Source organism: Balaenoptera borealis, assembly GCF_965194805.1.
Source record: "Balaenoptera borealis genome assembly, chromosome: 11".
Classification (NCBI taxonomy): Eukaryota; Metazoa; Chordata; class Mammalia; order Artiodactyla; family Balaenopteridae; genus Balaenoptera; species Balaenoptera borealis.
The window spans coordinates 71,642,642-71,786,820 of NC_138868.1; the positions used below are offsets into that span (position 1 = coordinate 71,642,642).

At 39.2% G+C, this 144,179-nt stretch overlaps 3 protein-coding genes and 2 pseudogenes across 11 annotated transcripts in view; 2 read left to right on the plus strand and 3 right to left on the minus strand.

Annotated features, from left to right (window-relative positions):
• GPR83 (G protein-coupled receptor 83) overlaps positions 1 to 7,741 on the minus strand; it is a 12,442-nt gene extending 4,701 nt beyond the window's left edge. Inside the window, exons 1-2 of the mRNA XM_082342351.1 lie at positions 7,371 to 7,741; positions 2,563 to 2,688 (exon numbers count right to left, since the gene is read on the minus strand). Coding sequence (XP_082198477.1) covers positions 2,563 to 2,688; positions 7,371 to 7,736 — 492 coding nt within the window. The 5' untranslated portion in view covers positions 7,737 to 7,741. The remainder of the gene's footprint in view (positions 1 to 2,562; positions 2,689 to 7,370) is intronic.
• A 10,663-nt stretch (positions 7,742 to 18,404) lies between these two features.
• Positions 18,405 to 26,788, plus strand: LOC309606628 (annotated as a pseudogene). The gene is made up of 3 exons: positions 18,405 to 18,563; positions 19,206 to 19,227; positions 19,736 to 26,788. The product of its transcript is annotated as an uncharacterized misc_RNA (transcript).
• A 126-nt stretch (positions 26,789 to 26,914) lies between these two features.
• MRE11 (MRE11 homolog, double strand break repair nuclease) lies at positions 26,915 to 98,195 on the minus strand. Of its 5 annotated transcripts, XM_082339916.1 has the most exons (20): positions 98,073 to 98,176; positions 97,229 to 97,346; positions 94,601 to 94,733; positions 89,586 to 89,746; positions 82,740 to 82,827; positions 81,285 to 81,426; positions 78,524 to 78,638; positions 74,344 to 74,529; positions 73,687 to 73,858; positions 71,990 to 72,070; positions 68,056 to 68,182; positions 65,375 to 65,475; positions 63,976 to 64,149; positions 58,197 to 58,253; positions 47,161 to 47,380; positions 46,165 to 46,248; positions 39,640 to 39,698; positions 37,717 to 37,784; positions 33,648 to 33,726; positions 26,915 to 31,193 (listed from the first exon to the last, which is right to left on the minus strand). In XM_082339916.1, exons 2-20 carry the CDS (start codon positions 97,246 to 97,248, stop codon positions 31,137 to 31,139), a joined length of 2,124 nt encoding a protein of 707 aa, XP_082196042.1. In that variant the 5' UTR covers positions 97,249 to 97,346; positions 98,073 to 98,176; the 3' UTR covers positions 26,915 to 31,136. The 5 variants fall into 5 exon arrangements, with proteins under 5 accessions (XP_082196042.1, XP_082196041.1, XP_082196043.1 ...); XM_082339915.1 differs by lacking the exon at positions 94,601 to 94,733 and having other exon boundaries at positions 98,073 to 98,195; XM_082339917.1 differs by lacking the exons at positions 37,717 to 37,784; positions 94,601 to 94,733 and having other exon boundaries at positions 98,073 to 98,195.
• Positions 98,196 to 98,242: 47 nt separating this feature from the next.
• On the plus strand, positions 98,243 to 104,120 carry ANKRD49 (ankyrin repeat domain 49). 3 transcript variants are annotated; one of them, XM_082340044.1, is made up of 3 exons: positions 98,243 to 98,357; positions 100,844 to 101,198; positions 102,618 to 104,120. In XM_082340044.1, exons 2-3 carry the CDS (start codon positions 100,941 to 100,943, stop codon positions 103,077 to 103,079), a joined length of 720 nt encoding a protein of 239 aa, XP_082196170.1. In that variant the 5' UTR covers positions 98,243 to 98,357; positions 100,844 to 100,940; the 3' UTR covers positions 103,080 to 104,120. The 3 variants fall into 3 exon arrangements, with proteins under 3 accessions (XP_082196170.1, XP_082196172.1, XP_082196171.1); XM_082340046.1 differs by lacking the exon at positions 98,243 to 98,357 and adding an exon at positions 98,378 to 98,481; XM_082340045.1 differs by lacking the exon at positions 98,243 to 98,357 and adding an exon at positions 100,105 to 100,225.
• A 21,191-nt stretch (positions 104,121 to 125,311) lies between these two features.
• Positions 125,312 to 127,264, minus strand: LOC309605293 (lysine-specific demethylase 4D pseudogene; annotated as a pseudogene). The gene has a single exon. The product of its transcript is annotated as a lysine-specific demethylase 4D pseudogene (transcript).
• Between the last annotated feature and the right edge of the window lie 16,915 nt (positions 127,265 to 144,179).

Here is a 144,179-nt window from a genome sequence, read left to right on the forward strand (position 1 = left end):
CCACGACACCCACAGCGAGGCTGGCACAGGAGCAGCCATGGCACCTCGGGATCTCATCTCATCTGCCCATGATTCCATATCCTTTAAGTTACAAAGGGCTCCGAGGGGTCTGAGGGCGACACACGTCGGGAGGAGACTCTCACCACTTATCATGGGAAGCTGCATTGCCCTTTATTTGGGGGTTCACCACATTGTCTCTGAAAGCCATTTCTAAAATTGCACTGAGGCCCAGCTTTCCCAAGCCCCAAATTAAACCATTGTTAGAGGCTTTGGGCTGAAAAGCATCTTGGAATTGATTGCTACTGTATGCCAATCAATTCTCCTAAAAGGTTTAAATAAACACTTGGGAATTTAACAGCATCCTCATTTTAAGATTAGAATCATTATTCCTTTTTTTTTTAAATTGAAGTATAGTTGATGTATAATGTATAAATTGCAGGTGTACAATATAGTGATTCACAATTTTTAAAGGTTATACTCCATTTATAGTTATTTTAAAATATTGGCTATATTCCCCATGTTGGACAACATATCCTTGTAGCTTATTTTATACCTATAGTTTGTACCTCTTAATCTCCTACCCCTATATGGCCCCTTCCCCATTCCCTCCCCACTGGTAACCACTAGTTTGTTCTCCATATCTGTGGGTCTCCTTCTTTTTTGTTATATTCACTAGTTTGTTGTATTTTTTTAGATTCTACATATAATTGGTAGCACACAGTATTTGTCTTTCTCCGGCTGATTTATTTCATTTAGTATAATGCCTTCCAAATCCATCCATGGCAAAATTTCATTCTTTTTTATGGCTGAGTAGTATTCCATTATACATAGATACCACATCTTCTTTATCTATTCATCTGTTGATGAACACTTAGGTTGCAAGATTAGAATCATTATTTCTTGAAAAAGCCATTTGGGGATAGGTGAGTCGGGTCAGAAAGAGAGGTCATAAAGAGCTGCCGTTGTCTCAGGATGCCATCCCAGGACACACTGGACATTCTGCTGTGTCCTCCCAAGTCTTCTCCCAATTTTTTAATGTTTTATGGGAGGAATGGGCTAGGCTTTAGAAGCTGCCCAGCACATCTCCATTCTGGACTTTGCCATCCTTGCCCCTCACATGCCATCATGGTTCAGGTTGATAAAGGGAGTGGAAGCCTCAGTCAGAGGCCCTGGACACTTGAAGAACCTGTAGACTCTGGGACGGGATCCCATGTGTGGGTATATGTCACAGCAATGTGGCCAATGTGGGTAAGACTTGCCCCCCTGCTCCTCGGACCTGCCTTTGGCCCAAGGGTCAGCCCTCAGTTAGCTGTGTTAAATGCGGTGGGTATAGTCCAAGTAAAGGTGATCCAGGGTCCCTCTTGTTGAATTAGGGGAGAAGGTTAAGAAAAGGCAGGAAATATTTGTATGCAACCTTTTCACACTTTGCACCAAAACATCTGTAACATAAATGCCAAAATGACGGCATTTCAGGGTTAAAGAGATCTCAAAGTTTGCCAAGTCCAATTCCCCATTAGAGGCATGAATGTCCTCTAAAACAGCCCTATCAAGTGCTCATCCAAGCCTTGCTTAAATATGGCTGGTGACATGAAACTCACCTCCCCAGGTAGCTTTGTCCACCTTCAGACACTTCTATTAGAAAACTCTTCCTCATATTGAGCTGCATCTTTGAGTCTGTATCTTAGAAGCTTCCTATCCCTTGGTCATTGTTGTACCTCTTGGAGCTACTTAGAATAAATTCTCTCTTTGTCCTGGTGGCCCTTACGATACCAGCCTTGTAGGTGCCCTTGCGTCTTCTCAGAGCAGACTAGTGATCTTCTAGAGATCCGAGCATGAGCCTGGAGCCGGACAGACCTCAGTCCTATTCCTACCTTCATCAATCACCAGGCATGTGATCTTGGGCAAGCTATGCATGCCCTTTCCTGAGCCTGCACACCTTGACTCAGCAGAGACCCAGTGTACAACAATGGTTCACTGAGTCAGCATGAGCGAGGCGCCTGTGTGAAGCCGCCCTCCTCCAGGATGGGCACCCTCAGGTCCTCTCCAGCTCCCTTCACCATATCGACCCATGTGAATCTGACGGAGCAGGACAGCAAGCTGGGCCTCCCTACCCCACCCGACACCTGCGCCTGCCACCTGCCCGCCCCCCTCCAGCTTGTTTACCTCTTCCACAACCTGGGTCCAGAAATATCCATCTCATCTCCCAGCCAGCAGCCTTGCCTCAGACCTGCATTTGCCACTCTCTTTTCATCTGTGATTTTCCAGATCTGCTTTTCAACCCCCCAAAACAAACTCATTCAGCTCTGACACACAAAATGCCAGCAGTGAGTCTTCACTGGAGCAACACACGTGGAATAATGTTTTGCAGCCCCTAGCACAAAGGGGGCTATATGCCTATTTTAGCCCCAATTTTAGGGGCTATATGCCTAATTTAATGCTCATAGTGGTCAATAAGAAGACAAATATGCTCATTGAAAAACGGGCTAAAACACTGCCTTCAGCCCCCTGGAAAGCAAAGCCGGGGAGGGAAGGACAGGACATCGTGGGGGTGGGTGCCCTCACCTGGTGGCGGTCCACGGCGATGGCTGTCAGCGTCAGGGCTGAGACGTGCAGGGAACAGTACTGGGCAAAGCGGCTGACGTGGCACATGCCTTTCCCGAACACCCACGTGCTGTTCACAAAGCGGACCTGGAGACGAGCCCACAAACATCAGGAGACAGACAGGCCTTGACACTGACACCCGCTCCCTGTGGTCTCTGAGGAGCATCCCACAGGAGCCTTCTCCCCCTCCTCCTTCTTCCTCTGCACTGCAGGACTGTGGGTCACACATGCTTTTCTCCAGCATGACTCATTCTCTCTCATTCAGTTCAACAAACCCTGACCCTGCTGTTATGGCTGGGCCCTGTTCAGTGCCAGGACAGCGTGGGAAGGACATGGGCTCTGGAGTTAGATTTCCCACCTCTAATCTTTTCTAGCTGTGTGACCTTGGGCAAGGTAGGTAACCTCTCTGAACCTCAGTTTACTCATTTACAAAAAAAAAACAAAAGGCTTAAAAATCTCTACCTTGTATCTTATTGTAGGGATCAACTTTAAAAAAAAAAAAAATGGCTACAGGGACTTCCCTGGTGGCGCAGTGGTTAAGAATCCACCTGCCAATGCAGGGGACACGGGTTCGAGCCCTGGTCCGGGAAGATCCCACATGCCGCGGAGCAACTAAGCCCGTGTGCCACGACTACTGAGCCTGTGCTCTAGAGCCGGTGCTGTGCAACAAAGAGAAGCCACCGCAATGAGAAGCCTGCGCACGGCAACAAAGAGTAGCCCCCGCTCGCCGCAACTAGAGAAAGCCCGCACACAGCAACGAAGACCCAACGCAGCCAAAAAAAAAAAAAAAACACTACTTAATAAAAAATAAGTAAGTAAATAAAACATTAAAAAATAAAATAATTTTTAAAAGGCTACAAAGTGTGGAACACGTCTGGCAGATTGCTAGAAAGATATGATTAGAAATAAATAGTAGCCATTTTTATGGTAATAGTAAAATTCATTTTTGGCTCATATGAGTTCAGACTCATGGAGGAGACACATCTGAAGAGTCACAACACAGCACGTGGGCTGTGCTCTGGAACCCTAGCTAAGCAGGCCTGCGACACGTCATCTGGGAAGGAGTCCCAGGGGCCTGCAGAGGTGGGAGCAGGGACCAGGGTCTGGGCAGGGAGAGAAGACAAGCTCCCAGGGCATGTGGGGTCCAGGGAGCAAGCCTAGGCTTCACCCCACATCCTCCATGGCTATTTGCTCACTCACTCAGCTCCTGAGCTCCTGTGAGTAATGCCCCACGCCCGAGAGAGATCAGGCCTTGATTCTGATCAAGGAGCTTCCAATGTGGGCAGAGGAGGACTCAGGTATCTCAGATGCAAGACAGAAAGTAGTCAGTGCCCTACAGAAGGCCCAGACAAAGGGCCACCAGGTGGGGTGGGAGTGTGCTGAGGCAGAGAGAACGAGAGAAGACACCAAAAGAAATAGAGCAGGTCAGCTCGAGAGGAAGAATATTGCATAGTGATTTATAGCAGAGTATTTGCCAGTGATAGCTGCCACCTTGGGCAAGGCACTTAGGCCCAATGAGCCTCACTTTCCTCATCTGTAAAATGGGGCTAACCCTTGTTCACATGATTGTTATGAAACTCAAACACATGTAAAACAGATAACACAGGTAAAGCAGATAACACAGGTAAAGCAGGTACGACAGTGCCTAGTACATAGCAAGTACTTAACAGTATTAACTGCCATTATTGTAACATACTAGACATTTGAGATGAACCTTAAAGAATAGGTAGGATTTGCCCATGGGGAGATAAGGACAAAGGGCTTGGCACTACGTCAGAAATCCCAGGACCTGTTTGGGGAACAAGGGTTGGAACTGTTTGGCTGGAGTGTGTGGATGAGAGTCATGAGGGACAAGTCTGGTCTGATCATGAACCTGGGACAGCAGACCATGGACACTACTCTCTTTGGAAATAGGCAGGGAGGAGCAGCCCAATAACATTACAGAGCAGGAAATCCTTAGCCACTCCTACTTCTCACCTCCCACAATCAATGAATCACCAAAGCCAACCAGTGCTACCTCGAAGGGTTTTCAAATCCATTCCCTCTTCTTCAGTCGCAAGGCCGTGGCCCGAGTGGAATCCCCCATCATCTCACACCTGGTCCATAATGGCCTCCAGACAGCTTTCCTTGTCCTCTAGTCTGTCCCCCTGTAATTCAGCCTTCACGTTGCTGACAGCATTTTCTTAATCAGAAATCAGATGCCTGCTTAGAATCATCATGCCTTTCAAGAGACAGCCAGATGCCTGACGAGCACCCAGGCCCGCTCGCAGCCCTGCCCCGGCCTTTCCTTCTGGCCACCTCTGCTTCCCCCTGCCCTGCTGGCTCCTCCGCTGGCCTTCTTGCCTCCGCTGCTCCAGCTACAGTGAACCGCTCAGCGTTCCCTCAACACACCGTGAACTTGGACACCCTTGCCTTTGTTCTCCCGGGTCCCTCTGTCTGCAATGAACGTTCATCTAGGCCTGGGAAATGCCTACTTATCCTGGTCCCTTCGAAATGCCACGTGCCCTGAAAAGTCTCCTTTGACCCTCTCGTGGGACTCTGGCAGGTCAAAGTAAACGATCGCCTTCTCCAGGCTCCACCACATTCTGTGTACGGCTCTGCTATGGGAGTTGTGAATAACTGTTCGCTTTTCTCTCAATGACCAGAGCTGGACTTCATGCCGATGTAGAGTATAAAGTGGACAGAAAGGGAGACCAGGGAGGAAGGATATTGTCAGCAACCAGCCCAAGGGCAGGACATCTTACCCGTTCAAGGAGCCTGGCTGAGGGCTTAGAAGACCCGCCCCTGGTTGCAAAAGCCTTGGAAGCTCTGACAGGAATTTGGATTGGGGTAGTTGCATGGATCCGGTTGAAGGCCAAGCTGCTTTGGATCAACCGGGAGCGGGGACTGGGTTCTCAGGACCCTGACATCCCCTCTCCTGCAGGAGATCCTCCGGGTAGGGGCTGTCAGCTCTCAGCTGCAGCCTGGCCTCCCTCCCCACCTGCCCTGTGTCTGCCACAGATCCAGCCATGCCTCCTGCTCTGGGCAGCAGCAGAGGGCCATGCCCTGGGGCCTCCCAGTTCCCATCCTGGGTGGCCGAGTCCAACCCCAGCACTGCAGATTGTCAAGTCAGAAGCCAAGGGGAATCCAGGAGGAGCCAGAGATGCATTGTCCTGTGCTTTAAGGCAGCAGGGCGGGGGGGGGGGTTATCTGGAAGTCCCTTTGTCCTTGGCTAGTGCCCAGAACATCCTGAGTGACCAGGAATCTGTTAAATGTAGGCAGGAAGGAGAGCAGGAGAAGTCCATGGTTTGGATTAGTGGTCCAAGGGTGCCCTGCCCCCTAGGTCCCAGTTGAGTGGCTTAGTGGACAGACCTCTGGCTGCACTTGAGTCAGGGGAAGTAATTCTCATCCTGGCTCTGCCAGTTACTAGCCAAGTGACCTTGGACAAGGCATTGAACCTCTCTGTGCCTTAGTTTCCTTATCTGCAAAATATAAGTGAAGTTCTCATAAGTGAGGACGAGAGAAAATGTAGTTTTTAAACATAAGGGTTGGAAGGACGTTCACACAGGTGGATAGGCTTGTGGGAGTTCACCCTCTTCTTTTTGCTTGTCTGTTATGTCTGGTAAAGTGTGTGTGTGTGTGTGTGTGTGTGTGTGTGTGTGTAAGAAAGAGAAAGAGATAGAAAGAGATATGAACAGATATGGTTTGGTAATAACTCAAGTATCAACAAGATTATTCCAGAAATTGGAAAAATGTAACTCATGCTGCAGAAATACAAGGTGTATAACTGTCATGATGATTACTTGGTCATAGCCCTCCCAGTCTCAATCATCCATGAGCACCACAGTCCCAAGTCACGGAGGGAGAGAAGTGACACCACTAAGGCCCAGCAGTCAGGGCTCGGTGGAGGCTGTGGGAGCGAGAAGGGGGGCTCACCCACCACCCTTGTGTGAATGCCCCCAGGCTGCCCCAGCTCTGAGGCCCAAGCCCACCTCACCCTCATCTCTTCCACAACACAGTCTTCACACACAGACTTCGCTGTCAAACCACAGAAGGCAAATGCAATTTAAATAAGTGGTTTAGGAAAATTCACTCATGGTTCCATTAACAACTAGCAACTGTTTGATATTTCAGCTGGGTGCAAAGCAGCACCCCATGCTGGGGGCATTTAATGGGCTGTACTCGGGGGGGGGGGGGGGGAGGGGGGGAGTTGACCTAACGATCTATGCTGGAATTTCAAGGGGCTTTGATTTACTGCTCCATCATCAAGCAGGTTCATGCTCAGTGACATTAAACAGGAAATGGTCATTTGTTCACAGCTGGCTGCAGACACTCGAATCATTGACCCCAATGCCATCAGCTTCAGAAGCGCTGGCTTAGAAGATGATGAGAGAGAGACAGAGACAGAGAAAGACAGAGTCGCAGAGAGGAAAAAAAGATGAAGACACCGAGAGATAGAGAAGAGAGACAGACCCCCGAGAGACAGACAGGCAGAAAGACAAACAAAGAATGACAGAGACAGACACACTAAGAGCCAGACCAACAGAGGAGAGTGAGAAATGAGAAATGAGAGATGGGAGGGCAAGAGAGAGGAGACTAAGAAAGATGAAGACAGGAAGCCAGGCAGAAGAGGGGGGCCGGCAGGGAAATGAGGAGAGAAATCGGGTGGAGAGAGGGAGAAGGACGCAGAGAGAGACAGAAACGGGAACAAGAGAGACATCGAGACAGCAAGAGAGAGGACGACAGAGAGAGGAGAGAGCGGAGCGCCAGCCCAGCCCTCGCGGTCTCACCAAAGTGAAGGGGGTGTTGAGGAGAGTGATCATTATGTCGGCGACGGCCAGGTTGACGATGAAGAGGCTGGTGGCCGAGTGCATCCGCTGGTTCTTGAAGATGACATGACAGACCAGGACGTTGCCAAAGAGCGAGAAGATGATGATGAAGGAGTAAGCCATGATGAGCAGGGCTTTCACCGTGGGGTTCTGGGACTCGGCCCCGTAGCGCCTCCGGCCCACGAAGTTCTGCCAGTCGGAGAAGGTATAGTTGTTCCAGGAGAAGAAGTGCGAGGCGTTGGGCCCCACCACGGCCGCCTCCGGGCTCTGCTCGTCCGCGGCTCGCGCCACTGCGAGGAGGCAGAGCAACACGCACCGAGGGATCATCTTTGCAGGAGCCTCCGCGCCCGGGACGGGACGGGGCGGGGCGGGCGGGACGGGACGGGACGGGACGGGACGGGACGGGGCGGGGCGGGGCGGGCGGGACGTCCCGCCAGGCCGCGCACGTGCGCTCGGGCGCGCGGAGAGGAGCGCGCGGGGCTGTGTGCGCAGGGACTCCCGGCCTCGCAGCGCCCGGCCGGCGCCCACTCCCCGCCGGCCTCCCGCCCGCGATCGGCGCGCTCCGGGTCGCCGGCCGCACTTTTGTGTCTCCGCTGCGCCCCCCGGCTGCGGGCGAGCGAGTGCCTCTGCCTATCGGGCGGCGCGGCGTCTCTCCGGGCGACCGTGACGCGCTCCGGCTCGGCGGGCTTCCCCACCCCCGGCCCCAGCCCGCTCTCGCTCTAGAAATAAAACTCCAGCCAGGCGTCAGGGCTGTTTCCCTAAAAACACTCATCCGCCTGCTTTCTGCTTAAGCCTCGCCATCGGAAAGGGAGCGGGCGGAAGGCGCCCCGGGGCGGTTGGGGTTTCGGGGGGCGCGCGGCAGGGACTGGGGCCGCCCTTTCCAGGCAACCCCTTGTTCCGCGCGGGGCTACTCTGGTCCAGTCTGAGCGTCAGGCTTGGCAGGTTTCAGGTAGAGGTGGGTCACTGGGGCCTGGCAGTTCTGGCACAAGGTGAACAACGCAATCGATGTAGGCTTTCTCCAAGCGCCTTCAATGATCAGACTTCAGATGTCCTGGGAGGCTGGCCAGGTTTTGTTTCCTTCCCTTCACTAAGACTCAATGTGTGTGTGTGTGTGTTGCGGGGGCGGGGGAGGGGCGGTGCGGCGGGTTGGAGGGGGTGGCTTAGTTTTTCAAGGAAACACTTCAAAGCAGTTCTCCTGACGTCATCCAAGAATCAAAGGAGATCAATAGCTCTGTGCCCACTTCCTGGGTAACTGAGTTTTCTGCCCTGGGAGTTTTTGAAGCTATATCTGTAAGGGGTGTTACCCATGTTGTTTTCTGTTCCCCACCTACTCCTCCAGGAAATCTTGATATCTTGCTGACCTGTTCTTTCACTCCCCCCTGTGAAGTCTCTCCCAGTCACCCCTGGTCCACCATCCACCTCACCCGATCCCATTGAATCAGAGTCAAATTCCAGTTTTATCACATCCTAGCTGTGAAATTCTGAGCAAGTTATTTAACTTTTCTGGCCCTGGTGGAAAGTTTTCCTTTTCCTGTACGTGAGGTTTTCAGAGACCCGGGTAGGGTCTCTATGCACTCAAGAGTCTCTATGAATCAAGCCCAGGTACCTTCTGAGGTGTCCACTTGGTTCAGGAGAAATTCTGCACCTTGTCCCACCTAAACCCTGGAGAACAGACCCCCCCCACACACCAAAGTCCTCTTTTCTCACTGGGCCTTGAGGGGAAGCCTAGCCACCTTTCACTTTGGAAATTTTCCAGGAAAGTTAGACATCAGCTTCTGTACCCCGTTGAGCTCCAGGAACACAGGTCAATAAGCAATTAGAAAATGGTTTGATAAGTGTCACCATACTAAAGTACAAGGTGCACTTATCTAGGTGAGAAGGAATCAGGGAAGTCTTCCCAGAGAAAGTGACACTTCAGCTCAGTTCTAAGGGACCAGCAAGAGACATTAGGTCACAGAGGAGGAGGCAGAGGGAGGAAGATGGAGAATTCCATAAGGAGGGAATCATGGCGCGTGCAAAGATACCGAGATGAATGTGAGTATAGCTCATTCGACAACTACAGGAGTGGAAAGAGCTAGAGCGTGTTACGCAAAGAGCTATCAACTGAAGAAAAACGTACACCCTAGAAGTTGCCAGTTATGTTTTATTCAGGGACCACACTGAAGATTATAGCCCAGGAGATAGCCTCTCAGATTGCTCTGAGGAACTGTTCCAGAGAGGTAAGGGAGGATCCAGGATATAGAGGAGTTTTTGTTAAAATAAAAACAAACACCAAAAGATGACTGATAATCAAAAAAAACACACAGCTCAAGTTAACGAATTTAGTGTTTTTCTATGTATGGGAAGATGCAAGAGTCTGGGCTCATTGAAATCATTCCTTTGACATACATCTTAACTAGCTAGGGCCAGTGTCCTCTTTTTCTCCATCCTGAATTCTCCTCAGGGCGCACTCTGGTTGGTTTGCAGTGGCAGATGGCTTGATGGCGGGCAACAGTCTTTGTTTGCTGAAATGGCAGGCAACACATGTTTTTTTGTTCAAAGAGCTGAGTGGAGAGAGAGGGCTAGAGAGGTAGACAGGAGCCCAGACAAGAAGTGTCCCATACGTTTTGAAATCCTCATCAAGATCTGAATGATTTCCAGAGAGCAACAGGAATTCACAGAAGGGCTACAAGTAGAGACTGAGAAGATCAGATCTGCATTTTAGAAAGAACAGTCTAGCAACGGGAGAATAGAGGTGCTGGGGCTTGAGGCAGGAGGTTTGAAGGCCGTTCAAGTGATCCAGGAGCAGAGGGGAGACTTGGATCCAGGTGTCGACAACGGGAGGAGCAGGGTTGACAGAGATTGGAGGGAGGAAGCCAGGATGATTGCCAAGTTCTCGGTGTGTTCGAAGTCAAACACTAAAAAACACCAAAGATCCTCCTTGGACCTCAGCCCCTCCCAGAGCTTTTAGCCTACCTTTCTCCATTATCAGAAGTTCAAAGACGTCCACTCTTGTCTCCAGTTCATCACCTTACATTCCTTCGTTAAACAACTGTGTCTGGGAGGAGAAGGTGATGAGCAGATGTCCTTCAATTCTACTGATGGACCTGGTGGGTCTCACAGAATCATGTGGTTGGAATAGGGGATGATGGGACTGATCCTAGGAGAAGGGACAGGGGTGCCAGGCACATGAAATAATAGATATTTAGCTACAGGAAAGAAACCAAGATACTGCCTGTGAACATGTAACTCAAGACATTGGGATGCTCCATCAAGATGACTTGGTAGCATCTCAGGGAGGCAAGGCTCGAATGTGATGGTGATTTAGAAAACGGAACCCTTGTTAGTTGAATTAATCCCAGTGTTGAGAAAGAATGTATGGGCAGAAGAGGGCTACTCAGCACCAAGCACAGAGAAAGAAACCCAGGGTAAGCAGTGTCCTTCCGAGCTCTGTCGTCTGAGTACCCTGCTTGGTGCTCTGGACAGCACACTAATCTGGAGCACCTCATGCCTTCACGTTGATTTCCTGCTCACCATGCCCACCTTGTAGGTGTGAGGGCATTTGTGCCAGGGGCTTGAAACCCTCTCTCTGAAAGACGAGGTGACATATTTTAGTTCTCACCTTTCCACAGAAGTAAATCCTGAGCCAAAGTTGCCAGTGCAAGGGATTATTGGGGAAGTGAAAGCAAACATGAGTAGGGAAAGAGGAAAAGTGAGACAAGGAAAGGAAGGTGGCTGACAAAGAATGTACTGTCAGACCAGCTACTACTGTGGGCGACTGAGCTTAATCCTGCTGGGAAAGCCAGTATAAAGCATACACGTCAGCTGTCCAAGCCAGGTGAGGGAGCTGGGGTATCTACATACCACCTCCTGTCAATCACTGGTTGAAGGCTGCTCCTAGGGAGGTGGTAATTCTCCTACACTTCCTGCTTGCCAAGTAGGTAGCTGAAGGGGGCTCCAGAGGCCAGAGAAGGCTCTCAGATTACAGGTGGAAGTTGGACTGGTGTGCCCTGAAGGGGTCGGGGGTACTCACAATATACAAGGGTAGGTATAGATTCTAGAATCACTTTTTCTTCCTCTTCTCCAGGCATTCGGCTCTCTGCTCAGCCAGGCCTGGGCCTCCTGAGTTTCCAGCCAAGCAGCACCATCCTCGACTTACCCTGAACTGCTGGAACAGCCTAGTGCTTAATGAAAGAACATCTCTCACCCCTCACCCCCTCACATTAAGACTAATTTATTAAGAGAAGTTCCTTCCTCAGAGGCTTTATCAGTTCTGTAGCATTACTACTGCAGTAACTAAAGAGATTTGGGAAGACACAGAGCTTCCGGAATGAAGCAGCTCCTTCTTTTGTGCCTTCTGAATAGAACCAAAGACACTGTGTATAGTCAGTATGTGCTGTTGGGGAGAAAAAATTTTCTTCTACCCAGTTAGGTTCTTTTGGCTGGCCTGGTAACTAAATTAACAAAAGACAGATTAACAAAAGAAAAACAAATTTAATTACATACGTATGGGGTCCCAACAGACAGTGAGAGGCTCCCTGAAAGTCAGGCAATTGAGTCTGAGATGCCATATTCTGAACTAAGAAGAAGGCAGTAGGGGTCTGGGGCTTCAAAGGGAAGGAAGACAATTCACAGGAAAATGGGAAGAGCCAATGTCTGGTAAACAAATGTTTGCCATACCATGCAGAGACAGTGGAACAGAGAGGATTTTGAACAGATAGGTCCTGCTGGATTCCCCCAGCTTTCCACGTGTAGCCCACACTCTCTGTAGTTATCTCTGGTGATAGTTCTCTTCCTGGACCAGACCCTCTGTCTAAATTCGTTTAGGCAGTTAAGGGGGAGGTAAAACAACAGTAACAACAACAGCTCTTCCTGAATCTTTTGGGCCTTAATTGACTTCAGCTCAAACTAGTCCATAAGCCAAAGTGGCATATTTCAGGGATGCTCATTCTGAACCCCTTCAGTGCCAAATAGTAATTATATTTCTGTCCCTAATAATAGTCATACATGTTAAAGAAACCAGAGAGCAGAGTTTAGTGTTTAACTCTTTCAAATGGACTTGAAACAAAAAATAAAAATAGCAAATCATCTCACGACTATTTTTAATAAAAACTAGACAAAGAATTATAGAATAACAATATCACACAGAGGTCTTAGAAAGGTGTTTCTGAGAGTCTCACCACACCAAGATTCCTGGCACCACAAGCAATTGCTCACTGAACACCAATATTGTTTCCTGAAAAGCCCTACTTGATTTAAAAAGTCGCCACTCCCACAGTCCTTCTCTGGTGACAATCACAGTGGCAGAGGGAAAGAAAGGGCACATAGCACCATTGCCAGTACATGACAGTCACACAGAGTTTGTTTTAATGGCAAAAGTTGGATGTCATCTTTCTTGAGCTACAAATGAACCAAGTAGAACTAAAATATAAGCTATGGCTGAAGATAGTCTCAAATGGAATAAAAACATAAAGCATGTGGGCAGGTCATTAGTTTCCAGGAATTGGTTGGCTGGAATTCGTTTCCAAGTTCCAGGACACTGGAGCCATGGGGTAAAATGGTATATTTAGGATAAGTAAAAGGAAGTACACACAAGCAACTTACAGTTTTTGGTCCAATTTTTTTGTAAGTTGCTTGAACTCACTCTGCACTTTTACATAGGAATCTTTATAAATGGTAGCATGGGTATTGGACCAACTCATAACAGCCCATTTAACCCATGATGTAGATAAATAGTAGCATTTGTTGTAACCACCACAGGACTGCTCGTTAGTGTTGGTGATCTAGGGTGCCATCCTTCACTATCTGCTCCTCTTGAATTAAATGTCCCTCTGGGTGATCTCAGCCGTCTCTACTGGTTGAACCATCATCACTCACCAATCACTCCAAATTGTACCTCTACTTACTACCTCTTTGAACGCTCCAGATCAACATTATATATTCAACTTTTGGTTGGATATTTCCACCTGGAATACTTAAAATTCAACCAGCTACAAACTAAACTCACCATATCCCACTCTTCCCTCATTTTCTTATATTAGCCCCTTTTCTTGTTCACCCGTTTGCTAGGGTTAGAATCTTGGGGTCTTGTCACAGCGCAGCAATTTTATGGTGCTATCTATTTGAAGATGCTCTTATTTCTCTGTCTAGAGTCATCCCCTCTCCCACCCCCCAGGCCAGAAAGGCTCCTCTTCCTTCTTCAAGACCCAGCACAATTGCTGTCTCTCCTGTGAAGATTCACAGACTCCCTTGGCGGCCACGATCCTAGAACAAGCAGAGTCAATGCCCCCAAATCTTCTCATTTAAAACTGCTCCCAGGGGAGGGGGAAGGGTAAGCTGGGACGAAGTCAGAGAGTGGCATGGACATATATACACTACCAAATGTAAAATAGATAGCTGGTGGGAAGCAGCAGCATAGCACAGGGAGATCAGCTCAGTGCTTTGTGCCCACCTAGAGGGGTGGGATCGGGAGGGTGGGAGGGAGACACAAGATGGAGGAGATATGGGGATATATGTATATGTATAGCTGATTCACTTTGTTATAAAGCAGAAACTAACACACCATTGTAAAGCAATTATACTCCAATAAAGATGTTAAAAAAATTTTTTTTAATGATTTCAGTGACACACAAAAAATAAACTAGCAAAAATCTGATTGAAAAAAATAAATAAATAAATAAAACTGCTCCCATACCATGTGATCTGTCCTCTGACGTTACCTTTCCCTTGTGGTAGTCAGTTTGCAATTTATCTGTCTTTCCAAATAAACTGTCAGCTCTTCCAGGCTAAGGTTGATCTTGTTCATATCTTCTTACCTCCTAGAGCCTAGCCCAGTACCCAGACAGGGGAAATGGGCGGGACTGTGACAGAGGCTTTGAACATGGAATTAGACAACCCAGGATGCAAATCTTAATTTTTCTGAATACTCCTTTTTCTATCTAGTAAGGTCCAGGGACATATCTACATTTTAATCATTTAAAATTATACAAACTGCATCCTCTAAACTCAATGTAAAATCTACCTTCTGAGAAAATAACTGTATTTTCTGATTCTATTGCTGGTTAACCACTTAAAATGATTTCTTCAGTAAATCTCTGAGGAGCCAAAGAGAAGAAAATATAGTTCTTCTATGGGTAGAGCCATGGAACTAACGTTACAAGGAGATTTTCTGTAATCCTACAGGTTGAGTCATATTTCTTAGCCCCAGCTCTAATTCTATGCTCTTAATTGCTCTTGAGCTATTTTTTCCTCCTTCTCTTTTATTTCTGCTGTGTGCTTTGTTTCAAATCAGATCCTCAGAAAGTGAAAGAGGATAATTAAGCATGACATTTAAGCCATCTGATTAATATTGCATTTTATAGAGGGAGGAATGATGATTAGTGTTTTTTTTTTAATAGCAATACCAAATAAAAATTTTGTTAATGCTATTTCTAGAAAGCATCACCAGATCTGCAACTCATTTTTGCAGGATATAAGCAATAGCTTTCACTGATCTTACACTCTTTTGAAAAATGCTTCCGTAAGACATTTTCTTTTTTTGAATTACCAATTGAAGCCATTGGTTTTGAGTGCCAGAATAAAAAAAGCCACCTTTTCTCATATTAATTTTACCCTGACTTCTATTTTATAAAGTTCATGCTATAATAAAGGCCAATTACAGTCAAAAATTCAGTTTGCAGGCAAGGGAACCAAGGAAGGTTGTGGTGTTTGAAATATGATGATCATACTTCTCTGAGGAAGAAAATACTATTTGCAGTGGAGCAAACACGTAAGATTGGAATGTAAAGGTCAGATCCTGGCCTACCAGTCAGACTATTTTAAAAAATCACATTAGGAATATCATAAAAGCCTGAAATTAAGGGCAGAGTAATAATATCTAATTTAAATTGTGTGAGGAAAAAGACCATACCATTTATACTATACCAAAAGTTTTATTGCTAAGTGAAAGATCTTAGCAGCAAGTGCCTTCTGGGTCTGACGGTTCATCCTGAGCTTACCTCTACCTCAGCCTTTTCTATACGATGTAACTGTCTCCACCAGCTTCTCCTATTAGACTGAACTTCCTTCAGTGCGGGCACTCTGCTCTTTTCATATTTTAAACCAAACCTAGCATAGTGCCTGGCACAGAGCAGGCTCTTTCTAAATACCTAATGAATGCATATATGAAAACATCAATAGAATGTTTTTAAAGACAAAAAATTCCAAAACACTTATAGAACTAAAGCAGAGCTGTTAATTTGACCGTCACCCCTTGACAATGGAAATATCTCTCATAAACACAACTGCCTGTGTCCTGCAGAAACATAGGGTATAAATGACAAAACCAGCTGATTTATTTCCTCTCCAACAACCTCCTTTACACGTAACCAAAAACTACCACCCAGGTCACATGGGCTCAGATGGCTAATCAGACCAATGACCCATCTCCAACAGTGACAAGAGTAAGGGACCTGTTAGAGGTAAAGATTGACTGTTTTCTTCAGTACATTACTTTTTTCTTTTTTCTGAGTATAAATGGTATTCGTAAAATAATACAAAAGAACATAAATAAGAAAATAAAAATCACCATAATCCTGCTATTAACATTTTGGTGTGTTTCCTTTACATTTTTTTAAAAAATTAATTAATTTATTTAATTTTGGCTGTGTTGGGTCTTCGTTTCTGTGCGAGGGCTTTCTCTAGTTGTGGCAAGCGGGGGCCACTCTTCACCGCGGTGCGCGGGCCTCTCATTATCGCGGCCTCTCTTGTTGCGGAGCACAGGCTCCAGACGCGCAGGCTCAGTGGTTGTGGCTCACGGGCCTAGTTGCTCCGCGGCATGTGGGATCCTCCCAGACCAGGGCTCGAACCCGTGTCCCCTGCATTGGCAGGCAGACTCTCAACCACTGCGCCACCAGGGAAGCCCCCCTTTATATTTTTTACATAATTGAAATGAAACTTTATCAGTTTTGTGTCCTGATTACATCATTCTGAGAGCATTTTCCATGTCACTAAATTTTTCTCAAAAACATCCGTTTTAACGGCTGTATATTTTGTCTCATGGCATATTTTTCACTGTAATAAATAATGCTTGATGGAATCACCTTTTATTATAAATATCTTAAGCCTTTTTATATAGAAATATGATATAATAAACTTAAATGTATCCATCACCCAGCTTCAATCTATTTCTCCTCCCCTGGTCCAGATTATTTTGGAGCAAATTCCAGACATTATATCATTATGTCATTTAATTTGATATATTAAATAATATATAATTGTATATATACTCTCTCTATATTTACATATATTATTATAAATTATAATAATATGTATTGTTAGAGTATATTATATAGAGTATATTATATATATATATATACTCATTTTTTATTATCAAATATTCAAGCTGTTGTACAAGCATACCTCATTTTATTGCATTTCGCTTATTGCACTTTGCAGATACTGTGTTTTTTACAAATTAAAGGTTTGTAGCAACGCTGTGTCAAGCAAGTCTATCGGCGCCGTTTTTCCAGTAGCAATTGCTCACTTTCTGTCTCTGTGTTACATTTTGGTAACTCTCAACAACAACATTCCAAACTTTTTCATTGTTATTACACTTGTTATGGTGATCTGTGATCAGTGATCTTTGATGTTACTATTGCCATTGTTTTGGGGTGCTACAAACCATGCCCACATAAGATGGCAAACTTTATTGATAAACATGCATGTTCTGACTGCTCCACCAACCAGCTGTTCCCCATCTCTCTCCCTCTCCTCAGGCCTCCTTATTCCCTGAGATACAACAATACTGAAATTAGGCCAATTAATAACCCTACAGTGGCCTCTAAGTGTTCAAGTGCAGGGAAGAGTCACACGTCTTTCTTTAAATTAAAAGCTAGAAATAATTAAGCTTAGTGAGGGAGACATGTTGAAAGCCGAGACAGGCTGAAAGCTAGGCCTCCTGCACCAAACTGTTAGCTAAGTGGTGACTGCAAAGGAAAAGTTCTTGAAGGAAATTAAAAGTGCTATTCCAGTGAACACACAGATGATAAGAGAAACAGCCTATTGCTGATATGGAGAACGTTTTCGTGGTCTGGATAGAAGATCAAACCAGCTCCCACATTCTCTTACGCCAAAGCCTAATCCAGAGCAAGGCCTAACTCTTTTCAGTTCTCTGAAGGCTGAGAGAGGTGAGGAAGCTGTAGAAGAAAAGTTTGATAGCAGAGGTTGGTTCATGAGGTTTAAGGAAAGAAGTCATCTCCATAATATAAAAGTACAGGGTGAAGCAGCAAGTGCTGATGTAGAAGCTGCAGCAAGTTATCCAGAAGATCTAGCTAAGATAATTACTGAAGGCGGCTCCACTAAATAGCAGATTTTCAATGTAGATGAAACAGCCTAATATTGGAAAAAGATGCCATCTAGGGCTTTCATAGCTAGAGAGGAAAAGTCAATGCTTGGCTTCAAAGCTTCAAAGGACAGGCTGACTCTCTGTTAGGTGCTAATGTAGCTGGTGACTTGAAGGTGAAGCCAGTGCTCATTTACCATTCCAAAAATCCTAGAGCCCTTAAGAATTATGCTAAATCTACTCTGCCTGTGCTCTAGAAATGGAAGAACAAGGCCTGGCTGACAGCACATTTGTTTACAACATGGTTTACTGAATGTTTTAAGCCCACTGTTGAGACCTACTGCTTAGAAAAAACGATTACTGCTCATTGACAATGCACCTGGCCACCCAAGAGCTCTGATGAAGATGTACAAAGAGATTAGTGTTGTTTTCATGTTGCTAACACAACATCCATTCTGCAGCCCATGGATCAAGGAGTAATTTTGACTTTCAAGTTTTATTACTTAAGAAACACATTTTGTAAAACTACAGCTGCCATAGATAGTGATTCCTCTGATGGATCTGGGCAAAGTCAATTGAAAACCTTCTGGAAAGGATACACCATCCTAGATGCCATTGAGAACATTCATGATGCATGGGAAGAAGCCAAAATATCAACATTAACAGGAGTTTGGAAGAAGTTGGTTCCAACCTTCATGGATGACTTTGAAGGATTCAGGACTTCGGTGGCAGATGTAACCACAGATGTGTTGGAAATAGCAAGACAACTAGAAGTGAAGCCTGAAGATGTGACTGAACTGCTGCAATCTCATGATACAACTTTAACAGAAGCAATGGATAGTTGCTTCCTATGGGTGAGCAAAGAAAGTGCTTTGAGATGGAATCTACTTCCGGTGAAGATGCTGGAAAGATTGTTGAAATGACAACAAAGGATTTAGAATATTAAATCAGCTTAGCTGATAAAGCAGCATCAGGGTTTGAGAGGATTGACTCTAATTTTGAAAGAAGTTCTATGTGGGCTAAATGCTATCAAACAGTATTGCATGCTAAAGAGAAATTGTTCCTGAAAGGAAGAGTCAATTGATGGGGCAAAATTCATTGTCGTCTTATTTTAAGAAATTACCAGAGTCACCCCACCCTTCTGCAACCACCACCTGATCAGTCAGCAGCCTTCAACATCGAGGCAAGACCCTCCACCAGAAAAAAGATTAATGACTTGCTGAAGGCGCAGATGATGGTTAGCATTTTTTAACAATAAAGTATTTTAAAATGAAGGAATGTACTCTTTTTCAGACATAATGCTATTGCACACTTAATAGACCATAGTATAGTGTAAACATAACTTTTACATGGACTGGGAAAACAAAAAATTCATGTGACTCACTTTATTATGATATTGGTTTTATTGCAGTGGTCTGGAGCTGAATCTGCAATATTTCTGAGGTATGTCTGTACATAAATCTTTGATCACATTTCTGAGTCTCTCCTTGGGGTAGAATGCAAAAAATGGAATTCCAGGTAAAGATGAAAACTCTTTAAGGCTTATGATAATTTTGCCAGATTGCTTTGCAGAAAAGATATATCCATTCATACTCCCACGAGCAACATGAGAACACCACTTCCCTGTACCCTAACCAACACCCAGTCATTGAATTGATTTTTTGAAATGCATTCTGAAAGAATCCTCTTCATCCAGAAGCTAATGGTGAGATCTTTGGAGTCAGTCAAGGTTGAGATTCAATCCTCAGCCTGTGTAGCCATGTGACATGTGAGCCAGTCTCTGAACATCTGTTTCTTCATTCAGTCGGTAACAATAACTACCACACAGAGTTTTGTGGTGATTAGATGTAATGTTTATAAAGTGCTTAGCACAGTCTTGGCAAACAGAGTTCAATAAATGGTATATGTATTTTAGACTAAATGTCCCATGAGGTCATGTCTATTGTGGGTTGTTGTTATTTGGGTTTTCTTTGCTTTTTGTTTTCGTTTTTTGTTTTTTGCCTTTGCTCAGTGTCGAATGAGTGAGGGCTCCAGAGTAGGAAGGGTGGGGAGTGCAGCCCTGATGGGTCTCTTATCAGGCTCTCTGACGGCAGGAGACAGACGACCTTGATCTTGCGGAGCCCTCACGCTCTCCACCTCACTCTGGCCCTGATCAAGCCTGCAGTTGTTCACCCACTGATTCTGGAGGCTGTTCATCAGCAGATTCAGAGCAACAAGTTCCTCATTGTACGAATGAGAGAATTTCTGTGGAGAAAGGAAGATTGCCAGAAGTTTTACCAAGAACGTGGAGGGCATTTTTTCTCTCAGCAGTTGGTGGAGTTCATGGCCAGTGGGCTAATCTGAGCCTAAATCCTCCCCCACAAGGATGGCATCCAGATCTGGAGGACCCAGAGGGATCGGACCCACCAGAGTGTTTCGAGCATGCCACGTGGCCCCAGATTCAATTCGTGGGAGTTTTGGCCTCACCAACACCTGTAACACAACCCATGGCTCAGACTGTGGTTTCAGCCAGTAGAGAGATTGCAGCCTTTACCCCTGACTTCAGTGAACAGTGCTGGTATGAGGAAGAGGAGCCCTAGCTGCGCTACAGTCCAGAGGAGGCCTGTCTGTCTGTGAAGACTGGTGGCATTACCCAGCCTTTTCTCGCAGACTTCTGGTCCAGAGCATTCTCCTAGGACCAGGGAGGCCTGGGGCTCATTGCACCATCTCTGCTGGCCACCGCCACCTGCGTAAGGACCTAGCTCCTCGCTGCTGTCTCTTCTAGAATCTAACTCTCTATCTGCCTCTTCTCTGGAATGTTCATGGGTGGTTCAGAGGAATAATGGCTCCTCCTTTTTCTGAGAACTATTCATCCGTTTTCAAGGAGGAGCTTTCCTAATTGACTTGCCTGAAAAACGCAGTGGCTCTGTATTAGCAATATTTGGTCTATTTTCCTTAATGAGAGTCAGTGTTCTACTGAATCCTCAAGGCTGGGAGAACTACTCTAGGTGTTATCTCTCTATCCTTAACTGGAGTAATTAAACCTGTTCTGAAGCCAAAAAAAAAAAAAAAAAAAATCGCATGAATGAAAAGCTTCTATTTCAATAGTTAAAAATGATATGTCCCTTAAGTTAATTTAATTACTAATAAAGTCCTGGGCTTAGTAGCTATTTGCATTTCCAGCCTGTCATTTTAAAATTCATGTCCTCTGGCCATTCAACAAGGGAATTTGTAGGTTTTTACCAAGTGTTTAAAATATGACCCACACTTTATGTCCAAAAAGTTCACATCTAAGAATTTATCTTAAAGAAACAAAGCAGCTATATTCACAAATACATATACATTTACTATATTAATTATATATATATTTTTTTTCTTTGTGCTGTTTAGTACTTTTTAGATTTCCTATAGTTTTTTTTAATAATCAGAGAAAAAATAATAAATATGATTTGGAGAAAAAACCCCCAAAATAGAAAAACTTCCTGTGGGAAATTACTATTAAACAAGTTTTTAGTTGATGGACACATTAAACCTAACTGAATCAATCCTGAGAATCCCAGCGGTCACCCATTCTCTGTCTATCTGTCTATCATCTATTATAGATTTTATCTGGACCAATTGGAAACCATTTACTTTTCAATATTCATAAGAACTTGGTCAGTGTGTCACCCATATTTACTGCCCATTGTTTAATATGAATCCCTGTAACCACCTGAAATGTCTCTCTCCAAGGGAGAGCTCTCCTCTGGGTGTTCACCCCGCCTGGGCCAGTCACCAACTTGAGATCTAGCTCACATTCTACTTTGGACTTTGCCCTTCTTTTCTGTATAGTCTCTGTTCAAAGATGCATTAGGATTTGAGACTAATGTTTTAAGCTGTAAGTCAGGACATGCCTCAGTTCATGGGAGGCAGTGTGGTCATGTGGAAAGAATGAGATTTGGATTCAGATAGAATTAGATTTAAATCTCAGCCCTACATTTATTAGCTGTGTGATCTTAAGCTATTTAAAAAAGGGTAATAATGCCTACTCTGTGGTGTTATGAGAATTAAATAATGACAATGTGTATATACACCTGGGCCTGGCATGGAAGAGCAACTCAATAAACAGTTCTCTCCCTCATTTTCCTCCTTTCCTCATTCCCTTCATAGCACCTGCTGCATCTGATGAGGAGAAGGGACCCCTGCAGAATATAAGGAGATGCGTATTAGGAAGTGGAAATGAAGATGGAAGGAAACTAGTGGGTGGAGAGGCAGAGGGGGTTGGGTAGTGAAGATCAGAACTGGAAGAAAGCCCAGATTGACTGTTTTGTAAATGTAGGAAGCGTTTCAGGAGAGGAGGGAAAAACAGCACATGCTTTAAACAAGTTGGAGGAAAAGAAGGTGGGTGAGGTAGGGGCATAAGAAACAGTATTACCCTCTCTTGACTGGGCTATGCCACCAATGGGCAAAGGAACATTAGGCCAGGTAAATGAGGTTGATAACATTTCAGGTAGGAAACAGGAAGATACCAGCAAGAACAGGATATTTTCCTAATCTCACCCAGCAAACTTTAGCTTTGGCAACCAAAATTGGTTTCTTTGACTATCAAAGGAAATATCTAGTCAAGACTGGGAATAAGATCAAGGTTTAAATTAAATCAACTGCAATTGACAACAGTTAAGAATTATAACCAACTATATAGCACAGGGAACTATATTCAATATCCTGAGATAAACCATAATGGAAAAAAATATTAAAAAAGAATGTAGAGACTTCCCTAGTGGCACAGTGGTTAAGAATCTGCCTGCCAATGCTGGGGACATGGGTTTGAGCCCTGGTCCAAGAAGATCCCACATGCTGTGGAGCAACTAAGCCCGTGTGCCACAACTACTGAGCCTGTGCTCTAGAGCCCGCGAGCCACAACTACTGAGCCCGCATGCCACAACTACTGAAGCCCGCGTGCCTAGAGCCCGTTCTCCGCAACAAGAGAAGCCACCACAATGAGAAGCCCACGCACCGCAACAAAGAGTAGCCCCCCCTTGCTGCAACTAGAGAAAGCCCGCGCACAGCAACAAAGACCCAACACAGCCAAAAATAAATAAATAAATAAATTTACATTAAAAAAAAGAATATATATATATACACACTCATACATAGCTGAATCACTTTGCTGTACAGCAGAAATTAACACAACATTGTAAATCAACTATACTTCAATAAAAAAAAATTATAACCAAACTGAAACCACACAGGTATTTTTGTTAAGACCTTATATTAGCTCACAAGCAGTATATATAATTACAAAATTTACTTGAAAATTTGTAGAGCCAGGAATTACCAAAAAACCTTGGGGGAAAAAAACAAAGATGGAAGACTTGTTCTTATTATAAAACTCATTATAAAACTATAGCAATTAATTCCAAATAGAGCAATGGAACAGAATAAAGATTTCAGAAATAGATCTGTATATATATGGTCTGTTAATTAATGACTAAGATAGCTCTGCAGAGCAGGGGTAAAGGACTGTCATTTCAACAAACGGTGCTGAGGCCAGTGCATCTCCATGTGGAATAGAATGAAACATAATTCCTATCTCAGACCACACATAAAAATCAACTCCCAGCTGGACTGTAGAGTTAAATGTGAGAGGCAAATCAGATAAGCTTCTGGGACATAACACAGAAGAATCTCTTTATGATCTTAGGATAGAGAATGGTTTTCTCAAACAGGACACAGAAACATTAATCATTGATAAATTGACCTTTGTTGAAATTAAGAACTTCTGTTCAACAACACATCATTTACAGAACAAAAAGGTAAGCCACTGGAGAAGATTTTGCAATACATATACTCAACAAAGGAATTGTATAAAATATATCTCCCAGAAATTAGTAAGAAAAAGGCAGACAACCCATTCAAAAATGGGCAAAATATCTGAATACATATATCCCAAAAGATGACATCAAAATTTGCACAAAAAATATGAAATGTTCCTTAACATCATTAGTCATCAGAGAAATGAAAATAAAACCACAAGAAGATACTATTACATATCCATCAGTATGACTAAAATTAAAAAGACTGAAAATACCAAATATTTTGCAAGGATATGGACTGGTGAGAGTGGAAACTGCTATAAGCAATGAAAAAGTACAGTCATGCTGCAACATGAATGATCTCAGACATCACACAGTGAGAAAGAAGTCATACACAATAAGGTACACATCGTATAATTCCACTTGAATGAAGTTATTATTTGGTAAATTTATAAAATTTGCCTGGAGAAGAATTTTCCGAGCTATTTTTAGTTACAGTTTTTTAACTTTGGTAACATTCCACCAAAGTGTATAGAAAAAACTTTACATTCCCTGTCTGCACATTGCCAGTTTTTTTTGATATATTAACATGGAGGTGGAGGCCAATGCACTTAGATAAGAGAAAAAATTAAAGGCATAAGAATTGAAACAAGAAGCAAAAATATCTTTATCGGTGGGTCACATAAAATTACACCTGGAAAATCCTAGCGCATCAAAGATAAAACAAATTTAAACGATTGAATTCAGCAAGTTAGCAGGATATAAAATTATCATGCAAAAATGAATAGCTTTCATATATAAAAATAACCAGTTATAAGATATAATGGAAAGGCTTCCCTGGTGGCAAAGTGGTTAAGAATCCTCCTGCCAATGCAGGGGACACCGTTTCGAGCCCTGTTTGGGGAGGATCCCACATGCTGTGGAGCAACTAAGCCCGTGCACCACAACTACTGAACCTGCACTCTAGAGTCCACAAGCCACAACTACTGAGCCCGCATGCCACAACTACTGAAACCCGCATGCCTAGAGCCCATGCTCCGCAACAAGAAGCCACCGCAACGAAGAGTAGCCCCTGCTCGCTGCAACTAGAGAAAGCCCGCACACAGCAATGAAGACTCAATGCAGCCGAAAATAAATAAAATTTTTGAAGAAAGATATAATGGAAGAGAAAAACTATAATCACAATAGCAGCGCAAAAGACAAAATACTTAAGATTAAATTTTAGAAGTGTTCAAAACCTCTATGAAGAACATTTAGAACATTTCTGAAACACATAAAATAGACTTGACGTCCATACAAGATGTCAGTTCTTCCTAATTTATAAATTTAATGCAATTCCTCCAAAAAAAAACCAAAAAAATTTTTTGTTGCTGAAGCTACAAAATTGATACTTAAGTTCATTTGGAAAAACAAACATAAAAGAATAGCTAAGAAAACATTGAAAATGAAAAGCTATGAGGGGTGATTAGCCCTATCAGACATTATACCATACTACACAGCCTTCATATTTAAACCTTGTGCTATCAGTGCATGAAGAGACAGACCAATGGAATGGAATAGAAAGTCCAGAAATAGACCACACTACATATGAAAATCTAGCACATTGCTGGGGCAAAGAGGCCACTTTAATAAATGATGCACAGACAACTGGATAGTCATTTGTAAAAGATAAAATTAAATCCATTTCTCACAACTTTACAAAGAGTAAACTCTAAATGGATCAGAGATCTAAATGTGAAAGAAATGAAACTATAAGAGCACAAAAGGAAAGAAAACAAATTTTGCAATACATTATAGACAAAGGGCCAATATCCTTAATATAAAAGTTTTTAAAAAATTAATTTGGGGGGGAAGGGACTAAAAATCCTAGAAAAATGGACAAAATACACGAACAAGCAATGTACCAAAAATGGCCCTTACATATACATTTACAAGTTCAACTTCATTCATAACAGAAATGAAAACTAAAACTACATGGAGATAATCATCCACTAGATTGGCAAAAAATCAAAAGCTTGACAGTTAATTCTGATGGTGAGGAGAAATAGGCAGTCTTACACATTTTTGGCAGAAATACAAAATGATGCAAACTCTCTGGAGGGAATTTGGCAGTATTTAGCAAAACTACATATGCATTCACCCTTTTACCCAGCAATCCCACCTTCTAGGAATTGACTCTGAAGATAAACTTCCAAAAATATGAAAATACTAATAAGGTTAATATTGCAGCATTATTTATATATTGTAAATATTGGAACTACTTAAATACCCATATGTAGGAGAATGATAGAATAAACCATGGTATTTAAATTCAATAGAGTATTGTGTAGCTATGAAAAACAGAAAAGACCTTTATAAAATTGTAGGGAATAATTTCTAGGATATATTGTTCGGAGTGAGAATATATATAGCATACAAATTTTTGTATAAGAAAAATGGGGAAATTAAAAATACACATATCCACTTTTAGCAAAAAGAAATGAAGAAAGGATAAACAAGAATGAAACTGTTTACCTACAATGGATAGAGCAGAAAGAGGAGAAAGGCATGGGGCAACAGGGAAGGGAGTAAGATTTGAGGACACATGAGTATACACTGAAGAAAATAATAAGGGGTAAAGGAGCATTACCCCTTGCAACCTACTCTCAAAAGATTGAAAAAAAGTATATGTAAGTGTGCATGTTCATGCTTGTATATGAATATATATGTGTGGAACATACACACATAGAGAATAACTTTTTAAATGATGAAATGTTAAAAATTGGTGAATCTGCATAAAAGGTAAAAAGTACTCTAGTATTCTTACACATTTTCCATAAATTTGATATTATTTCAAAATTAAAAGTTTAAAAAACATGACCTGGTTTTAAAGCACTACTAAAAAGCTCAGAAATCAAGACTGGGATGATCAACCATTGGGCGTTTTCAGATATGTCTATGGATGGATAGATGTCATTTCACAAGTCCTATTTGCAGACTATTAAGACCAATAGACAAAAAAAACCCCACAAAAAACCAAAAAAACCAACAGACGTGCAATTGCACCTCTTATTCCATTAGGCAATGGTTTTTTGCCTCTAGCAGCATTTGCGCAAAGTCCAGATACACCCCGCAATCAGTTCAAATGCAATCATAGGTAGGCTGAAGTTAGTTTTATAAGCTTATAGTGGAGAAAATACTGATTTTTAAACAAAACGAACATGAAACTCTTGAAATTAAACAGGCACTGTGATCAAGGGTACTCAAGCACTAGTGTTGCGTAGCTGTACGTGAATCATCAGCACTGCCTAGTGGCTCTGACAGGCAGAAGAGAGTGTGGCCTGGGCCAACCAGCCTAATATCCATTGTGCTTCTTTCATTTAATCAACTATTATGTGCAATCACCACTCAAGAGCTCTTTGAATCTCACTTTACCACTTATGACGTCAAGGCACACAGATTAAATATTCTTTTATTTGACCCAAATTATTATTGAGTGACAACATTTAAATTACACATCGGAAGGCAGTACAATTACCTCTTAAAACAGGCAATGATGGTTTAATTAAAAGAGTTTGATAGGGCTTCCCTGGTGGCGCAGTGGTTGAGAATCCGCCTGCCAATGCAGGGGACACGGGTTCGAGCCCTGGTCTGGGAAGATCCCACATGCCGCGGAGCGACTAGGCCCGTGAGCCACAACTACTGAGCCTGCGCGTCTGGAGCTGGTGCTCCGCAACAAGAGAGGCTGCGACAGTGAGAGGCCTGCGCACCGCGATGAAGAGTGGCCCCCGCTCGCTGCAACTAGAGAAAGCCCTTGCACAGAAACGAAGACCCAACACAGCCAAAATAAATAAATAAATAAATAAATAGCGTTCCCTTAAAAAAAAAAAAAAAAAAAAGAGTTTGATAAAGAAGATATGGAAAAATCAGGATGTCAAGAAAAGTACCAAGGTGAACATACACCTTGACACAGAGACTAAAATATTTGACTATACAATTTGGGGTTCTAGTTCAACAATTTTTGTTAGTAGTCATGCCGAAAGTAACTGGAGAAATATATACATAATTGTTGAGAGGTTGTGTCTGGGGAGAGGATTATAGGGAAATACACATTTTGATAAAATTTCAATGTCTGAATTTTGAAGAATGAATATGCATTGCCTTTACGATTTAAACAGCTAAAATCAGATCTAGTTATCAGTCATGGCAATAGCAAGCTACGTGAACTGACTTCTTAAGAGATTAAGCTAAATCACTAGTATTTTCAGACCTAGCTATTAAACATTAAGTTCAGACTATTAAAAGAAAATGAGAAAAGCAAATGATGAAATGTGGACATTTTTCATTCAAAACATGGAAGCTCTTTGGACTCAAAAAACCAAGTCTTCATTCTATAAAAACTTATAATAATCTTAATGGTAGTTAGCTTTAAAAAGCCACAAAATACTGTGAATTAAATGTATGAGAGATACAAAAGAGGACATCAGATTACATTGGGGGATGGTTATTTTTATTAAATTTAATTAATTAATTAATTTATTTATTTTTGGCCATGTTGAGTCTTTGTTGCTGCACGTGGGCTTTCTCTAGTTGTGTCAAGCGCGGGCTACTCTTCGCTGCGGTGCGAGGGCTTCTCACTGCAGTGGCTTCTCTTGTGGCAGAGCACAGGCTCTAGGCACTGCGGGCTTCAGTTGTGGCACGTGGGCTCAGTAGTTGTGGCGCACAGGCTTAGTTGCTCTGCAGTATGTGGGATCTTTCCGGACCAGGGATCGAACCCATGTCCCCTGCATGGGCAGGTGGATTCTTAACCACTGTGCCACCAGGGAAGTCCCGTTATTTTTAAATATAGTACATTTCATTGGAAAAATTTTACAGTGGGAGACTTTTTTATTCCATTTTTCTAATAAAGAGTTTTTCCTCTTTGTTTCTTAAAACATAAAATGTTTTCTTGACCCTTTACATGTAAAATTTATCAATTTTAAGGGCAATTTCCTGGCAATTTCACCAGGCTGAGCCAGGTGAAATATGTCAAGCAATTTACATATAAAATTAGAAAGCTAATTTTGGTTTTACTGCATAGTTTAGTATGCACAGGTTCCAAATTTACTTGAAAACTACACTGGCTTAATTTTAGATTTGGAAGCACCACCTTGTGGCAAAAGTAAGGACTTCTGAATTGCAGGAGTCAAGACAACTTTCCGGAAGAGAACACTGGTGGGCTTCTGAGGCATTGGTCAAGTTCTATTTCCTGACCTGTATAGAGAATGCCATGAGGCTCACTTTATCATTATCTGTTAAAGCACATGACTCTTCTGTTATTGCAGGTCATAATTTTAAAAGTTTAGGGAAAAAATGTCCAGTTTGTACCCAAATTGAAAGTCGTATGCCTAAATGCTTGAATTTTCTAAAAGTACCAGTTTTATTTCCTAGAATTGTAAATGCACCATTGTATTTTTGATACACAACAAAATGCCAGAAAGAGGGATATTCTTTGGTAAACGATGGAAGGATTTTTTTCCTCAAAATGTTTTCACTGAGGCCCTCTCTCAGCCTCCAGAGCAACTCTTGGGGCTTTGCAGTCATCTGGAAATCACCGCTACACACCTATCCCAACGTGTCTGAAAACTGCCCAAAAAACCCTAGACTTCACTGCATCAATACAGAATATCAAGGATATGTGGCATATTTAACTATGCAGCAATATTCATCAAAAAGGCTTTTCTTTCCTATTTACTGTATTTCCAGGAAGTGACACACGCTATTCACAAAATGACCTGAATTGGCTGAGAGTTTCACCCTCTCTCACTGCCATGGAATCACTTTTCCTAGGAGCTAACAGAATCACATTTAGTACCTCTTTCATACCGTAGAGCAGTTTGTAGGAAGGGAGAAAGCCTTACTCTTTTTTTCTCAGGAAGCTGTCAGGACGCATTAGTGACCATCTCCCTCACTATGACCCTCACCCCAGCAGGTGACGTCTCATTGGCAGGTGAGAAGAGCCATTGGCTGAGTCTTCCCAGACAGCCACCCAAACCAGCTTCCATCCCACCATGGAGAGCAACTCTTACTCATGATTTCGTCTTTGCTTCATTCAAATACTGGGAATATTAAAGATGGGAGCAGATGTGCCTGAGAATATTTCACAGGACAAGGCCTTCTGCTGAGTTAATGCAACCTGCTAAAATAATCCTTATGCTCAAGTGAGGCACAGAAAACATTTTTAAAGAAACGAAGGTTACATCACAATTCTTGACTTAGACCCATTAAAAGGGCTATGATATAGAGGCAGCCACTAAGCAAATGCTGCCTTTTATAGTTTGACACATTCTAGGTATGAATATGCCAATAATCAGGAATATCACTCAGTCTAGCGTTTGTTTCTACATATAAAGAAATGCCAGGCTGTTGTACCACCAAGATCTATAACTTCCTTAAGGAGTCTTGAATATATAGCTGTACTGTAAGATGAAAAGAAGGAATACTCTCAGGGAGTCTTTAAACAGAGTCTTAAAAAGGAGAATGGGATTATGGAACTTAAATCTGAAGAGGTCAAATTCTTAGGTCCCCCGAATACAAATTAGAAAATGTAACAGGAGCTGCTTCTCTAAGATTTTGGAATTGCCCATGCTCAATGTTAAGATAAAATATTATTAATGAGAAACCTTGGCATTGATATTCCACAGAAGTTATATTTCAATATGTTTCTCTAATATAACCATAAGGTTCAAGTGACCACTCTATCTTAAAAAAAAAAAACAAAAAAACTCTTCAATAGCTTCTAAGAAGATATGGTTAAATTATTTTAACCCTTTCCTCCTAGAAACAGGTGAGAGAGAGAGAGAGAGAGAGAGAGAGAGAGAGAGAGAGAGAACCATTAATAATAGAAAATAATGGAGAAAATTACTACCATTCAATGGGAACATAATCCTCTGGAATCTTTGCTACAACTGGAATAAAAAACTCAATAATTCTGACAGACTTTATTTTATGATACAAACATATCTAGTTATTCAAAGTATAGGGTATATGTAATCATTCAAAGTTTCTGGCTGATACTATCACAAGCATTAGAAAAAGAGCATATACTGAGTAACAGACAGTGAGCTTAGGTACTGTTTCATATAAATTGTTTTACCTGCAGGAAATCTAGGATGTCTAGAAGTTACAAAAATTATAAAAAGGGCTAGATTCTATAAGCTCTTTTCCTCAACTTTGGCTAAATATAATAACCTTAAAATACTGACAGTCTTTGATTATAAAGCAGAAACGTACAATGGTAGATTTATTTTAGTCCTTACTCAAGACTGTATTTAAGCAAAGCTCTCACTCGGTAAGACATATACTGATGTATGTCAGAAAAACAACATTCTAAGTTTTATGGAGCATTTACAGAACAGGTAATGTTAACAACCAGATTAAAAAATAAGGAAAACCAATGCTATACTATATACCCTTGAGCTGGGAAGTTTCTCAAATAATGAAGTCATGTTCAGGAAATGATATTCAAAAACATAAATTTTTATACGTTAGTTTCTCTGTTAAGTAAGAATCATTCAAATTCTTCAGTTAACAGCAATACTCAAAAAATCTTCAAATCTTCAACCGGTAAACTTGTAGTTTACAACGTTTCGATTTTTCCTGAATCTTGAAAACTTCAAACTGCCATTAAATATATTATCTTCTGTTTCTTCTTAAAGAACTAATGTTCATAAAAGGATCATCATCATCATCCTGGAATGACATCCAAATGTCAAATTAGTGACTGTTCCATGCTTCACTGAAACAAGACAGAAGTTCTTATGGGCAAAACAATACCAGTAAGAGCCATTTTCTCCTTTCACATGGGGTAGACTTTCATTTTTCTATTTCCTTTATAAATATGAATAGTTTGTCAATTTTTTTCTCTTCCTTCCTTCCTTAGTAGCTATTTCATTGTTAAAACAATGAAAGTCCAGCTAAATTCTTAGCAAGCATTAAAAATAAAATTTATCCTGCTCTATATGTGTGTATATATATAAGCCCACAATATATATCATATATATTTCTCTCAACTATTCACCTTAATAAAAGCAAATAAGGCATGGGCAAGACAAAAAAAAAAAAAACCAAAGAAAACTCTTCAAGTCATTTCTATTAGGTTTTTAAATAGGTTTTTTTTTTTTTTTCACTTACATTTTATAACTGGTATATCTGATGTTCTGGAAATTCAGAGCCAAAAAAATAATGAAGCCACATGACCTAATTCAGAAATAGCTGTAATTTTTATTTCCATTACCCATTTAATGCTAGAAATAGACAGCTACTCTCAGACTGGTACAAGAAGCAACCTAGGAAAGCAACCTTTCAAATATTTTTTTTTGGAAAAATAAGTAGAGGAACTATTTAGTTTCAAAGAGTTCCCATGCTGCTGGGACGTAGATTATATGCATAGTAAGAATAGGCAGGAATAGCAGATGTTAACTAAGAATTTAATTAGAGAGAATGAAAACTTAACCTTCGATAAGCCCCAAATACATAATTTGATGAGGTTAACATAAAATCAATGATATACATTCTATAACTAACTATTCAAAAGAGAAAGCAAATCTGTAAAGTTTTGATTTATGTTTCTTTTAAGACATTAATAAAAAGGGATGATTATTTGGTGTTAGGCTCTGCTGGTGATATTAACATGTCCCAGTGTTCGCTAAATTAGCTATCTCTAGTGAGATATGGATGCCTTGAGAAACACAAATTCGCTCTCAATTATTGATTCATTTTCTGCTACCATAAAAGGCAGAACTCGTTAATAAATCAGAGATAAATCCAAACCATAGTAGAGAATTTGCTAATAGTTCTCCTTTGCAGCTAACATGAACTATATGAATTTCTGTAAGTAACATATAACCACATGTATATCTAGATGCTTTGGAATTAACAAACGGGTCAACAACTGCCCACTTCTCTCCTGGAGGCAACATGCTAGTATTTAATAGGCAGACTGAGCTCATGGGCCCATTTTTCTTTGCAGCCTGAGTTCTGGGGAGTCTTCTCTTCAAGCTGTTTCAAAACCACAGCTGGGACACAGGGAACATGACGGCAGCAGGTGAAACTCAAAATCAAAGGCGTGAGTCATGTGGTACAACAGGGATGAACCTGGAGGACACTAATGCTCAGTGAAATAAGTCAGGCTCAAAAAGACAAATGCTGTATAATTCCACTTATATGAAGTATCAGAGTAGTCAAAATCATAATGACACAAAGTAGAAGAGCCCCTTGCCAGGGGCTGAGGAGAGGGGAAAATGAGGAGATGTGGTTCAATGGGTATAGATTTTTCGTTTTGGAACATGAAAAGGTTCTGGAGATCGTTGTACAACAGTGTGAATATACTTAATATTAGTGAACAAACTGTACACTTAAAACTGGTTAAGATGGGGCTTCCCTGGTGGCGCAGTGGTTGAGAGTCTGCCTGCCAATGCAGGGGACACGGGTTCGAGCCCTGGTCTGGGAAGATCCCACATGCCGTGGAGCAACTGGGCCCGTGAGCCACAATTACTGAGCCTGCGCGTCTGGAGCCTGTGCTCTGCAACAAGAGAGGCCGCGATAGTGAGTGGCCCGCGCATCGCGATGAAGAGTGGCCCCCGCTTGCCGCAACTAGAGAAAGCCCTCGCACAGAAACGAAGACCCAACACAGCCATAAATAAATAAATAAATAAATTAAAAAAAAAAAAAAAACCTGGTTAAGATGGTAAGTTTTATGTTGTGTGTTTCTACCACAACTGAAAAACACCATCATGTACCACCTTAAATATACGGGAAATGTGTAGAGCATATAGTGAACATTTAATAAACATTCTGTTGTAAAGTAACATCAAAGGCTTTCACGATATCATCACCACTATTTCTCCAAACATAAACACCAGAAGCTGAAAAAACTATTCTGAATCTACTGTTAACTGGGCAAGTTAAATAAGAGCTGAGTGAATATTATATGTTAAGGATCTGCAGGCCTTTCACATCTGAGGTATTTCCATCGATGAGCACTAAGCAGAGGCTACTCACTGACTCAATGTTAACTATGGTTCAAAGGAAGGTGATCAATGAAACTATTTTTAGAAATAATTTTCGGCAACTAGCGTAGCAGTCCCTATTCAGATTTTATAAACATTTAAGAATTATTTAAGACTTAACGTATTACGCTATTACCTCATCTGATTCAAAATCAACCCCTTTAGTGTTGTGGCTCCGGGACATGTGTTTGCTCGATGATGAAGTGCTCAACCACCTGAGGCAAAATATGAGAAAAACAGAGAAAATGAACCAAAGAATTCATCACAAAGAAGTTTTTAGCTAAGTTTTTCATTTTAGTAGCAGCCATGAATAAAAATAACTAACACATTCCCTTCGAGCTACATTAGAGGCAGTAGGAGCTTAGTGGCAATGAAAAGGACTCTGATGTCAGGGTCTGAATTCCAGTTCTGCCATTTAGGGGCTACATGGCTTCAAGCAGCTTAGCCTCTCTGTGCCGCAATTTCCTCACCTGTAAAACGAGGATGATAAGAACTTTTTAAAGATTAAATGTGTTTATATACTTAAACACTTTGATCAGTGCCTGACACACATGAAGCACGCCACAGATGTTTGCTGACATCATAGTTCTTAGCATATATTAACACGTATCTACTACCATCCTCTACTCCTGAAAATTATGGCAATACTGAAATATTTTAAATCAAATCTCAGTTACGTTTCTGTAACAGGATAAAAGGATCTTAGGAAAGGCTCACCGCTTTCTAGGGTTGCCTCACTGTTAATATTATTTGTGTCCAGTCCGAATAACAAATATTTATTTAGTGCTTGACCCCTGCCAGGTACTATGATAGGCCCTGGGAGACATCAGTAAGCAAGATAATCAGGAATCTACTTTTATGAAGCTTAACTTGTAGTGATGGAACTCATATTCCTATGTATTTTTACTAACAAAAATTTTAAGTCATCTTAGGACAGGGGCCAGCAAACTTGGCTAGCAGACCAAATCCAGCCTACCTGTTCCTTACAGCCTGTGAGCTAAGAACGGTCTTCACATTTTGAAATGGGTATATTTAAATGGTTATATAAGCACCTACATAATATCCCCAGTTTTGCCTCTTGGCCCGCAAAGCCTAAAATATTTACTACCTGGCCCTTTAAGAAAAAAGTCTGCCGGCTCCTGTCTTAAATAAAAGCAGTGTTTGTGAACTCTTAGCCAACAGTTTGTTACCATGCTTTGGGATGTTACTATAGCAAACAAAATATATCTAAAGGTCTTGTCTGGACAAATTGTTGAGAGTCAAGAGGTCTATGCATCAGAAGGAGACAGAAAAATCCACAGCCCCTTAGGCACAAAAGTAAAGGACAGGAGGATCTGCCGAGCAAACTTGAAGAGCAACATAGCTTTGGAGGTAGAGGATCAAGGAATCTATCAACCAATCTACCTGGGAAGTCCCCAACTCTCTGTACTTGACCTAAGCAGGAACTGAGCATTGTTGACTTGTTTCCATCATCTGTGACAGGAAGAAGCAGATCAAAAGCATGAAGCCACAGTGCCAAGGCTAGCCACAGCAGGTGAGGCATTGTTGCTGTGAGAGCTGGAGAAAGAGGGGGGTTATAGGAAGAAGCACCCACTGAGGCCTGACTCCGCCTGCTGATGTCTCCCCGGACAAATAACCAGTGGTGTCCAGAAACAAGCCAGGCATTCTACACCAGATGCTGGCTCATTTGATCATAGCAGGAGCCCCTAATTCTGCACCAGAGGACCTCACACACCTACAGATCCAGTCTATGAGAGGTCCCCTATCCTTAGAAAGCAGTGGCAGGAAGGGAAGAATGGTTATACAGTTTTGACTCCTGGGTCAAATAAATGGGCTATTGTCCTGGATGTCAAAAAATGTTTAATTGGATTAGTTTTCTGTGGATGGCTCAAAAATAAGGCAGACAGGGTGTATTACATTGAGTGCCATGAGCTGTATGTCTTCTCCATTTTTGTACAGATATAACTTGGGGGCACAAGTCAGAATTCCTACCTAGAGATGTTCAGCCAATTATGTCAGTTGTAGCAGCATCACAAGCATAAGAGAACATGTTAAATTGGCCTTGGTACATAAAAGTTGCCACCAAAATGTTGGCTCCCCCCACTGCAAGGTTTAATAGAATCCCCTCCATCTCTCCTCCTCTACCTGGCCTGATGGGGCCAGGTCTTCTCTTGCTCACTGCTTTAAGGTCGGCGTGGGGGGAAGGTTGCCACCAGCTCTATCAAATCTGGAAGGGTCTTTTATCCCCAGTACAACCATGTAGAGTTTGGTGCAGTTCTTCCAGGGAAAAGTGGGTGGATTTCCACTGCCCATCCAGCAGAAAGGAGTTTTACAGTTGGAAGTTCTTTCCTTTTTAAAGTCAACTACCAGAATATTAGTGCTTTTACTGCTTACCATTCTTCCCATTATTCTTGTTCTATTTCCCTAGCCTGTTATTTCTTCAATAAGCCCTTCTAGAGGTGTTACTATGTGTTAAGTACTGTACTTAGCACTTCACAAATATTAACTCACTTTAAAGCCTCATAACACTTTGAGGTAAATATTATTATCTTCATCTTACAGATGAGGACACTGAGGCACAGAAGTCAAAAAAACTTGCACAAGGTCCACACTCAGTAAGTGGTAGAGCTTAAATACTTTAAATGATGAGTGAAATAACTATACAAACCATGCCATTACTAAACAATTCCTCAAAGACAGTATAACTTGTGTCACCCAGCTGCTGTCATCAGGAACATAAATCTGCCAAGGCTGATTTCAGATTTCTTGCCAAAATGTTCGTTTCTAAATCTCCTCTCGTCAATTAAGTGATTCTTATTACATGCACAGAGGTCTGAGAGCTTAATCTATTATGTGAAGAAGCAACAGCAGAGGATGGACCTAGAGATTATCGTACTAAGCGAAGTCAGTCAGAAAGAGAAAGACAAAGATCACATGATATCACTTACATGTGGAATCCAAAATACGACACAAATGAACTTATCTACAAAACAGAAACAGACTCACAGACATAGAGGACAGACTTGTAGCTGCCAAGGGGGAGGCAGGTGGGGGAGGGATGGAGTGGGAGTTTGGGGTTAGCAGATGCAAATTATTATATTGATACACAGGATGGATACACAACAAGGTCCTACTGCATAGCATAGGGAACCATATTCAGTATCCTGTGATAAACCACAATGGAAAAGAATATGAAAAAGAATATGTATATGTACAACTGATTCACTTTGCTGTACAGCAGAGATTAACACAACATTGTAAATCAACTATACTTCCAATAAAATTAAAAAAAAAAAAAAAAAAAAAGAAGCAGCAGCAGCAACAGCAAAGATGAGTCCTGGAGCAGAATGCCTGGCTCTGTGACTGGCTGTGTGACCTTAGGTAAGTTACTTAGACTACCACGCCTCACTTTGTTCAAAGGTAAAAGGGGGAAAATAGAGTTATAAGTATATTTACCTCCTGGAGTGACCGTGAGCAGCAAATAAGCTAATTCATATGCAAAGGCTCAGAATGGTACCTGACACATAGGAAGTGCTAAAAGCTGAAACAGAATATTAACAAAATACAAAGCTATTTTCTGTTAATTGGAGAAGACATAGTACTCCAGCAAGAAAATCACTGGGTAATAAAGGCAAAAGGAAATGAATGACAAGTTATTCAAAGTTTCAGTGAAAATACTTGTAATAATGCTGCATTGACTCCACGAACTACCCCTTGGTCTATTTTTCACGTTTGTACGTACGTGACTAGCTGAAAATAAATCTGTTGGACTTCCAGGGCTTCCCTGGTGGCGCAATGGTTAAGATCTGCCTGCCAATGCAGGGGACATGGGTTTGAACCCTGGTCTGGGAAGATCCCACATGCCACAGAGCAACTAAGCCCGTGTGCCGCAACTACTGAGCCTGCGAGCCACAACTATTGAAGCCTGCACGCCTAGAGCCCGTGCTCCGTAATAAGAAAAGCCACCGCAATGAGAAGCCCGCACACCGCAATGAAGAGTAGCTCCCGTTTGCCGCAACTAGACAAAGCCTGTGTGCAGGAATGAAGACCCAACACAGCCATACATACATACATACATACATACATAGATAAATAAAAGTTTTTTAAAAATCAGACTTCCGTAGCATAGAGAAATGTATATGTTGAATTCTGGATAATTTTTAATTTTTTTAGATATTCTTTTTGCAGGAAGTCACTGCACCGACCTTTGATCAGCTTTGGAAGTGGTAGGAAAAATGTCTTCTTCCATATCTGACTCATCTACCACAATTACCTAAGGGGGAGAAACAGAAGAGCAAATAGTCTTTGTGGGAATGGAAAATCTAAATAAAAATGCATTAAATAACGTCAAAAAATATATATTTTTACAAAAAGTTACAAAAAAGGAGGCAGATACCATGTAAGCAATAACCATGAAAACTAAAGCTCTGCCTAACCTCCCCACTAATGTCACTCTTCATTTATAAATGGTTTTTTTATACAACATGTGTGAGCTCACTTCTCTCCTGCTACCACGGCAGCCTGGGTACCTAAACATGCACTTAGATTGGTGAATGACTCACATCGGGTCATGTGCGGACAGTGCCCTGTGACTTTTTTGGGTTCTAATGAGGAACTAGGCCATCGGTGCTTCATCTCCAATTTTAAATGAGGTATAAGACTGTGTGGGAAGTACCGGATATCTGTTTTTCTGTTACATTTATCCCTGTTAAATACCACTTGCTGCTTTTAAGCCCCATGAAAGATACTTGTGATTCTTCATTCTATCATCCAAATTACTACCTATTCCTCTACATTTTGTGTTATCTTGACACTTAATACACACATTTGCCATGTCTTCATCCAACTGATAAAGCCAAAGAAAAAATAGTGAAAAAAGCAGCACTTGAGACCCCCCCTCCACCCAAGGCTGACATTGAACTATTAATCAAAAACCGTTAAATGAAGTTGTCTAAATAGCTATGAATCCAGCCAATATTTCTGCATTTTGTCCATGAAACTATCAGGAGATTGTCTTAAGTGCCTTGAAGGAATCAAATGCCTTCAGCATTCCCCTTATCTACCACTATGTCACCTCAATCAAAAAAATGAAAGAAAAAGTTACCATGACTTGTTCTTTCTGAACTCATGTTCTTGCATTATAAAAGAAAAATCTAGAAGGGAAGCTACCTTGTGGACATGATGATAATTTTGTTTTCAGATACAATCTTGAAGCGATAGCAGGCAATAGTTGAATAGGAATAATGAAATGGAGCTCAGGATAAAAGTTAGCACCAGTATACCCATATATAATTGTATAATAATGAGAGGAAAAAAAAAACAAACAGAGAAGTTTTCTGGAAGAGGAGGTGGTCAATTGTGTCACATACTCAAGAGATCAAGAAGGAGTGAAATTTGAGAAAATGCTGGTGGGGCAGTATGATATAGAGCAACGATTCTCAACTAGGTGTGATTTTTAACCCCCCCTCCCATCCCAGAAACATCTGGACATGTCTGGAGACATTTTGATTATCATAACTAGAGGTGACACCCCAGGCATCTAGTAGGTAGAGGCCAGGGATGGTGCCTGGGAAGTAAGACACATGTGTTTTGAAAGAGGGGGAATAGGAGAATCAAGCCCATTCTGGACTCTTCTTGGAATCCAAAGGAAGAGCAGAAGTTTCATGTTAAATCTAGAGCTGAACACAGAGGTCCATAGAGTCAGACCTTGTAGCTTGTCTTGAGTCTGCCTTCAGCCATTAAGACACAAGCCAGAGTATTATGAGAGTATAAGTAACAAAAGGAAGCCAGCAATAAATAAGACCTCTCTACGCACTGAACACCCATCTTCAATCATAGTTTTCCACGCATGGACTCTTTTGGTTCAACGTTATTATCCTTAAAAATATTACTGGGTACAAACATTTATGGGTGTCCGATCATGCGATCCATTATTAAAGAAAGAAAAAGAGAAACCCTCCTCCCACACAAAAACCCTAGAAGCCCTCAGTCTAGATAATCAGTAAAGTTCTCTGCAGTTTTAACGTTCCACATTTTTTCTTCTTTTATTTACTTTGTAGACCAAAGAACTGACAATCATAATGTAGGAAACATAAATTGGTACACAATTACAAAACTTTTTTTCTTACCTCTGAATAATTCTTAGTAGCAACATTTTGGGAGGGCTGCTGTCTTGTAGCTTTAAAGGCTATAATGAAAAAGATGAAACATCCATTATGCTATTCTTAAAAAAGCTTAGAAAAATTTGCACACTTCTTTAGCTGAAGGTTTCCTAAGTCCTATCTGCAAAAATCCATGATGACTAATTATAAAACCACTTACTGTGCTTTAAAATCTGGAGATGGAATTATATGTCTAACTACCAGTCTCATATGATTTCCTGGTTTACTCAAATAAAGTAGTAATAAGCAGTGTTCATAAATACACCTACACTAAAAATATTTTATAGAAAAATACCTGAAGGATAAAATCTGATCACCTAATGGACTGAACTCCAAATACAGTGAAAGTAACCCTCCTCAGGTGTTGCTTCTCTTATGGTTAGCAATATCTTTCCCTGTGGGAGCCACATGGTTCCAGTAAGCGCTTCCTTATTCTCCTCTACTTTGTTAGAAATATTCAGTACCTAAGAAATAGTCCAGAGGGAATGCTAGAAAACAGCCTACCTTTCATTCCATGATAACCTTCCTATGAATCCTTACATTTTCAGCTTTGTAAACTTGGTTAGAAACATGAAGTTTAGTTAATTTTTATTTTTCCCGAGACCAAAACTGTAATATTTTGATTCTATAGTAAGAAATGTATGTTTGGTCTTCATCCACATTTCTGGCAGAGAGCCCCTAAAACCCTAATTTCCTAAAGTAATGAGAGCCATCAAGGTGCTTTTTGCTATGTTAATGAGGTAACTTTGGGACCACAACTGAGGAGGGAGGCTGGTTACCAGGGGAACCAACCAGGAATAGAGGGTTCGAACTTTCAGTCCCATCCCCGATTTCTGGGGAGGGAAGAGGAGCTAGAGGTTGAATCAATCACCAACAGCCAATGCTTTAATCAATCATTCCTATGTAGTGGGGCCTCCATAAAAACCCAAAAGGAGGGGGTTCAGAGAGCTTCCAGGTGGTGAATCAAGATGCTTCCACGTGCCAACATGCCTAGATCCCAAACTCAATGAGGACAGAAGCTCCTTTGTTCTGGACTTTGCCCTATGCATCTCTTCATCTGGCTATTGATTCATATCCTTTCATATCTTTTGTAATAAACTAGTAATCTAGTGAGTAAACTAGTTTCCTGAGTTCTGTGAGCCACTCTAGCAAGTTAATTGAATCCAAGGTAGGGAGTCATGGGGACCTCTGATTGATAGCCTATTAGTCAGAAGTACAGATAACAACCTGGACTTGTGACTGGCATCTGAAGTAGAGGGGGGCAGTCTTCTGGAACTGAGTCCTTCTCCTGTGGGGTCTGATGCTGTCTCTGGGTAGGTAGTGTCAGAATTGAGTTGACTTGCAGGACACCCAGCAGGTGTCTGAGGACTGCTTGGTGGTGTGGATAACCACCCCCCCCACCCCAGCCCCCTACACTGGAATTAAGTGCAGATTATTAAAAACCTAGAATAAAATTTAAACAGCCAATTAGAGGTTTAATTTTCTCCTACGCCTTACCAGTTTCCTAATACAAAAAAAGGTTTCCCCCAAGATAACCCGCAAACTAAACAACAGAGCAAGAGGAGATAAAAAGACAGAGGACTTGAAGAAGTCAAATGCTCAAAGAATCCTACAAAGTCCAAAATTCTCCTAGTCAGAAAACTCAGGAATCTTTCCACCTAGCCTAAATTTATGATTTACTCATTTTTCCTATTCCAGGTTCTATCCCCAATCTTAGGATGTCTACCTGAGAGGAGAAAGGAAAGGCAGAAGCAGAGTTCTTACTCACCCTACTCAATCACTAGCCTCACATCCTACTCTACTCAAAAGGCTGGAGAGGGCAACGGAATGAAAAGGCCAGCAATCGTGACTCTTTCAAAAACTATTTCTGCTCAATCGTTTTTCACTAATTGACCCCTCAAACTCTTGGCTCCTGGAAGAAACAAGAGCCTTCCTTTCTTTTTATCCCCAATAAATATTTGTGTGATAAATTAACATTATCAGAAAATTAAGCACTCGGTTCTGTTAGGAAGGCAATACATACTGTATTGGGGGTTAAAAGCTCTGGTTTTAGAGTTAGAGCCATGTGGACTCACTAGCTGGGTGACTGTGGCCAAGTTCCTTGGCTTCTTCAAGTCTCGGTTTCCCCACCTATAAAACAGTGTTAATAATACTTCATGCTGAAAATTCTTGACAGGATAAAAAGAGGTAGTTAACGTAAATTGTTTTGGCAAGCGCCTAGATGTAGTAGGTGTTCAAATGATTTCGCTAGTAATAGTGGATGGAGTAGCCGCAGTGGTAACCACGGTAAAATAAATGCAAAGACAGAGGCTTCTTTTATTAACTTAGTCACTATCCTCTGCAAACAAACTTCAGTGGAAAAGTCTGGGCTGTTAACTTTCATTCACAACCGCTGCTGGCTATAAGTGTAGTATCTACCTTTCCCAATAAAACTCCAGTACTACTGTACAAATCTTTACACTCCATGGAGCTTGTTATAATAGGATTGAACCTTTATTTATCTCTTCATTCCTCCATTTATAATATGAACGTAGAAGCTATAGTTTAAGGTTGCTTTTGTCCCAAACTTATAGTAACTATAGTTAGTACTCCATGGTTATTTTGTCAGAGACCGTATTAAAAAGTCAGTTTCGTTTTTCAAAAAAAAGGCCAATGTTGGAGTTAAACTGCAAAACCATTGGACCAAATCAACTGCATAAAAGACAAATTTAGACTGATTTATAGAAACATCCATTTTCATGAGTTAACTGTAAACACTGTCACTAATACTAACAGCAGCAGTCAGTTATTGGATTCTTTCTAAGTGCTGTGCTCAGTAATGGTTATGCATAGTTCATTTAACACTTATAACTACTCTGGGAAGTTAGTACTCCTCCTCCAGTGGGAGGACACAGTGAATAGTCATACATTTATTTAACTGAAGTCTTAGAAGGAAAGAAAAAGAATAGCACACAGGTAATATCTGAAGGGATAACAGCAAAGGATTTCTAGAAATGATAACAGGCACCAATTCACAGTTTCATGAAACCCAGTAAATCCTAAGCAGGATAAAAAAAGAATCACATATCTAGATTCATCATAGTGAAAGTGTAGAACACCAAAGACGGCCAGCCGGAGGAAAAACAGACTACTTTAAAAAAAGCAACAAGCTAAACTAATAGCTGATTTCTTAATGACAGCAATGGAAACCTGAAGACTCAATCTGAGTGACTAATTCTGCCCACTGGTGTCAAGGAAAGTTTCACATAAAACAACAAAGCCATGATGATAAAAGGCAGTTTGGGCTAAGGGAAAGGCAGGTAATTTACAAAGTCTATGCCTCTGTGTTGCACGCTGACCAACTTTTGGTAGTTTAACATGGAAGTGTTCGTATTTTACTTACGATCCTTTTCTAACTCCCTCTGTTTTCTCTTTTTTATAATAGCTCTTATATATATATATATATATATATATATATATATATATATAAATAAAAACATTTCACAAAAGCCTACTATGTGCCAGGCTTTTGGCTTTTTTTTTTTTTTTTGGCTGTACTGCGTGGCCTGCAGGATCTTAGTTCCCCAGCCAGGGATTGAACCCAGGCCCTTGGTGGAGTCCTAACCACTGGACCACCAGCGAATTCCAAGCCTTTTTGCTTTTAATCTTCAGAGTAATCCAATATGGCAAGATTATTCCCAATGCACCTGTAAACAAACTAGGAGAGTGAGTGACTTGTCCAAAGTCACAAAGCTTTTTACACGTTGAACTCATCCCAGATTGTTTACCGTGCTGCCTTTTTTTAAAAAATTAATTAATTAATTAATTAATTAATTTATGGCTGTGTTGGGTCTTCGTTTCTGTGCGAGGGCCCTCTCCAGCTGCGGCAAGCGGGGGCCACTCTTCATCGCGGTGCATGGGCCTTTCACTGTCGCGGCCTCTCTTGTTGCGGGGCACAGGCTCCAGACGCGCAGGCTCAGTAGTTGTGGCTCACAGGCCTAGTCGCTCTGTGGCATGTGGGATCTTCCCAGACCAGGGCTCGAACCCGTGTCCCCTGCACTAGGAGGCAGACTCTCAACTGCTGCGCCACCAGGGAAGCCCTGTGCTGCCTTTTTTCACTTCCTTTTCCCTTCTCTGCTTTTACCTTACACCTTCCAAGAATGTCACAGCATCTTTCTAAATGCCATTTTCTAAACGGGAACAGAGACAATATACTTCTGAAGTCAAAAGATAAGGATCTCAGCTGGCCCTACTCAAGTACTGAATAATCCTTGAATAAAAACATAGCAGCAGAACTTCTGATAAGAAGGTTCTTTAAGAATCATTTAATAGAGCTGATGGTTTTATCCTTTCTCCAATGTCATCTGTCATCCAGAAAATATTGAAAACTTCCTCTGATGGAGTCACAACTCACTTCCTTCTGAGGCAGCTTACACCGTCTTTATGTTGGTTGATAGATTATTCCGTATAATGCAAAGACTTCTCTACTGAGAGCCAGTAGCTCAATCTCTAATCTTCTCTTGTTCTGGAAACTAACAGTAGAGTGGTTACCTACTCACTCTGAAGGCCAGAGAATGTGGAATCAATTCAAGCTCTAGAATTTACTAGTTGTGAGACCTTGGATAAGTTGCATATCTTTTCAAAGCCTCAGTTCCCTTTTCTGTAAAACAGAGAAATAATAAGTGCCTATCCCACTGAGCTGTTGAGAGGCCTGCAGTAATCGTCTCATAAGTATTAGCTATTATTAGTACTATTAGTGGTTTTATCAACCTAGGGCAAATTACTTAGCTCAATTCCCTCGTCTATAAAAGAGGGAGTAGGTGAAATTGTTCTTAAGCCTTCCAGGTCCACTTTATCACATAATAAACTTAAATCTGTGTGTGATTAGCTTTTCCCATCTATCCTCATTGGGTTGGTAGTTCTTAACCTGGAGCCCGTGGATAGGCTTCATGGGGGTCCCTGAGCCCTTTGAAATGGAGTACAATTGCATATGAGTACTTATTTAAAGGTAGGAGACATAGCTTCCAGAATCCATAACTTAAAATAGATTTAAAACCACTGTCTTTAGGACTATACAAATCAAATCTATTCGATCTTTGACATAACAGAACTTAATTTCTGTAAAGACTTGAATTTTTCCCAGGTTAGATATCCTAAGTTCCTTCTATCAAATTTTTTATATTATATGGTTTCTCTTCTGAATGATCATATAAAGTTGACATCTTTCTTGAAATATGGTTCCAAAAGATGAGCACAGTATTCTTGGCATGATACATACAATCAGTACGAGGGAGAACTTCCTTGCTGTAGAGAAGCATTACTTCTATTAATAGTGCTTAAGGCACCATTAGATTTGGACAGTTAGATCAACCTGCACAACCTTAGTGACCTAAGTCTTTCTAACTTGGTTCCCTGCTAATATCATATACTTCTCTGTGCAGCTGTCCTTTTGGACATAAATACAGTTTATATTTACCCTTGATAAATTTCATCTTGTGAGATTTAGTCCAACTCTCCAATCTGTCAAAAATTAATCTCAAATAATAAGATAATATAAATAAAATACATATGGATATACTCTGAATGGTAGGGAGAAAAAAATATCACCACCTATTTTAACATATATTTTCACAGATCTGACTTACAACTTCCTCTGATCTCATAAACTGTAATATTAAAAATAGTTCATTAAATTTTTATATTAAATTATTATTAAAATAGTTTATAAAAATAGGTTACCTTAGTTTGAGGCTAATTTTTAGACCACAGCACATACACAAAATCAATTCAAAGAATCCTAACTATAATTTCCCTTAAATGCAGCTCACATGACTCTATACTAACAGTAGAGATGGACAAAAGCAGCATGAGGAAAGAAAGTTTACAGTACATTAAGAAGCAGTTCCTTCTCTCTTAATCATTGTTGATACACGGACCAACTGCCATTTCCATGTCTTAGTGATCCCTTTATAAAAAGGAAATAATCAAATTTGTCTAAAGTAGGATATAAAAATTAATTTTTAGAGCCCACCCTCTTCAATAGCCTCCATGAATGGCAAAGGTCTTTTATTTTTATTTTTTTATTATTTTAAAAAAAATTTATTTATTATTTATTTATTATTTATTTTTGGCTGTGTTGGGTCTCGTTTCTGTGCGAGGGCTTTCCGTAGTTGCGGCAAGCGGGGGCCACTCTTCATCGCGATGCGCGGGCCTCTCTTGTTGCGGAGCACAGGCTCCAGACGTGCAGGCTCAGTAGTTGTGGCTCACGGGCCTAGTTGTTCTGTGGCATATGGGATCTTCCCAGACCAGGGCTCGAACCCGTGTCCCCTGCATTGGCAGGCAGATTCTCAACCACTGCGCCACCAGGGAAGCCTGGCAAAGGTCTTTTAAATCAGCATAATTTATCCTGTGATTCAACACAAACCAGTAAGGTTTACTCATGGGGTTTCCTGAGTCTTCCTGTGTTGGAATTTATAAGTACCTGCTAGGTGATCTTTTGCAGTCTATACTCACCATCTATAATAGACATATTTCTAGATGTTGACATAGTGGCCTTTGAACTTCTGCCTCGAGTAGAAGTCTCCAGAGCAGCGCCTGCTGTTAGAATAATGAGCGGTCAGTATACAAGTCCATCAGTAGCTAAGGTTTTTTTTGTTTTTTTAAAAAAACACCACTAAATAGTTACGTCAAAACATAGTTTATGTGTAAAATGTCAAAGATATATATAAGAAGAAACATCTAGAGTCTGATCAATCAATTTTCAGAGACTATTCTTAGGCCACACTTGGTTCATATTGTTCCAATTACAATATAAGGAAAAAATTTATAAATCTAAGGATAATGAAAACCTTATCACTAGAAGATGGGGATTTCTCTCCTGGGAGATTTTTAACTAAAGTACTACCTATTTTAACAGCTTAAAATTCCGACAGATAAATATTTAATAAAAAAATAATTTAAAAATATTCCTAGGGATGGATTTCTATAATGCATCAGGAAGTCACTGGATGACTATCTTCTATTATTTGGACTATTCAATGACAATAGTATCACATTAGACACAATGATGGCAATTAATTTAATGACTGCTTTAAAAAATCAAATTGTGTAGGGGCAGTTTTCAAAAATAATAACTTTTATAATCTGGAGTTTTCTTCCTGCTGTTAGTGGGCATTAGCTAGACATTTTCCTTAAGTGTTTGCCTCACTATTACTTTGTACATGTAAGAGTAAACATGTCTATTAAATGTTCCCAATGTGTGAGAAGCACTATGAAATTCTTTAAAAAAAAACGTGTTAAGAACTATTCAAACTATATGTGCATGTGGCCATTCAGAATTTATTAATATGAAATGTACATGTTGGAACTACATTACAGACTGTTTTTATGCATTATAAAAATAAATTTTTAAAGGACTGTGTAACTCAATTCTGCCAAGATGAACACAATTCTGAATTTCCCACACAACTGCCAAGTGTGAATGTGTAAGAAAGACTACTCGGTGCTAACCTCTTCCTCTCTGAGATCCTCCTCTTGACACTGGATTCTGCCCTCTTCCTCCTCTCCGGCCTCTTCCTCGGCCTCTTCCTTTGCTGGCTGCTGCCGTGATGCTGTCATCAGAGTCATCAGCCATCTGTTCTGCCAAATCTATACTCATAAGGTCATCAGCACTAAAGGCGGAAGCAGCTTCCTCTGACTGAGATCTGAGGGCTCTGGCCCTACTCATGGCCTAAGAGGGATGACAAGAGGAAAATACACATCAGTAGACAATGCAGCAGCCTAAAAGTCATTAATCCAGTCACTCAGATGGACATTTCATATTGCCAAAGTGTCTAAACTATTATTTCTCACTAATCATGCTAAAAAATGTAAAACAGGAGAAGCTCTCTCCCCCATCAATCAAATTCAGTGCCCACAATTTGTTAGATCAATTTACAATACCACTGATACCTGTAAAATGAGACCTTTTGAAAATGTATAAAATGAGACCTTTTGAAAATGTGTATCAAGAACCATAAAATTTCACAGAATCAAAAGTTTCAGAACTGGGAGGAAAGTTGGCAATCGCCCCTAATGCAACACCACCATTTGTTAAGAGACTGTCATCATTTGAGCTACTTTGTACAATGGGCTCTTGATAAATAACAAGAAAAAAAACTCGAGGTCGGTGGGGAGCAGGAGGCTGCCGCAGGGGAGGTGCCGCGGGCAGCCGGGACACCTGGCTTGGCCGTAACCCCATCCGGGGCTGGGTGGGACCGCAAGGGCCCATGGCTGAGCCAGCTCCGTTACCTCTGACTTTCAAGGATGTGGCCATTTATTTCTCCGAGCAAGAATGGCAGAATCTAGAGGCATGGCAGAAGGAGCTTTACAAGCAAGTAATGAGAACCAATTATGAGATTCTTGTTTCTCTAGTGAAGAACCAATTAAAGTAACAATCTATAGAGAAAGAAAAATAATCTTGTGTCATGAACCCCGTGCCACCCAAAAAGAATGTTCCAAGCATCAAGATCACGTGGATGTGGACTTCCATGGTGGCGCAGTGGTTAAGATTCTGCCTGCCAATGCAGGGGACACGGGTTCGAGCCCTGGTCCAGGAAGATCCCACATGCTGCGGAGCAACTAAGCCCACGCACCACAACTACTGAAGCCCACGCACCACAACTACTGAAGCCCATGCACCTAGAGCCTGTTCTCCATAACAAGAGAAGCCACCACAATGAGAAGCCTGCGCACAACAGTGACGAGCAGCCCCTGCTCGATGCAACTAGAGAAAGCCCACGTGCAGCAATGAAGACCCAACAAAAGATCAAATGGATATGAAATGGTGTATTAGTGTGGGTTTGGTTTGCATTTCCTTCGTGGCTAATCATGTTGAGCATCTTTTCATTTGTGTATCTTTTTGCAGAAATGTCTATTCAAATTCTTTGCCCATTTTTGAAGTGGGCTATCTGTCTTTTTATTGTTGGCTTATAAGTGTTCTCTATTTGTTCTGAATATCGAACCCTTATCAGATATATGATTTGCAGATATTTTCTACATTTCTTGGGTTGTCTGTTCCCTTTTTGATGGCGTCCTTTGAAGCACAAAAGTTTTAAGTTTTGATGAATTCCAGTTTATTTTTTCTTTTGTTGCTTGAGCTTTTGGTGTCATATCTAAGAAGCCATTGCCTAATCCAGAGTCACAAAGATCCACTCCTATATTTTCTTCTAAGAGTTTTATGTTTTTAGTGCATATATTTAGGTCTTTGATCCTTTTTTTCCCCTTCTTTGATCCATTTTGAGCTAATTTTTTTATACTGTGTGATACAGGGATCCAGCCTCTTTCGCACATGGATATCCAGTTGTCCCTACACCATTTGTTGAAAAGACTGTTCTTTCCCCCATTGAATTATCTTGGCACCCTTCTGGAAAACCAATTAACCATAAATGTCAGAGTTTATTTCTGGATTCTTGATTCTGCTTCATGGATCTATTTGTCTAGCCTTATCCCAGTACCACACTGTTTTAATTACCATTACTTTAGGATCAGTTTGTCAATTTCTGCCAAAAAAAAAAAAAGAGAAAAAGGCAGATGGGGTTTGGGGATTACTGTCATCTAAACAGTACTAAGTCTTCCAATTCATGAACATGGGATATCATTTCATTTATTTAGTACTTTTTTTTTTAGGACTTTTAAAATTACTTTCAGTAACATTTTATGATTTTTATTGTGCAAGTCTTATGTTTCTTTTATTGGGTTTATTCCTAAGTATTTTACTCTTTTTGATGTTCTTGTAAATGGACTTGTTTTCTTAATTTTTTTTTGAAAAATAGTTTTATTTTAAAAGATGCTGAGAGTTCAACCCAGATGAAGACTGAGAATAGGTGTATGGATTTATTTTTTTTTAATTAATTTTTGTTGGAGTATAGTTGCTTTACAATGTTGTGTTAGTTTCTGCTGTACAGCAAAGTGAATCAGTTATACGTGTATATATATCCCCTCTTTTTTAGATTTCCTTCCCATTTAGGTCACCAAAGAGCATTGAGTAGAGCTCCCTGTGTTATACAGTAGGTTCTCATTAGTTATCTATTTTATATACAGTAGTGCATATATGTCAATCCTAATCTCCCAATTCATCTCACCCTCCCTTCCCCCCTTGGTATCCATACGTTTGTTCTCTACATCTGTGTCTCTATTTCTGCTTTGCAAATAAGTTCATCTGTACCATTTTTCTAGATTCCACATATAAGCGATATTATATGATATTTGTTTTAGGTGTATGGATTTAAACAAAAGATAGTGATTTCTTGTTTCATGAAATTAAAAAAAAAAGAAAAGAAAAAAGAAAAAAACTCACCAAAAATAGCTGCTATCTCTGGGTGATGACATTTTAGGGTGCTTTTTGTTTTCTTCATTATTCTTGAATATTACAAATTTGCTACAATGTACGTTTTCTAAAATATTACTTTTATAATCAGAAAAACATAAGCAATAATCTCTTACAAATATATAGTAAAAAGAATTAGGTAGAACAAAACAATTGAAAGCCTGGAAATAATAAAAACCTGAGGGCCAAGATTTTAACTTAATAAATTTTAATTTGATAAGAAACTGTCTAGAAAAGACAAGTTTGAGACTTAATGAAATATCCTAACTCTGAAATTAATATAGATTTTCTGATTAAAAACAGAGTAAGAGCAATGCTGCCCTGATCTCTTCCTTTAAACCTATCAAAATGTAACAAGGAGAACAAAAATTTTAAAACTATCTTTTTGAATAAAATTAGAAAATTGCTCCACCCACAAAACACAAAACCTAGGAGAAAGAGTTAATGGGTATAGTGAATATTTGGTCTGGCTAAGGGAGAAGGTTGAGAAGAGTTTCAGACAGTGCAGAGAGCTCCAAAATTGATCTACCCATGCCAAGAGGCCATGACAACAGTCTCTCTTGCTTGGAATGACTAATTCTGGGTCTAAGAATAGGCATCTAGAGCTTTTCTAAGCTCTGTGTGATGCCATGAAATATGGAGAGACAGGGCTAGATGAGGAGATAAGCACAGAGCAGGCAGGGCAGAAGCAGGAGTGCAGCGGGTCGGGGGAGGTGGAGGTAACCCAGCTTCACACTGATGAACTTGCTGAAGTGAAACAACAGCTAAGTCACTACGGGAACGGCTCAACATGGCATTACAACTCCAAAAGAACAAAACTTTAGGAAATACAACCAAAAAGATACAGAGAAAAAATAGTTGAAAAAGATTTCAATTCATCTTTCTTGTCCCAGATGAAGTACAGTCAATCCTCATAATTTTCAGACTCCGTATATGCAAATTCACCTACTTGCCAAAATTTATTTCTAACTCCTGATGCATTTGTGGTCATTCATGGACACGTGCAGAGAGGTGAAAATTCTGAATCGCCTGACACACACCTTCCCAGATGAGGTCGAACGAGGCGACACTCAGCCTTCTTTAAACGAGTATCCTTTTCATAGTACGTTTAGTGCCGTGTTCACAATTTTGTGCTTTCAGCTGGGGATTTTACTTTTAAAACGGCCCCCAATGTAGTGCTGAAGCGCTGTCTAGGGTTCCTAAGTGCAAGAAGCTGTGATGTGCCTTATGGAGGAAACACACGCGTCATATACGCTTCATTAAGGCATGCGCTGAATGGGCCACAAGTCCAATGCTAATGAATCAATGATATATATTGAGTAAGGTCTTAAAACAGAAACACACATGGAAAAGGTTATATATTAATCAGTTAACAAAAATGTTGTAACCAGTGGCTGGCAGGAACCTATTCCTGTATTTCCCCTAGGAGCAACAGTTCAGTGTTCACTCAGTGTTTACAGTGACTTTATAGAATACAACTACCATGAAAAACGAGAACTAGCTCTACATTAAAATATACATATACAGGGACTTCCCTGGTGGCACAGTGGTTAAGAATCCGCCTGCCAATGCAGGGGACACGGGTTTGAGCCCTGGTCCGGGAAGATCCTACGTGCCGCGGAGCAACTAAGCCCGTGCACCACAACTACTGAGCCTGCACTCTAGAGCCCATGAGCCACAACTACTGAGCCCACGTGCCACAACTACTGAAGCCTGTCCGCCTAGAGCCTGTGCTCCGCAACAAGAGAAGCCTCCGCAATGAGAAGCCCGCGCACCACAACGAAGAGTAGCCCCCGCTCGCCGCAACTAGAGAAAGCCCGTGCACAGCAACGAAGACCCAAGGCAGCCAAAAATAAATAAATAAATTTATAAAATAAAATAAAATAAAATATATATATATTTAAAAGAAAAAAGGAGACCTGAATTACATAATAAGGTAGATCTAACTGATACATGTTGAACTCTGTACTCTGAAAATAAACAATATACTTCTTTTCAAAACCCCATGAAATGTTTTAACCGATATATAATGGGATGCTAAGAAAAACATCAATTCTAAATAGTAAAAAGAATTTTATCATACTTTCTAATCACAATGCAATAAAATTAGAAATTAATAAGACAAAAGCCTGGACTCCAAACTGCAAAACAAAACAAAATTGTAGAATACCTAGAAAATGATAATAAAAATACTGCATATCAGAACACGTGAAACAATTTAAAAATGAATTGTTAAATTAAAGCAAAGAAAGGAGAATGGAGGGGGAAAAGATCTAAGGAAAATTAAAAGAATTATGATAAAACACTCTGCTCAGTTCTAAGTACTTTGGAAAATAAATGACCTAAACTGAATCAAGAAAAGTTAGACAGTCTCAACAGACTAATTAACAACATTTTGAGAAAATTCTTAAAAGAACTACACTCCCGAAAAGGATCACAACCAGAAAGCTTCACAGGTAAATTCTACCAAATCTTCAAAGAACAGATGATTCCATGGCTATTTCAATAGGAACAGAGCATAAAGAAAGCAAGCTTCCGGCTGGTTTTTATAACGCCAGCATAACATGGTACTGAAAACTGATAAAGGACTGCATGCACAAAAGGAAAATTACAGTATCTTACTCATGAATATCAAAGCAAACAAAAGGAATCCCAGGGCACGTGGAAAGACCAGTACACCTATTATCAGGGGCTTCACAAAATGATACTAAGGTTGGGTCAATAATAGGATAGGAAATAATATAATTCGCCATATTAACAGAACACAGGAGGAAGAACCCTGCATGCTTATCTTCACAGATGCCAAAAAAGCTCTTAATTCATTACCCATTCTGGACTTAAACAAGCAAACAAAAAACTCTCAGGAACAAGTGGATACTTCTTTTACATAACAAAAACCCTAACTCTGTAACTACACAAATACACATACAGAGTGTGCACACACTTTCACCCGAGTGCTCTTATAAACCAATTACAGAAAGACCAATGCCCTAGCCAAAAGAAAAGAATATTCTATGCAAAGAACATGATCAGGTGTTTCATATAAATATAACATACAAACATAAAAATTGCTCAGACTCACTAGTAATACAAGTAGTATGAGTTAAAAGCAACAGTAAGAAATAATTTCTCACCACTTAGATTTGTAAAGATCAAAAGATGTAGTAATATGTCATGACCATAAGGATGCAGGGAAATAAGCACTCCCTAATACTATTGGTCGGGAGAGGAACTGGTGTAACATATTTGGAGTGATTTGGCAGAATCTAGCAAAATTTTAAACACATATGCCTTTTTATGATTATTACTTCTTTGAATGAATTATCACCATTGCCAAATTTCATACTTTGCCTTTGTCTAAATACTACATCTTCATTTTAGCATCTCAAACATTATACTCAGATAATACTTTATCTTTCTGTACAACAGACTGTGGACTTTACTGATATCTTTGAACTACATTACTTCTATGAATTTACCTCATGAGTGGAGGCATAGGGCCAATGGCAAGACAATGTTTCCATATACTTTTTGCGAGATTTAAAAATATACTACCCTAGTATTATTGCACTTTTTTGTAGTAATATATACGTAACATAAAAATTTACCATTTTAACCATTTTTATGTGTGTATTTCAGTGGCATTAAGTACATTCACACTGTTGTACAACCACTGCCATCATCCATTGCCACAACTTTTGCATAATCCCTAACTGAAACTCCATACCCATTAAATAACCCTTCATTCCCTAACCGCCCCCCACAAACCCCGATAATCACTCTTCTACTTTCTGTCTGTATGAATTTGACTACTCTAGGTATCTCATGTAAGTGGAATCATATAGTATTTGTTCTTTTATGTCCGACTTACTTCACTTAGTATAATGTTTTGAAGGTTTATCCATGATATAGTATGTACCATTCTATACTTCAATTTCATTCCTTGTAAGGCTAAAGAATATTCCAATGGATGTATCTATCACATCTTGTTTACCCATTCATCTTTTGATAGACTTTGGATCGTTACTACCTGTGGGCTATTGTAAATAATGTTATGAACATTGGTGTACAAATACATGTTCGAGTCCCTGCTTTCAATTTTTTTTGGTAAATACACAGAAGTGGAATCACTAGATCATATGGCAATTCTATGTTTAATTTTCTGAGGGACCATTATACTGTTTTCCACAGTAGCTTTTATCTTCCCACCAGCAATGCACAAGGGTTCCAATTTCTCTATTTTCTTGTCAATACTTGTTACTTTCTAATTTTTGGATAATAGCCATCCAAAGGGGTGTGAATTGTATCTCATGGTTTTGATTAGAATCTCCTAGTGATTAGTGATGTTGAGCATCATTTCATGTGTTTTTTGGTTACTTGTATTTCTTCTTTAGAGAAATATCTATTCAAGCCCTTTGTTCATTTTTAAATTAGGTTGTTTTTTGTGTTGAATTTTAGGAGCCCTTTATATATTCTGGTTATTAATCCTTTATCAGATATATGATTTGCAAATATTTTCTCCCATGCTATTGGTTGCCTTTTCACTCTTCACTTGGTATTACAGTTTAAAAGAGGGTATCAACCCTGCCTCAAATTCAGATAGAACATAAGAAAGAAATCAGAGGCCCAGTCCAACTATGGACTGTGGATCAGACTAAGAAGAGTTTTTACATTTTTAAAGGATTGTAAAAAAAAAAAATACGTGACAGACACCATATATGGCTTGCAAAGCCTAAAATATTTACTATTTGGCCTTTTATTTAAATATGAACTTATAATTAAAGAAAATACTTGAGAGTGTTTCTATGTGAACAAAAAGACATTAAAGCATGTTTTTTCTCTACTGGAAGGACTAATGCTTTTGTTTGTCTGTTTAAATAATTTAAGTATGATACTGGGATTCATATTCTGAGCTAAATAATTGTGCAAAACTGTGAACCACAGCTTGGGAAAGTCTCAAACTCTATTAGTCAAGTTCAAAATAGAATGCTGAGAATGAAAAAATTTATAATACCCTATGGCATACTAAAAAATTACCTAAGAAGCCCTGATTACCTGTTATAGTCTTAAAATATAGCTGAAAATCTGAACTCCAAAGTTCTTTCTTCTGAAAAACTCCCATATGAAATTTCTCATACCCTCTCCTTACCATCCTTGAATAAAATATTCACTCTTACTCTTTAAAAGACTAATGAAAAACTGAGATTAGCGATTTCAAACACAAAGGGTCCATTATAAAGAAATATTTCTATAATCTGTGAAATTGAAAAAGTTAATCAAGGGACTTCCCTGGCGGTCCAGTGGTTAAGATTCTGTGCTCCCAATGCAGGGGGCACGGGTTCAATCCCTGGTCGGGGAACTAAGATCCCGCATGCCGCATAGTGCGGCCTAAAAAACAAAACAAAACAAAAAAGAAAAAGTTAATCAAGTTTAAGTCAAATAATCCAAGAACCAAGAATCATTTCTTTCTAGCATTCATTCTTACCATTTGGCAAACTTCCTTTTCTACTTTAAGGGCACTCTATATAAGATGAATACAAATATAATAAATGTGGTAGGGGATCCCTAATCTATAGCTTTCTCCTCTTAGTTTCCAAAAATCACCTTGTAAAAAAATTTAAAAAGCAATTGATTCTATGCTTATTATAAAGTGATCTTCACGTGCTGCATGATTTTAGAAGTCTTAAATTTTTAGCCATTCATTGGCCATACCTTGTATTAATGTTATTATAATATAAAGCCCTGAAAGGACATAGTATGGTGGAAAAGTGCAGACTCGGAGGTAGAATAGGTTCAAAATCCAGCCCCACCATGTGACCTGAAGTCTGGTCTCAGGTTCCTCATTTGTAAAATAGAAACTGAGATTAGTATAAGTAATGCACATAGCAAAAATTTAATAAATACCATTTCCCTTTTCCCCTTGAAAACAGTAATGAATAAAGTCAAATAGGTAACCAGTTCTATTTTTTCTCAATACATTTATTTAGGAGAATGACTTTGATATTGGGAATGTTGAGTGTGAAATTTAGTGGATGGTGGTAGCTTTTAGTTCTGTAATCAATTACTGAAGGCTATTAATGAAAGACACGGTGTGGGAAAACACTGCAGTCAATACTGGTACTATTGCTGGTAATGTTAGCTTATGTTGCAAAATTTCCTATCTTACTGCATGGATAGTGTTAAGTGGTATAAGGGAAAGAGATCTGTGAAACCTATTACAACTAGACATTTAGAAGGTTATCCTAGCATATTCTTTTTAAAGACAGGTTATTAACTGAGTTACTATACTGTTCATATTTCTTCATATTCTAATGAAGTGGGACACAACTTGGAGGGGAGGAGTGTCCCAGAACATCAAACTTCTATAGTAAGACAGAGAAAAGAAAAAACCCACAACACCAACAGTGTCACTTTCCTATTCCCTAAAATTCCAGGTAAGTGGCATTACTGGATCAGTTAAAAAATCCTAAATAGCAAGTATGGAATGTCAGATGATGAAGTAAATCAGATTTAGACTTGGAAGTTTCATTAAAAGAAAAAAACCCCACAAAAACCTAGAGTCTATCTTATGACCGCTAAAGATGGTAGAGAAGAATTATTTGATAATCGATTTTTCCTATCAGAGTCTAAAACTCCTTGACCTTAAAGGCTGTGGTATTACCTAGTAGTCAACTACTAAACAGGATTCCTTTGGAAGAATTCAGGGGGGAAAAGAGTAAATTGAGTCTCCCTCTCCTTAAGCAGGGTGCTTTTCCTTCTCTCCTTAGTGACTCAGGTCTTGACTTTTGCCTAAGGAGTGTGCTTAAAATAAGGCAAAAAATATTATTTAAAAAGGGGGGAGAGGGCTCCTATTTATCCCCTTTTTATTGTAGCAGAGAAGACAGTGGGACCTGTCAAAGTTAATCTGAGGGATATGTCACGTTTCAACTCTTTCCAATTCACCGCCTGTCAGCTACAGTTCTGAAATATTTAGGGAACGAAAATGGACAGTTGTATGAACTCAGTGAGGATGAAACTTCAGGTCATAACGTTTAAAATTTTCTTTCTACATATATCTGTCTCACCTACCAAATTGAGAATCTCTGGTGGACACAGACTACACCTTTTTCATATTTATATTCCTAATAAAAAACAGAATGGCTACCCACAACAGGTACTATACAAAATGCTGAAGGAGAGCAATCAAGACAAAAGCCCAAAAGTAAATAATTGATAACATAATTTTTAAGTACTAGACAGCAATCATCAAACACTAAGGACAATTAGAAAACAGGAAAATATATTTCAATCATGAATTCACCAAGTATCAGAAAGAGGCCCGAAGTTTCAGTTAACGGTTGCTAACCTCAAGTCCCTAATCTCCAAAGTGACTGAAAAGACAGTGATGAGGGTGAACAGGCTAATTTCCACATTTTAGAAAGGCCAGTGGACACTGTGTATTTACCTATGATGACACTGCTGACCAAAACACTAAGTTTCTTTCTTTTTGCCCCGAACAATATCAGCTCAGTAGGGTAAGATTTTATACTGAAAAGATGCTCTAATAGCAGTTGGGAATTATTTTCATTAAAAAGAGCACTTCGGGGGCTTCCCTGGTGGCGCAGTGGTTGAGAATCTGCCTGCCGATGCAGGGGACACGGGTTCGAGCCCTGGTCTGGGAAGATCCCACATGCCGCGGAGCAGCTGGGCCCGTGAGCCACAACTGCTGAGCCTGTGCGTCTGGAGCCTGTGCTCCGCAACAAGAGAGGCCGCGATAGTGAGAGGCCCGCGCACCGCGATGAAGAGCGGCCCCCGCTTGCCGCAACTAGAGAAAGCCCTCACACAGAAACGAAGACCCAGCACAGCCATAAATAAAATAAATAAATTAAAAAAAAAAAAAAAAAAAAGATTTCTTCGGGCTACTATTCCTGCACCTCCCCTCCATGCCCGCACCCACCACATACACACAAGCACAATTAAGTAAGTTTTCAACAAGAGCAAAAGGAAAAAAAGAGAATATCAGCAAGCAGAATACTCGTAGGCCGAATTGGAATAAGTCAAAGGCAGCGGTCCTCAGCCAACCCCTGCTCAGTCCTACCCACCCAACAGAGATCCTGTGGACTGACTACTCTGAATAAACCTACTAGTTATTCTGATTTAACAAGCTGACATATAATAAAGGAATTTTCAGAAAAATTACCTCTCGAACTTCATCATCTTCTTCATTCTTCTGTCTGCTTTCTCTGAAACGACGTACCTGGATTGTAACAGAATAAATCAGAAACATGTTACAAACGTGTCTGCTATGTAAATATAAAACTGATTAACTGATGTTTTCCATTACAACATAAAACTCGGAAATTCAAGTACAGTTTTGTTTCACAAAAGATTAAAGAAGTCATATTTCCCCAGTGACTCACATTAAAAATTCAGAAATGTACTCTAAGAAAAATTGGCCCTAAGCAAAATGATATTACCTGCTGACCAAATGTTCCAAGTCACTGAAAAACAGCCTGTAGGACTGCAGAGGAAAAAATTCTGATGTCCTATGGGTGTTATACTTCAGTAGAAGAGCTAAAAACAAAAACGTCTCTTTGAATAGGTTTGAATTATTACATTGCTCAAATCATTCTTGGCCACCTGGCTGCAAGTCATCCAGGAGGCTCTCTGAAATGGTACCTGAGGTCGGTGGGCCCCTGAAGACCCATTTTGCTAACAGTCAACCACCAAATGTTTGCCGTCTGCCAACCCTGGCCCTGGTGCCATGAAGGATACAAAGCTTCCTTTTTTACTGGTTCCTGCTCACAAAAACTCTTATAATATAGTTATGTAGCTAGAAATAAACTCCATTTATTTAATAATTTACTCGGCAACATGTTTACTGAGCCAAGCTGCTATGTGCCAGGTGCTATTGTAGGAACTGAGAATACAATAATGAACAAAATGGTCAAGAGTTCTGCCCTCCATGGAGCTTACAATCAGTGTGTGCATGTGTGTGTGTTACAAAGTAAGACACAAAATAAAAAGTTATGTTGTATTTTAGAAAGTGTATAGGATCAAGTTAATTTACAGCTAGACTGAGAAAGCTCCATCCTTACCTCTGAGGAGCCTCTGGCTTTCCCAGGGCCAAATTATTTACTGATGGATTTCAACCTGCATGAGCAGTTAGAGAGCATGGTTTGATTATGTGACCAGAGAGGCATAAAAGACTCCCTGGAAACTTCTGCACAGATCTTGGTGTTCTGTCCCGGGTTTGCTGTGTGCATATAAGGACATGAGAAACAGACACCTGGTGTCTCTCAGATCCCTAATGCCTGCCTATACTCCTTCTCTTGCTGTACTGTTATCGGTTGCCTTTAAATAAAAACTTTAAGTGAGTATGTTCAGTGGAGTCTTATGAGTCCTTTCAAATATGTGAACCTGTGAAATCTTTGCAAAAGGTGTTAAGTGCTCAGAGAAAAGTAATGCAGGAAGAGGGACAGAGAGTGCTGAGGAGAGGCTACAGGATGATCATCAAAGGCCTCACGGAGAAAGTAGCAAAGCAAGAAGGTAGCAAAGATTTTAAAAGGTAGGGAGTGAACCTTGCAAATAACTGGGGAAAATCATTCCAGTCAAAGGAGAGAATAGATGCAAAGGCACTGGGGCAGAAGCATGGTATGTTTAAGAAACAGCAAGGAGGTCGCTGGGCTGGAGCAGACATAAGGATGAAGAAGTAACAGGAACCACACTGAGTAAGGCCTTGGGAGCAACTGTAAGGACTTTTGTTTTTAGGCAGGAGTGACTTCATCTAAACTATGTTAGGATCACCAACAGCCCAGCTGAGCTGAGGACAGAACAGAGTGTGGAGGAAAAGCACAGGCAGAAACAGGGAGACCAGTTTGGAGGCCACAGGAGTAATCTAGGTGAGAAATGGCCAGACCTTGGACCACTGATAGAGATGAAGGTGGTGAGAAATAGTCACATTCTGTAATATATTCTGAAGGCAGAGTTAAAGGATTTCCAGACAGGATATAGGTGACAGAAAAAGAGGAGTCAAGGATAACTTCAAGGTTTATCGCTTGAGCAAATGAAAGAATAGTGCTTCCACTAGAACCCTACAGGTAGAGCAGGGGCTAAGGTTCAGCAATTCAGACTGGGAATGCTGGAAGTTGGAGAGGTCTATTAAACATCCAAGTGGAAGGTCTAGCAGGTTGCTGGCTACAAAAGTCTTGAGTTGAGAGGAGAGGTTTGGGCTAGACTTTTGAAAAGTCATCACCAGATGACAGTATTTAAAGCCAGGAAGCTGGGTGACAATACAAAAGGAATATGTAGATGAAGAAGGGGTCCAAGGACTGAGTTCTGGAGACTCCAACTTAAGAGGCTGGAGAGGTGAGAGGAATCAACAACAGAGACTGAGAATACACATACAATGAGCTGGGAAGAAAACCAGAAGAGTGTGGAGCCCTAAAAGCCAATGGAAAAAAGGTTTTAAGAAGAGGTCAAGTGAGATTTAAGATGGAGAACGGACAATGGATTTAGCACTGGAGGTCACTGGTGCTTTGACAAGAGTAAATTCACTGGAATGAGGGGGTCGAAACCCCTGAATAGATGGATTTAAGAGAAAAATGAAGGTGAAGAATCTGGGCAGCAAATACAGAAAACTCTGTGAAGCAATTCTGCTATAAGAGAGGAAAAAAGAAATAGAATAACAGCGAAAGGGAAATAGGATCTAGGCTCCAGAGTTTTGTTGAAAGAAATAGCAGCATGTTTGTTAAGATTCAGTAGAAGGGGAAAAATACAGGAATAATATTTTTTTTTAAAGACGGCATAGCAAGTAACAGTGCTCGAGGCGGCACGTGATATATCAAAAGCACTGAGTCATTCACAGAAGAGAAATGAGCGTCAGAGTAAAAATACCGAGCAGGCATTATGTGCCAGTGTACTGAGGGCTTACATGTATTCTTTTAATCCTCACAACAACCTTGAATGCGGTTCTATTATCCCCATTTCATAGATGAGGAAACTGAGGCACAGAGAGGTTAAATACTTCACTGACGGTTCCAGAGCGAGTAAGGTCATCTGGTCTATAGTCCATACTCTTAGCCACCATGCTACACACACACACACTCTCTCAAAAGTCATGATGTCACTCCAGGTGTGGATGATCATTTTGGGGAGTGGAGGGTGGGAAGGAGGGTTTGTTTGTTTTATGTATTTACTTTTTTAGAGCAGCTTGGGTTCACAGCAAAATTAAAAGGAAGGCACAGAGATTTCCCATATAGCCCTGTCCCATACATGCACAGCCTCCCCTATTAATATCAACATCCCCCACCAGAACTGTACAGTTGTTATAACTGATGAACCGATACTGACACTACATACTCCATATCACCTAAACTCCTTAAGGTTCACTCTTGGTGGTGTACATTCTATGAGTCTGGACAAATGTATAATGACATGTATACATGTATAACCCACCATTACAGTTTGATACAGAGTAGTTTTACTGTTCTAAAAATCCTATGTGAATCCACCTTTTCATCCCCTTATCCCATTGGTGCCCAACCACTGACAACCACTGATTTCTGTACTATGTCCACAGTTTTACCTTTTCTAGAATGTTACATAGCAGGAATCATACATTAAGTTACTTTTTCAGATTGGCTTCTCTCAGTTGGTGATAGTCACTTAAGGTTCCTCCATGTCTTTTAATGGCTTGATAGGTCATTTCTTTTTAGCACAGAATAATATTCCCTTGTCTAGATGTTTCACAGTTTACTTATTCATTTACCTACTGAAGTACATCTGTGTTGCTTCCAAGTTTTGGCAATTATGAATAAAGCTGCTATAAATATCATGTGCAGGTTTGTGTTTAGACATAAGTTTTCAACTCCTTGGGTAGATACCAAGGAGCACGACTGCTGGAGAGTATGGGAAGAGTATGTTTACTTTTATAAGAAACTGACAAACTGCCTTTCAAAGTGACTGCACCACTTTGCATTCCCACTCGCAATCTAAGAGTTCCTGCTGCACCACGTTCTCACCAGCATGTGGTGTTGTCGGTGCTCTGGAATTTGGCCGTTCTGACAGGTATGTAGTGGCATATCTCCTTGTTTTAATTTGCATTTCCCTAATGACATAAGATGTAGAGCATCTTTTCATATGCTTACTTGCCAACTGACTACCTTCCTTGGTCTGGTAAGGTCTTTTGCCCATTTTTTTAATTGGATTTTTAAATTTTCTTATTGTTGAATTTTAAGAGTTTTTGTATATTTTAGATAATAATCCCTCATCAAACGTGTCTTTTGCAACTATCTTCTCCCAGTCTGTGGCGTGTCTTCTCATTCTCTTCACGTTGTCTTTTGCAGAGCAAAAGTATTTAATTTCTATGTAGTCTAGCTTATCAGTTACTTCTTTCATGAATCGTGCTTTTGATGTTGAATCTAAAAAGTCATCACCATATACAAGGTCATCTAGGTTTTCTCCTATGTTATCTCCTAGGAGTCTTACAGTTTTGCATTTTACATTTAGGGGGTATGGTCATGTTATACTTATGGCACTTGACTGACAAATCCACCCATGCTAAAAATTTACGCACCTAACACATCCAGAGCCACAGAGTAAGTAGTGTAGAGTGTGGATTATCTGCCTTCCCTGTGAAAGCACCTGGCATTTAATATTACTGGTTGTACATTAGTTGACACCATAAGGCTTTAAAAGAATCATGTTAAATAACTAAAAGCACAAAAATAAAAGTAAAAGGGAATGAGTTTTAAAAATAATATTTTGTTCTTCTGCTTAGAGGGAATTTGGAAAATACAGAAAATGATCCCCTAAAATCCCACTACCTGAGCATAACCACTGATAATGTTTGGAATATCTTCTTCCATTCTTTGCATACACGCACCCACTCACATATAAAATAAAAATAACTGGGATCACATTGTGTATAGTTTTACCTCTTTGGAATTCTTTTCCCACTTAACACTGAAAATACTTTTCCATGTTCTTCAAAAGTGTAATTTTTAATAGCTGCATAGTATTCCATACTATGTATGTGCCAATATTTATTTTACCAAAACATTTCCAACTTTTCCCCACTGCAGATAACACTGACATAAATTACTCCCCATTCTAATCTCTATTTCATTATTGTCTTAGGAAAATCTCCCAGGGCTGAGTTAAAGGACAAACCTTAAGCTTCTTGACATGCTTAAGAAGGCAAAAATGCTTTTCAGTGCAGCTATTCAAACTCTGATACTCCTACCAGCAGAGTACTAAATATCTTTCTCAAATTGTTGCCACTTTGACAGATAAAAAATACATTTAATTTGAGCTTCTTTGATTATCCTAGGTTAAATACCAGTTTCATATGCCTATTAGCCATTTACATTTCTTTTGTGAACCACCTATTCAGGTCCTCTGTTCATTACTCTATTGAAATGTTTAATATTCTTAAGATTCATAAGAGCCCTTTAATGTAGCAAGAATATTAACCTTTTATTCTGCCCACATACGAATATTTTCTCCATGTCAATACCTTCTAATTTTGTTTTTTGACAATTTGACATGCAAACTTTAAAAAATTTTATGTAGTCAAATCTAAAGAGCTTTTCCTCTGCTTTTATGCACAGAGGGACTGCATTTCCTAGGTGAAATTCAAAATCTCAATCAAAACTTAATAAAAAATTGAGATAAGCAGACATTTTCACCCTATGAAGTTCATTTTAAAGCACTTTCATGATCTTCAAGAGAAGATACTAACTATGGATGGGGAACAAAACTAACATTCACTGGGTATCAATCATATTTGAGACTGTGTTCTAGACACTTATTAGACATTTTCTAATTTAATCCTCACTTTATGATCTCAATTTATAGATAAGAAAACTAAACAAATCAGTGAAGTTAATTAGTGATTTACCAGAAAGAAACTTAGAGCTACTCTTAAGGAGAGACTATCTAAATAATAGATTTTCCACCCCAAATTATTTACTCACCTCTTCATCGATTTTATCTTCTAGGGCATCAGTATGACGTTCTTTAAGAAATCGCTGTGTTTTTTCCAACTGATATTTCACTAATTCCTCTATGGCATCTTTTTCTTCCTTGTCCACAAATTCTTGTACTGCTTCACCCATTCCCCTTTCTGTTAGAAGTGAGAGCTGCACGTTCTGTAAGAGACATATAAATTACTGGTTGCAGCATCTTCCTTACAAAACAATTCTGTATAAGCAAGGAAAATTACAGAATAATTTTACCAGAGAAAAAGACAAAAAAGTTATCTAGTTATCGGAGGGAAAACACAGCAAAGTAAAATAAATCAATGGATGGTAACTAAGCCTATTGATAAATACTAAGGGCCAGAAAAAGCAAAGTAAAAACAAGAAACAGGAGTAGAGTACAGGACTTGTGAAAATGCAGAGGCCTGAGAGGCTGGGACATAGAGTCCAGAAATAGCAGCTGATGACTAAGAGAGCAGGTTAACCAGTGTGGTAGGCAGAAAAATGGCCCCTAAAGATGACCACATCCTAATCTCTGGGACCTGTGAATATGTTACATGGCAAAGGAGAATTAAGGTTACAGATGGAATTAAGGTTGCTAAGCAGCTGGCTACAAAACTGGGAGATTATCAGGGACTATCCAGGTGGGCCCAGTGTAATCACAAGCATCCTTGAAAATAGAAGAGGGAGACTGAAGAAGGGAGTCACAAAGAAGTATCCGGGGAAACGACGGCCAGACAGATCCAGTGTTGCTTGCTCTGAAGATGCAAGAAGGGGGCCCGGAGCCAAGAAACACGGGTACCTCCAGGAGCTGGAGAAGATGAGGAAATGGAATCTTCCCTACAGCTTCCAGAAAGGAACACAGCCTTGACAACACCTCAGTTTTTGTCCAGTGAGACCAGTGTCTGGTTTCTGACCTACAAAACTGTAAGGTAATAAACCTGTGTTGTTTTAACCACTAAGTTTGTGGACATTTATTCCAGCAGCTATAGGAAGCTAATACAACCAGAGGATCTCAAAGTGGCACATACCCACAAAAATAAGAATAGCTTCACCATCCAGTGGCTTATTAATAAAGTAACTCTGAAATTACATCCAGATGCAAGAAAATTAAATCCTGGATTCAGACTTAGGTAGTAGCAATAAAAAGAAAGAGGATAACAACACTGACAATAATAGACACAATAATAACAATATTAATGACTGACATTAATTAAGCACTTATTTTTCTTGATACGTAATAACTATAAATGAATGTAACTGTCACCCTGCTTACTTCATGGAGACATTCTGAGGATTCATTTTGTTTAAACTACCTATTACACATATCTTAAATTAAAATCTGTTATTATAAGATAGCCATTATCCAAACTGAGAACTGTAACTAAGAAATTACCTTCTCTGCGGTTTGAAAATACTGTTTCACAAGGTCTTCTACCCTTAGAGTTGTTCCTTCTGAGGGTTTTGTGATGAACTTCCCAAAGTTGATCTCTTCTCCTAGAAAAAAGAAGTCCATGAAAAAAAAAAAGTAGCAGTTTCTCTTTTAATGTTAACGTGCCCAAACTCACTGAAGGTTGCTGTCAGTGAAGGAGGTATGGCCAAACTTTATCAACTGTCAGTTTGCTCAACGCAGTAAATTTTGAGGCAAAAACATGTCATTTTTGCTAATATCTAGAGTCGTTTCCCCAAAGTCTGTTATTTCTTCTCCAAATCTCCAAGTAGTATGTCTCTTGGACCTGTTCTCACAGAGTGGTCCACAGATCTCTGGGAGCCCCCCATACTGGTTCAGGGGGCTTAAGGTCAAATGTAATTTCATAATAAGACTAAGACGTTATTTATCTCTTCCACCGTATTGACATTTGCACCAACGATACACAAGCAGTCGTGGGTAAAACTGCCGGTGCCTTGGGATGAGTCAAGGCAGTGTCTCTGAGTTCTACTGAGAGTCATCACTTCGTACTCACAGTTCAAAACAAGACAAAACAAAAAGCCAGTTTCACATAAGAATGTCCTTGATGAAACAGCAAAAATTATTAATTTAATTAAATCTTGGCCATTAAACACGTATCTTTTTAATATTCTGTGAGACAAATGGGAAGCAGGTTTCAAGCACATTTGCTGTATTCCTAGGCAGGATGGCTGTCTCAAAAAACAGCAGGTACAGAATAAAAAGAATACTGGGCAAGAAGTCAAAAAGCATAGGGTCCGGTAGGTGCTCTGCTCATAACCTTTGTCAGGGAAATGAATATTAACTGTCTAGCATGTGTGTGACCTGGTGTGGAAAACACAATGATAAAATGACAGGATGCCGCCCATAATAGCAATTGATCACAATACAAGATGGTAAGTGCTACAACAGAGGTAAGAACAGAAAATATGACACACAGAGAAGAAATAAATTAATTCGTCTCAAAGAAGGCTGAAAATAACATGCAGATAGCAAACGCAGTTATCATTTGACTCAAGACCTGCACTGCAACTAAGAAGTCTGCGTGCCGCAACTGAAGATCCTGCATGCTGCAACAAAGATCCTGCGTGCCATGGCTAGGACCTGGCACAGCCAAAAATAAAAACAAATAAATAAATAAATTAAAAAAAAAAAAAAAAGACTTGCAGAATGAATAAGAATTACTAAGCAAAAAAGGAAAAAGAAAAAGTATTTTAGGCAAAGGGAAAAGTTTATGCAATGGCTTAGGGGGTAAAGAGGCACAAAGTTCAGTGTGCCTCTTACAAAGTGGTGAGGACAAGTGAATAGAAATCTTTTTTGAATTTCAAGACAGGAGAATTAATATTACTTCATAAATATGATTACTATATTTTACTATGCCAGACACTATGTTAAGACCATTTACACACAGTATATCATCTAATCCTCACAACAATCCCGTGAGGCAGGCACAGTTATTATCCTGATTTTGTAGACAAGAAAACAAAACATCAGAGATTAAGTAATTTGCATGATGTCACACATGTAGCTAAAGTAGCAGAGTTGGCCAAAACAACAAACAATTTCATGCTTTCAATAAGATATACAAAAGGGTCATTGTTTCCATTCAGCAATTAATGTATAAACAAAAAAGGGATCATCAGAACAAAATTGACAATGGATGAAACTCAGGTAACATAAGGTACTAGGTTCTATACTCCACATTCTCACAAATGCTACACCCAAAAAATTCAAGGAATTGATAAGGATGGACAATTAAAGTAAATCACCATCAGTAAGTAACTAGCTAAAATTCACAGCATAAAAATATCATTCTCTGATATGGATTTTTACCCCCCTAAAATAGTATTCTATGAGCTCCATTTAAATATCCAAATGACTGTTTCAGGCTGAATTAACAGCACACACCATTGTGATCACAATTTCACTATGAAAAACATAAGCCCATTAAATCGGGGTTAATAAAAATCAAGGTAGTGTACATGTAAACAAGGGCCATATTCTTCTATGAAAATTCTGACTCGATAGCTCTAAGGAGATGAGCCTCTATTTAAAAGGACCAATACTTCTTAAGAAGAAGCACTGTTTCAGTCAGATGACCTGTTTTTGATAAATGCTAAAATAAGGGCAATTAGTTTTTATGAACTTTAATTGGAAATTAATTATCTGATCATCAGAAACATCAAACTTAAGCCCTTAAGTACATATCTTTTTAATATTCTGGGACACCTCTTATTTCAAAAGACTGGAGTCTTCTTAAATCACTGTACACTGTAAAGTTGAAATATTTAGCCCTGCAAAATTTGAGAGTATGTTCTCTGAACATTAATAATGTATAGTAAATAACAGATATTTAAACACTTTATCTCTAAAGTGTGTTGTTCATCAGCAGCACGTTTTAAAAAAACTACGAAAGGCTTTATTTCTTTATTGATATCCACAAGTTTACAAATGATTGCGATCTAATTTTCAGAAGAGATTTAATTATTCCAACTATCAGTTTACTTGTCTGAGATATTAGAAAGAATCATAATAAAACATTTTCCATTATTATTTTATACTTTTACTAGAGATTGATTTATGTGAGGCCTATAAGAGCATTTTTTAATTTGTAAAGATAACTAGCTTACCCGTGTCTTCCTTTTGCTCTCTACGCCTGAAAAAATGGATAACATCTTTTGGATTAGCTACCCGGTCCACAAATTTCTGGCTAAAGCGAAGAACACTGAACGGTTCAAAGCCTCCACTATAGTCCACCTGGAAATACAGAATAAGCTATGAAGGCTAGGGAACAACAGATCACCAATTTCAGTATTCATGTTTATGTGTAATACTTTTAAGTTAATATGTTAATGTTCCACAATTCATTTTAAAGATCATGATGATGTTATACCATTTATTCTACTGAGAAAATAAAACTTCAAAGGTTTACGCTTATGCAGAACATTGTTTGATGGAATCAAGATACAGTAAGAATTCCCACAATGTCAGAAAATTACATCTCCCCTTGATAAAACTAGCAGTCTAGGTACCAGGAATAGCATCTGAAAAGGATGTGAAATTTCTAAACAAATTTTTTTAAACTTTTAAAACAGAAGGAGATTCTCTACCAAAACAAAATGCTGGCCCCAGATGCATTTGTTAATTGGTCTATCATGTAGGGATAAGCTTTTACACTAGACAAAAATAAATGCTGGGAAAATCCATGGAGGAAAAGAAGCTAGTCTGTGAGCTTTGAGAAATGATCACCTTCCTTCAAAACACAGTACAGTCATCCCTCGGTGTTCACGGGGGATTGGTTCCAGGATCCCTAAGAACACCAAAATCTGTGGATGCTCAAGTCCCTTATTATAAAATGGTGGAGTTCAATCAGCCCTCCATATCCGTGGATGTGGAAGTGCAGGTACAGAGGGCCGACTGTTTCTACTTATAAAAGAACTAATAATTGCTCTCAAGGCAGGCTCTTTCTAAAGAAGTCTATAGTGGTACCAAGCTCTTTACAAAGAAAAATACTACATCTCTTTCTAAGAGATATAATCGTTCTCCTAAACTAAGCTGTTCTCGAAGTATGCTCTGGGAATCAGCATTGTACCACATCACCAGCCTTTCCAGATTACTCCTAACCTCCACCCCACTTACACTCTTCATCACACTTAGCATTAGCTAAGATTTTGTTCATGTATTCGCTATTTGTTTATTGTGTCTCTCCTCACACCTCCACCTCCTGTAACCCTTGTCTATTTTACCATCACTGTGGCCCTCCTCCCCGCCCACCAACATGCAGTAAGAAGGTACTCAACATACATTTGTTCACTGCATTAGTGAACCAGTGAGCGTCCTCTAGCCAACACAATGTACTTCTGGAATACTACTTACGTGAAAATATTTGTTCTTTTGTTTCCTTAATGAATTAATAATTTAGTGTGTTTAGAAAAAGGAATGCCAATTTTCAATTCAAGTCTGGTTGGTTCTAATGGTATCAGGCAGACTTAGATGAGGAACATGGGACCTTCTGCCCTGATAAAGAGAACTATGTGGTTCCCCCAAAGCAACTATGTTTCTGTTACCCAGACCACCTCTACAGCTGCTGCCATGTTCTAAAACAGAAAATGCCAAATGCTCAAGCTATTGCGCCTCCCCAAAACTCTTCAGACATTTTTAACAACTGTACTCCAGCCTAGTTTTATTTGTAATCTTCTGCTCCTAAAAGTCGCAAAACTCATTCACTAAGCAAACTTTACTGAGTGTCCACAATGTGTAGGCACTCTGCTAAGGGCCAGGGGTACCACCGTAAGTAAAACAGCACCTTGGTTGTGAAGAAATTCACAAGCTGACTGGGAAGATAAACTATGTAAAGAAGTAATTGCAAGCAGAATGTGATGGTGCTGTAAGACGTATCTACACTGTGCGGTGCAGCCAAAAAAAAAAAAACTTTAAAAAAATATTTAATAAAATATGATTACATATATACGTATATATAACATTTTATTACATCTTCTGATAGTGAGATGTAATAAAGCCATTCTCTTTCTTGGCAAACTCAAAAAAAAAAAAAAAAAAAGAAGTATGTACAAAGTAGACTGAGGACACAAAGGAAGAAGGAACGACTCTGAAGGGAAGTCAAGAAAGGCTTCTTTTGAAGAGGGGAGGCTTTAAGTGGGTGTTAAAGGGGATATTACAGAAGAAGGAGAGAAGTGCGTTCCACGCAGCAGGATCAGCATGGGCAAACGTTCCAAAGAGTGAAATAAACTCCACTGGGCCTAGGAAAACAGCAACTTTTAGTCCAGTATAACTGGAGCTTAGGAGGCGCTGGCAGGAAATGAGGTAGAAGCAAAGAGGTGGGTGTAGACCAGGTCATATAAACCCTCTGAATGCCGTGCAACAGTTTAGATTTGTTCCTGTTAGAGCTAGGCAATCATTAAGTTGTTTTCAGCAGGAAAGACATGCAAGATCGTATTTTCCAAAGATGATCTTGGCATTAGTGCGGAGAGGCTAGAGGTGGGGAGAGGGGGAAACCGGAGGCAGAGCCAGGCAGTTGGCTACAGGCCAGGTAAGAATCAGGCCTCAGCTACAGCAATGACAACGGAATAGAGAGAAGGGGCCAGATTCCTAAATTCATTTAGATCTTGTAAATCTATGAAGTACAACCAAGGGACAAGAGATCCAGTGGCTCAAGGTCATATAGCTAGTGGCAGAGCCAGAAGCAAACCCAAGCAGTCTGGTTCTAGAATGTACTCTTTACCTTCACACTCTATGTCCCAGGGCTTCTCAAATTTTAATGTGCATCTAAATCTCTTGGGGATCTTCTTAAAATGTAATTCAGTGGGGTTAATGTGGAGCCTGAGATTCTGTATTTTTAAGAATTTTCCAGGTGATGCCAATGTTGCTGGTTTGAGGGCCGCACCCCTTAAGTACAAGGCTTTAGAAGGACTCTTGGACCTCAACAAGGAGGTCTAAGCTGGAGGTCAAAATTTGGGAGTCGTCATTCTATAGGTGACCATATGCCTAGACTGAACAGAGGGCTAACTGAAAGATAGGAAGGGACAAACATCATTCGTAGTAGAGAATGCCAAAGAGTGATTCAGTAAGATGACAAAAATCTACTGGATTTGACAATTGAAGGTCATCTTTTCCACCTGAGATGGTGGGGTCAGAGCCTTGATTATAGTGGATTGAGGAAGAGAATATTACATGAGCAATATAGACAATGTATTTTTTTGAAAGAAAATCAGAAAGGGCAGGAGCTAGGAGAAGGGAAAGGCAGAGGGGCAAAAAAAAAGTCTGTTGTTATTTGTTTGTTTGTATATATCATCATAGAAAAGATACGCAGGCTTATAGGCACAGGAAATACTTCAATTTCTTAAGACTTTTTTAATATTCTCAAATACTTATCAATTCTTTCTACATATTTATCAAGCACTTGTTATGTGTCAGGAACTGTTCTGGGATCTTTGGATACGTTAGTTAAGAAGATTCACAAAGTTCCGTGCTTCTACAGAGCTGATAGTTTTGTAACTGAGGACAAACAATAACCAAAATAAATAAATTGGGTGTCGTAGGTTAGGAGGATGTGCTGTGGGAAAAAAAGAAAAGAAAAAGTAGAGAAGGGAAGTGAAATCAGGAGTGTTGGAGAGAGGTTATGGGGGTTGCAATCTTAATTAGGTTGGGGCCCACTGAGGTGACCACTGAGGTGACATCTGAGCAGATCTGGAGGAGGTGAGAGCATGTCTGATGCATCTGAGGAATTACAAGAAGGTCAAGTGTCTGGAAGGGAGGGAGAGAAGGGAACAGTAAACGATGAAGTCAGAGAGCACAGCCAACGTATCAAATACAATGGACTATTTAGAAAATGAGAAAAATAAGAGAAAAAAAAAAAACCAAACCTATCAAAATGAAACTATGATTAAATCAAATCCTGGCTGCTTTATTATTTTTTCCACCAATGATGACGGCTCTTTTTACTATACGTACTCTCTTTGGTACTTTTCCAAAAAAATCCATGTAAACTGTACAATACTCTCCTCTGAAAATCAATAAAGTTGAATTTATCTAAAGAGGACTTACTCGCAGTCGTATAAGAGGCTTCTCTGGCTGTCGAGAATTTCCCAGACGTTCCCGTTCTGCATTTTCAAGCATTTCTTCAATCTGAAAATAAAGATATTGTCATGTCTAGGGGGAAGAGGTACTACCGGCTGGCATCTAGTGGTTGAGGTCAGAGAGGACTTGTAAAAAATCCTACCATGCACAGAACAAGCTCCCACAACAAAGTGTTACCCAGTAAAATGTCAATTGTGCCAAGATTGAGAGACCCTGGGCTCCCTGACTAGGCCAAGACAATCCATTCATTTTCTATCTCCCTGGCCTCAGAGATTGGGTTCAGGGACAAGTACATGACCTCAGTCCAGGGAAACTCAATGCTAGGGGTTTATCTGGAACTACTGGGAAAAAATGATTCTTTCAGCTGTAAGGACAATGTAAGTCTGTGGGCCACCACGTGAAAATGCCTTCCTTATAGCGAAGCTTAAGACAGAAAACATCAGACTGGGTGGCACAGGACCAGACACAGAAACAGAGAAAACTACAGTCTTAATTTGAGTTTCTGGATCTAGTCATTCTGAAACCAGTAAACTCTTGAACTTTCCAGTTATATGAGTTACATGTTGCCAGTAAGCTGTGACACTGGGCGAGTTACTTTATCTAAGGTTCAGCTCCTCTTTCTATAAAATGTGTATGGTAGACTCTACCTACCTATAGCATCGTTCAGTGGATTAAATGCAAAATGCTGTCAACAGTGTCCAGAATATATACACCGCCAATGAATATCAGTGATAATTATCATTATCATTATCATGATTTTTGTAAGAATAAAATGCAAAGCAGAAGAGCCTACACAGCATAAGAACTGAATAAGTGTCAGTAATTAATGTTATTAAGCTGTCAAGTTCCATATTACTAAATGCATTCACCCAACTTCATAGTGGCTCTAGAATTTCCACAGTGGTTTAGGGATGGCAATCTGCATGGTGGGAGGTATGGGACTTATACTGAAGTGACAAGGTGCATAGCACACATTTTAAGATTTTATTTGGAGGGAGATTTCAGGATGAAAGGGATGTGTGATAGAGATTATTAGCGTAATGGAGATTATTAGAGAGGCTAAGGCTCTCCTCATCTACCATAACATCCTGCCATTCTCCAATCAAAGCCACTGCCTGCTTTCATTAATAAAATGAACAAATTATCGAATCAGGATAAAAAGAGAGAAAAGATAACATATGTTTTTGAGAAGGAGGAAAGGATCTGGGAGAGGGGCTTAATTAAACAAAGTTTCTTCTATTTATAACATTCCTCCCTCCGGAAGATGTTAGGTTTTTGATTTTTTTTTTTTTTTTTGATGTGGACCATCCTTAAAGTCTTTATTGAATTTGCTACAATACTGCTTCTGTTCTATGTTTTTGGTTTTTTGGCCACCAGGTATGTGGGATCTCAGCTCCCCGACCAGGGATCGAACCCGCTCCCCCTGCCCTGGAAGGCAAAGTCTTAACCACTGGACTGCCAGGGAAATCCCTATTAAAAAAAAAAAAAAAAGAAAAAAATTTGATACAATTGAACTCATTTATAAAACAACAGTGGTTCCTTACAGGCTTCATGAGAATGTAACAAATACAATGACTTCCCTCTACTCTACTGAAGTATTTAATTCAAGGTAAACAACCTCTCAACTAAAGTAGATCTCACTGACCTTCATCTAGAAGAATTACCTTCTCCAAGCAGAAGCTTTGTATGACTTGGGTTACTTTAGGATTATCGGGGTTAAAAATGTCTGGATGATCAGCCAGAACAACATCTTCCATGAAAAACTGTCGCACTGTGTGGAGAGGAATTTTCTGCATGTTCATCTTCCTTCCTTTAATACGCAGCAAACCAACGTGTCTGAAATGAGGAGGGAAATGAAAGCATAGGCACATTGTAAACTTCCTCAGGAAAATGCGCACATCAAAACTATCATATTTCTAAATTTCTACAAAGTATTTATAAAATCACACCCTTAAAAAGTGTTTTTAGTAATTTAACCTTAATATTGTATCACAGGAAAAAACTTAAACATTCCTCTTCCCCAAAATAAAATCCATTCATACATCATTTTTCCTACAGTACTCTAACTTAAAATTTAATTAATAAAAATATTAGCCTTGAATTGGCCTAATGAGCAGCAAAATCATTAATACCATTGGGATCTTCTCCTGTTGAAAATAGCTTAAAGTCTGGGCAAACAGTAACACTGTATTGAATGATCAATCTTTATGAATAAATCTATCATATAAATAACAGCATCATCAGTACCTTGAGCCTATGAGATGGTTAGACTATCATAGCACATTTTTTTAATTGATTTAAAAAGTATAATAATTACTCACTTCTTTACAGCTTCTCCTGGGGAAAGAGAAGTGACCACTGAGCTTCCAGGTTGTGATACGTAAAAGAGCTGTTGTTCATTTTTGGTTGGAGCTATTTTACACTCATGTTCATGGCCCCAGATAACAAGATCAATGAAGTCATCCAAAAACTGTTCTGGAATGAAGTTAGTACTTCCGTGTTTACTCCTATGCCAAGATTTTTAAAAATAAATATTATAAATGTCCAGAGATATAGAAAAACTTCATAATAAGTAAGTCTGTATAGATCTTTCTTTCTCCATTAACTAAAGATTTACTACATCCCTTCTATACGCCAGAAACGTTCAAGGGATTGGGGATGCAAAGACTATCTAATTCCTGCCCTCAAAGGGTTTACAAACTTGTAGGACACAGACAAGTAGAAGCCTCAAAAGAGAAAGCAGTCAATTCTACATACAGAGGCAGAGCACGAAAGGCTTTAGAGAGGAATAACTCCCCCTACGGGAAAGTCAGAAAAGCATGAGCTCTAAAAATAGTAAAAACCTATAAATTGGTCTGAGTGTATACCAGAGTACAGAAAATGGGAAGTGAGTTTAGTCTAAGCTTTGTAAAATAAAGTCAAAACTCTAAAGATGTCCCATCATTTTTTTAACATGTTTCTTTTACTGACTATAAAAATAATGAGAATGTCAGTCTTACACAGAGATAAGAGTTTTCAATATTAAATAAAATATTGTATGACTATGTGATTTTCAAACTCTCATTTTATACCTAGATTAGCTGCTATTATTAAAAGATATGTGAAAACCCAAAGAGAGGAAGACAAAAAAAAAAAAGTTTTCCCTAATACTGATATATATCACTGAGAATTTAAGTAAAAGTGTTCAAATACTTCAACCAGCATTCACTTAAGGCAAACTGACATTCATTCATTGAACAAGTATTTACTGTGTGTCTACTATGTGTCAGGTTTCCCAGGTCTCTTCTAGAGACTGAAGACATAGCAGTGAACAAAGTCCTTGCTCTAGTGGGGGAAATTAGCAATAATACAATATGTTTACGTATATGCATACACACACACACACACACACACACACACACACACACGTATATACATATATATATATAATTTGTCAGGTAGTGACAGGTGCTATAAAGAAAAATAAAGGGAAAAATTACATGGAAAAGGAAGGCTACTATACAAAGGGTGGTCAGGGAAGGCATCTCTGACAGGAGACAAATGAGCAGAGAACTTAGAGGAGGGACCAGGAGTGCATAGGAAGAAAGTCCTAGGCAGAGGGATGAGCTGATGGCAGAGGTGCTGACGTGGGAGTGTATTCAGTGAGTTCCAGAACAGCAAGGAGACCAGCGTGGCTAAGCAGAATGAATGCAAGGAAGAGCAGGAAGTGAAATCAGAGAAGCTCACGTATCTAGGAATATTCATGTAAAAAACATTTTTATGTAGAAAAACGTGATGATCCTATCACAATTCCTGAAGAAATGCAGAATAACTCAAATACGACATGATGTAACTATGCTTTAATGGAGCACTGGAAAAGGGAAGATTATGCTGGTGGGCTGACTCTGATTTGTGACCTAGAAGCTGATCAAAACATCTTTGTGGAAATATTTTGCATGACAAAATCGCTCAGGAGAAAGAGAAAGAAACTGGTCCACGTATAGAAACAAATGGAAAATAAAGTAAAATGTACAAGGCTCCAGAATTCTCGCTTAATATGAGCAAACCTGTTTTTTATAAGACCCTGAAAACAGTAACAAAAGAAGTATCTAAGAATGCAGAGGATGACAAATGAACCTAACAGCATTACAAAAAAACTATTATAACCACAATGAAGGGGTAAGGGAAAAGGAACTGACTGAAGTAACTTTAGAAAGTGGTGTTTCTGACTAGATATAGTAAGGTTAAGGACTAAAATAACATACAAACACTGTACCCTAGCTGGCAAATTTGTTTCTCACAGGGCTATGGGTCAGCAATTTTGAAATTGCTTTGTTATGTCAACCAGTATTGAAAAAAATAAGTAAACATACCGTAGAGAATACAATCGAGGTTTCTAACTGTTAGAGAAAGAAGTCACAAATAAGAAAAGACAAAAATGAATCCTGTAGGGCTGGATTAGAATCAGTATGAACTCGTGCTTGTTTGTTTTTTTTTAACACATGTATACATACAGACATGTATGCATGGATTAGTGAATATACATATATTTCTTTAACTCTAGTCATGAGGGCTAAGAGACCCACAATAGCAATAAGCACAATTAGTGGTCATATCTGGGTTTCTAAATACCGCTCTCCAATAAAAGCAATTAGGGCTCCTTGGAAAAGTGGTTGATTCCAGGGCTTGAGGAGAAAAATACAAGATGAGCCTGGAGCATCTTGTGGTACTAGAAGGTTAAGGACATGCTCAAAAAACAAAAAGGAAGAGGGTATGTTGAAAGGACATAGACGCCAATGTAAAAAAGCTCCCAACGGTCAGAGTTGAAACAACCTGAGCAACAAAAACTACAACATCAAAAAATTAAAGTATTGGATTATAACTCAAAGAATTAAATAAATATCCTTGAGTCCACAGTAACATAAATAAATGAAAGAATGAATAAGTAAATAAATGAGAAGGGACAAATTTTCCTAACAGAAGAATTTCAATTAATAATTATAAAAAGAATGAGGGGAAAAAAAAAAATCAGAAACAACACCACAGTATTAATTGCTGGAAACAAGATCCACCAATGGATGCTAAAATTTGTGGGCAAAAGTTTAAGTTGAAACAGGATGTTCACATAGTCTCAATGTATTTTTCCCAAAATATTTATTAATTACAAAGTAGAAAATGGGACCTTTACAGGGGAGAAACCTGGTCTACATCACCTTAATTGAATGATCAAGATTATTAACATCACCAGTAACCAGCCATACCAACATTATACTACCCATTCCCCTTACCAATGCTGCCATTCCAAACTTTCATTCTGGCTTGGAATCGCTGATAATTGTTCCTTCTGACTTATCCCTACCTTGGGAAAGTACAAAGTGTAGCAGAACTGGAAAGCCCTCAGCAAGAGAAGGAACAAACTCCCAGTTTGTTATATGGAGACCACACATATCAAAACCCTGGACTGCTCCTCCTTTAACTCACACTGTTTATTCAAGAATATACATATAAGGCAACATACGACTGCCCCCTAAAGCCTTTCTTTCACAGAGTACCAGTGATGGGTAAGTACAAGAGTATTTTGCTGTCAATAAGTATCTGTTCAATAAATAATAAATTATATAATCAGCCCCCAAATCCCTGTAGATTCTTCCTTAATAACTTCTCAGCTTTGTCCCTTACATTATCATTCTCACTACCATCACTGTTACCATTTCACACTTTTTTTACTATAATGATCACATAATAAATCTTGCTTCTTCAAATCTCTATTCCTTTCAATCAAACCTACACCCTGCCAACAGATTAAATTTCTTAAAACTACTAACAAAAGAAAGTTGATCTAGCTATATTTAATATTCTGGAAAAACACCTGTATATATGTACCAGGAAAAATCTATAAGAATGTTCCTAACAAAAAGGTTTAAAAAAGCAAAAATCTGGAAATAACACAAAACACTCACTAACAGGAGAGAAAGCTGAACTGTATACATCAGTGAAAATGAATTACACTTTTAAGCATCAAAATGGATGAATCTTAGTAACATAATGTTGAACAAAATAAGCCAACTGCAAAATATAAAGTATGGTGTTCCAGTTACACCAAAACTAAATAAAAAATACTCATAATGAATGTGTATGTGATTAAACAATAAAGAAAAGCTATGGACATATAAATAAAAATTGAAGATAGTGCTTCCTCTGGAGTTGGTGGAAAAAGATGTGGTCAGGGAAGGGCATGGGGTAGGGTACTGGTAATGTTCCACTTCTTTCTGAATTTAGGATTATTCATTTTATGGTTCTTCGTATACCTTATCCATATGCTAGAAATATTCTTTGTAAGTATGAATATATACTGAAAACAATTTCAAGATGCAGTCACACAATGCATATCGAAGTCTTGCCTGATCCTGCACTGACAACTTTCAAAGCATAAGGAGCATCTTACTGAAATAGGTAAGCTTGGAAACAGAGATTTGGGGAACCTCAATACTTGACTCAAAAATTTTCAGAGACTACTTTTACCTGTTCTGATGAATCACAAATAAGTTAAACCAAGAGTTCCCATCTTCTTTTGGTCTCAACATTGTTACTTTTTTGTTGACGAACATTCGATAGAGCCTTTCATCTGGAATGGATCCTGAAATGGATGTTACATTATTTTAAAAGTGGTTTCTTACTCGGTTTTAAAAAACGAATATGTTTTGCTTCTAAATTATGTGCTTCTCTGAGTACTTCATTCTCCTATTAGAGAGATATTTGAAATCTGATATCATTATTTACAAATGAACATGTTCCAGGTTCATGCCTGACAGCTGCTAAGCAGTTAGTTGCATTTGAAGAATGTTTTCCAGGTCAAGCATATATACTTTCAAGATCTGGAAAATGTGGAATAAAAATTTGAGTTTTCTATGCTCAAATTCTTATTAAAATTTCTAATAATATTGTTTTCCACTCTCCCTTTATTTATTCTAAGTATATATGTACTTTTGATTTAACATATACATTGTAAAATACACAGGAGGAGATATTAAAGGGGATGAGATTAAAAATGTATTTAAAAATAATAGTCTTATGTATACTATGCTTTTACATAAAAATACTGTGCTTTTTAATAATTTAATGACTTTTAAATAACTCTTCCTATTCCCCAAAGGATCACCTTAGTCTAGTGAAGGAGGCCAACAAAAACAATTAAACATGAAAATTGCAATTTTAAATATTATAAAAGGGAAAAAAGTCAGGATGCTAAGATGGGAATTATCACTGGGAGGACAAGGTTGCTACTTTACGGAGTGATTAGGGAAGGCCTGGGAAGAAAAGCCAACACCACATAAGTATAAGAGCTAGAAGAGGTCTAGCTCCTAAAGAGAATTCCTAGTGTGGCCAATGAAATAGATGGTGGCATGCAGAACATGTAACTGGAACAAAAAAGCCAAGACATAAAAAAATCCAGGGCATTAGAAGGTTGATCTACTTGGGTGTCGAAGCACTGAGAACACTGACAAAATTGGAAGGTAGGCAAGTAGGAAAATTGAGGGAATGGAGAAGGCAGTTTAGCCAGTTGTCAATTAGCTTCAAGGGTGTTTGCAGGCAGGAAAGGAGGTGTCAGTAGGAAGCAAGGAGAACAGTGACTTGCCCTCCACGCCTTCTGCCCTAAAGCCCATAAGAGGCCATGAGAGAACTACGTGGGACACGTAACCTCAGGGGTCAGTTTCACTGAGGGTTGGAGAGTACAGGCAGCATTCAGAGACTGATGAAATGAGGGAGTTTGCTAACTAAAAAGAGCTCTAGAGCATACAGAGCTGGGGTGAGAGGAGTGGGTGGAGGGTAGAGACAGAGTCCAGTTAAGGAAAACAGAACAGGATGAGATGAGAGTTTGGGAGAAAATGGATGACTGAAGCAGTTTGCTTCTGGCAGTGACTGAGGCATAATGGAATGTGTCCTTGGTCTGAAAGTAGGAGGATCAACCATTTTCTGCAGATATGATCCCTAACGTTACAGTGATTAAAATACCTGTTAGTAGTTTTTTAAAAAAGCATATTCCACTTCCTGCTCTATCACTTGCAAAATCAGACATAATACCTCCATCTCATTTTCCATATCTCTAAAATATAGATAACCACGATGCTTTTCTACTTGTTGGCGAAATTATGTAAATTGGGCAAAGACGATAAGCTTCCTAGAGAAGCTTCCTAGAGAAAGTATTTAAATAAACCATCCATCATAATTATTCTTTAAAAAACATACACAAAGAGAAATGAAGTAAATAAGATTTTCTAAGGCTTCTGTTATACTAAAGTCACTCAAAAAATAATAAAAACTAGGTAGAGGCTACAGCGTGAAATTTTTTCTCAATTTCTCTTGGGGTACTTTAAGGTTGGTTTAACATGAAGTATAATTTTTATAATACTCTATACACAACAAAATCAATAAAATTATTGCATCCATAAAACAAATCAAACTGAACTTAATCCAAGGAAGACACAAAAAATAGCCTTTGAATGTGCTCTAAAAATAGTCTTCCATTCATATGGAATAAAGCCTAGCAAACAAGTTTTTACCTACTGGACACTAAATAAATTGAAGATAGTGAAGCTGATAAAGCAAATTTTCTGAGCATTGTAGATGATAGCTCTAGATTAGCACTGTCTAATAAAAATATCATGTGAGCCACTAAAACAGGACAAATATGTAATTTTTAATTTTCTAGTAGCCATATTAAAACAAGTAAAAGAAACAGGTGAAATTAATTTTAAGATATTTTATTTAACCCAAAATACCAAAGGTATTTTACATTTTTTTCTAAGTCTTTGAACTCTGATGTGCATTTTATACTTATAGCATATCTCAATTCAGACTAGCCACATTTCAAGTGCCCAGTAGCTACATGATTACTGTATTGGACAGTGAAACTTTAGAACTTTCAAAGACTTCCAAGATATCAAAATGCAGTTTTTCTAATTACTCTATAAATGCTAATGTTCAGGATTTTTATCTGAGTCTAAAAGAAAGAAAAAATAAACAATAAATAGATACTAAAGGAAAAATATTTTTTCACCAAAACTGCTATTAAAAATAAGTATCAAGGACTATTGGTGCTTATAAAATACTAAAAAATTTCTACCAAAACCTTCTATCATTTTTTTAAGTCACCCACAAGGAATAATTAGATTTGCCTCACGTTTCCCCAAACAGCAGCAAAGTTAACTCCAGAATTTGATTTCTTAGCTGCTTAAACATTTAAACATTTATTGACATAAATAGTAAAATAAAACCATCTTACCTAAGCCATATAGAGCAATTTTTGTGCTTCCTTTTTGAAGCAAAACCGGACTAATGTCTATCTTCTCCACAGACATTGAACGTCCAAAGTGATTTACAAATCCAGCACAACTTAAAATATCCAGGGCGCAGAGTGCATCTGCCTATGCAAAATATTTTCAAATAATATAAATGTATATCTAAAGTAAGTAATCTGCGTATCATATTATTACTTATTAAAAGTATATTTTATATAGTAGTTACAAAAACCTAGATTAGGATAATGTCTTCTCAAAACAAAATTACAATAGTAAAAGTATTCGCTATCTTTTTTCTATTACAAGTGACCCACTGTGACTGGAATCACATGCTAAATGCAAAGTTAACATTTCATCAAAACTTATGATGTCTTGTCCACTGAAAAATAAAAAACAGCCATGAAATCAGTGCCTTGTCATATTAAGCAGACCTCTTAAGAGGTGAGAAAAAAAAGACTAGCTAAGTAGTGATTTATAATACATTAATGACCAGATAAAACAAAAAGATATTTTGAGATTATTTTAGGACACCTATTATTAAAGATCTTCCTCGACTTACAATGGGTTTAGGTCCCAATAAATCCATCGTAAACTGAAAATACCGTTAAGTCGAAAATGAAGTTAAAGCACCTAACCTACCGAAAATTATAGCTTAGCCTAGCTTACTTTAAACATGCGCAGAACACGTACATTAGCCTACAGTTGGGCAAAAGTATAAAGACTTTTACAATAAAGTATGGAGTATCTTGTGTAATTTACTGAATAATGTACTGTAAGTGAAAAACAGAACGGCTGTATGAGTACAGAATGGTTGTAAGTGTAGCAGCTGTTTACCCTCGTGACCGTGTGGCTGATCGGGCGCTGTGCCTCGCTGCCTTTGCCCAGCATCACATGAAAGTATCTTCCCACGTTATCGTTAGCCCAAAAAAGATATTCAAAATTCAAACTTCGAAGTGCAACTTCTACTGAATGTATATCCATTTAGCGCCACTGTAGAGTTGAAAAATCTAAGGTCGAACCCTCATAAACTAGAGACAGTCTGTACTTTCATATCAAACAGAAAATAAGATGATCTAATTTAGATTTAAAACTGTTCATGAAACCCTCATTTCCTACAGGTGAGATTTATGTGATAAGAGATACAAAAGCCCTTGGTAAACTGTAAAGCATTATATAAATGTTAGGTGTTTATTCTTCCTCCTGGTTATTGTTAACCTTGGCACTTATGAAATAAATGTGTATGTCACATGCCATTTATTATTCCAGATATTAAAAAATTATCTAAAAAGCAGTATAAAAGCTTATATGAATGATAAAAAGTCAATTTGAACTTCTGACTCAATTTGACTACAAATTGCTGGGAAGAAGTGAAAGAATGCTTTCCAAAGACAAACTAAACTGATCGTTTCTAAAATTTCAACTAAGAACCCAATAATTACCCCCGTAGGATCATCATGATTGCCATGAATACTAAACACAGGAATTGAAATGTTGAGATTGCCATCTTCGTAGTTCACCCATGGAAACCTTAAAAAAGAAAGAAAGAAAAGTTTCTATAAGAGACGAAATATGTTTCCCCCATTATCCTCCTCCAAAAAATTAATACAGTTATAGGCAAACTGGATGATATAAGCTGGCAAATGACCGCTAGTTTGGAGCTTTAAAAAAATAAAATCCAAGGCAGCAGTTCATTTCAATTCAAGTTTCAAAAGATCTCAAAGTACTACACTTTAAAAGAAAACCATACAAATATATGATGCTTATGAATTGTATGAAAGATTTGAATATCTGATTAATAGGAAATACGCTTTCAAAATTTTGAAAGCCTTTATAAAAGGTTTTTATTTGTAGAAGCGGGAGGGGAAGAAATACATCTACTCTGGAATCCAAAAGACCTAGATTAAAAATTCCAGCTCTATCACTTACTACTTGGATGACTTAAAGTTCCCACCCACTCCTGCCCCTAGTCACCAAGCTTCTCTTCTCAGAGGCAAATAACATTAGGAATTTCTAGTGTATCTGTGCAAAAATATCTCATACCTGTAAAGCAAATAAATACATCTTCCTTCTTAAACAAATGGTAGCACAATATAGATTTCTGCCCCCTGCCTTTATCACTTAACAGACTTTATAAATCATTCCATATCAGTACATAAAGAGCTTCCTTGTGATTTTTTTAGCTGTACACTGCATGGATTATTATAATGTGTTTAAGTAGTTACCCATCAATGGACATTTAGACTATTTCCAGCCTTTTGTTTTACAAATATTGTTACAGTGAGTAATCTTGTACAAAGTTGCCCTTGTGAGAGTATAGGAAAATATCTAGAAGGAAACTGTCAGGTCAAAAGGAACGAGTGTATCTGTAAATTTGATAACTACTGCCAATTCCCCTCCACAGAGGTTGTATGATTTACTCATAGTACAACTGCAATCCATGAGACTAATTCCTCCTACTCCACCAACATAATGGGTGGGCCAAAAAGGTTCATTCGGTTTTTTCCCTAAGATGGCTCTAGTAGCGCTTAGTTGTCTTTAATTTCATTTGAAACAATTTTGTTAGATTGTATGTGACAGCTGTCATATCAGCGTGCATTTAAAAAAAAAGACATGAAAATTGGTAAAGGTTTGTGTAGCCATTTTAATACTGAAGATGGAAGAAAAAAAGCAACATTTTCGGCATATTATGCTTTATTATTTCAAGAAAGGTAAAAACGCAACCGAAATGCAAAACAAAAGATTTGTGCAGTGTGTGGAGAAGGTGCTGTGACTGATCGAATGTGTCAAAAGTGGTCTGCGATGTTTCGTGCTGGAGATTTCTCACTGGACGATGTTCCCTGGTCAGGTAGACCAGATGAAGTTGAGAGCGATTAAATAGAGACATTAACTGGGAACAATCAACGTTATACCACGTGGGAGATAGCCGACATACTCAAAATATCCAAAACAAGCAATGAAAATCATTTGCACCAGCTTGGTTATGTTCATCGCTTTGATGTTTGGGTTCCACGTAAGTTAAGCGAAAAAAACCTTCTTGACCGTATTTCCGCACGTGACTCTCTACTTAAATGTAATGAAAAGTTCCATTTTTAAAACAAATTGTGACGGGCAATGAAAAATGGATACTGTACAATAATGTGGAATGGAAGAGATCGTGGGGCAAGTGAAATGAACCACCACCAACCACGCCAAAGGCCGGTCTTCATCCAAAGGTGATGTTGTGTGTATGGTGGGATTGGAAGGGAGTCCTCTATTATGAGCTCCTTCTGGAAAACCAAACGATTAATTCCAACAAGTACTACTCCCAACTGGACCAACTGAAAGTGGCACTGGACGAAAAGCATCCAGATTTAGTCAACAGAAAACGCATAATCTTCCATCAGGATAACACAAGACCGCATGTTTCTTTGATGACCAGGCAAAAACCGTTACAGCTTGGCTGGAAGTTCTGAATCATCTGCCATATTCACCAGACATTGCACCTTCGGATTTCCATTTATTTAGGTCTTTACAGAATTCTCTTAATGGAAAAAATTTCAATTCTCTGGAAGACTGTAAAAGGCACCTGGAACAGTTCTTTGCTCAAAAAGATAAAAAGTTTTTGGAAGATGGAATTATGAAGTTGCCTGAAAAACGGCAGAAGGTAGTGGAACAAAAGGGTGAATACATTGTTCAATAAAGTTCTTGGTGAAAATGAAAAATGTGTCTTTTATTTTTACTTAAAAACCGAAGGCACTTTTTGGCCAACCCAATACATTATCAAGCTTTTTCAATCTATGCCAGTGGTTCTAAACCCTAGCTGCATGTTAGAATTTTCTAGGAATCTTTGAAGATCCACCAATGTCCAAGACACACTCAGAAAGATTAACTGACCTGGAGACAGGGCATCAGTATTTTTTAAGATTCTTAGGTAATGATAATGTGCACCCAGGACTGAGAATTACTGATCTATATCAATCTTATAGGAGAAAAATATATCAGTATACGTCATTTTGCATCTTTCATATTCTTTTAATATGTTTAAATGCTACTTTATTTCCTTTTCTATGAACTATGTCCATATTCTTTACCTATTTTTTATTAAGTCATGGATTTTTTTTTTAAATTGACTCGAAAGAACTACTTAACTATTAACTATTGGGAAAATTAGACCGTAATTTGCCATGAGTTGCAAATATTCTTCCTGGTTGAACCCAGACTTTTGACTTCGCTTTGGGCGGCTCTTGCCATGCAGAAATTTACTTTTACAAAGACAAACATATCAATCTTTTTTTTTATGGATTCTGGGTTTGTGTAATACTTAGAAAAGTCTTTTCCACATCCAGATCTTTTTTTAAAATGTCTAACAGTTTCTTCTAGTTCTTTTATTGGATAAGCTATATTTTTTGTGGAGATATGAGATACCACCTTTATCAAATACTAAATTCCCGCATGTATTGAGGCTATTTCTGGAATTTCTATACTCTTCCACTTATCTGCCTATCAATTCATGAGTCATACCACTTTTTAAACTTTTAAAATTATTGTAGCATTATAATATACTTTCTTTTTTCCAGCTTTATTCTGATATAATTGACATGTAACATTGTATAACTTTAAGGTATACAATGTGTTGACTTGATATACTCATATATTGCAAAATGATAACCACTATAGCTTACTTACCACTTTAAGCTGCACACACACCTAGCTTAACAGCTGCATCATGTCACATAATTGCCATTTCTTTTTCGTAATGAGAATATTTAAGATCTACTCTCTTGGAAACTTTCAAGTATAAAATACAATATTACTAACTATAACCACTATGCTGTACATTAGATCCTCAGAACTTATTCATTTTTAAACTGAAAATTATATATTTTTTTGATCAACATCTCCCCTTTTCCCCCAACTCCCTGCTCCTGGTAACCACCATTCTAGTCTCCATTTACATGAGTTCAGCTTTTTCAGATTTCATATACTGTATAAGTGATATCACACAGTATTTGTCTTTTTGTCTGACTTATTTTAATTAGCATAAAGCCCTCAAGGTCCATCCATGTTGTCTCAAACGAAAGGATGTCCTTTCTCATGGCTGAATATATATATATACATGGCTGTGTCTGTGCAGATATATCTGCACACACACACCCATATATCACATCTTTATCCCTTCTTCCACTGATGGACACTTATGTTGTTGCCATATCTCGGCCATTGTGAATAATGCTGCAATGAATGTGGGAGTGCAGATTATCTCTTTGAGATCCCATTTTCATTTCCTTTGGATATACACCCAGAGGTAGGATTGCTGGATCACATAATAATTCTATCTTTAATTTGGGGGGGAACCTGCACAGTGTTCTCCATAGTGGCTGCACAAATTTACATTCCCGCCAACAGTGCACAAGGGTTCCCTTTTCTCCACACCCTCTCCAACACTTGTTCTCTCTTATCTTATCTTTTTGATGATAGACATCCTAACAGGTGTGAGTTGATATCTCATTGTGGTTTTGATATGCATTTCCCTGATGATTAGTGATGTTGAGCACCTTTTCATGTACCTGTTGGTTGTTCTATTTTTTGTGAAAAATGTCATTGGAATTTTGATAGGGATTGAATTGAGCTAGTAACTACTTAGGAGTCTTCTTTTTTCAGAGTTTCCCTATCTTTTTTTTTTTTTTTGGTCTATGTTTTACATGAACTAGTAAACCAGAGGGAAAATTATCCAAAATATAGTACAAAGAGATAAAGTTATAGGGAATATTAAAAAGTGGGTAAAATATAAATAATTTTCAGAAAGAATAGGAAACAGAAAACATACTGGATAAGAATTTTCCAAAATTGCTGCAAAAAAAATTCTTAGTTTGAAATGCATGTAGCCCAAGCAGGATAAATAGAACTAAATCCACAACTAAATATGTCACAGTAAGACTGCAAAAAGACTCCTTTCTTTATGCCAGCTACTATTCTAAGCAATTTTCTTATTAACTCAACTACTCCTAACAACAATTCTGTAAGACTAGCACTATTCTTTTCCCATCTCACAATAATGAAACTAAGGTAGGGCAGATCCAGGATTTGACCTCAGACAGTCTTATATCAGAATCCATGCTTTTAAGCACTATGTTATACTGCTTTTCCAGCAACTAAAATGAGAGCAAGACTCCTCAAAAGCACCAAAAAATAAGAGTTTACTGACAGGCAGTGAAAAACTACTAAAAACTGTACTTCGGAAAGGAAACTGAATCTAGACAAAAGGAATGAAACGTAAGAAACAGCAATAGTAAGCGAAGAAATAGGTAAACACATCTATGGGGTGGGTGAAGCAGTTTAAAAATAATAAAGTTTTAGATTTGAATAGACGATGGGTAAAGACTGATCAGAATTCTTAAAAACAAGAACATATGTTAAAAATTACAAGAATTTTTAAAAATCCTATTCTATACTCAGCCAAATTATCAATCCGAAGTTAAAAATAGCCATTTTCTTACATAAAAATATCTCCAAAAATTTACCTCCCAATATAAACTCATTTTTAAAATATATATACACAAATAGATAAGAAATAAATATAGCTATGTTTGTTTTCAGGGGTTACTTTATATATATATTTTTTTTTTTTCTTTTTACATTTACATGTATACATGTGTGTATAATATGTGTATATATGTGTGTGTATGTGTGTGTGTGTGTGTATATATTTAAGCTCTGTGCTCTGAGAGAGCCTAGAAGCAGTGACAAGACAATAGCCATGTGCAAGCCTAGCATCCAGATTCTAGCTTCCAAATACCATTCCAAAATGAACCAAGACTCCTTGAAGAAATGGATGAGTCTAGGGCTAGGGAAAAGAAAATACAAAATTAACCTGGAGCATCTTACAGTACCAAAAAGGGGGGAAAAAAGATGACGGCATGCTGAAAGGACCCAAGAGGTGGTCTGAAAGAGTGCCCAATGGCTAAAGCTGGAACAATTTATTTGAGCAACAAAATAGATTATAATAGTATTAAATTACAATCCAAAGGAAAAAAAATGAGTTCATACTGATATAAACAATTGAATAAATTCCTACTGATACAGACAACTGAATAAATAAATAAACAAATGGGGGAGAAGGGACAAATCTTTACAGAACTATTCCAATTAATAAATGCAGAAAGAATGTGGGAAATATTTAGAAAATCACCATTAGGACACCGCAGTTACAACTGCTGTAGGCAAGAGCCACTGACAAATGCTAAAATTATTGGACAAACTTTAAAGAGAAACAGAATAGTTGCATAGCCTCCCCTAAAATATTTACTAATTACTGTAGTGGTTTTAACACGCCCATAAATTCTTTGATACTCTTTCCTCTCTCCAGGAAGTGAAACGTAACGCCCTCTCTTCGAGCGTGGGCTGGACTTAGCTACTCACTTCTTACAAACAGTATATGGAATGGGAAAAATAGTAACTTGACAGTGGAGAAACCTGCAAGACACCATCTTAACCAAGTGACCAAGGTTAACCTCACCAGTGCAGGCCATGTTGATAGCATGTACTCCTTACATACTGAGAAGGGCACTCCACCTATAAGGAATATTCTTTCCCCCAAACCAATAACCCTAGTCTAATCACGAGAAGAACCCAAGTTGAGAGACATTCTACAAAATATCTGACCAGTACACTTCAAAAGTGTCAGTGTTTGTCTGAAAAAGACTGGCATAGTCGAAAGGAGATTTTGAGACCATTTCAACTAAATGCAGTGTGGTATCCTGTACAATGTTTAAGAAAAAACAGAGTACCTTTATGACATGGGGTTCTAGGTGGGTATTGTAAATAAGTCCCAAAAGCACAAATATTAAAGAAAAAAAATAACATGTTTGACTATGAACATCAAAATTAAATATTTCTGTCATCAAAAGGCCCTGTAAACAAAGTCAAAAGACAATCCACTGATTGGGAAAAAATACATGCCTAACAAAGGCTTAATATCTAGAAATAACTCCTGCAGATTCAATAGGAAAAGACAAAAATGTCCCAATTTTTAAAATGGACAAAGGATATGAACAGAAGAGATACCAAATGCACAAAAAAATTTTGAGAAGTTACTCAGTCTATTAATTAGGGAAATAGAATTTAATACAACAATGTACAGAAAATTCAAAGAACTACATTTACCAAGGAAATAGCTTATAGTGAAGGTAAAATGGCTAATTGTTACCGTGTTCATGTGTCTTATACAGAAGATATTATATATTATACATACATGTAATATTAACTATCATAAGGAAACATTCATTTAAGCATTTAAATATACTTACTTACTAAAACCGAAGTTGACTGACTGATCGCTGATAATTTCAAACTGTACAGGACGATCCCCCATGCAATATTTTCTTAATAACTCGAGGCAGTTATGTACTGTTTTTCTTGAGGGTTTATTTTCATGAAAAAGATCACCCCCTAACAAAATGAAATCCACCTAATCAACAGAAAATAGTGTTAAAATTAGTATGTTTTACAGATAAAATTTTTAAAACAATAGCACAAAGAGATAGAAAAAAAATCTTGTAAAAGATACTATTATGTGTGGAGATTTAAAGTTTCATATTTTGTTTAGTCAAAGGGCCTTTCAATCTGGTTATTAATCTGACTTCAGCTTAGGTTCCTAGGTCACCTTCAAAAAGGCCATCTTCAAATTACTACACCAAGTTTCTAACTCACACTACCCAAAGTGATCATACTTCTTTCTTTAAAGTTATCCAAATCAAACATAAACTTAGCACTTTAATAAAACCTATGGAAGGGATAGCAGATTCAGTCCAAATTATTCACTTGATTCATTCAACAATTATTTAGAGTCCTTACAGGCACTGGCAGCTAAGGAAATAGCAATCTACAAAATATAGGATGTCCCTGCCCTCATTAAACACAGACAACGTGCCATACCCTATACTGAGTGTGATGAATTAAATACGATCCCTATCCTAAATATGTTCAAAATCTAATGGGAGAGACAAACTGCTAAGCATCTAAACGTAAGTCAGACTCTGACATGCACTAGAACAGATATATAAACAAACCAGGAGTAGAGATGACATTACAATTAATTCCAACTGAGAGGAGGAAATTCACCTGAGGACAACGTCTGGGAAGAATGGGCTAACATGGTGGCATCTGAGTTGCACCATGAAGGATAAACGAGATTTCGAGGAAGAGCATTCAGGAACAACCAGAGAGAAGGGAAATCACACAGAAAGAAAGTCCAACACACTTTCAAAAGCGTACAATCTACGTAAAGAAACTTGATTAAGTTCTTGATTATACAAAAGAACCCAGCAATACAGATCACCACGGGCTACAGTAGTGAGGGCAGCAGAATATGTCACCACAAAATGGACCACTTTGGCAATGTGGACTGTTTTGAGCTGACGGCAATTAAGACCCAGCAGAGTCAGGAAAAGCTGTTTTACCTCGCTCTAAACTGCCTAAAAGAATTTGGATAGGGGGCATGTACCAGGAAGAGAGCTATTACCAGAGGTAATTTCTGATATCAGAAAGACATCGCATGGCATGGCAAACACCGGTTTACCAAACATCTGATCTTCTCATCTTCCTGTGCACTGTCTTCCTCCCCTTTAAAACCCCAAACTCCTTTCCCCTTCTCCTTAGCTCAGGATGGCAGATAAGCCTCAACTACTTCACTGCTGAGGAGTCTCGTATTTCTGTGGGGCTCCCATACGTATGAAATTTGTTTTTACCCTGTTAATCTGTCTTACGTCAACTTAATTATTAGACCAGCCAGGGAACTTAGAAGGGAAGAAGGAAAAGATTTCTGCCCCAATCCCAACAAGAGTCAGAGAGACTTCAATAAAAATGTGGGATTTAAGCCAGGTCTTCAAAACTAAACATGGGGCTTCCCTGGTGGCGCAGTGGTTGAGAATCTGCCTGCCAATGCAGGGGACACGGGTTCGAGCCCTGGTCTGGGAAGATCCCACATGCCGCGGAGCAACTGGGCCCGTGAGCCACAACTACTGAGCCTGCGCGTCTGGAGCCTGTGCTCCGCAACAAGAGAGGCCACGACAGTGAGAGGCCCGCGCACCGCGATGAAGAGTGGCCCCCGCTCGCCGCAACTAGAGAAAGCCCTCGCACAGAAACGAAGACCCAACACAGCCAAGAATAAACAATAAATAAATAATAATAAATAAAAAATTTTCAAAAAACTAAACATGATTTGAGTAAAGGGAGAAAATGATCATAATCCAAGGCATAGAAGAAACAAAACAAAAACAACAAAGCAAACAAACATTTTTACAGGGGAGGGGAAAGAGAAATAGTTGTTTAAATGATATAGTTTCACTTTTACCAGACAAAAAGAGTTCTGGAGATTGGTCACTCAACCATGCAAATGTGCTTAACACTACTCAACTGTACCCTTAAAAATGGTTAGGATGGCAAGTTTTATGGTATGCGTATTTTAACACAAGCAAAAAAAATTTTTTTTTAATATTTTTAAAAACTGGTTTGTGACTCCAGGGATCACTGAGAACACAACTTGCTTCTGTGGTATTCCTGCCCAAAGTGAATCTACTCATGAGGAAACGTCAGACATATCCAACTGAGGAATATTCTGCAAAAGTAACTACCCTGGACTCTTCAAAAATGTCAGGGTCATGAAAGACAAGGCAGACTGAGGAAACATCCCAGATTACAAGAGACTAAAGAGACGTGACAACTAAATGCAAAATGTAATCCTGGATTGGGATCTGCACACCACTGACCTGCCCCCAAACTGCTATGACAGACTTTGTCGGGACAACTGGCGGCATCTTAGAATTACACAATCGTACTGAATCAACATAATTCCCTGGTTTTGATAAGTGCACTGTGGTTACTTATGTAATTTACTCTCAAATGGTTCAGAAAAAGTGTGTGTGTGTGTGTTTATGAAGAGGATAAATCAAATGTGGTAAAGTGTAGGAAAATCTCGGTGAAGGGTAAGGAATTATTTGTACTATTCTTGCAATGTTTATGTAAGATTGATATTGTTTCAAAATTAAAAGTCAAAAATAAAAATAAAAAAAGATTCCAAAGAACTAGAGAGTAGAAATAAGGCTGGTTAGATGGCACAGGCCCACAAAATAGAGGACTTAAAAATCGGGAAGAATTTAGATTTCAATAAGAAGAAATAATAAACACAAATGATGGGGGGAAGTAAACATGCATTTGGAAGTACCAGCATGGGGCTGTAGGTGGGAGGGGGCAGTTAAGATTAAAGGATGCAGGGAGGAGAAACAGGAGGAAATGGAAGGGAAGGAAAGGACAAGGTAAAGAAAAAAAAACAGCTCGTGCTCAGGGAAAGAAATACTTCAGCACCTAAGAGTTAGAAAAGAAAGAACAGAGGATTCTCTGGCAGGAAACAGACCTTCTTTGACTGCAAATTTCTCTGCCCTCAGGGTAAAAGGAGACAGTCCTAGACATTCTCCCATTCATGAACACATTTATAAGAGTGCCTACTGCTTGCCAGATCCTTTCTAGGTGCTAGGATACACATGAGCAAACAAAAAAGATTTTTCATTCTCATGGAGTTCACCTTTTAGTGGAGAAGATAATAAACACGTAAATAATTCAAAAAATTATTTCAGATGGTGCTATAAAAAAAAAATAAATGAGTAATGTGATAAGAGTGTTTGGAGACATCAGGGAAGACCTCCCCAAAAAAGGTAAAACTTGAATTGAGAACTGAGAAGTCAAACCTGGCAAGATCAAGGTGCTCTGAGCAGGATGAGAACCAGACATGCAGAGGTACCAGAGTAGAACAAACATCTCTGTATGGATGAAACACAAACCAACCAGGCAGAGTGGAAGAAGATGAAGTCTCCTGGCAGGGGCCAGATCACACTGAACCTTGGAGTCTAATTTTTATTCTAGATTCAGTGGAAGGCCACTTAGAAGATTATAAGCAGCAGAGTGACATGATCCGACATGATTTTTGTAAGTTCACTTCGGCTGCTATGCTGAATACTGTAGGGGGAAAGAATGGAAGTAAAAAAACCTAAGGGGAGCTGCTGTAGTCCAGCAAAATATGACAAAAGTTTTGGACTAAGTTTACAGACATGAAGGTAGAAAACAGTAGAGAGGTTCCACTTGTGTACATTTGGGAATAAGAACCAAAGGACTTGCAGAAGAACTGAAGAGAATTCTGAGGAAAAGTCAAGGTTGAAGTTTGCAAGTCCCTAGAATTTATGTTTATTCCCCAGCTGTCTTTTGGGCTCGAGATGGACATTTCAACTGTCTGCTGGAATGTTTCCTTGAATGTCCTATTGGAATCTCCAACTCAAATGGTCTCAATCAGAATTCATCACCTTCCCACATAAAGAAGTATGTTATAAGGAAGTATGAAAATAAGGAAGAAATCTTTCTTATTTAAAACCTACTTCTATTATTGGTACCACCATCCACCCAAACGTAATACACTCCAGAGTCACCGTCATCCCCTTTTCCCTCATCCCCACCCCCTACGACTGACTAACCAATCAAAGTATCCAAATCCTCTCTTTGTATTATCTCCTGCATTCACTTCCTCTTTTCCATTCCATGGCACCACTTTTAAAAAGCCTCCAACTTATCTTGCCTTCATGCTGTACTCTGTTGCCAGAAGACTTTCTATTAAACTGGGTACAAACTCCTCAATCTGGTATTTGAAGCTCTTGATGCAGCTCAAACCACATTTCTCGTCTTTCAGCGTGCTTTCTAACACGCGACCTACCAGTGAGCCAAACAGCTGCTGTACCCCTAATGGACCAATCGTCTCACCTCTGTGCCCTTCCTACTGCTTCACGGGAGGTGTACACTCTCTTTGCTTTTCACTCATTAAAAGCCTACCATCCTTCTAAGCCCAAGTTAAATGCCACTTCATTCACCTCATCTTGCTATCCTCATCTAAATGTGATCTCTTCTACCTCCAAACTCCCAGGAAATGCTGTTTATAATCTTATGGCTCTTGCATCTGAGCATTTTTGACATTTATCATATCTCACATACTGATTTGCTTGCTGCACGTTCTTTGAAAGCAGAAACTATGACAGTCATCTTTAGATTTCAAATAGAAACTGCCACAGGATACTGCACTCAGTAAACACTGTAAATATTTGTAAATTTTTACAGACTATTTACAAAAGTAGCTCCTACTTGAATTCAGGGAATAAAGAACACAAAATCTCCTTTGGGCTTTCAGCACATGGGCCTATAAAACAAACCTCTATCTTTAAAAGGAAAAAGAGCAAGTTGAGTAAGGGAACTTGGTAGAAATTGCAAAAATGCAAACTAAACTCACATCATTTTCCTGGGCAAGTCTTAAAATTTCATCAAGTGTTACAAACGTATCATTTCCTCTGACTGCATCTTTTTCCATATATCCCAGATGAATATCTGTTGCAACTAAGATTTTAAATGTATTTTCATCATCGCTGTATTAGAAAAGAAGAAGCACGTCAATATAATTCATTAAAAGGATGTTCAAGCAAACTGAAACCTAAATCTATAAAATAATAGCAGTTATGACATAAAATCATTTTTCCAGCCCTAAACTAGGTCCAAAAATTTGAAGCATTCAACAGATCATTAACGTCACTGTTTTCTTACCACTAAGACAAAGCAGAACAAATGTACACACATTTTTAAAAGGTTCTGTAACTGCTTCAGAAATGTATAGCCTCATTACAGCCAGTTTCATAAACTGATATGTAACCTGGATTTGAAAGCTTGGTTGTTTTCCTGCTCTGTTCCACAGCAAAAATGCAAGAGGATTTGATCCCAGTATCTAAACTTATTATTTATCTACTTTGCACTTTCCCAAGAAAATTAGAATTAACTGGTTAATTTAAAAAGCCCTTCTCCTTACTTTATAAGTAGATTTTTATCCTAATAATCTAGTAACTTACATCCAGGGCCCTGAAGAGGCTTGCTCTCCATACAAAGTTAGTTTTTCATTAATGACTTTGGCCAAGTAACAAAACTAATTTACAATGCCATTTAAATTTGGTAGTATTCAAAAGTACTTTCATATGAAGCAGCAATATGATAGTTATTAATTCTCTCTTAAACTTAATATAACTTTTAATTGTCTTTAAAATATTTTGGTATCCCTGATCTCATCTCAACTCCCACATGTAAACAGGTTAAGTATTATTACCTCTGAAAAACTAGAAAGCTATACACAGAGAAATTAACTGATTTATCATGAAACAAAATGGTAGAAATGGAACTAAAACCCGGTATTAAAACTCAGGCTGTTTTCACAAAACCATACGAACTTCAAAAAAAATTTTATATATATCTCCAAAATTCAAATCTTTATACATAAGAGAATTTTCCAGAAAAGATTTCTCTTCAGAAACTTCAAAATGATATGCACAGTTCTGATTGCTATATACATACAGGTAAGTCAGAATACTTTCAGATCACATTACTACCCAGACTTCCATAGCAATTTGTAAGGTATTTTCCCTTGAGGTCTCTTACTTAAATATGAGAATTAATCTGAGAGTCATTTTTTTTAAAAATTTATTTATTTATTTTTGGCTGCATTGGGTCTTCGTTGCTGTGTGCCGGCTTTCTCTAGTTGCGGAGAGTGGGGTCTATTCTTCGTTGCGGTGTACGGGCTTCTCATTCCGGTGGCTTCTCTTGTTGCGGAGCACAGGATCTAGGCGCACGGGCTTCAGTAGTTGTGGCACGCGGGCTTAGTTGCTCGGTGGCATGTGGGATCTTCCCCAACCAGGGCTCAAACCCGTGACCCCTGCATTGGCAGGCGGATTCCTAACCACTGCGCCACCACCAGGGAAGCCCTCAGAGTCATTTGTAATCCAATTATACAAATGAAGAAATTGAGACAAAGTTTAGACGCTTGCTAATTTGTCCAAGGTTACACAATACTAATTAAGAAATTAAGGGGACTTCCCTGGTAGTCCAGTGGTTAAGACTCTGCTCTCCCAATGCAGGGGGCCCGGCTTCAATCCCTGGTTGGGGAACTAAGACCGCACATGCCGCAACTAAGCCCGCATACCGGAACTACTACACCCACGCGCTCTAGAGCCCGCAACTAGAGAAGCCCGTGCACTGCAAGGAAGACCGGGTGCGCTGCCACAAAGACCCAGTGCAGCCTAGATAGATTAGATAGATAGATAGATAGATAGATACATAAAAAGAAATTAAAAGAAGGGTGAAAGATTCCAAGTTTGAAGCTTTTTCCACTTAACTTTTTCTAGTCCTTTATTTTCATTTTAGTCAGATTCATTTCTAATTTATTCAGTACTAAAGCAATTTACTTCTTTAAAAATCTGCTTTAAAAGACTTGCATCAGGACCTCCCTGGTGGCTCAGTGGTTAAGAATCCACCTGCCAATGCAGGGGACACAGGTTTGATCCCTGATCCGGGAAGATCCCACATGCTGCGGAGCAACTAAGCCCGTGTGCCACAACTACTGAAGCCCGCGCGCCTAGAGCCCTGAGCTCTGCAACAAGAGAAGCCACCGCAATGAGAAGCCCGCATACCGCAACCCCGGTCGCCGCAAGTAGAGAAAGCCCACCGCAACAATGAAGACCCAACGCAGCCAAAAATAATTAATTAAGGAAAAAAAGACTTGCATTAGCTAGTAAGACTTAGTTCAAGTATATTTATAGCTTCAATAGTTTAAGACAAAACCTAAGAACATAAACTTATATAGCAATATGCCAACCTACTGCAAAACCCCAATCTATAGCTGCATATTATCTTTAGTTAATAAACACATAGTATGAATTGTTAACCATTCCAAATATTCTTTTTGATGACTAACACTTGTATTCAGAGGCAAGGTCTTTATTTACTCATAATTTATTAAATAAGTTTTCTTTTATGGTGATCATAGTTGATAGACTGTAGAAACCCAAAGCAACAAAGAAGACTTCGGAAGACAGGTGCTTACAGAGCATCTGCAGGACTCATTTCTATGATCAGTCCAGCTCCTCCAGGACCAGTTCTCTCTCCAAGTACCCCTGGGTCCTGTGCTCAAACACGTCAGAAAACTCACTCGATTCCAAATTCTAAAACAAAATTATATTATTCAAAACACATTTTTAAAAAGCAGACTGGCAATTTTGGAAGTGTCTCATTTTCAATTAAGTACTACTATACTTTTATTTTCAGAGCTTAAAAAAAAAAAAAACATATCTCCAGTGACACTCTAGTTTCACCATTATGATTAAGCTCCTCTCCTGTTTCCCTTTCCACGCCCCATGGGAAGCTAATGTTTGTTAAATGAATGGGCAAAAAGGGTCACACCCAATAGTTCTGGTTTAGCACACCAACTCTGGATGTGCAGAAATGTTTAAGTTGCATGCATGGGCTACTCTGGAGCACGAGGCGACCCCGTATTTCCTGCTTAAACACAAAATTTTTTTTTAAAGGCATGGGCTTGTTTTGAAAAGACAGGGGGTCCACGTTTAAAGGTAGTGTAAATAAGCAGAAACACGTGGTTCAAGGAAAATGGCCAGGATCTTTGGGGAGGAGTGGCTGCCACCGCGGAACGACCCCTCCCACGTCCGGATTCCTGGTTCGGTGTGGATTCTAAGCCTCAGCAGCCCCGCACCACCGGACCCTCAGAAACCAGAACGCGGAAACCTCCCAGGCTCCTCCCGAGCTTACTCGGCCCAGAGTCAATCCTCTCTGGGCTTCCGCCCGAGATCCTGCAGATACAGAAAGCGACTCCTAAACTACCCCACATCTGGACTCTCCAAAGCCCCACCCTGGGACCCGAGGCTGTCTTTTACCCGGAAAGAAGGACGGAGATTCCTGAGAAGAAAAGCAACAGCACCGCCTGAGAAGCCGCTCGACCGTAAACCTGAATTAAGCGGGAGAGGAAAAAGCACCTCCTTCTCTCGCGATACCTCATTAATGACGTAGGCGCTTCAACTCCTCTCATTGGCTGCCGACTGCCGTAAGGTAGCAGGAAAAGTTGCAGCGAGGACCCGCCCCCATACAGGAGCCAATCCTGAGTAGCCCGGGGGACGAACCCCGGAAGCGAGCTTCCCGGCGGCGATTTTCCACTCTCTAAGGTGGGTAGGTCTTTCTCGTCCGGGGCCACGGTTCCTGGTCGCCTGGCGCCACCTAAGAACTCCTGGGCCCAAAGGGGCGGGTCCCCTGTCGACCCCTGCCGAGCCCTGCGAATCGGGCCGCGTGGTGGGTCCTAAGTAGGGCTGGAGCGGCTTTTTCGCTCGTAGAAGTTCGGAAGGCCGCAGACGCGACTCCCGGGCCTGTGAAGTGACCAGCCGGTGCTGGAGGGCCGGGACTGGTGGTCTTCTCCCTCACCTCCACTCCCCAGAGACTGAGCATTCGGACTCCAGTTTACAATCCTTTCCCTGCGTCCCCTTATTGTCTGCCTGGATCCCGGGTTCAGCACATCTGCATTGCTTTGTGCTGACAGCAGTAAAATAGAGTGCATTAAAAAACAATGTGAAACTTTTGAATTAGAAAATTTGGGCTTTTAGTTCCATTGAAAGTTGTTTTAATCGATCTGAACCTCAGCGCCTTCACCTGTAAAATGGGGTTTACGGCCCCACCTGTCACTGAGTTGTTAAGAGTTGACATAGTTTAGATCTCTTACGGAATGTGGGCTTTAAAAAACATACCCGAGTTCTTGGTAGAGTATCATCAAGTAGGTATCTTGATCGGCTTTTTAAGTCCTGAATCAGGGAGATGCACCTGGGGTTGACTTTTTAAATTAAATCCATTAAGAAATTTTTATATGTAATTTATTTTACCTGGAACAATAAATTTAAATTATAAAAAGAGAGTTTTTATGAAAAGGAAAGGGGGGTTATAAGATCTCTGCTATAATGTTACTGTGGTTGATACAAATGACAAATGAACTATACAGTATTTACTGGTATTTATTTAATAAAGTGTTTAATGAGTAGATTTGTGATCACTTTTGTATTGCAAGGTTCAGAGAATAGTTTGAGAAAAGTGAAAATATTAGAACATAAAGCCTTTCTGATAGGGCCTCTCGATTGACTGTAAAGTTGGACAGTCTTTGGAAATCCTTTAGTACAATCCTTTCATTGTGCAACAAAGTAACAGGTCCAGAGAAGGTACTGGTCATGAGTGATAAATTTAAACTTGACTTTAATGTTCTTGGCAGTAGTAATAAAATCTAATGATGCATTAGGATTGTATCAATTAAAACTTGTGAAAATTAGGTAGAAAGAAATCAGTATCTTAGGGGTACACGACTAACTCTCAAATGTCTCAGAATCCATTCCAAGCAAGATCAAGTGATAGGGCTTTAATTCTGTTTAATTCTACAAATATTTCTTAATGTTTGCTGTATATAAGTGGGACATAAATGTAAGTTAAATATAGTCCCTATCTTTAAGCTTACAATCTTTTAAGAGACTAAAACAAGAACAAAATTAGTGGTGAAATAAAACAGTATGTAGCACACAAAAAAGTAGAAACTAGAGACATCTAATTTGGAGGCTCAAGAAAGACAATGAAGGAGGCGACATCTGAGAAGAGTCATGAAAGACTGATAAGATTTCAACAAATATAGTTGGGAAGCTGAGAAATATTTTTAAAATATCTATTATTCTCATTTTGTTTAATTGGTTAAAGTTTAATATGCTGCCTAACTCTTTAAGCTGATAGTGGTTTATAAATTATTATGGCAGCCTAGCAGAATAAATATCATTTCCTTCAGGAAGCCTTCTCTACTCCCTGAGGACTGGGTTAATTATGACCTTCCTGTATATTCATCATATCTAGATATGGTCTTATCATAGTACTTAAGCACTGTCTTTGCGAATCTCCCTGACGAGACAGGAAGCTTCTTGAGGTCAAGACGTGGATCTTGTTCACTATTGAATCCCAGTACCCAGAGACTGGCACATACCAGGCGTTCTATTCATCTTTGTTGAATGAAGGAGTAAATGACAGCCAAAGTTCTGTTTCAAAACAAGAAGCCAACTCAGAACTATAGTTGTCTGTCAATGAATAGGGCTACTTTTTAAAGCAGTGAATTTTCCTAAGCCTGAAATTGTTAAAGTAGAAATAGGTTGATTATTACAGATGTCATGATAAAGATATCTGCATTGGTGAGAGATTGGGACACATGTCCTTTGGGGGCTCTTCCATCTCTAAGAATCTCTGAGTCTTGGAAGTAGTTTTTTTAGGAACTAAAAATTTTTGCTCCTGCTTTATAGCTTCTGTGTGTCTAGTCTATAAAAATCGTGACTGTGCTTATCTTTATTAGTTATAATTTCAAAGCTTCAAGCATTCATCACTGTTAGCATAATACAATATAGTATGTGAATCAATAGATTCAAAATAAATAGTTATAACCACTGACTTAGTAGAAAAAACAATATTAAAAATAAAGATAACTGAAATCTGTCAGTTCCAATATTTAATGAATGTGAAGGGTATTAATAAACACCAAAAAAGTTTAGGCAGGGTTTATTTGTGTATATTTGCAAGACTTATCTATGCTATTGATAAAGCCTCAATAACCAATTTGCTCCTAATTTTTGTGTTTGTGTTTCAGATCTTGATGAATAAAATAAAGCAGACATAATTCATCTCTGGAAAGATTATTTATACTCTGGCATTTGAAATGCTTTGTATTTAGAATAGTAGTAAAAATGGAAAAAGAGAAAGTAAATGATGATGGAAAACCAGACCCAGAGAACTCCTTGGACTTTTCTGAACACTTTAACCAACTTGAATTATTAGAAACACATGGACACCTTATTCCCACTGGCACCCAAAGTCTCTGGGTAGGGAATTCTGATGAAGATGAAGAGCAAGATGAAAAAACTGAAGAGTGGTATCAATTGCAAGAAAAAAAAATGGAAAAAGATCCAAGCAAATTGCTTCTTTGGGCTGCTGAAAAAAATCGGGTAAAAAAAAAAAAAAAAAAAAACAGTTACAGAGGAAACCTTAATTTAGTAGGAAAAGTATTAGATTGGAAGCCAGAAGACCTGTCCTGAATCTCGCTTTGGTCTGTAACTTTGGGCAAATCCTACTGTTTCTGCACCTCTATTTTCTTATCTGTAAAAATGGCCACCATAACACCTGCCTCTTTCATACAAGGTTTTATGCAGAGGCAATGTAGGTGAAAACACATAGTAAGCTACAAAGTGTCATATGGGTATTTTGGGGCGCTTTAAGAATAATTAACTATAAAGAGAGCAAGCAATCATCTATATTTTTAAATCATTCATATTAAGTCATTAGGATCATCCTAAAGACAAGTATCATTTAGTAAAGAGAGGATGGGAATTAACATTTATTAAATACCAACTATACCATGTGCCTTACTACATTATTGATTTAATCCTCATATATCCCTATAAGATATGTCATATTCTTCCCCTTTTACAGATGAAGAAGTTGAGATTCAGGAACATTAATTTGCCCAGGATTGTCCAAGTAGGATGACCCTGCTTAACAGCCAAAGTCTGTTCTTCCCACTTAGCCACTTGTATCTTGTTTTACTAAGTTCCCCCATGTCTGTATTAATAAACTTATAACTTAAATGGTCTTACATTTTTGGATAACTTTTTAAGCCAAGAGCAGACTGCATCCCACCAGAGGTCCTCAGACCAAACTGAAAATCACTTCCTGAAAACATGTATCTGAGGTTGTTTTAGTTAGAAGGAATTGAGCTCCTTAATCTCAACTTCCTTGTTACCATTGTATTCTACTGTTAAAAGAAGTTGTTTTTTTTTTTAAATTGGAGTGTAGTTGATTTACAACGTTGTGTTGGTTTCAGATGTACAGCAAAGTGATTCAGTTATACATATACATATATTCATTCTTTTTTAGATTCTTTTCTCATTTAGGTTATCACAGAATATTGAGTAGAGTTCCCTGTGCTATACAGTAGGTATTTTTTAAAGTTTTATACAGTATGTATATTGGTGTGATAATCCTACTACAGAAAGATCAGTCTGTTCCATTACTATGTTTTCTTCGCAGATGAAATATAAAATATTAATACAGTTCTAGCCTGTATTATTCATCTAGGACTATAGCTTTTATACAATAAGCCTTCATTGGACCAGGAATAAATGTATGGTTTGGTATTCAGAGAATCATGTTCTTAGAATCAACAGTTTATGGTTAACACTGACTTGTTCATTGTTAAATCAGTTCCCCCCGCAAAAAAAAAATGTTACTTTTTTATTTTACAGTCATCTGCTAACAAGGAAGTTTTTATTTAACTTAATTAAATCTAACACCACTAGACGGTTTAATTTTCTTTGCTTATTGTTTCATTTCGAGTTGGGTTTGTAAAAGATCTGTCTTCTTCTCAGCTGACCACAGTGCGAAGACTGCTTTCAGAAAAGGCCACCCACGTGAACACTCGAGATGAAGATGGGTACACCCCGCTCCATCGAGCAGCCTACAGCGGGCACTTAGACGTGGTCCGGGAGCTGATTGCACACAGGGCAGATGTTCGTGCGGTGACTGTGGATGGCTGGACACCCCTGCACAGTGCCTGTAAGTGGAATAACACCAGAGTGGCTTCTTTCTTACTGCAGCATGATGCAGATATCAACGCCCAAACAAAAGGCCTCTTGACCCCCTTACATCTTGCTGCTGGGAACAGAGACAGCAAAGATACCCTCGAACTCCTCCTGATGAACCGCTACATCAAAGCAGGTCTGAAGAACAACCTGGAGGAAACTGCATTTGACATCGCCAGGAGGACAAGCATCTATCACTACCTCTTTGAAATTGTGGAAGGCTGCACAAATTCTTCACCTCAGTCTTAATGGTTCTAATAATTTTCTTAAGTTTCTAAGTCCCAGTGCCTCCTTTAGTGTGAGATGTGAAATGTCCCCATCATACAAAGTTGACATCAAAAGTCTTACGACAGTAATTCAGTGGTACTCACGATAATATCCTTCCAAGTGAATTGCCTGACCTTGATGTCAAAATGTATTTGAAAGTTGATTGGATATATCTTTAATGATTTCCGTGGTGTTTGTGATTTTTATCAAATCATTTTAACTTAACCTATACTGAAAAACTTGTCACAAGTTGTACAGAAAACTAATGGTATTTTTGGTGCTGATCCAAGAGAAATGTATTTTTAAATATTCCCCCATCCTAGATCTTTGTGCAGTATTTAGTATATTAATGTGTATTTTTATAAGGTCGGGTAACTCAGAATTTCGTTTAAAAGTCTTAATATACTGGTGCAGTTCAGCTGTCTTCTCTGCATCACCATAGCCATTTGCTTTCATTGTAAACCGTAAGAATGAACATATTAGTGTCTTGAATCTTTGTAAATTAAAAAAAAAATCAAGACACCTAGATCTTTGTTTTCTAGAACCTAGGCCATTTTCAGGAAATAGCTAGGTGTTTAATCCACGAATTTTATATACTGCCCCCTCCTGCAATCCACACAATCCTGTGGACCATCCTACCTCACCCTGGTCAACCTGCATATTCCTTATGCTGCTGGTGAGTCAGCACGACCCTTCAGACATGCGCACAACTATACCTTGGTTCAGATCGTAACGTATCTGCTCTCCAGCTAGTTTTACCTCCCTGGTCCTGCTGAGCTGGGCACTGCTCATCTAGTCTCTCAAGTTCACAGGAAGTGTTCTTTTCCAGGGTCCTCATTTTATACAAGCCACACAAAGACAAAGTGACAGGGAAAAGGAATTCTAAGAATGAGGGGATGATGATTATATTGGGGTGAGAACACAAAGTGGCTCAGGCCTTTTTTAAAAGCCACATTGTGGATAGTGACAAAAGCATAAATATAAATATTCCAAAAATAAAAGTTTTGAACAACCAGAAAAAAACATGAATTCTTTTTTTACCTGTGTATCTTCCTTGGATCCATAACATATTTATTCATCCAGCATACATTTATTTATCAGGTACTCTCTGCATCTCGCCAGTAGCAGTTTCCTGTTGACTACATAACCCCTCTGTGACTAAAACAAAGGGGTTTTCTCTTAACTTCTTCACACCAGAACTAACACACTGGGCAAAGAGAACTAAACCAATGGCCGTTTTCTTCGGTTATATTTTTTAAATGTCCACCAAGGTTTGTCTGCTTTGACTTAGCCCATGTGACCCAGTCACCTTAGACTAAGTAATAATGTTATTTAATCAGATATGTGTGGCAATTTTTAGGTTAGAACAAAATTGGATCATCTCAGAAAAGTTAAAGATAACATATGAACTGAATCTTTGTGACAAACAGTATCTTAAGACTTAGGAGTGCTTCAATTATTTTGTGATCTCTGGCTAGGAGATGCCTGTGTTTCAGAGTATCAATATCTTCGATATCAGGGTTTTGGCAGAAAGTGAGAGGTTGCTTTCTGTTTAATCTGCCCTAATTTAGTGATACCAAATGACAAGGTACAGCTGGTAGACAGTGACAGTAGAATAAGACCCCAACTACCCCCTTAGACTGCTAAACGAGGCTGCCTAGTTATCTGAAAGTCACAGATCCCATGGCTTCTTTCTTACTTGGGAATGAGTTGCATCCGTGATTTTATGTAAGTTTTCCCTTTGAGTATGGCTCCAAAGGAGCTGCTTTGTTTCTAAGAAGCTGAGATGTGACTTCTCCCTTTTTTTCAGGCTTCAACACTCAGCCAGTGCTAGGGAGCAAATTCTCCATATTAGAGAAATCCCTTCCATCCCTGAGGGCAGAATTTGTATTGTTTGCTTCCTTTATACTTTCCTTAGTGTTTTTTTAAATTTCATTTTTTAATTTTTTTTTTTTTTTTTTTTAATTGAAGTGTAGTTGACATACAATTTTATATGTTTCAGGTGTATAACAAAGCGATTTGATACTCTGCTTAGTATTTAGTAGACTCCTCTGTCCACAGAAGATATGCACTAATCATGCTTTTGACTACTCAGTGGACCCTTGAACAACACTGGTTTGAACTGCGTGGGTACACTTAAAGGCAGTAGTACACAACCCATGCAGTTGGTTCCGCAAATGCAGAACCGCAGATATGGGGGCCGATGATAAAGTTTGGTTTTTTGATTGCGTGGAGGGTCAGCACCCCTAACCTTTGTTTTTAAGGGTCAACGGTATTACCTGTGCTTTCCAGTTTTCTTTAAGAAGGCTGAATAGCTACGTGTGCAAACAAAATTTTCTCTAGTCTTGAGTTTATCCAAAGACTTTTTAAAAAAATAAAATCCATGTTTTTCATAACTAAAGTTTAATTGTGATTAACTTATATGCTTGAGGAAGAGGTGACTTTTTTGTCATTGTTCAAGGGACGCATCATAATCCATAGGCCCACAGTGAAGTTAGCTGGCTTTGCTTTTATAAATCTTAAATATGCTTCTCCAGGGAGCTTTCTGGCTCACAACCTAACACATTGATGGGACTTCTTAGCGTTTTTATACTATAGATGTGACAGCATCCATTTATTTCTGTTCATTGGCATCTATTATTACATCCACCACTATGCTAGAAAATCATGACCAAAAAAGGGCCAGAGAAGTAACACTTGCTCTGAGACTTATGTCCCAAACCAAAATGAAACCTCTGTATCAATTCTCCGTTCCTGATGAACACATATGCCATCTTCACCCTACCTAAAATGGCTCTAGGAATTTATGAGCTGCTTTGGCTCTGAGAGGTACCAGCCATGATGGCATCATTGATGGCTTTACTGTAATTAGTTACCATGGGATACTCTAGTCCCTCTGTAGGATGACCAGATGACCACTCAACTTGTGCAATATGAAGGGCATTCTCTAAAGGGAATTTAAAATCTATGTTTGCTAAGTTCCAAAGGCAGTAAACTAAGAAAGATTGAATTAGCCTATTAATGTTCTAAATTCCTGAAGATTTCCCTTTGAAATCCTACAATTTCACTTCTGGGAACCTAAGTGGAAATTATCTAAATCAGTGCTATCACGTAGAAACATAATGTGAGCTACGTATGTAATGTTAAGTTTTTTTCTAGTAGCCACATTAAAATGAAAACAGATGAAATTAATTTTAATAATACATATTATTTAATACATCCAAAATATTCCAACATGACATAAATATTTTAAAAATTGAGAGATGTTACCTTTTTTTGTAGTAAGTCTTCAAAATCATGTGTATTTTACAGCACATCTCAATTCAGACTAGCCCCATTTGACTAGTGGCTACTCTGTTGAACAGTGAAGGTCTAGAGGCCTGAAATACTCCCTGGAGACAAACCAGAATGGTTAAGAGGAGGAGCAGGGAACTTTGAGGCAGATAAATCTGGGTGCAAATCATGATTGCCACCTATGTGTGCCTTTTGGTAAATAACTTCAGTTTTCTCACGTGTAAGATGGAGATAGTATCTATCTTTTTACAATTTTGTAAGGAATAAATGAGATGTAATGTGGATAGGCTACCTATCCACATTACATCTCAGGTACTCAAAGAATTCAGGCACTCAAAAAACGCTATTGAGTGGCTCCTTTCTCCAGCATTTCAAGCAGAAATGCCCTTCCTATTTTAGGTATTTGGATCCTTGAAGATCCCAAAGCTCTCCCTTTATATTCCTATAGTCCTCTCTCATGACTTTTTAGTAAAATATGCAGCAGGGAGCTTCTTTCAAGAATCCAAACACTTCCACTCCTAGAAAAAATGCCTACCCCATCTTCAAAGGCCTTGTGAGGTGTCAAAGGTCTCCAACAGAAGAAAAGTTCAAGGAATAAGCAAAATAAAGCAAAAGAATTTCAGCAGATAATTACAAGGACTTGAAGGAAATGAGATTCTGACAGAAAATGTATTTCCATTGTGAACCCAGGGCCTTGAAACTCAATGTTTTGCTGCTCATTCTGTGTGCGGCTTCTTGGTACTTACCAAATGAGTGGCTCTTTAAATTCATGCCTAATTTTTTTCCCTTTTCAGGATGGGTTTTGTAATGCTGAGCAAATGGAACAAAAATATAAAAACATTCATATTTGCTTTATCACTATAATTATTCAATTGAAACTCAGGAACATCTAATAGTGGTCACCATGAATTTAATGACATGGCCCCATCTGCCAGTGGATCTCAGAGTTGCAGAAATTTGTAGGCCTGAAAATGTGCTTAATGAAAGAAATAGCTTATAAAATCTAAAAGCAAACTACTACCTAATTTGTTTTGTCCCTTCCCTTTCTATTATAATATATTCAACATTTCATCTCTGCTAGACAGTACTTGAAAATTAGGAAAACATCATTGGAGAATTAATGTGAGTTCATAAGATGCACTGTCTCCTGTGTAGTCATTGGAGTTCCTTTTCCAGACACAGCTGCTTAAACAAGGCAATTTTTAGCAATTAAAAAAAAAAAAAAAAAGGTGAGCCTGCCATTATTAAAAAATCAGGTGTCTATAAGGTTTTTCTAAACCCAAATATAATAACTCATGAAGAAAATATATCCCAATTAAAGGAACCAAATCTAGGAGCAAGAAATAGCTCTGCTGTAAAAATATTAAGATTTAATATACAAATCAGATCCTTCATGACACGTACTAGAAAAAGCACTCGAGTTCAGATTTGCTTCCATGTGCTTTTATGTATTTCTTATTTGAAGATATGCAAAGCTTTCAAGAAGAATCAAAAGGAAGAAAAGGGTATTAGGATCCTTTCATCCATTCTTTTGATTTCAGTCTGCACCCTTGGACAATGAAGTGGTTCTGGAGTCCATCTAGAAAAGTAATTGTGTGTCACGGTTCCTCACTCTATTGACATTGGGGCCAGATAATTCTGTGTTTTGGGGGGCATCCTGTGTATTATCCGGTGTTTAGCAGCATTCTTGGCTCTACTCACTAGATGACAGCAGCACCTCCCCCTCCCTCTCCCCCTCCCCCCTTCCCAGTTGTGACCATCGAAAATGTCTCCAGACATTGCCAAGTGTTTCCTGCTGTATGTCATCAGAAGTCTCTAAGGCAGGAGGTTTCAGAATTTGGCTAGTCACAGAGCTGTTTTATTAGCATACAGGTAAATTTTATTCATATTGTGTGTTTTCCTTAGATTTTGTTTAGGCATTCCAAATATTCATCAGCGTACATTCAAAAATTAGATAATCGTTGATTCTATTTGAAATGTTTAGTATTTTGTTAATGAGATCTTTCAAACACTTTCAAAAATTGGGCTAAAACATACAATTAGAAAAAGAGAACTCTTTCATACTGAGTTTCATGTGTCAGAAAAACTCACTCCTGTTCCCAGATTTGGCCTCTAGGAAATTTATCCCTTAACTGAGATGAGAAATTCTAGAGAAATTAGAGAAATTCTAACTTCTGGGTATTAAGGGAGATCATAAACAAAGCCTGATTTTTAATAGGTTGCACCATTATAAATGTAAAATTTTTATTGCATTCTTGGGTAAAATGCAATGAAATTGATGCACAATCTTTTCCCATCTAAAAGAAATTGTGTTAAGAGAAGCCAACCTCCTCTGTAGAGAAGAGGGAAATGGGGAGGGAGCTGGCAGCTTCCAAGTGTCAATAACTGTGGAAATAGAAGACAATCTCTTAATATCATTACCAATCTAGAACTCTTTTAGTTTGTTATTAAATATAAAAATCATGCAGTATAATTTATTTTGGCAATTGTTGGAGGAGGTCATCGAGAGGATGTGGACCCGGGCAATGAAAGCTCTTCACCCCCTCTCTTGTCCTTGGAATGTATGTTCTTCCTACTGTTCCCACCATGGGAGCCCTTTCAAGGACGTGACCTTGAGAGAGCAATGTGTTGTTGAGACCATCTGGACTGAATACATGACTGAACCCAGTTAAGGCCTCTATGTAAAATTTTAAGATTCTGGCAGGCAGGTATGGAGATCTATTCATCTTGCAACCTCCGTAGACAAGCTTCCTATATAAGTTCCCTTGCTTATTAAACCTGCCACCTATTGAGCTGGAGCTGTCTGCCTCTTTCTTTGGTCTCTCCTCATTCTCCATGCGTGGGGGCCAATCTTAGATTTCGCCCAGGAAACTCGTGAGATCGCGAACCAACAGAGATGACTTTCACTTTAAAAATGAATCCCAAGGTAAAATATATCAAAGTCATAATGTAAAAAAAAAAAAAAAAAATCCTGTATCTGTTTATCAGCCTTCCCCAGTCATTTTTTATGTAATGCACATATGGAATAGTCTCATCTGATCTTCTTTATGAAAGTTTTTACATATCCAAAATGTGCTACCCTGAACCACTGTGATAATAGCTAACACTTGTTTATTGGGTGCCAGCTGTGCTGTAGATGCTCACATACATTATCTCATGTGAGCTTCACAGTAACCCTATGATATAAGATGTCATTGTATAAACAGGAAAGTGGGCTTATGGAGGTTAATTGTCATGCAGTCAGTGAGAGTGGGAGATAACTTTCAAACCTGTCTTTGTGATTCCACCACCTTTGATCCGATATCTATTTGTAAAGTTGATTAAAGAAGACATTGCTTGGTGCACATTTAGTTTATTTTCTTTGAACTGTTTCCAGAAAGCTTTGTTCAAATGTTATAGATTTTCACCTATGAATGTTAATATCTAGGTAACACCAGTTAGGCTATCAAATAATCATAACAACAAAAATTCCATTTTCTTTAATATTATTTTTATGTAGTGTATTTATTGTAGTCTTTGAGGACACAGAAATCACTGTTATTAGGAGGAAGTTGCATTTTGTGGCATGAAAACATAAATAGGCAAAAATTCCATTAGTTGAAAATCATAAGAGCCAAAGCTTGATAGGTGGCAGGTATATGTGCTGTGGAAACGAGCAAACAGCCAAAGCAATTAAAAAAAAAAGTTGGGGGATTTATACAACCTAATTTCAAAATTATGAAAAGCAGGGACTTCCCTGGCAGTCCAGTGGTTAAGACTCTGAGCTTCCACTGCAGGGGGCACCCGTCTGATCCCTGGTTGGGGAACTAAGATCCCTCATGGCCTGCAGCACGGCCAAAAAAAAAAAAAGTTATGAAAGAGCAGTATCAAGACAGTATGGTATTGGTGGATAGAAATATAGAACAATAGAACAGAGTCTAGAAATAGATCCAGATATACACTAGTCACTTGATTTTTGACAAAGATTCTGAGGAATGCAATGGGAAGTTCTCTTAAAGAATTAGTGCTGGAAAAACTGAATAGCCATTTGGGCAAAAAATTAACTAATTTATATACCTCAGAGCAGTGGTTGCCTGGTGAGAGACAGAAGTTTGATTGCAAAGGGTCAGGAAGAGTCTCTTGAAAGTGGTGGAAATGTTCTGTATCTTGATTGTGGTGGTGGTTTTGCAGGTATATAAAGCTGTCCAAAGTCGTTGAATTCTATACTTTAAATGGAATGCAGGTTTTTTAAATTAATTTTTGGGGGGGCTGCATTGGGTCTTCATTGCTGCAAGCAGGGACTACTCTTTGTTGCGGTGCGTGGGCTTCTCACTGCGGTGGCTTCTCTTGCTGCAGAGCACTGGCTCTAGGGGCGCGGGCTTCAGTAGTTGTGGCACATGGGCTCAGTAGTTGTGGCTCACAGGCTCTGGAGTGCAGGCTCAGTAGTTGTGGCGCACTGGCTTAGTTGCTCTGCGGCATGTGGGAATCTTCCCGGACCAGGGCTTGAACCCATGTCCCCTGCACTGGCAGGCGGATTCTTAACCACTGCACCACCAGGGAAGTCCCTGGAATGCAGTTTTTATGCATAAGTTATACTTAAGGTTGATTTTTAAAAGTAGTCAGCCAGAGATGACTAATTTCATCCTTTTGTTATTTTCACTAGCAATGAGGAATACGAGGACCTCCTCTCCAAATTCTAGGGGTATATCTTCCTGGGGACCTGCAAAGTCTTATGAGTTATCCAAAAAATATACATTTCGCCAATTCACTGGAATTTTTAAAATTCCAAGCAAAAAGCCCTTTGTAATTGCAAGGAGAAGTTTCTCCGTTAAATGATACAGTAGTAAACAAAATATTTGCCCTAAAATAATTAGTCTATTTGACAGCATTCAACAAATTTGAGAAGATGGTTTACTTAGAATAAGAAGGATTCTGTTGGCTTTTAAAATAATTTAGATGAGGACTGTTAGAATCTAGAATAGCATACCAAAGTGTTTATAGCATCTACTTCTCTGAAGAATAAACAATAACGTTAAATATCCCATTGTTTATTTAATTGCCTTATTACTAAGCAGAAGAAAGACTGAGATGACTTCTGGAGACGTGTTTGATGTCTCTAGACTTAAATACAGAATGTAAAATTTATCCACTCAGATTTTTACTGATATACCATTAAGTAACACAAAGTAATATATAAACTTTGGCAATATATTAAGTTTTATTTCTTTGATAAAGACTTCATGTTTTTACATTAAAAATAATTTTTAACTTATTACCAGAAAAATTTAGTCTTGGGTTTTGCCTCCATCTAGTGGATATTTTGGTCTTTTTCATTTAACTAAAATGAAAAAGGATAAGCCACTAAGTTTTTGTTGTTCATTTTTAGTTTTTTGGAATAAAAAAATAAAAAAGTGGTAACCACAATTCATGGATAAAACAGTACATTTTATACTTACTTTTATCAATATTTACTCCCAAGAAGATTTGAGATGGTGTATAATTAGTGGCATGCATGCACTAATTGGAAATAGAAAACCAAAAGCCATTTAGGAGAAAGAAGGAAATATACCACCTAAGTTAATAGAGTTACCACAATTAACAATTAAATTATCTCCAAGGTTTTTGGTATTGGAGATAAAAGAAAAACAATAATTGCATGATTCTTTATTATTTGATCAAACTAAACCACATTGGGTTTTTCTGAGTAAAAATATTTTCAGACTAATTTTTTCCTAACTAAAATATGCTTAATTTTTGTATAATTTTGTAGAGGTATAGCAAACCTCTACAAAAGTGCATAAATCAATTAATTCTGCAGAGTGAACACATCCATTTTTTTTTTAACATCTTTATTGGAGTATAATTGCTTTACAACGGCGTGTTAGTTTCTGCTGTATAACCAAGTAAATCAGCTATACATAAACATATATCCCCATATCTCCTCCCTCTTCATCTCCCTCCCACCCTCTCTATCCCACGCCTCTCGGTGGACACAAAGCACCGAGCTGATCTCCCTGTGCTATGTGGCTGCTTCCCACTAGCTATCTATTTTACATTTGGTAGTGTATATATGTCCATGTCACTCTCTCACTTCATCCTAGCTTACCCTTCCCCCTCCCCATATCCTCAAGTCCGTTCTCTATGTCTGTGTCTTTATTCCTGTCCTGACCCTAGGTTCTTCAGAACCCCTCCCCTTTTTTTTTTTCATATATATGTGTTAGCATACGGTATTTGTTTTTCTCTTTCTGACTTACTTCACTCTGTATGACAGTCTCTAGGTCCATCCACCTCACTACAAATAACTTAATTTCATTTCTTTTTATGGCTGAGTAATATTCCATTGTAGATATGTGCCACATCTTCTTTATCCATTCATCTGTCGATGGACACTTCGGTTGCTTCCATGTCCTGGCTATTGTAAATAGAGCTGCAATGAACATTGTGGTACATGACTCATTTTGAATTACGGTTTTCTCAGGGTATATGCCCAGTAGTGGGATTGCTGGGTCGTATGGTAGTTCTATTTCTAGTTTTTTAAGGAAGCTACATACTATTCTCCATAGTGGCTGTATCAATTTATCCCACCAAGAGTGCAAAGGGTTCCCTTTTCTCCACACCCTCTCCAGCATTTATTGTTTGTAGATTTTTTGATGATGGCCATTCTGACCAGTGTGAGATGATATCTCATTGTAGTTTTGATTTGCATTTCTCTAATGATTAGTGATGTTGAGCATCTTTTCATGTGTTTGTTGGCAATCTGTATATCTTCTATGGAGAAATGTCTATTTAGATCTTCTGCACATTTTTGGATTGGGTTTTTTTTTTTTTTATATTGAGCTGCATGAGCGGCCTGTATATTTTGGAGATTAATCCTTTGTCAGTTGCTTCATTTGCAACTATTTTCTCTCATTCTGAGGGTTGTCTTTTCGTCTTATTTATGGTTTCCTTTGCTGTGCAAAAGTTTTTAAGTTTCACTAGGTCCCATTTGTTTATTTTTGTTTTTATTTCCATTTCTCTAGAAGGTGGGTTAAAAAGGATCTTGCTGTGATGTATGTCATAGAGTGTTCTGCCTATGTTTTCCTCTAAGAGTTTTATAGTGTCTGGCCTTACATTTAGGTCTTTAATCCATTTTGAGTTTATTTTTGTGTATGGTGTTAGGGAGTGTTCTAATTTCATTCTTTTACATGTAGCTGTCCAGTTTTCCCAGCACCACTTATTGAAAAGGCTGTCTTTTCTCCAGTGTATCTTCTTGCCTCCTTTATCAAAGATAAGGTGACCATACGTGTGTGGGTTTATCTCTGGGCTTTCTATCCTGTTCCATTGATCTATATTTCTGTTTTTGTGCCAGTACCATACTGTCTTGATTACTGTAGCTTTGTAGTATAGTCTGAAGTCTGGGAGCCTGATTCCTCCAGCTCTGTTTTTCTTTCTCAAGATTGCTTTGGCTCTTCGGGCTCTTTTGTGTTTCCATACAAATTATGAAATTTTTTGTTCTAGTTCTGTGAAAAATGCCAATGGTAGTTTGATAAGGATTGCATTGAACCTGTAGATTGCTTTGGGTAATTTAGTCATTTTCACAATGCTGATTCTTCCAATCCAAGAACATGGTATATCTCTCCATCTGTTTGTATCATCTTTAATTTCTTTCATCAGTGTCTTATAGTTTTCTGAGTACAGGTCTTTTACCTCCTTAGGTAGGTTTATTCCTAGGTATTTTATTCTTTTTGTTGCAATGGTAAATGGGAGTTTCCTTAATTTCTCTTTCAGAGTTTTCATCATTAGTGTATAGGAATGCAAGGGATTTCTGTGCATTAATTTTATGTCCTGCTACTTTATCAAATTCATTGATTAGCTCTAGTAGTTTTCTGGTAGCATCTTTGGGATTCTCTGTGTATAATATCATGTCATCTGCAAACAGTGACAGTTTTACTTCTTTTCCAATTTGGATTCCTTTTATTTCTTTTTCTTCTCTGATTGCTGTGGCTAAAACTTCCAAAACTATGTTGAGTAATAGTGGTGAGAGTGGGCAACCTTGTCCTGTTTCTGATCTTAGTGGAAATGGTTTCAGTTTTTCACCATTGAGAACGATGTTGGCTGTGGGTTTGTCATATATGGCCTTTATTATGTTGAGGTAAGTTCCCTCTATGCCTACTTTCTGGTGGGTTTTTATCATAAATGGGTGTTGAATTTTGTCGAAAGCTTTCTCTGCATCTATTGAGATGATCATATGGTTTTTCTCCTTCAGTTTGTTAATATGGTTTATCACATTGATTGATTTGCGTATATTGAAGAATCCTTGCATTCCTGGGATAAGCCCCACTTGATCATGGTGTATGATCCTTTTAATGTGCTGCTAGATTCTGTTTGCTAGTATTTTGTTGAGGATTTTTGCAGCTAAGTTCATCAGTAATATTGGTCTGCAGTTTTCTTGGTCTGTAGAAACCAAAATGCAATTTGTAGACCATTAAAAGTGTAAAAACATAAGCATAAGAGAAAAGAGAGAAAAGTACAAGCAAATCATGTTATAATAAAATAGGGGACACAGATAACAATCTACCATTATACAAAGAGTGCCTATGTAAACAAAAGCAGGAAAAAAGTACAGAACACAAATGTACACATCCTTAACAAGCATTACCCTTAATGTGTAAATACTTGAAACATTCTAATTAAAATCTAATCATTAATTTGCATTGATAGGCAAATTATTAGAAATATAGGGTTCACTCAGAATGCGAGAAAATAGTTGCAAATGAAGCAACTGACAAAGGATTAATCTCCAAAATTTACAAGCAGCTCATGCAGCTCAACATTAAAAACACAAACAACCCAATCCAAAAATGGGCAGAAGACCTCAACAGACATTTCTCCAAAGAAGATATACAGATTGCCAACAGACACATGAAAGAATGCTCAACATTGTTAATCATTAGAAAAATGCAAATCAAAACTACAATGAGATATCATCTCACACCGGTCAGAATGGCCATCATCAAAAAATCTACAAACAATAAATGCTGGAGAGGGTGTGGAGAAAAGGGAACCCTCTTGTACTGTTGGTGGAAATGTAAATTGATACAGCCACTATGGAGAACAGTATGGAGGTTCCTTAAAAAACTAAAAATAGAACTCCCATATGACCCAGCAATCCCACTAATGGGAAAACCATAATTCAAAAAGAGTCATGTACCAAAATGTTCATTGCAGCTCTATTTACAATAGCCAGGACAGGGAAGCAACTGAAGTGTTCATCAACAGATGAATGGATAAAGAAGATGTGGCACATATATACAATGGAATATTACTCAGCCATAAAAGGAATGAAATTGATTTATTTGTAGTGAGGTGGATGGACCTAGAGACTGTCATACAGAGTGAAGTAAGTCAGAAAGAGAAAAACAAATACCGTATGCTAACACATATATATGGAATCTAAAAAAAAAAAAATGGTCATGAAGAACCTAGGGGCAAGATGGGAATAAACATGCAGACGTACTGAGAATGGACTTGAGGATACGGGGAGGGGGAAGGGTAAGCTGGGACAAAGTGAGAGAGTGGCATGGACATATATATGCTACCAAAAGTAAAATAGATAGCTAGTGGGAAGCAGCCGCATAGCACAGGGAGATCAGTTTGTTGCTTTGTGACCACCTAGAGGGGTGGGATAGGAAGGGTGGGAGGGAGGGAGATGCAAGAGGGAATAGATATGGGGACATGTGTATATGTATAACTGATTCACTTTGTTATAAAGCAGAAATGAACACACGATTGTAAAGCAATTATACTCCAATAAAAATGTTTAAAAAAAGAAAGAATTATAGGGTTCAACCAAGTTTCTAGACACTGATTATCATACAAAATCTATAGATCCCATACACCAGTTAACAAGCAATTATAAAGTGAAAGAGTAAAAAGGTTTTAATCCCTTTAATAACAGAAATACATGGCCCCAATGAAGAAATCTAAAAATGATATGCATGCAATGCTTGTACTTTAAATGCATAAATAAATGAGAATTTTACCAGGGGAAAAAAGTTGCTTTCTGATATAAAATGTCATCCTTTTCATCTTTATGCTTTAAAGGAAAAAAAAAAAAGGCCAAAAAAGTGCTTGCCTTCTGCTAGTCTAAAATCTTAATTCCAAATGATGATACACTAGGACCCAGAAAATGGTTTCCTTGAAGGATTCAGCCTCTGAATGAAACAGGCTGTGCTCAAAGTCTGGCTATATATGTCCCACAGCAATTTCAATTCAATCAGTACCACCCCAATTCGAATACCCTCATATCCAATCAAAATCTCTAATTTGATCCCACATAATTTTCAAGTCCCTTCCAATTGACACACTCCTTACCCAGTTCTAGAAACCCTCTCATTCCCATTAGATCACAGTTCACTCAATGAGGTGCTTTTTCCTGAAAATCTTTGTGATTTTTACCAAGAAAATATTAAGAAAAAAATAAACTTCACAAGTTGGAAAAAAGTTTAAAAATTAAAAACTCAAGGAAAGGATATCCCAATGTATAGTTCCCTCTCTCTCGCTCTCTCGCTCTCTCTCTACGCATAAATAGTGTCATTTTTTAAAACTTCTGGTAGGAAAATAACTCTTTTGCTCAGAAGCACAAATAACAGAAATAAAGTGACCTACCTTCTACCAACAAAATCTTGATTCCAGTTGGAGATATTCAAGGACCCAGAGAGAGAGACAGTGTTCTCTGGGCAGCTGGCCTCCAAATGCAGACCCATGTCCTGATGGCTCTGGCTTTCTACCTGGGCAAAGGTATAATTTTGTCAGCACCAATCATCGGTAATTGCTCTGCTTGGTCAGCCCACTTTGTCTGCGCCCGTTTGATTTTTTAAACCAATCTTACAGCGAGCTAAGAGGTTGAAAATAAAAGGATTGGGAAAGTCAAACCAAGCAAATATTGAACAAAAGAAACCTGGTCTAGCAGCAATTAATATCGAATGTATTTATAAGGTAAAAGAAGAACAGGTTATAGTTATCAAAAAGAAAAACTCATGGGAAAGATTACAGTGATGCACTTTATGCACCTAGACACACAGCACTGAGACATAGAACACAAAGACTGAGAATTATTAGTAAAAGTGACATATTTGCAATCATGGTGGGAGATTTTTTTTTTCAAACACCTTTCTCTCAGAAACTGATAGATGAGGACAGAAGAAAATTTAATGTTATAAAAGTTTAAACAAAAATTTAACAACTTTGATTACATTATCTGCAGCAACCACATAGCAAAATGTTTTTCAACACATATAATCATTTACAAACATTTACCACTGTAAGACCACATAATAAATCTCAGTAAAAATTCCATAGAATCAACATATTGAGTACCATCTTGATCAATCTTTTATTTCAATCATGAAATAAAATTGAAAGTCAATAATCAAAAAACTGAACACAACCATATTCATTTAAAAATGAATATCCATATAACATCTACAACAATATCCATATAATAGCTAAAAATCTATTGATTTTTATGTTGTATGCAAGTAGTTAGTAAAAACTAAACCAAAATACCTCAGAATTATTTGAAAGAAGAAAAAGATAAAAATGATAGAACAATTCAAAAAACAAAAGGGAAAACAACCATATACAAAAATATAAAAGATTAATAAAAGAGAAGTCTGTTATGTAAAAAATAAAATAAAGAAGCAACTGGTTAATAAATTATCTAGTCCTCCCTGCTAAAGGGAGTGCTCCCTGAGTGTGAGAAGCAGGTGCAGAGTGGCAAGTGGGGATGGGAGTCGGGGAGGGGCAGTGATTTTATAGAGGAGGACCCTGCCAAACACCAGTTTAACCAGGTCAACATCAAGAGTCATAAACTGGGAATTCCCTGGCCGTCCAGTGGTTAGGACTCCACGCTTTCACTGCCTAGGGCCCAGGTTCGATCCCTGGCCAGGGAACTAAGATCCCACAAACTGCGAGACGTGGCCAAAAAAAAAAAAAGTCATAAATTACTTTGATAGTATAGGTCCTTGATATGATGTGATTGAAATGTGATAAAATTCCCCCTGTAATCCTCCTCCAAAAAAATACAGAAACCCAAGATAATCATAAGAAAAGCGTCAAATTCCACTAGAGGGGCATCCTACAATATACCTGACCAGTATTTCCCCAAACTGTCAGGTTTCTATACAAACTTTTGGTCAAAAACAAGGAAAGTCTGAGAATCTGTTACAGCCAAGAGAAACCTAAGGAGACATGAAAACTAAATGTAATTTGATGTTTTAGATGAGATCTTTGAACAGAAAAAGGACGTTGGGTAAAAGGTAAGGAAATCTGAAAAATGATAGCCTTTAGTAGACAATAACATATTGACATTGGTTCACTAATTGTAATCAATACACCATGGGAATTAAGATGTTACTAATAGGGGGACATGTGAGTGGGGTCGGGTCAATACTCCCTGATCCACGTGCTCAATGTTTTGTAAGTCTAAAACTGTCCAAAAACTTACGTATTACTAAATATAATATTGTAAATAATAAATAAACAGGAGAAGGCATCAATAAACAATATTAGAATGAAAAACATTAGAAACATCATCTGAGTTTTGGAAACAGTCTACAATACAACACACTAGAAACCAAATGATTTTATGAACCACTATGTGACAATTTTTTAGAGCACTTTTAAAAATATTTTAAATTATGAAATATAAAGTGTTCACAGAAATCTGTAAAGCATATATGTACAGTTCAACAAATAACTATAGAGTGAACAGAAGTGGAGCCACTACCCAGGTCAAGAAATGCAACATTGCCAGGCACCTGGCTGCCTGACTTGTGCTCTTTTTCCCAGATTACAGCCCCTTCTGCCTCCTACACTGACCTTATCCTAACTATTCACGTAGTAATTTTGGTAAACATTATAAAATTAAAACTCTGTCCATTTTTGAAAACTTTATATAACCTTGAAGAAACACAAATGTATTTATGTACTTTAGTGTATTTTTGGTGTATTTTTTCATCATTTACGCCGTTGCATGCAGCTGGACTTTTCTGTTTCAGGGCTGTAAAGTATTCAACTATATAAACTTTCTACTGTTGGTGGGGCTTTGGGTTGTTTCCACTTTTGGCCTCTTACAAACAGCGTTGCTCTGAAACTTCTCTGACGTGTATACTGGCCATAGAATATGTAAACTGCAAGTTGCCAAATTTTTTCAACACATTTTACCAGTTTACGCACTAGCTGCATGCAAGGGTGCTCATCGCCCCTCACTTTTGCAGATCTTTGGTGATTTTCTGCCTTTTTAGTTTTAGCCGATCAGGTGAGGGCATAGGGGTACCTCATATGATTTGCATTTACTTGGTTCCTAATAGGGGTGAACCAATTTTTCTGATGATTATTGTCTGATTGTAGGTGCTCCTTCAGGAAGTGCCTCATCAAGTATTGTGTCCATTTTTCTGCTGGGTTGTCTGTCTTGGTAGTAGTTACATGTTCTGCTTATTAGTTCTTTACTGGGTATGAGTAACGCGATATCTGTTCTCACTCTTTGATTTGTCTTTTCACTCTCTTTTTCATTGTTTTTGATCCACAGAAGTTTCTCTGTACCTCTAACAGAACAAATATAATTAAAAATAGCTAATATATGGTGACTATCTAATGCCAGACACTGTTCAATGCACTCTGCATAGAATAATTTATTTACGCCTTATCTTCGTAATGACCCTATAAGGGAAATCCTATGAACCCTATTTCTCATATGAGGAAACCGCATCAAGGAGATACTAAGAAACTTGCTCAAGGTGACAGATCTAGTAAGTAGGGAAGTATTCAAACAAGAATCTCCAAGATGATTCCTTAAAAGAAGAACAAAGAGGGGTGACTTCTCCTCCACCGAACTGTGGTATTGGAGCTGCAATGGACAAATGTATCTGCATACAGAATAGAGAGGCCAGACACAGACACATGGATATGTGGGAGTCTGCCTATGATGGAGGTAGCGTAGCGAACCAATGGGGAAGGATGGGCTATTCAATATGTGGTAGTGGCATTGGCACTATTTTGGGGGCAGTGTGGAATTGGAGCTTGACCTCATACCACTTACATAAATAAATTTGAGGTGCATTACAGATGGAGACAACACAGAATTTTAAAAGAAAATATTGAAGAATGTCTTTATGAACTCAGGGTGGAACAATGGCTTAAAGAACCAAAAGCACCATGATGGGAACATCTGATATATTTAAATGATTCCAAACTAATGACTGTGATGGTTAATTTCACACGTAGACTGGGCTAAGAGATGCCCAGATAGCTGGTAAAGCATCATTTCTGTGTGTTCTGCATGGCTCTTCCGGGAAGAGATTAGCACTTGCATCAGTAGACTGAGTAGAGCTCCTTCACCACTGCAGGTGGGATCACCCAAACCACTGAGAGCCCAAATTCAACAAAAGAGAAGAGTAGGGGTGAATTTACTCTCTCTGCTTGAGCAGACGCATCCGTCTTCTCTTGCTTTGGGACATCTGACATGGGCACTCCTGGTTCCCAGGCTTTCGAACCCAGACCCAACCATATTCCCCGTTCTCCATCTTGCAGACGGCCCACCTGACAGATCGTGGGATTCCTCAGTCTCCATAACCAAATGAATGAGTTCCTCTACTAAGAGCTATACATATATCTCCTATCGGTTCTATTACTCTGAAGAACCCTGACTCATACAATGACATAAAAAATTAAAAGAAATTACAGTCTAGGAGAAGTTTGTCAACATACATGAAATAGACAAAGAATTAGTATCCTGAATTTCACATAACTTCTACATAACAACAACAAAAAATAGTCAAACCAAAAAAAGTAGGCAGAGCTTCAGAATAGGTATTTCAGAAAAGAGGAAATCCAAATGGCCAATAAATACAAGAAGATGTGCAGGATCACTAGCAATCAGAGAAGCTATTCTCTGCCCATTTCGATTAGGTCTGACAATATAAAACCGTGGGTCAAGATCGGGAGAAACCAGAACTCTCCCACGCTGCCAATAGAGGTGGAAATGGGAGGGCAAGCGGGCTTTTCCTAAAAAGTTAAAAGTGAACATAAATACAACCCAGATATCCTATATACAAAGCTGTTCTGTAAAGCATACTTTGAAATAACAAAGATTTGCAAATAACCCTATTGTCCATCAGCACCAGAACGAACAAAATAAAATAAATTACCCAGATCTAGTGGACTTCGTTGAACTAACTAGGGACTATAGATAGGAAAGTCTTTAGATCTTGTTACTGTAATATTGACTTTTTTAAAAGGTGATGGTCGGGGTATGTTGTTTAAACCACACGACATTCTACTTTATGTTTCGTAGCCTTTTGTCTACAAACTTGATGAATATACACTGGACTTGTGATTGTTATTTCTCAGAAGTGGAGAGAGGCCTAGGAGTGATCGTGGCAGTGAGAACAAAGGTGGCTCTATCCTTGCCTTTATGTAATCGTCATTGTCAATGTCCCTTGCCTTTCCAAGATTAAGTATAGCAATAACTTACTGGACATGGAAGAACAGCTGGATCTGGGCATCTTTTCCTGCGAAGAGTGGTCCAGATTGTGAGTATCCAAATTGAGTGTGTCACTTGCCTTGAAATAAAATAGAATTTTCAATAGAATTGCTTGGTGAACCCCCTTCATTACCACCCTCAGCTCCTGATCCTTTCAAGAAGACTAATTTTTTTTTAATGGAAGTAAAGTTGATTTGCAATATTTTGTTAGTTGCTGGTGTACAGAAAAGTGATTGTTATATACATATTTTTTCAGATTATTTTTCATAATAGATTATTACAAGATATTGAATACACTTCCCTGTGCTATATAGCAAACCCTTGGGTTGTTTTTGTTTGGTTTGTTTTGGGTTTTTTTTGGCAAATCCTTATTGCTTATCTGTTTTCTGTACAGTAGTGTGTATCTGTTAATCCCATACTCCTAATTTATCCCTCCCCTGCTCCCTTTCCCCTTAGCTAACCACAAGTTTGTTTTCTATGTCTGTGACTCTGTTTCTGTTTTGTATATAGATTCACTTGTATTGTTTTTTAGATTACACATATAAGTGATCTATTTGTCTTTTTCTGTCTTACTTACTTCACTTAGTATGATATTCTCTAGGTCCATCTATGCTGCTGCAAGTGGCAATATTTCATCTTTTTGTGGCTGAGTAATATTCCACGATATGTATATACCACTTCTTCTTAAACTAATCATCTGTTGATGGGCACTTGGTGTGTTTCCATGTCTTGGCTATTGTAAAAAGGGCTGCTATGAACACTGGGGTGCATGTATCTTTTCGAATTAGAGTTTTTGTCTTTTCTGGATATACGCCTAGGAATGGGATTGTTGGATCATATGGTAGCTCTATTTTTAGTTTTTATAAGCAACCTCCATACAGTTTTCCATAGTGACTGAACCAATTTGCATTCCCACCGAAAGTGTAAGAGGGTTCCCTTTCATCCACACCCTCTCCAGCATTTATTATTTGTACACTTTTTGATGATGGCCATTCTGACAGGTGTGAGGTGATACCCCTCTGTGGTTTTGATTTGCATTTCTCTAATAATTAGCGATGTTGAGCATCTTTTCATGGGTCTGTTGGCCATTTGTATATCTTCTTTTGAGAAATGCCTCCTTACGTCAAGAAGACTAATTTAGGAACCAGTATACTGGTAAACCTAAACTGTATTTTTAACATTGCTACTCTTTATTAGGCAAAGGAAATTTTGTTTCAAGTATAAAAGTGAGTGAAAAACATAAGGAGTATAGTGGAAGAAATATTCTCTGAAATTTATTTTTGTTTCTTGGCCTTCAAAACCCCCAATTTTGTTATCCTAGGCTATTTGGAGCGTGTATCTGCCGGGAAGAGATTGTGATATCCCTGAAATATAACAAGGAAAATTTCAGTTTCTAAAATTTAAAATGGCAATATGAGCCAGGCTACTGTCTTCACAGAGACTTTTCAGAGTTCCCTTATTTCTCTGCACTGCCATATCCACAACTGACCTAAATGAAAGGACCAAAAGCCCTCAAGATCTCAGTTCCTTATCACATGAAAGTTTACTCCTTGCTCATATGAGATCTACTATGGTCCAGTTGCTCTCCAGGGCTGCTGCCTTCCCAGTAATTCCAGTCTGCTTCCATCATGCGGTTCCACCCTCTCAATACAGGGCTTAATCATCTTTCCAGCCAAGCATCTCACTGCCATCCTCCACTGAGGATCCTGAGTTCAGTCTCTCAGCTTCAGTTTTCCACAGAATATACTACCACACAGTTGCCTAGCTGCATGGTGATAGGGATGAGATGTGGGCTTTTGCTACTCCTCAATCAGAACTTCAAACAAGTCTAACTTTTTCATTAGTCCTGCCTTTAGTTTTACATGGTGCTTCAAATTCCAGAATCTTACTGAACTTCTGTAGGGGAGAGCTGGAGGGAAGAGAGATGTGGTTTGATTCTCTGAAGTGTTTCCTTCTGCATCAAACTATCATTTTCAATTTCCAAAATTGATTCTGAGTTTGGCCACTTCTGTGCATCTTCAACACTATGGCCTAAGTCAGTAACCATCAATTCTCACCTGCATTACTTAGGTGTTCTAACTAACTACTTCTCCTGCCCCCAAGGGGTCCACAGAACAATTAAGGTGATTAGTTAGATATGTAAAGTATATCATGTCAAGTGCTCTTTTAAACTTCCAATGCCTTCTCATTTCAAGTTGAAAAAAACTCAGATATTTCACATGAGCTACAAGGTCCTGCATACCCTGGACCCTGCCTCTCCCTTCTCAGTGCCCCAGACACAAATGAGCTTCCTCTCTATCCACACAAGAACACCAAGCTCTATGTCAGGGCTGTTACACTTGCTGTTTCATCCTAGTGGAAATCAGCTCTGGACCTTCCTTCTTGTCATTTGGGACTCAGAAAGGTCTCCTGCTCTATGAAGTATTCCCTGCCCACCGGAACCACACTGCCCATTCTGCACTAGCATCCCATCCCCTTTAATCTCTTCACAGAACATATGCCCACTTGAAATTGTCTTGTTCCTTTATTTGTGGATTTGTTTCTTGGGATGTATCAATGACCTAACCATGTGAAATATACATACAGCATTGAGAAGGCAGTGGAGACTTGCAGAGAAGATTTTCACATGCTGGCACTTTTTGTCCTCTGTTTGCTCATCTCTCCTAGCAACTTGGATCAGCCAAGTGCCAGGTGATTTCCACCAAGTCATCCTTCAGATAGGCCTGCAAACAAAACCCCCCAACCCAGCCAGCCAGCTGGAACCCAACAATCAACCCCAAACTCACTCACCAACATCACACAAGGCAACAAGCTCAGAAAAATAAGTTTTGCTTGAAATGTTTTGATACAATTATTAAGAAAAGTGCAGAAAAAACGACCACCTCTCCGTTGACTGACTGAACAACCCAGAAAATAAAGTCAGATTTTAACATTCTGGTTACTTTTAATATATTTAATAAACTCAGATTTTAACATTCTAGTTACCATACTGGCAGAGAACATATTTTCAATACATCAAAGACTCAGAAAGATTATCAATTATTATCTTAGTCTCTACTGACCTAATTGGTCAAAAGGACCTAATTTGGCAAGAAAAGTGGGAAGAGAAGGGGGAAGAGGAAAAGGAGAGAGACTGGAGGGTAATCAAAGCCCAGGGTTCTTTAGAAGTTCAGCAGCGTCCAGAGCTGGCCCACAGGATGGGAGTGTGAGGTAGATTGGGCTCTGGCGACCTCAGCAGGACCTAGTTCCCAGAGCCACTAGAGTGTCCAGTGCATGAAACCTCAGTTTGTGACACAGGAGTTAGCGGTGTCCAAGGATTCCAGGGTCTGGAAGGAAGAACAAACTTTGGAGAATTTGGTAAACACCACAGACCCAGCACGTCCAGCGGCAGCACAGGAGGCACTCTCACGCAAGACTAGGGACCTGCAAATACCCAAAGCTCTGAAATGTAAATATGACCAGTCTCAAAGGATCCCCACGCAGGAGCAGTGGGGTAGAAAGGCATCCCCTGGGCTTAGGGGACGGGGCCACAACCACAGCCAGAAGCCGTGGCGGGATGCTGGAGCCCAGGGCTGAGCGGGGCGGCGCTGTCCGGCGAGGGTGCCTCCACAGGCAGGGGCGGAGCCTCTGGGTCCTGATCTGTGTCTAACGAAAGCCTCCTCTTAGCCCTGGGGGGAGCAGCTGGCTCCTGAGGGCCCTGTTCCCAAGGACGACGACGAGGGCCACATCTTCCAGCTGGGTGGCGATCCGGGGCGGATGGACCTGCGGTCGGCGGCTGGGTCGGGCCGGGCTCGCCGGAGGTGCTGGTGGCCGCAGCCCCGAACTGGGCGGCAGAGCAAGAACCCCGGGCCGGCGAGGGGCGCCGGCACCCAGCACGCACAGGGACTCGGTGGCTGGTCCCAGCGCCCGCGGCTACAGCCCTACGGGGGCGCAGAGCGCGGCGGGGCAGGTGGTGCCTCTGGCCGAGAGCGGCTCCCAGGGACGCGCGGACCTCCCTCCAGGCGTTCAGGACCTGGCTGTCGGGCGCCGTGGGCTGCGTGTGGTCCACCACGGTCCGCTCCTGCCCGCGTTTCCACAGCTCGTAGCGCTCCGGTTGCAGGATGCGCACGAAGGCGTCCATGGAGAAGGCGACCCGGGCCTCCCCGCAGCTGCACTGCGAGGCCGCTTTGCCATAATCGATCCAGCGCGGGCAGGCGAAATTGATGGCCTCCGCGCAGTTGAAGCCATGGTTGAAGCCAGAGTGGTAGCCATAGGGAAAGGTCACGATGAACTCCCCAGCCTCCTGAGTGACCCGATCGAAGGGGATGCCGTTGTCCTTGAGGACCGTGGGCGAGATGAGAGCCACCTTGTGCCGCAGGAAGGCGTCACAGCCCCGCGCGCTGCCCGGGAAAAGCTGCCTGGCCAGGCGTTCCAGGCGCCGGCCGTGCTCCGGGGGCACCGCGTACCAAGTCTTGGGCTCCCCGAAGTGCAGGTAGTTGATGCTGTAAAGGTCCATGTCCTCCGTGTGCCAGGCGAAGGCGGTCTTCCACATGCCGAAGTACAGGTAGGGGGTGTTGACGCCCTCGATGACCACTCCGCACTCCTGCTCCAGCAGGTCCTGAATGGTTCCCAGGTGTCCAAGGTTCCACTGCTCCGTGCTTTGATCGAATAAGGAGCCACTCACATCCGCACCATATACTGGTGAATCATAGAGGCGTGTTTTCCAATATTTTCGCTCCAGGTCCTTAAAATCAAAGTGTGGTGGCGTCCGGTATTTTTCACTATTTGCTAAGTGGTGGTACTCACCCACGGTCATGGCTTTCTTCTTTTTGTGGTATTGAGTAAACACACCTGCCTGCCCAGAAGTCACCTGCTGGAGGGGAGCGGCTATTAAGATGTCATTGATATCATCATAGGTCTGTCTGGCTTTCCAGTCCTTGGGGGGAATGATCTTCGCCACGCCTGCTCGGTGTGCACCTTGGGATTCCATATAAGCAATGTATTTATCGAAATCATTAAACTCTTCTTTGGTTGGATGAAATACCATTATTCTACAACTTGGGTTCTGGGCCCAGTTGGACTTAGACTTCATAGCTTTCATTAATAAGCGGGAAACTCCCAAGTTCTGATGTATGTTCTGGGCAGGTGAGGATGCTGGAAAACACTACTTTTTCAAAAATGGGTTGGAGTATATCAGCAGGAGCCCGCAGTAGACTTTAATGCAATGAGTTGATAATATTTCTTAGGCTTGCTGATTCTCCAGGGGACTCCACGCTGGGCAGAAGCCTTGCTCAGGACTGATGCCGGCTGAGCCTGCAAGTCTGTGATGTCCTTGGTTGACACTTGGCTCTGTCCTCTTGAGATCTAGTGAATCACCCAGCCCTGGCTGGGTATCCCAAAGGCAGTGTCTTCAGGGCAGAATTGAAAGCAAAACCTAAAAAGAAAAAGAATAGAGACAGGTTGAAAACTGATGGTTGGAAATAGTTACAAGGGAACTACAAAGAAAACACCACCATGGACTTTAATTGCATATTCCAATAAAGGCGAAAATTTCATAAGTTTGACAATACAAGAAATGGTGTTGTTGTGAACAATGGAAATTCTTGTACTCTAGTAAGGAGAACGGAAATCATTACATTCACTTTGAAAACCTATTTGGACAGTATCCACTAAAATTGAACTTACCCATGTGCTATGATTCATGCCTAGGATATGTGTATGTCTGTGCAATGAAAGTCAAGTCCAAGAATGTTCAGAACAACGTGATTTCAGTAGCCAAACACTGGAAACAACTCAAATGCCAGTCAACATTAGAATGGATAAGTACATTGTAGTATATTCATACAATGGAATACAATACAGGAATGAGATCAACAAAAACTACATGAAAATAAAAGAATAATTCTATAAACATAATACTGAGCAAAATTATCCGGACTCAAAAGAATACCTATTCTATGCTTCCATTTAGATAAAGATAAAAAGGTACCTATAAGATGACGATATTTTTTGGTACCAACGTAATCTATGTTAGAAGTCAGAGTAGTGGTTACCTTTTTGAAAGAGAGAGGTTGTGAGTGGGGCTGTGAGGAAGTCTCTAGAATAATGTGAATATTCTGTTGTGAACCCAGGGGTACTGGTTACACAGCCATCAGAATGACTCATTGTCATAATTCTTCAAGTTATGATGATTTTCACAAATTTCTATGAAATCAATTTTTTACAATTTATTTAAATTATTTAAATAAATTTAAAATTATAGTTTAGGGTGAAAAGCATTAAAACAGAATGATATCTTTCATTGTACCAAAAGGAAAAAGAAGGGTGATTGAAAATATATGAACTAAACATTCAATTGAAGAAACTATAAAATAGAAGAAGAGAAAGAAGGGGTAGGAGTCAAAAAATAACAAAGAATAAAGACAAAATTAACGAAAGAAAACACATACAAGACAGAACACTGATGACCAAAAATATTCTTGGAAGAAATTAATGATAGCAATACACCATGGGTGTAACTGAGCATAAGAAAGAAGGGGAAAATAAACCACTAGGAATGAAATAGTGCACAAAAGAATTTTTAAAATCTCGAAAGAGAATCTTAGGAGAAACTTGCCAGCAACATTTTCAAAAGACAAGAGAAAAGAATAAATTTCTGGAGAGGAAACATATCCAAAATGGATGCAAGAAACACCAGAAAGCTTGAATAACACCCCAGTATAAGAAGCTGGTTCAAAGTATGACCCCTGAAAGTCCAGGAGGCACATCATTTTGCATGTGAATCTAGAAAACTTTCAAGAAACAGTTAACTCTTATTGTGCAAATTGCTTCAGAGTATAGAAAAAGTTGGAAAGCTACTCAGATGAGGCTATTCTGCTCTCTGATAGCCAAACGAAAAAAGGACAATAAAAAATAAAGCTACAGGCCATTTTTGTTTATAAGCATAGAGGAAAGCATAAAATGGAATGTTATCCAATGAAATGCAGCAAGATAGTAAAAGAATAATACATCATGACCAAATAGAAGGCAAGTATGATTGAACATTGGAAAATTTAATGATATAATTCAGAATATTAACAAAGTAAATGAAAAATATCATCATCTTATAGGTACCAAAAAAGCATTTGATGAAATGGAAAATCCATTCATGATTTTAAAATTCTTACTTGCAAAGCATCAAGAGAAACTTTTTTTTGTAAGATAAAGAATTTCAAGGTAAAAAATAGCAATGATCATTCTTAACAGTGAAACAAAAGTAACATTCTCATTAAAGTTAGGAAAAAGAGATGCATCAGCATGAAAAGCTGCTCAATATCACTAATTATTAGAGAAATGCAAATCAGAACTACAATGAGGTATCACCTCACACCAGTTAGAATAGGCATCATTAGAAAATCTACAAACAACAAATGCTGGAGAGGGTGTGGAGAAAAGGGAACCCTCTTGCACTGTTGGTGGGAATGTAAATAGATAGAGCCACTATGGAGAAGAGTATAGAGTTTCCTTAAGAAGCTAAAAATAGAATTACCTTATGATCCAGCAATCCCACTACTGGGCATATACACAGAGAAAACCATAATTGAAAAACTACATGCACCCCAATGTTCATTGCAGCACTATTTACAATAGCCAGGTCACGGAAGCAACCTCAATGCCCATCGACAGACAAATGGGTAAAGAAGTGGTGGTACATATATACAATAGAATATTACTCAGCCATAAAAAGGAACGAAATTGAGTCATTTGTTGAGACGTGGATGGATCTAGAGACTGTCATACAGAGTGAGGTAAGTCAGAAAGAGAAAAACAAATATCGTATATTAACGCATGTATGTGGAATCTAGAGAAATGGTACAGATGAACCGGTTTGCAGGGCAGAAGTTGAGACACAGATGTAGAGAACAAGCGTATAGACACCAAGGGGGAAAAACCGCGGTGGGGTGTGGGTGGTGGTGTGCTGAATTGGGCGATTGGGATTGACATGTATGCACTGAGGTGTATAAAATTGATGACTAATAAGAACCTGCAGTATAAACAAACAAACAAACAAACAAAAAACAGCTAATACTAAACTTTCTTTGGGTTATTTGTATGGAAATATGTTAATATAAAGGTTTCAGACATTACATGAAATTTCCAGAAATCTTATATCTTCTGGTCTAATGTTATAAGTCATAATTCTAGTTATTACTTTAAAATGTATATCTCAGAAATAACAAAATTTCCTTGTCAATTGCATTATTATGAACTTTCATCCAATCTTTAACCGTGGTCATTTTCAAGTCTTTTGTCCTTTACAGACAGTTCTGGGTGTACTCTGATGCTTTTGCAAAAATGTTCCTATAAAAGGGTTTCATCTTCAAGAAATTCATGGAAAAGACTCTGACAAGTACAGGTTCTGGTAACTGACTATACTGCTGAACTGAATGAATAAGCATGTTCAGAACACTAATGGAAAACTGATGAATTCATAAAAGTGCTAACAAAAGATCAAGATGAAAAAAAAATTAATTAGGTGGGACTGAGTCAACTTATGAGGATGATTTAATTTTTGTGACTTTCTGTTTGAATTAAAAAAAAAAAGAAATCCCACCAGGACTCAGAGGCAAAAAATATACAAATCAATTTCCACTGCAAAGTAAAGGAGTTGTTACAGTGGAGGATTACTGGACTGAATGTCAATATTATGACATAGTATGAGTGAGTTTCGTGTTGGGTAATTGCAATCGTTGCTTTTGTTGTGGTCATCCATTTACAATGCTTGGTGTCAGTTTATTTATCCCTTATAAAAATAAAATACAGTGTGTGTGCGTGAAAAGAAAAAACATATTGAAAACAATGTGAAAAATAAATCTCACCATGTACACTCCACTTTCAACTTGAACTGTGTAGAGCAAATGTAATAGTTATGATTTAGGACAGAAAATATATGTGTACAAATAAGAAAACAAAAAAATAACCAAAGCAAACTATCTCATTAACCCAATTTCAAGTGCTCCCTTATTACTGTTTCCTAATCCTCTTAAGCTCCCCTAATTTCCACCATTCAAATATTCTCTCTCACTTTCCCCTGTCCTCAAACTTCAGGCGCACCTATTCCACCCCACTTAGAATCCTCCGAATGTCTGAAAAGTCCCTGAGTGATCTGGCCCACCATCACCTCTTGACCTCACCCCTTTCTACCCTGCTCCTTGCTCTCTCATTCCAAACACATTCCTGGCTGTGTCTCAAAAAAGGCCGGTATACTCTTGTCTGAGGGTCTTTGCACCCAGGCAACTCTCAAGCCTCAGCCCAAACATCACCTTTTCAGGGAACTCTCCTCTGATTGTCTTGCTTTGGATAAAAGTAGAGACGATTTTCCTTCCAGGAAAACAGGTACTCTCTCAACAAAACAGTTCCAAATGAAACTTGAACTGATGGTCAGTACCCATGTATCTCTTCCAGATATACTCACATCAGCGCCATGGTAACTCCAACATTGCTGATTGCATCACAATGGAATCCAACTGGCTCTTCCAACTGTCTACTAAAAGGCCTCCTTTTTAAAGTTATAAGCCCACAAAACACAGGTATTTTACCTGAAATTTTTCCTTTAAGATTTCTTACAAGAAAATAAATGAGATCTAAATATTAGACAAATTTAAACAAATTGTTGTTTAATTTAGACAAATTATTAAACAAATTTCAGGGTCCTTTTAGGTCCAGAGGGATTTCCCTGGGAAAGCTGCCAGAATGGGAGGAGCTAGCACAGTTGTCAGGGCATTAAACACCACTAGTATTGGGTCAGCACAAGAACCAGGGAGAGGAGAAGAAAACCATGCTACAGAAATCGGTGAGGAAGAGCTCAAATGCCTTTAGAGAACAAAGGCATTTCATCTTCCTCACCCTGTAGTCTCCCCAATAAGACTTCGAAAGATCAGCTTGCCTGCCATTGTTCCAAGTGATAGAAACTCCCCACATCTCCTATGGTCTGCAAGAGGTGCCCGAGGTCCCTATATCTTATCTGGGGTCCATTCAAGACAAGAGGAAGCTGGGGCTGGGGCCCAATCCTCTACCACCCCTCTCCCCAAAGAGGTCAGCACAATTGGGCTCCAACATAAAACATTTCTCCTTTGGATCTGGGATCAGGGACAAAAAAATAGCCAAGGAAGGGCTTGCTCTCTGTGACCCCTGCTGGTAGCTTTTGTAAGAGTGCATCAAAGGAATGTTTGCTGCAGACCCGAAGACTGGTGGCAGGGGCCCTTTGAGTGAGCGGTAGTAGCTCTGTGTACCTCTGCCCTGGAGCCTCATGCACCATGGAACATGCAGAAGGTAGGTAAGGGAGGATTAAAACACTCTTCTCTTTTTCCAACTTTAATGTCAAAGGATCAAAGAAACAATCTCGAGGTTTCTATAGAATTTGTTGGTAATAAATGGTGGGGAGGGGAAGTGGTTGACAATCTAGTTCATCCTTGAGGGAGTGTGACAAATGCAGTTCACTTAGCCTCTAAAGATTGGGTGGAAGTCAAATAATCTCTCTCTTCCTATTCCAGAAACACCTGATGAGCACTCAAGGGTCTTGGGGATAGATTGTTATGAAGGAGAAGCATTGTTCAAACATGACCCTAGATGTTCATCCTAAGATGCCTGAACAATAGGCTAGCCTAGACTCCTTCCATGACTGGAGGGCTATAGCATCCAAAAGGGCCCAAGGTCCCCAGGTGCCTTCTAACGTACAGGGCTGCTGGCATTCCCGGAGAGCTCCTGTAAATGGCTGGCATGATATCTAGGCCGCTTAATTCCCCAAGCAGTCCGAAGCTCCCTTTCCTAATAAGGTTGCGGTCTTCAAAGCCCTATATGAAGGAAGAGCACTGGGGAAGGGGCCTCCACTAGAACAAAACCCTCCTCAACATGGGATGCCTCTCCATGTAGACGCTGAGGAAATGCAGAGCCTATGTGTGCCTTGGTCTTGATGTGTTTCTTGAACTCATATTGTATGACTGTGGAATTTTCCTCCATCGACAAGGGGACCCAAAAGATGGGAAGAAAGCAAATAGTAAGGTTGCATCAGGGTTAGGGTTTTCCAGCCATGTGTATCTCAAGGAGAGAGGAACAAGTGTCTTGATGGATTGGATGGAGGGATAAGAGAGTGATTACAATGATGGACCAGTAAATTTATCCTGGCTAAAAAAGGAAATGAGAACATGAGGGCAATGATGGAGAATGAAACAGTGCTCGATTCATAGGCTAAATGTCTCCATTAGGTGAAATACTTGTATTAGAACCCTAGGAAATGTAAGCTAGCAAGAGAATGGGATGCTTGAAACATAGCTGGTACTATCATTATTCCCATTGTATGGAGGAAGAAACTGAGGTGTAGAAAAATTTATATTTAACTTCATAGCTTGTGTTCTCAATCTCTAGAGTTATTTTTGTGCTTGTCTTATCTTCCATATAAAACTACTTTGAGAGCATTCTCTAGGTCTTGTTCATCATCATATTTTCCAAGGGATCTTGGTACTCTAGATGGTGCACACTCCAAACATTTTTATTAGAAAAATAAGTTACTAAAATCATTTGGCGCACACTGCAGCCTCTCTCCTTTGGTTACACCCCATCTTTCTCCCTACTCTCCTATCTCAGGGGAAGAGAAGGTACTCCCCCTCTCCAGAGCTAATCTTGCCATTTAAACTCGTTAAATTGACACCTCCCATGCATTCCAAAACTATGGTCAATTAAATGATCACTATCACCTCTGTAAAGACTTAAATCATCAGTCATCAGTCTGTTTCCTGATTGAAGCTACATCCTTTCTCTTACCTTCCTTTCAATACCGAACATGTCAAAACATAAACAAAAAAATCTACGTTTACAAAACCATTTCCTCATCTCTCTCATCTTCTGATTCTGACCCCACTTCTGCACTGAAATTGATCTCTGTCAATCATCACATTGTCTCCCAAGTGCGCCTCCATGGGTTACACTTTATCTCTCTACATCATTGATTCATGGAACACCTCCTTCCTCCTCAAATGTCTCTGACCTCTAGGGTACTGATAGTCTTCTCCGGTTCTTTTCTTTCTCCTTGGTTCCACTTCTTTTTCCACTATACAAATGCAGTCTTATTTCAAAGCTCAATTCTCATCTCTCTTTTAACTCTTTTTATTTCTCCCTTTCAATCTCCTTTTTCTGTTCATGGCTTTCTTTAGTATCACACTCTCTCTCTTTAAAGATAATATTTATTGCCATAGCTTTCTCTAATAGCACTGACTTTCTCCTGCGCTTCTGATTTGCTTTTCCTTCTTGACTGGCCACTGATCCCCTGAAAATCAACTTGTTTAGTACAAATTGATCATCTCTCTCCTGAAATTAACTTCGTCCTTTAGAAATCTTTTTTTCTAACGATGGGAGTACAGTATCCTAGTTACCGTTGGCTATTACATCTCCCTCTCCCTAGACATACAGTCGGTGATGTCATGGGATCCCACGACAGTCTACTGTGAGGCCCCAGGGACATCTGTATACCCCAGGGAGGCTTCCTGTGCTCTCCTTCCTTATATAAGGAGGCAAGTATCCAGCTTGCCTTCCTCTCCTCCTTATAGCTGTCACCACTCAAGCTAGACCCTGAGGATCTACAAGTACCCATCACCTGTATCATGTGATAATCTCCCCATCTCACCCTAATTTTTAATCTTAAAAATTCTTCTACAATGATTTTATTTAAAACTATATAAATATATAATCAAATTTTTCATTCTATATGAAAACTTCCTCTAAAGAAATGAAAAGAGAAGAGTGAAACAATTTAGAAGGAAAATTAATGTCAAAAATTTAAATGCTATGCTAAGGGTCTTTCCCCTAATGAACCCTAAAATGCTGATTATGAATATCACACAGGCCCTCATTTCTTTTTTTTTTTCTTTCTTTATTCTTTTTTTTTTTAAACATATTTATTGAAGTATAATTGCTTTACAATGGTGTGTTAGTTTCTGCTTTATAACAAAGTAAATCAGTTATACATACACATATGTTCCCATATCTCTTCCCTCTTGCATCTCCCTCCCTCCCACCCTCCCTATACCACCCCTCTAGGTGGTCACAAAGCACCGAGCTGATCTCCCTGTGCTATGCGGCTGCTGCCCACTAGCTATCTATTTTACATTTGGTAGTCTATATATGTCCATGCCATTCTCTCACCCTGTCACATCTCACCCCACCCCCTCCCCATATCCTCAAGTCCATTCTCTAGTAGGTCTGTGTCTTTATTCCCGTCTTGCCACTAGGTTCTTCATGACCTTTTTTTTTTTTTCCCTTACATTCCATATATATGTGTTAGCATACAGTATTTGTTTTTCTGTTTCTGACTTACTTCACTCTGTATGACAGACTCTAACTCCATCCACCTCACTACAAATAACTCCATTTTATTTCTTTTTATGGCTGAGTAATATTCCATTGTATATATGTGCCACATCTTCTTTATCCATTCATCTGATGATGGACACTTAGGTTGCTTCCATGTCCTGGCTATTGTAAATAGAGCTGCAATGAACATATTGGTACATGACTCTTTTTGAATTATGGTTTTCTCAGGGTATATGCCCAGTAGTGGGATTGCTGGGTCGTATGGTAGTTCTATTTCTAGTTTTTTAAGCAATCTCCATACTGTTCTCCACAGTGGCTGTATCAATTTACATTCCCACCAACAGTGCAACAGTGTTCCCTTTTATCCACACCCTCTCTAGCATTTATTGTTTCTAGATTTTTTGATGATGGCCATTGTGACCGGTGTGAGATGATATCTCATTGTAGTTTTGATTTGCATTTCTCTAATGATTAATGATGTTGAGCATTCTTTCATGTGTCTGTTGGCAATCTGTATATCTTCTTTGGAGAAATGTCTATTTAGGTTTTCTGCCCATATTTGGATTGGGCTGTTTGTTTTTTTGTTATTGAGCTGCATGAGCTGCTTATAAATCTTGGAGATTAATCCTTTGTCAGAGGTCCTCATTTCTTATTGAATTCTTAATAAACAACTAAAACAAGCCTTGAGTTGAGTATTTGTTTTTGTTTTTGTTTTTGTTGGCTTTGCCACGTGGCATGTGGGATCTTCGTTCCCTGACTAGGGATCAAACCCGTCCCTCTGCAGTGGAAGCACAGAGTCCTAACCACTGGACTGCCAGGGAAGTCCCCTATATTTGTTTTATAAACTAAATGATTTCCTTTTTACATTTCTAAGGATCCTAGGAGGTATGCGGCCGGGCTACCATCTATATAAAATAAATAATCTAGATACACATTAGTCTTCAGATATTGAGCATCCAAAGGAAACACTCTGATTTTGTAAGTGTAACTCTGTGCTCAAATCAAAACTCAGAATTTGCCGGGTACAATTACGGTGAACCTTCAGTGCTCCAGGCAAATGTCTTCTCTATGGGTCTCAGATGGTTGCTTTTACTGTGAAACTGCCTACATGTTTCTTTCAATTGGAGCCACAGGTACTAGTTGAGAATAAGTACCCTTACATTTCAGTTACTCTTCCATTTTACCCTTATTCTTGGTATCCCCAGTAACACAGAAATTCTTCCTCTAAGGAAACTTGACAATTCTGACAATTGAAGAAAAGTATTTTTATCAGAATGATTAGACTTGATGGATTTCTGGAAATTAGGAGTCTTTCAAAAATAATTCCTTGGGCTTCCCTGGTGGCGCAGTGGTTGAGAGTCTGCCTGCCAAGGCAGAGGACACGGGTTCAAGCCCTGGCCTGGGAAGATCCCACATGCCGCGGAGCGACTGGGCCCGTGAGCCACAATTACTGAGCCTGCGCGTCTGGAGCCTGTGCTCCGCAACAAGAGAGGCCGCGATAGTGAGAGGCCCGCGCACCGCGATGAAGAGTGGCCCCCACTTGCCATAACTAGAGAAAGCCCTCGCACAGAAACGAAGACCCAACACAGCCATAAATAAAAAAATAAATAAATAAATTTTAAAAAATAATAATAATAATAATTCCTTTAAGCTTTCCTGGTGTGTGTGTGTGTGTGTGTGTGTGTGTGTGTGTGTCTGTGTTTTAAACTGGGGAAGGTAAGAAGTGAAGTAAGTGTAATAAGTCCTCTCACTGTGGCCATTGTCCCGATTGCTTATTGTACAGATTGCTCAGCAATTTCAGGACAGCAGGAAAGCCTTCTTGTCTTTCATGCTCGGTGCATATTTCAAAGCTATTCTTTCAAATGAGGATTGTTGACAGAATGCCTCAGACGTTAGCCATTGTTTCTGCTGACAGCCAATATCTAAATGCTGTGTTTAATAAATTTCTTCTCACGTTAGAAAGTCTACTTACCGTTTATTGAAAATAATTATAACCATCATATTTGATGGCTAAATAAATTCTATTGGATGGAGATACGTGACACAACTTTCCCCCTATTATTGGACAGTTATTTTGTTTTTTACTTTTCCACAAGTATTACTAATCCCTTAAAAATATCCTATATTTCAGTACCTAGATCAGTATATTTGGTAACATATTAGTTAAATAATGAAATTCCTTGGATTAGATAACTAGAAATGGAATTACTGCATTGCAAGATTTAAACATTTAAAATCCTTAACATGTATTTCCAAAACTTTCCAGAAACATATCACTTTACATCCTCACCATTAACGTTACTCTGAAAAAATATCTTTAATAATTTGGTAAGAAAATTATTGTGAAAAATTTTGGTGAAAAAGTGTAGCTCCAGGTTTAATCTATACTTCTTAGATTACAACTAAGATTGACTTGTTTTTCTTCAATGAATGCTAGCCATTTGTATTGCTTCATATCCTTTGCCCATTTTTCTCTAATATGGTTCTAGTGTTTTTTCTCATCTACTTACATGAACATTTTATGTATTATGTGAGTATTCTGCATATTTTATACAGTATATGAACATTTTACTTGCTCATGTGAATATTTTCCATATTAAACCCTGTGTTTAATCTGTTCATAGATTTTTCCCAGTTTACCATTTCTTTAATTTATATTTAATTTTAATTTTAAATGTTTTTCGTATATATATATCCGTTTAATATATTAAAATGTTGAGTCGGTCTTTTCCTTTGTAATACCTTTCATGGCCTTTATGTTTAGAAAGTGAGAAAGTTATTTTCCCATCCAGAGACAGATAAATATTAACTTATGGGGATTTTCCTTTTTATAGGTTAATTGTTCTTTTAATTTTGATTTTAATTATACCTTTAATTCTAACTGGGGTTTTGGGTTTGTTTTATTAACTTTTTTATTGTTTTGTGAGTATGGTACGAGGAATAAGGGAGATGTAAATATGATTCCTAGTCCTAGTGTGCTGTGTTCCTCTCTAATAGTTTATAAGAGCTTTTCTTTGTCCCAGTGCTCTTAAATTTTTTCCGTCTCAAAATTCTGGTTCTTTAGTTTTATGAAAGCTTTTTAGTTACTTCTTTGACAGCTTCCTCTAGTTTTTCCCTCTGTACATTAACTCCTGTATTTGGATATCAGACCTCATGGACCGGACCTCCAATTTTTGTGTCTTTTCTTCTTCCAATTTTATATCCCTTTATGACTGTGCTTTACCTTCTGAAATTTTTTCTTATCTTTGTCTTGTAAACCTGCTTCTATTGTCTTTTTCATTTCTCCTATCAAACTTCTAATTTTTAACAGCTCATTTCTGTCCCCTTAGCTTTTTCAAGTGTATATAGCTTCCTTCCCTGCCCCCCACCATTGTCTTATTTTTGTTTCACAGGTGCACTTCTTTCATCTCTCAGAAAATACTAAAACCCGGACCCATATTGAGAAAGCAAGCTTCATGTAATAATCCTTATGCCTAAAATTGCCATTGCAATCTAGTATTTCTGTTGTGTTCTATTTTGTTCCCCTTTAAAAAATACGCTGCTGGTACCCCATAAAGTTGTGTCTATGACCCACGAATCGCTCATGTCCTGCAGTTTGGAAAGATATATTCTATAAATCATGTTGAGGCTTTTGATCTTTCAATGGTGGAGACACAATCACATTTGCTTTCTGGGCAGAAATGGGCAGACTGGAGTGGCCCAGAATGAATGAAGAAAAACATGTATAAAGATCCAGATGAGAGATGGTAGCTTGGAGTGGGGTGGTGGTTGAGCCAGAAGAAGAGTGCCTACTAGGGTGCCTTCACTCACATCTTATTATTTAATCTTATTTCCTCAGTGTGCCACGTGGGGAACTGGACCAGAGCATTCAGATGCTTGTCCAAGATGGCATAATCAGTGAGTCCTGAGCCAGATTTGAGGCAGGCCCGTCTGCTTCCTAGGCCTGGCCTTTCCTCTAATCAAAGCAAATCCATGAGGTGAGCCTATAAAATAGGAGAGAAATTGTCAGAAGAGCACATTCTGGAGCCTAATAACCAATTCCTTGGAGGCTTCAATACCTGAAAAGTTTGACTACGTTTGGCCTCTGAAATGAAACCTAAATTTATTTCTTAATTAAAAAAAAAAAAACAAGACACATACAGTGTGATGTCACAGTAACAACTAGACTTGGAGTCCCCTTTTTTTTTTTTTTTTTTTTTAAATTTATTTATTAACTGAGTGATTTTTGGGTGTGTTGGGTCTTCGTTTCTCTGCGAGGGCCTTCTCTAGTTGTAGCAAGCGGGGGCCACTCTTCATCGCGGTGCGCGGGCCTCTCACTATCGCGGCCTCTCTTGTTGCGGAGCACAGGCTCCAGACGCGCAGGCTCAGTAGTTGTGGCTCACGGGCCCAGTTGCTCCGCGGCATGTGGGATCTTCCCAGACCAGGGCTCGAACCCGTGTCCCCTGCATCGGCAGGCGGATTCTCAACCACTGCGCCACCAGGGAAGCCCCTGGAGTCCCCTTTGATCTGGAGTTGATGACCCTGGTCACGAGGTACTTGTCCCTCAGGCAGGTCATCCTTACCCTTGTACACCTCTGTCATGTCCTCCATGGGAGGCTGTGAGGATTATGGTTTTCATGGGATTTTTTAATATTTATCTTACTATCTGGGATTATACATGTTCCCCAATGTCGATTCATGTTGTCAACTCTAAACACAATTAAACAAGTAGAAATCAATCCCTCTCTTTCTCATGTTCTTTATACATGCTCTATTATGCTACTTGTCATGTAAGGGTATTAATCATTCCTCTGTCTGTCTTCTCTACTAGATCTTGTACTTCAGGAAACAGGGTGGTCCCTTCTTAGTCTCTGGGTCCCATTGGCTACCACAGCATCTGGAATAATAGATGTCAAATTTGAGGATTCTTTTGTGTTTGAAAAGATGCAGAATATAAAAATAAATTTTCAGTTTTTATGAGTAAAGCATTTATATGATTTTTATTCACTGTTTTTCAAACTTTCTTGATCCCTGCCCCCCCTTTGATAAGCATAACTATCTCTGCCACTACTCTCCCACCTCCTTCGGCAAATTCTAGTTTTTCCCCAGAATCCTGTCAGTGACCAACACGCACATAGCACAGAACATTTGCACATCCCACAGCCAGGGCGATATTGTCTACTTTAGATCCTTTTAGTTTATAGTACAGACAAGAGAGTTTCTTTTTGTTTCCCTGCTTTCCAAAGATAAGTTATATGATGATACTGAGTTTGCTTTTGCAAATTACAAAGGTCCTCACCCCAAGATTGTAGAACACAATATGTCATGGGAGTACCTTGATCTAATCAAAGTTTTTACTGACAGCTCATTCCAGGGGAAGCCTGTCTTTTACAGCATCTTTATGAGCGATAATTCACTGTCTCCATTTGATCACCTCTGGTCCCTTTTCTTTGCCACTGATGCTCTTCTCCTGGGGACGAGGTTTCAAACCGGATCCTCTTAGGCCTCTGCACTCACACCCATGCCAATCCAACATCTGTCGGTAGCTGTCAGCAAAGACCTGAAGGGGAAGAATAATGGCTGATGTGGAATAAAATGACACTCTACTTGGATTTCAGTGGTTTGGTTGATTCTGTTCCAAGCTGTTTGAAGACATGAGTCAAAATCGACCCTTCTCCAGCCCTGCAGTCCTCATCTCTCATACCCAGTTTTTCATCCCTTCATCCTCGCCAATCCATTCTGCTGCTGGAGTGACTTCCTAAAATAAATCTGATGACATCATCCTACTCTTACAGCCCGTCAATCGCTCTCCATTTGCCTTAGGATGAAACCCTGCTCCCTACCTGACCCCCAAAACCACTGAGATCTGATCCCTCCCTCTTGGGCCTCACCTGTGGCCTGTGCCACCTGGCCGTCTATGCTCTGAGCAGTACTATTCAACTTCTTGCAGTTTCTACCACAGACAGCGCTCTCTCGTGTCCCTGAGACTTTGCATCATAAAATACTTACCTTGGCCTGGAATTCTCACCATGTATTCCCATCCCTTCATCTCTTTCATTGAGCTTTTTTTTTTTTCTTTTTCTTAAACACAATCCAGCTAAACATTAGTTCCTCAAGTATCCATCTTCCTAACAAGCATGTCCTCACTCACCACTTGCCCTCCTCCTGCTCTACGTGAGCTTAAGGGCCCTTTCTGATTGTGCCTTTTCTTTTTTGCAGCTTGTGGGATCTTAGTTCCCTGACCAGGGATCGAACCCAGTCCCCCTACAGTGGAAGCATGGAGTCCTAATCACTGGACCACAAGGGAATTCCCTGATTGTTCATACTAATCACAGTATTTCCCCTGTACCTAATTGCTACCTTCCTCCTCAGACATAAACATAGTGCCTGCTGTACAGTAAGTATTCAATACAGTGAGTAAATAAATGAATAAAAGAAAGGGAAAAAATCCCTTCCATGAAATTTCATTTGGAGTCTCATGGCTCTAGTTCATTCATTCATTTTCAAAATGTTTTAAAAACATCTACCATTAGCACTGGCTAGATGCCGAGTGTTCAGGGAGGAACAAGGTTAGACTTGGTCCCTGCTCTCATGCCAGCACCTCGCAGGGCTCCATGGGTAACCAGAAAAGAAAGCAGAAGTCAACTGATGCTCTGCCTTAGACCGGGAAGGGCAACGCTGGGGAACTTTCACGCCACGAGTGAGTTCTGTAACGTAGATTTCATGCTGTGTCACCTCTAGCCCAGGGCAAGACAGATACAGAACTTTGTACCACAGAACTTGAAGTAGTAGGGAAGACAGACAGACAGACCAGACAAAGGAGTTCCGATACAGTGTGAGAAGTGCTCTTTAAGAGAGCTATGTGCTATGAGGGCAGAGAAGGGTCGCTGAAGCTAATCTAGGGAGAAGTAGCTCTGGAAAGACAGTAGCAATGGGGTAAAATCATACTGAATGATGAGATATGTTGAAACCGTGGCTTGTAAACTGCAATAATGATTCAATTTCTAGGTCCCTGAAGCTACTTCTTAGTCACTCCTCTCTGTTGATTGTCAAACACTTGTATGAAATTGACAGGTAAGGAGGAATTAACCCTATTTGGATTATGAGGAGAGGCAAGGAGGCTGAGGAGTAGCTCCTATTTGGGTGAGGATGCCTGATTTATTTTCCTAATCATGACTAAACCTAAGAAAGCATACCAGGCTCAACCCTCAAGTGAGAAGCAGAAGGCCTCAGAGTCCAAAGTGGTGGTTGACACCCAAGCCCACAGGAGGCTGAATCACGCTCTCCTGAAACTGTGGACAGAACTGTCTTCTTTCTAGCAAAGCTACACCTTGGATGGTGTCTAGAAGTAACGCTAGACAACTGCAGGCCTCATAGAAGGAGCCATGTGTCCACAGGCACACTCTCACCCCATGAGCTTGCACTAAAACAGACACATGGTCCATAGAACTCCTGAGCACTTCCGGATTGCTCAGCTTTGGGATATTGGTCCAGATGTTAGGGGACAACTGCAGACAGGAATAACTTTGAGTCTCCTCATGCAGAGAAACATTTAAAATAACTTTTCTGAAACTTTTTTTTTTGGCTTTCCTTATCTGCAGGGAGAAGAGTGTGGTGGTTATGAGCTGGGCCCTGGAGTTCGACTGTCTGGGTGCAAATGCTGTGTGATCCTGGGTGCATTGTGAAACCTCCCTATGCCTCGGTTTTCTCATCTACAAAATGAGGATAAGGATAGAACCTACCTCCTACAGTTCTTTTAATTATGACAACATGCATTAATATACCATGTTTCATTGATTCTAAGACATGCATTTTTCACATTTTAACATGTCTGAACTTGAGGTGCAACTTACAGTCAATAGCATAGCATAGTTTAGTTGCCTCAGTGATATGAAAAATAATGGTGTAGCTTATAATCAGTGGCATCTTAGATGTGATGAAATTCAGGATACAAAGAGCTTAGAACACTACATAGCACATAAACTGCACTAAATGAATAGTTAATAGACGATATAGATATAAGATGTAGATAGCTCTTCTAACGTCACCAGAGCCAACCTATATAGCTCATTTTTAAACAAATGTCCAATATCACAATGGCAAATGATAACATGACTGACCCATTTCCCAGGAAAGAGAGAAGCTGCTCTTCATACTTGGCCTGGAGTTGGTGGAAGCATCTGGTACCCATCCCTTTATCTTAGCCAAGATCTCAGAAAGGTGATAGAACTGAGACCCACTGAGATGTGGATACCTTGGACAAGTAAAAATTTGATGCCTCTTTAGATCAACATTCTTTTCCTAATCATTTATTAGAGCGACTGGTACTCTGAGACCCAGCAGAGAAGTAGGATCTTAAAGTCACTGAGTATTTGAGGCCCTTGTCTTTGCTTTATTAATCTGCTCCACATGGACCCAGGGCCCAACAATGAGGGCATCTGTTACAGATCTAATATTAGCAACAAACACAAGTCACGTCCTCTTGCATAAAGAAAATAATGAGGGAGAAACATTCGGTCACTAGCGGAGACGTGGCCCCATTAAACAAGGGGCTGTGTCTAACGCTGGGGCTGTCTGTCATTCAGGGAGGGCACAAAAGAGGGGAGGGAGAAGATTGGAGAGTGTAAACCGTCCTTTCTTTCCTTCCGTTCTGCTGTCCTAGGGAAATACGACTGCCCTGCACAAGTCCTACCATATCTGGCCCCAGGTCAGGCAGAGAGGTCCCCTGTCCCCCTAGGAGGACATCCAGAGGTCTTAGGTGGTGAGTGTCAGAAACAGCCATGCTTAGGCCTCTGGAAGGTGTGCCTTCAGCAGAGGGGCTACCAAACTAACAAGTCATTGGATTAAAAACCCTTGGCCATGTGGCTTAGGGGATGCCAGGTGTCTCCCCTTTTCTAGCAGCTCCAAAGGTCCAGCGAGATCATTTGGATTAGCCTCCATGGCTTGTGGAATCTCTGCAATCCCAATGGGCTGTTTAGAACAGG

Coding starts and splice junctions, on each gene's coding strand:
- MRE11 (XM_082339915.1), bottom strand. CDS start 98,194: ATGAGGTATCGCGAGAGAAGGAGGTGCTTTTTCCTCTCCCGCTTAATT. Junction 68,183..71,989: donor AGCCTCTTATACGACTGCGA/GTAAGTCCTCTT, acceptor CTGTATTTCCAG/GTGGACTATAGTGGAGGCTT. Junction 58,254..63,975: donor AAGATAAAATCGATGAAGAG/GTGAGTAAATAA, acceptor GTTACAATCCAG/GTACGTCGTTTCAGAGAAAG.
- ANKRD49 (XM_082340044.1), top strand. CDS start 100,941: ATGGAAAAAGAGAAAGTAAATGATGATGGAAAACCAGACCCAGAGAAC. Junction 101,199..102,617: donor GGGCTGCTGAAAAAAATCGG/GTAAAAAAAAAA, acceptor TCTTCTTCTCAG/CTGACCACAGTGCGAAGACT.